This window comes from Chiloscyllium plagiosum, unplaced genomic scaffold (assembly GCF_037043375.1).
Source record: "Chiloscyllium plagiosum isolate Xiang-an unplaced genomic scaffold, Cpla_swu_hap1 HiC_scaffold_34, whole genome shotgun sequence".
NCBI lineage: Eukaryota > Metazoa > Chordata > Chondrichthyes > Orectolobiformes > Hemiscylliidae > Chiloscyllium > Chiloscyllium plagiosum.
This window is the reverse complement of record NW_028270172.1, coordinates 14816526-14960704: the sequence shown is the minus strand read 5'-3', so window position 1 is coordinate 14960704 and position 144179 is coordinate 14816526. Positions and strand designations below refer to the sequence as shown.

Below are 144179 nucleotides of genomic sequence, written 5' to 3'. Positions count from 1 at the left end.
CACGAAGATATAAATATCTCGTAATTAGTAAAAGGGGCAGAAGTGGCACAAGAAGAATTTTTTATCACACTGCAAGTGGTTAGTGTCTGGAATAGCCTCTGCCTGAGGTTTTAGTGGAGGTGGGTTCAATTGAAGCATTCATAAAGGAATAAGACAGTTAGCTTGGAAGGAAAAATGTGCAGGGTTATGGAGAGAAAGCAGGAAATTGGCAGCAGATTGCTTATTCTGAGGGGCTATGCAGCCACAATGGGCCAAGTGGTCTTCTTCAGCACTGTAAGAATTCTGCGATTTAACCTATCCATGATGGTAGGAATATAGGATTGTTATTGTTTACCTTCTCATAGTCTCCTTCTCCTGTTGTGCACTCTTCAGGCTCTTGAAATAGATGGATATGAACATTGAAATTAAGGAAGTTGGAAGAAGATCAAGGACGCCAGCAAGTGGAGAGTAAGGAAGATAAACGTAGATGGATATGGTCATAATGTTACCCAGTTCTTTATGAAATGCAATGTACACTTGCCTCTGTGATTCCACGCAATAATTGGTGTGAAGACCACAGAAAGAAAGACTTGAATTGATGACCCGATGTCTCATTACACTTTACAACCAAGAAAGCATTTTCAAATTGTACTCACTGGGGTAGTAAAATAACCCAATATCTGCATAGCTTCCAAAAGCAACACTGTGGCAATGATTGAAGGATCCTTTGTCATAGTGCCATGGGATTGCTTGCGTCTACATATGAGAACAGATAGGGCTCTAATTTGACATCTTATCTGAAAGACAGTTCATCTGACAGTGTAGCACTCCTTCAGTACTGCAGTGGAGTGTCAGCTGAGTTCCCCTTGCTTTACCAGCACCGGCTTTTAAATTCAAACCATTCCTGGAATGTCGACATCACTGGCTGTACCATTAGGACAACAGCTTTCCTTCCCTAAGTGAATCAGATGGTTTTAAACTACAATTGTTCCACAGTTACCATTAGTCTAGCCTTTAACTCCAAGTTTTAATTGATTCAAATTTCACCATCTGCTCTGGTGGGATTCAAACCCAAGTCCCTGGACCATGGATTCCTAGTCCAGTGAAGATACCACTCTATCACTGCCTTACTTACCATGGCTTCTCCTGTTCAGTCATTGAACTTCTTTCTTTATTAGACAGCTATCCTGGAGTTTTACTAATGTTCCACTGAACTTGATTACCATTTCTTTCAGTTTGCTCTTGCAGCACAGTGTACAGATTTTTCTGCTATAATATAATTGGAGTCGCTCTTCTCATCCTTAACCTGTTTAACAATCATTTCCTTTGGCATCAAGGAAGCATTTGTCCTGTGTGTTAACAAGGAGCCCAGACAAAATGGCACCCCTGGGAATCAGGGCAAAAATGCTCTACTGTTACAATCATACCCAAATAAAAGCAGGTGATTGTAATTTTTGGAAATCAATCATCACAGATTGATTATTACCAAGAAATCATTATCAGGATATTCAGGCCCAACCACATTCATGATGAAGGCCTTATGCCTGAAACTCTCCTGCTCCTCGGATGCTGCCTGACCTTCAGTGCTTTTCCAGCACCACACTTTTCGATTCTGATCTCCAGCGTCTGCAGTCCTCACTTTCTCCCAATCACCGTCAGCTGTTTCTTCAAAGACCTTCTCTCCTTCGTAAGGACAGAAATGGGAACGTTCAGCACCATTTACAACTTGTCAAATACTGAAGCAGTCCGAATCAGTACGCACAAGATCTGGACGACATCTAGGTTTGGACTGATAATTGGCAGTAATATTCATACCACACAATGTCCAACAGAAGAGACTCTAATAAGCTCTCTCACAATATTACCATACCTAAATACCCTGCTTTCAACGTCTTGCAGGTAGCTATTGACCAGAAACTGAACAGGACCAGCATATAAATACTGTGGCTACAAGAGAAAGTCAAAGGCTAAGAACACAGTTACCAGGAACTCATTTCCAGATTTCTCAAAGCCTGTTCACCAACTACAAGGCACTTGACAAAATTGTGATGAAATAGTGTCCACTTGCCTCAGCTCCAACACTCAATAATCTCAACACCTTTCAGGACAAAGCAGCTTGCTTGATTGGTGCCTGCATCCACCACTTCAAACAGTCATTCCCTTCATTAATGATACACAGTGGTTCTAGTCTGTACCATCAACAAGATGCACTGCAGTAATTCACCAAGTTTTCAGATACACACTTTCTGATGTGGAACTATATCGCTGTTCCTTCAGTGTTGCTGTGCCAGACTCCTGGAACTCCCGCCCTTAGGGTATTGTGGGTCTACCCACACCATAGATACTGCAGCGGTCCCAGAAGACAGCTCACCACCACCTTCTCAAGGGCAGTTAGGGATAGGCTGGCCTAGCACAGCCAATTGTCCAAAAAGAATCAATTAAAAATATTAGCTTTCCCTTTTCACATCTGCCTAATCTTTCGCCAGGGGATGTGTCCTTTAAGCAGGTTGCTGAGAAGATTCCATTTCTTTGCTTTTCCTCAATCTAAATTCTCACAGTTGCACAGAAACTAAAAGATATCAGGCTTCAGGTGCTGAAAAATCAGAATCTTTCAGGTTTCCATTGACTTCAAGCATAGAAAATGTGATAATTGTTGATTTTCATAACTATTAAAAAAAAGTGACATTTCAGAAGGTCAGATGCAATCATTAGCTTAGGATGCAAGTACTTAGTATCTCCCATAAGATTCATAAATTAGGATGCATTTCATATCAACTGTACATTAGTGCTGTTCGTGTTTTGCCTGCCTGCTCAGGAAACCAGTCACGATGTTCACCCAATGCAGAATAATTGTTAGAGGGCAAGGATCATCAGTCAAGGGAACAGTCTGCTGATAAAGTGTTCACTCTTCTGGGATTGTCCAATTCCTGATTTGTCTCCTGTCCATTTCTCATCTCACACTTCCTATGTCATCCTAAAAACACTTGGAGAATTAATTTCCTAAACAACTGACTGTGGTCACCTTTGTTCACAAGGCGAGATATAGAGCTGCCAATACATTGACTGGAGTTGAATTGCTTTCAATTGAAAATGCAAAGATGGGAAACGGAAATGAATTTAACCCTGCCCTACTGCTAGACACTGGATTTAAAAACCTGGTAAAATATGCTCATCAGGCTGCAATGGCAACTTGGAGATCCAATCGCAATTTGTAATCAAACCCTTGAGAGGGAAACATCAGAAAGTTTGTCACTGGGCCAAACCAGACTAAACCAAGTGCATGACTGAGTTGGGACCAGGAGGAGCCCTTAGAAAGAAAGTTGCAGGTAGGTTTTGTTTATTTGTAGGTTCAGAAGGGGCAGGAGTGTTCCTCAAAGTTCCAAACTAACAGCCTGTAAACTGCCTCCCCTCCCCCAGTTAAAGTTAGGACAGGTCTTTCGGGAAAGATGCATTGCAGGAACAAACAGTTAACTTCCTGTTCTAGCTTTTGTGATGTAACTTGGATGATTAGACTGGGAAAAAATATCCCTTTATAAAGTTTTCAATCTGGATACCCGTCTGCTTATAATACTTAATCATTACCTTAAATAGATATATTGAGACAGGAGTCTCATATGTCCTTATATCCAGTGCCAAGTTCTTACTAGATTTGTAACACTGACCATTATGCTTTGAAAAATGTTGCCTATAGTCAATACATCAATACTGGTCCTTACTAGTGCCTCAAATAGCTACAGTGTCCTCTAAATCTGTCCAATAGAGGACACAATGATTCAATTTTCTGACATATGTTCCTGCAAAATCGAACCGTGCCACACTGCAAAGTGGCCTTGTGACAAGACCAATGTATTGCTGAGAATCTATTTCCAGTCCTTCAGTGTCCATGTGGTTTCTCATTGCTAAGGTGAACTGATTAATGTGAAACACATAGGTGGCAGAGCTTCTAAATCTGCTCAATTCTATCCCCTCGAGATTTTATCTTTTCATTACCTTGTGGGCTTTGGCTTTGCTAGTTGCAATCTTGCCGATGTGCTTTTCTTTGATTCTGAGTTCAATACCTGCTCCAGGGACTGAGGACATAAACCAATGCTGACAGTTGCAGTACTGAGGGAATGCTGTGCTGTCAGAGGTGCAGAGAAATTGAAGTCCCATCTGTGTACTCAGGTAAACGTAAAACATCCCACAGCAGTTTTCCCGAGAAGAGCAGGGAGTTAACCCCTGTTTTCTGATCATGGCCACTTACAGGTTTATGGGAGATTAATGTGTGCAAACAGACTGCTGCCTTTTAATCTCACAACAGTTAAAGGCATTTCAAAAGCACCTCATTACCTGTAAAGATCTATAAGACATCGATTGTTTGTGAAATCAACTATTTAAATATTAGTCTTTTGCCCTTGCTCCATCTGCCCCACCTCAGGATCCACATAAGCCTCACCTTTCTCTGGCCAATTGGAAAACAAAAAAATTATTTATTTATTAATTGTATGACTGTCAGTCAAACAATCCTCTTATTGAAATGCTCCAAGAGAATTAAAATAATCTATTTTTTAGCATCCCGATGATCTTACTTGCAGGTTATTAGAGCGGGGGCAAGTGGATTATCTTCAATTCCTGGGGACCCCAGGCCACATCAGGAGAGCTGGTGACCCAATGTGGAGAGATTTTAGTAGTGAATAAATCTTTGCTCAAAATCATCCTCCCAGTTTGTAGGAATGTTCCCAGGAAGGATGACAGTGTGGGAGATGGCACAGCTGAAATTAAACATTTATGTGTAAACAGGAAATGGTTGGTCATTATTTTTTTAATGGCCAATCTACAACTGGGGGTCTGGGAGAAAGTGAGGACTGCAGATGCTGGAGATCAGAGTCTAAGAGTGTGGTGCTGGCAAAACTCAGCTGGTCAGGCAAAATCCGAGGAGTAGGAGATTTCAGGCACAAGCCCTTCATCAGGAATGAGAATGGGGGTCAGCCCAAGCCTGACTCTGGAGCAGAGTTCAGGTTATCAGAAATCCCAGCAGAAGCAGTCTTGGGGAGTAGGGAGGTGGGAGGGAGGGAGGGAGGGGGTGATTTTATGTCATTTTCAGGACCCACTCAACTTTCCTTGCAGAGAGGTGTGAAGTTGGAAAGGCTTTTACCAGCATCCATAATTCCTTTCTGAAATAGCTGGGGATTTCCTTCAAATATATAACAAGAGTGTGGGGCAAGGGATCATTCTATTTTCCAATCTGTGGGCATGTTGAATGCAGAATTCCTGTCATTCCACAAACTCTTGTTCAGAGGAGCCGAAATGAAGAGGAATTTTCACCAGCCTGCTGATATTCCAGTCATATTTTTCAGTGCCTATTTCTGCTTGCACAGAGCTTTTTTATGAGCCTTGGTGCTAGTCATTAAGGATTTCTTTCGGTTCTTATGCCCCCAAGAGATTGCCTCGTCCGAAGTAACAGCACAAATGTAAAGAGACATTGAGAGACAACAGCCGAGAGATGCTGCTTGAGATGTTACCTTCCTCCTGGACTGGCAATATGCCTCACTTTGTTGTACAACTGGACCCATTAAATCATAAGACATAAGAGCAGAAATTAAGCCATTCAGCCCATCGAGTCTGCTCCACCATTCAATCATGGCTGATAAGTTTCTTAACTCCATTCTCCCGCTTTCTCTCCATAATCTTTGATCCCCTTGATACTCAAGAACCTATTGATCTCACGCTTAAATATACTCAATGACCTGGCCTCCACAGCCTTCTGTGGCAATGAATTCCACAGATTGACCACTCTTTGGCTGAAGAAGTTGCTCCTTATCTCTGTTCCAAAAGGTTTTCCCTTTACTCTAAGGCTATGCTCTCGGGTCCAAGCCTCCCTCTTCTTCCCAAAAGATATCAGCACCATCCCAATGGAGGGTTAGCTGCTGGACTGGGCCTTCATGTCCCTGCAGACCTGTGTCCATTTGTTGCTGCCAAAATGAAAAGGCCAATGCCTTGGCCTGCCAATTCTCAGTTTCTTCAGACTGAGATTCCAAATTTCAAAATGTTCTTCAGAGGTTTTCTGATGGCTGAATGTTTCTTCAGGTGTTGGAACCCTATTGACTTGACCACTTGCAGGTCCTGAATGTGTGCATGTGTGCACTGAAGTTAGTTAAATATAAAAATAGGAAGATTAAGCTTCTGTTATACATGACACGGGGGGAGCACACATGGAGTACTGTGCACAGTATTGGTCTCCTTATTTAAGGAAGAATGCAATTACTTTGGAAACAGATCAGAGAAGGTTTATTAGGCTAATGTCGAGAATGAGTGGTTTGTCTTATGAGGAAACATTGGACACCCTTGACTTGTGTCCACTAGAGTTTAAAAAAATGTGACTTAATTAAAAGATATACAGGTAGTCCCTGAGTTGTGAATGGGTTCTGTTCTTGAGTTCACTCACAAGTCAATTTGTACACATGCACAATGCAGGAAAACATAGAATAATCTTTCATAAGTACAGGAATTTTTTGGATCTTTAAAAATACATTTCTGTATGGGATAGCACTCCTAAGCACAAGGGTTTGTAAGTTGAGCATGTGTAAATTGGGGAGTCCCGTGAGATCTTTAAGGAATTTGGCATGGGGATGTAGAAAGGATGTTTACTCTTGTGGGAAAATCTACAGTTAAGCATTGAGGACAACAGGCATTCATTCATTGAGAACAGATATGAAGAGGGAATTTCTTACTCACAGAGTGCTGTCAGTCTTTGGAATTCTCTTCCTCAAAAAGTGGTGGAAGCAGAGACTTTGCATATTTTTAAGGCAGAATATATCAATTCTTGATAAGTAAAGGTAGGAGAAAGTGAGGACTGCAGATGCTGGAGATCAGAGCTGAAAATGTGTTGCTGGAAAAGCGCACCAGGTCAGGCAGCATCCAAGGAACAGGAGAATTGACCTTCCGGGCATAAGCCCTTCTTCAGGAATCCTGAAGAAGGGGCCCTTCTTCAGGTATCCTGAAGAAGGGCTTATGCCCGAAATGTCGATTCTCCTGCTCCTTGGATGGTGCCTAACCTGCTACACTTTTCCAGCAACACATTTTTCATCTAAGTAAAGGTAGCCAAGGGTAGGCAGGACTGTGGAATCAAATCAGCCATGATCTTATCGAATGGCAGAACAGATTTGAAGGGCTGAATGGCCTACTCCTACTCCTAATTCGTACGTTCATAATGCACCTAGTTTGAGCTGCCTTGTACGAAGTGACCTCCAAGCTTCTCTTCTCAGAAGAGGTGGACTTTGGAAGCAGGGTGCTCAAGAAGAAGACCCATGGCAATGCCAAGATGGCAGCTCCACTTCCAATAGCAAGCACTCTAGGAGAGGTGGGAGAGTTAGGGACACCTCACAGTGCAGCTTACTTAGGAGCAGAGGAATTAGGAGCGAGAGTAGGCGGTTCAGTCCTCCGAGACCACTCCACTATTTAACACGACAATAGCTGATCTTATCCTGGTCTCAACTCCATTCACCTTCCTGTTCCCAATAGCCCTTTTCCTGCTGTTCATCAGAAACTTATCCATGTCTTTCTTGAATCTGTTGACTGATTCTGCCTCCACTGCACTCTGAGCCGTGTGTTCCACAGATTCACAACCCTCTGAGCGAAGTAGTTTTTCATCTCAATTTTGAACCTACCTCCTCTCATTCTGTCTCTGTACCCTCTTTTCTGAGATTGTCCCACAAGGAGAGTATTATTTAGCATCTACCTTATCGATCCCCTTTGGCATTTTCTGTACCTCGATCAGATTCCCCCTCATTCTTCTGAACTTCAGCAAGTACCAGCCCAAGCTACTCAACCGCTCCTTATACAACAGCCCATTCATCCCTGGAATCAACCTGGTGAATCTCCTCTTAACTGCCACATCCTTCCTCAGATAAGGAGACTGAAACTGGACACAATGCTCCATGTATGGTCTCATGAATGCCTTATATAATTGTAACAGTTTCTCACAGAGTCCTCAAGTGCAAAAATACCAGCGTCAGGTTGGAGGATTGACCCTTGACAAAGAGTTTCTGTGGCCCCTCCATGACCCCCCCCCCTGAGCACTGTCGCACCCCCTCAGGAAGTAGGATAAATTGTTGCTGCCATTCCAGTCACGTCCACAATCCACTGCTCCAAACCTATCACTGCAGGCAGCCAGAAAAATCCATCTTTGCACCATGTGACGTGCCCCTTTAATTGTACCCATATCTTTAAATATGACTTCACACAATCTTCCACACCCACCAGCAGTTATTGCGAGAGCCACCTGAGATCGCACCTGGAAATGTGATTAATTATTTACATCACCTCAATTAGGTGGGCGTAGAGAAACCAAGTTGGAACTGACTTATATCTGAAGCAAAAAATTGGCCCATAGTTTTCCAAGTGACAATGACTGCTAGTTATTTTAAAAATTCCATTTGTTCATCGTCTTCCATATAATCTTTCAATATGCGCTTGAAGTTTAGAAAAACTCAAAAGAAGGGAAACCAGATTTCCTTAAAAAATAGCAGTATTCAGATCTAAAGGTGCCCTCTTCCTTCATCTTACGTTTTGACCCTGTATTATTGTCTTATTTAAGGAAAGTTACAAATGCATTGGAGGCAGGTGAGAGGAGAGTTACAAGATTGATACCTGGAAAGAGCAGGTTGTAAAACAGGACAGGCAGAAGGCAGTAGAATTTGGGTAGTTGAGTATTTTTAAGGCATGGGAATAACAGGTTATCAGGGAATGGAGAGTTCAAAATACAAATAAGTCAACCATAGAGTCATAAAGTCATAGAGACGTACAGCACAGGAGTAGACCCTTTGGTCCAACCTGTCCATGCCGACCAGATATCCCAACCCATATCTAGTCCCACCTGCCAGCACCTGGCCCATATCCCTCCAAACCCGTCCTATTCATATACCTATCCAGGTGCCTTTTGAATGTTGCAATTGTACTAGCCTCCACCATTTCCTCTGGCAGCTCGTTTTATACATGCACCACCCTCTGTGTGAAAAAAGTTGCCCCTTAGGTCTTTTTTATATCTTCACCTCTCACCCTAAACCTATGCCCTCTAGTTCTGAACTCACCCACCCCAGGGAAAACACCTTGCCTATTTACCCTATCCATACCTCTCAAGATTTTATATAACTCTATAAGGTCACCCCTCAGCCTCCGACACACCAAGGAAAACAGCCCTAGCCTACTCAAGCTCTCCCATAGCTCAAATCCTCCAATCCTGGCAACATCCTTGTAAATCTTTTCTGAACCCTTTCAAGTTTCACAACATCCTTCCTGATAGGAGGGAGACCAGAATTGCATGCAATATTCCTAAAGTGTTCTAACCAATGTCCTGTACAGCTGCAACATGACCTCCCAACTCCTGTACTCAATACTCTGACCAATAAAAGAAAGCATATCAAATGCCTACTTCACTATCCTATCTACCTGCAACTCTACTTTCAAGGAACTATGAACCTTAGTGTATAAGTCTTGCTAAGATTTGCTGTCCCAAAATGCAGCACCTCGCATTTATCCATCTGCCACTCCTCAGCCCATTGGCCCATCTGGAAAAGATCCCTTTGTAATCTGAGGTAACCTTCTTCGCTGTCCACTACACCTCTAATTTTGGTGTCATCTGCAAACTTATTAACTATACCTCTTATGCTCACATCCAAATCATTAATATAGATGACGAAAAGTAGTGGGCCCAGCACCGATCCTTGTGGCACTCCACTGGTCACAGGCCTCCAGTCTGAGAAACAACCTGTCTTCTCCCTTTGATCCAGTTCTGTATCCAAATGGCGAGTTCTCCCTCTATTCCATGAGATCTAACCTTGCTAATCAGTCTCCCATAGAGAGCCTTGTTGAACGCCTTACTGAAGTCCATATAGATCACATCCGCCGCTCTATCCTCATCAATCCTCTTTGTTACTTCTTCAAAAAACTCAATCAAGTTCATGAGACATGATTTCCCACACACGAAGCCATGCTGACTATCCCTAATCAGTCTTACTTTTCCAAGTACGTGTACATCCTATCCCTCAGGATTCCCTCCATCAACTTGCCCACCATCGATGTCAGACTCACTGGTCTATAGTTCCCTGGCTTCTCCTTACCACTTTCTTAGACAGTGGCACCATGTTTGCCAACCTCCAGTCTTCCGGCACCTCACCTGTGACTGTCGATAATACAAATACCTCAGCAAGAGGCCCAGCAATCACTTTCTAGTTTTCCACAGAGCTCTAGGGTAAACCTGATCAGGTCCTGGGGATTTATCCACTTTTATGTGTTTCAAGATATCCAGCATTTCCTCCTCCGTAATATGGACATTTTTCAAGATGTCACCATCTATTTCCCTGCATTCTATATCTTCCATGTCCTTTTCCACTAATGCAAAATATTCATTTAGTATCTCCCCCATCTCCTGCGGCTCCACACAATGGCCACCTTGCTGATTTTTGAGGGGCCCTATTCTCTCCCTAGTTACCCTTTTGTCCTTTATGCATTTGTAAAAATCCTTTGGATTCTCCTTAACCCTATTTGCCAAAGCTATGTCATGTCCCTCTTAAGTCACTGTGCCACCGTCCCTCTTTGTGGGCGGCACGGTGGCACAGTGGTTAGCACTGCTGCCTCACAGCGCCAGAGACCCGGGTTCAGTTCCCGCCTCAGGCGACTGTGTGGAGTTTGCACATTCTCCCCGTGTCTGCGTGGGTTTCCTCCGGGTGCTCCGGTTTCCTCCCACAGTTCCAAAGATGTGCAGGTCAGGTGAATTGGCCATGCTAAATTGTCCGTAGTGTTAGGTAAGGGGTAAATGTAGGGGTATGGGTGGTTTGCGCTTCGGCGGGTCGGTGTGGACTTGTTGGGCCGAAGGGCCTGTTTCCACACTGTAAAGTAATCTAATCTAATCTAATCTAATCTAATCTAAAGTATACTCTTACTGCTTTTATACTCTTGTAAAGATTCACTCGATCTATCCTGTCTATACCTGACATATGCTTTCTTCTTTTTCTTAACCTAACCCTCAATTTCTTTAGTCATCCAGCATTCCCTATATCTACCAGGCTTTCCTTTCACCCTGACAGGAATATACTTTCTCTGGACTCTCATTATCTCATTTCTGAAGGCTTCCCATTTTTCAGCCGTCCCTTTACCTGCGAAAATCTGCCCCCAATCAGCTTTTGAAAGTTCTTGTCTAATACCATCAAAATTGTCCTTCCTCCAATTTAGAACTTCAACTTTTAGATCTGATCTATCCTTTTCCATCACTATCTTAACCATGATCTTCTTGAATGGCCTACTCCTGCTCCTCGTTCATATCCATGTTTGTACCACATTCACCTATAACCTAACCACAGGGAGTCCAATGACAAAGTCACACAGAACGACATCATCTGCAAACAGAAAGAATTTAGACTTTTGCCTCTATCAAATGTTTCTTTGTAAAACTCCAAAAGTCATTACCAAACCAGGTTCATCTAGGCACCTTTGTTGCTTTTAAGAACTCTGAAAGCTTTGTGGCTTTCTTAACTGGTGAACACTCTCCTATCACTGTGACTGGATCAAACGTCTGTGGTTTCCAGAAATTTGGAATAAAACTGGTAAGTACCACTAATACTCAACGGGACAGTCAGCCTTTGCAGAGAGAGAAGCAACACTGATATGTACCAGAACTGATAAGCGGTCACAAACCTGAAGTCTTAACACTATTTCAGTTGATGCCAGATTAGCAGCATTTTCTCCTTTTCTCTTTTATTATAACAATTGTAATGCCATTGAAGCATGCTGGATGTCCACTGCAGCTAAAGAGATAACTAGTTAAATTAAGGTGAGCACTGTATGATGTTAAACCTCCTCCAAGGCCTCTCAACCCAGGCAGTTTAATATCTCTCCTTTATCCCATTATTACGAACCTGGAGGAAGAAGTGCTCATTGAGATAATGATGTGCCTGGCTGACTAATCTCACATTAGCTGGTACAGTAAGTTGCTGTCTGTTCACAGCAGGTAATTTTAGGGGTTGCCAAGATTAAGTGGAAGAATATTTCTGCAGGCAATTTTCAAAGCCAGACCAGACAATGTCCACTTTATCCTTACTCATCCTGAATCATAAGGACTGGCTGGGAATTAAATTGTTCTCAGTGTCCTTGTTCATGTGAAAAGTGGCAATAAATAATAACTTACTACATGATGGACTTTTGTGATGTGTCTCACAGTTAGTTTGCAGTATATCGTTAAGGGATGTTCTCATCACTGTATGATAGTATATATCTTAAAGGTATATTGCATTCTAGCTGTGAGACAAAATACACATTCTTGCTCACTGTGTTATCATAGAGTCATAGAAATGTACAGCACGGAAACAGATCCTTCGGTCCAACTTGTCCATGCTGACCAGATATCCCAACCCAATCTAGTCCCATTTACCATCACTTGGCTCATATCCCTCTAAACCCTTCCTATTTGCATACCCACTCAGATGCCTTTTAAATGCTGTAATTGTACTAGCCTCCACCTCTTCGTCTGGCAACTGATTCCATACACGTATCGCCCTCTGCATGAAATGGTTGCCCTTAGGTTCCTTTTAAATCTTTCCCTTCTCACCCTAAACCTATGCCCTCTAGTTCTGGACTTCCCCATCTCAGGGAAAAGAGCTTGTCTATTTACCCTATCTATGCCTAATGAAGGAGCAGTGCTCCGAAAGCTAGTTCGCTTTCAATTAAACCTGTTGGACTATAACCCGGTGATGTGTGATTTTTAACTTTGTACACCCGAGTCCAACACCGGCATCTCTAAATTATGGCACTCATGATTCTATAAACCTCTATAAGGTCACCGCTCAGCCTCTGATGCTCCAGGGAAAACAACCCCAGCGTATTCAGCCTCTCTCTATAGCTCAAACCCTCCAACCCTGGCAATATCCTTGTAAATCCTTTGTGAACCCTTTCAAGTTTCACAACATCCTTCTGAAAGGAGGGAGACCAGAATTGCACACAATATTCCAAAAGTGGCCTAACCAATGTCCTGTACAGCTGCAACATGACCTCCCAACTCCTATACACAATGACTTAAAAAGTTTAACACATGAGGACCAATGAATGCAGAATAGCACTGGAGCTTGATTAGGCTAAATTTGAAGGCAGGGAGAAAGTAAGGACTGCAGATGCTGGAGATCAGAGTAAAAACGTGTGGGTCTGGAAAAGCAAGCCAGTCAGGCAGCATCTGAGGAGCAGGAGAGTCAACGCTTTAAGCATAAGCTCTTTATCCTGATGAAGAGCTTATGTTGGAAACGTTGACTCTGTTGCTGCCTGATAGACTGTGCTTTTCCAGCACCACGTTTTGTCTCTAAATTAGGAGGCAGACTCACAATTGTCCTCACACCCTCCTCAGTTTACTGGGTTTTCCCAGCTGTACTACTCTCTCCCACTGCACCCTTCCATCACCAACATTCAGCGTCTCACTCCAAGTGTGTTTGCTCCTCTGAGTTACTTCTGCCATGTAGCCTGTAGGTTGGGGGTTGGTGAGCTGGACAGCTGATGCAGAGTTCTGCTGGAAGTTTGGGCTCGATTTCCACACCAGCTGAGGTAACCAGGAAGGCTCTGCTTCTCAGTCTTGCCTCTTGCCTGAGGTGTGGTGACCCACAGGTTAAATGCACTCTCTAAAGGTGAAGTGCCCTGACTGAGTGAGTACGGAGTGCAGAGGGCATAAAGAGTTTGTAGTGTGCAGGGTTTGGTGGGTAAGAGCGAGTGTGGCAAGATACTTTGTACAATAGTGAGCTTTGGCAGTAACTTTAATCGAGTGAGTGTGAAGTATTGGAGAGAAAATGGTGGCATTTCCTCTGGTAGAGCAGAGAAGATCATTGACCTTCTTCATACATTCATCCACCAAGATCTCCATGTCCCTGTTTGAAAAGCAGGGCACCAAATTTTCTATCTATCATCTCCAGGGCAAGCAAATCAAACTGTGCAGCATAGCACTTGACAGAATGATCTTTTAAAGATGGCACCAGCACCAGACATCCTGAGATATCCTGACAGTGGTGTATATATCCACCTGCAGGCATGTAGGAGCGTGCAAACAACAGGGTGACATAGGAAGGTGGTGCATAGGTACTGAGGCAAGTTTGGGTTGATAGCATGAGAAAACTCAAGCTTCTCAGGTAGAGAAACCCTCTGTGAAATCTGCCAAAAATGACCCTGCACTGATTTTTGGTAAGGTTCAGTCCAAAGTCTTTCTTTCTTCCGGTCTTTATGACTGCACTCCAGTCTTTATTGGGCCTGAAATCAGGAACATTCATAAAGGGTGAGAAGGAAAGGTGTGCATTGTCCTTAAAGGATGATAGTAAATCCATGAGCATGGCCTGAAAAAAATACAAAAGCTGCCAATATTTTGTAAAAGTCTTTGCAAAGATGGTTTGGGTGAGAAAATTACTCGTGAAAATGTAGAACAAAAAGAAAAATTGCCAGAAAAGCTTAGCAAGTCTGGCAACATCTATGGAGAGAAAGCAGAGTTAACATTTCAGGTCCAGCCATCCTTCTTTAGAACAGCTCTTCTGAAGAAGAGTCACTGGACCCAAAACATTAACTCTGCAATCTCTCCATAGATGCTGCCAGACCTGCTGAGTTTTCTTTTTCAGAAATTTCTCCTTTTGTTTATGATTTCTAACATCGGCAGTTCTTTGGCTTTTTTACAATAAATGTGGAGACAGAGAATTGTGCTGTCGCTGTATAGTATCACTTCAGAATGATGCACAGTCCAGTGGCAAACTTGGAGGTGGTGGCGTGCCCATGACCCTGCTTCCCATGTCCTTTGAGATGTTAGAGATTGCGAATTTGGAAGGCGTTGTTGTAGGAGCCCTGGTGAGTTGCTGCACTGTAAACAGTAAATACAGCTGCCATTGTATGTTGATGATTAAGGGAATGAATGTTAAAGTGGGTGATGGGATGTCTTCAAGGGCAGCTGCTTCATCTTGGATTGTATTGAACTTCTTGAGTGTTGTTGGAGCTGCCCTCATCCAGGGAAATGGAGAGTATTCTATCACACTCCTGGGTTGTGCCTTGTCAGTGGTGGACAGGCTTTGAAGAGCCAGGCAGTGAGTTCCTCGCTGCAGAATTTCCAGACTTTGATTGTCCAGCATTGTAGGATGCACCAACAGATGACAGTATAAGGACAACCAGCTCAAAGTCTCCTAACCAACTGAATGACAAGAGCAAATAAAGGTTCAAACAAAATCAGAAGTGAAGAACTTGCATTCATATGGGACCGGCCAACTCTTCATGATGTTCCAATGTATTTTGCAGACAACTGAGTAATTTAGGAATATAGTCATTGTCACAGGGAAACATGAAAAGCAATTTATGGACTGCAAGGTCTCACAAACAGCAGGGAGAGAAATGATCAGACAAGTCTGCTTTTATTTGATTATTTATTTATTGTCACATGTATCTTGCTACAAAATACAGTGAGATGTGTTGGAGAACAATTTTGTTAGTTATTTTCTATACAGTAATATTATTTATATGTGTTGGCAGCCCAGGTCTCAGTTTAATGGTTCATCCAAAACAAAGCACCTCCTACAACATAGCACCTCCTACAGTACAACACTTCCTGCAATGTAACACCTCCTACAGTACTGCACCACCAACAATACAGAACTGAAATGTCAATCTGAACTCTTTGCATCAGTCTGTAGATTGGGGTTTGAACCCACAAACCTCTGACATAGAGGCAAGTGTAATATCGCTAAGCCACATAAAATGCTGCTCTAAATCTTACATTTGGACTCTTAAAACACTTCCATAAATGGGACCCTCTGGTAATCCTGATGAGTGATAATTGACTGGGCTGTGTATAGCTATTTTTTTGCTTAACTCTCATGTATTTCTAACGGTGACATAGAGTCATAGAGATGTACAGCACGGAAACAGACTCTTTGGTCCAACTCGTCCATCCCGACCAGATATCCTAACCTAATCTAGTCCCATTTGCCAGCACTTGACCCATATTCCTCTAAACCCTTTCTATTCATATACCCATCCAGATGCCTTTTAAATAATGTAGTTGTACTAGTCTCCAGCACTTGCTCTGGCAGCTCATTCCATAAACACACACCCTCTGCGTGAAAAGGTTTCCCCTGAGGTCCCTTTTACATCTTTCCCCTCTCACCCTAAACCTATGTCCTCTAGTTCTGGACTCCCCAACCCCAGGAAAAAGACTTTGTCTACTTAGTCTCTCCATGCCCCTCATGACTTTGTAAACCTCTATGAGGTTACCCCTCAGCCTTCGACGTTCCAGGGAAAACAGCCCCAACCTATTCAGCATCTCCCTGTAGCTCAAACCCTCCAATCTTGGCAACATCCTTGTAAATGTTTTCTGAACCCTTTCAAGTTTCACAACATCCTTCCGATAAGAAGGAGACCAGAATTGATATAATAAATGAAGTCACTTTCCCATAAGAAAACAGGTGATAATTCTTAGTCATGTACTGTACCTGACTTCCAATTTTTACATTTAATAAAACACTATTGGATGTTCTAAACTTAATGGGTCTGAAAATCCTCTTTCTAAACTTGCCATGTCTTTTTCTTAGGGGGTCCCTCAGGTACAAGGATGACTTGCTTCTTCTTCAGATTGATGGGATTGGAGGTGGCTGATGGGTCCACTGCACAAGCTGCAGACTTTGCCATTTGTGGGGCAGGTGGTATTTGGAGAGTTGGGTAGATGAGTTGTTGGGAGGTTTGTGCTCTCTCTCTCTCTCTCTGATGCCTTGAATTCACTTTTGCATGTTCCCAGCAGTGTTATTTGATATGTTTGGTACCTACCAGACTATAAGGCAGATAGACAGACAAATGGGTAATGGTTTAACCTCAGGCGATGGCAGACATTGAGAAGGAGAGTCCTTCATGGTCACCTCATCTGGTACAGGAAATGAATCCACACTGTTGGCATCACTGTGGTACCAACCAGCCACCCGATTCCGTTGTTCTGTAATTCCTGAATAAACTTGCTTTATTTTAGTCATTTTTACAGGGTCATCTTCACCCACCATATGTCTGTTCATGCATGTGCATTGGTCTATATAGGGTCTGATCGGTAAACCTGCTTCTATGAAGATGCCAAGCCCTGGTACAGTTACAACATTTAAAAGACATTTGGACAGGTACATGAGTACGAAAGGTTTAGAGGGATATGGGACTAGTTTAGTTTGGGAAACCTGGTGAGCATGGACATATTGGACTGAAGGATCTGCTTCCACACCCTGTATTCTATGTCCTTCAAAACATTTCTCTTTCCATAGTTAGATTAATTGGTACACCATTCAAAGTAAACAATAAAGGCAAATGCTGGTGTTTATGCACCACATTCTTGACCCCCTTCACTTAACCTGTCCAAAATAACCTTTGCTCCCTTTCTCCTTCGTGTGCATATCCTTCCCATTCAATGCGCCCCTGCTGTTTGCTTAAATGACTCGTGACAGTTAAATACCACATTCTACCATCTTCTTAGGGGAAGACGTCTCTGCTGGAATCTTCTGTTGGGAGTTATTGATGACTGCCTTATGTTAATTTTCTCCATTTCTGGTCTAGTAGGAACATGGTCTCTGCATCTACTCTGTCAAGCCCTTTCATGAACTTAAGGATCTCTCTTGGATGACCCTAAAAATGGTCAGTCGTGACGTTCTTTTGTCAAATCTGTGTTGATTGATGATTACACTCCATACACCCGTGTAAGAATTTCAACTTCTTAGACTAACATCACTTTAAGCAGGAAAGTTAAGGGTGAACATTTTAATGAACGAATTAGTGTTGTTGTCATATATAGATAAATGAGTACAGTGAAAAGTTTACAATTCGCCACGTATGGCGCCATCTTAGGTGCAAAGTACCTAGACACAGCTTCCTCAGTACAGGTTCTTCAGGTGAAAAAATTTAGGAAAATAAAGAAATAAAAAGTCCAGCATTACAGATGGTAGAAATAAATGAGAAGATAGAGAGATAAAAAGTTCAAAATGACTGTCCTTCTAACCTAGTCATGCTGGTACCTAGTCTCCAATCTGTTCTGGGCCATGACTCCAGACCACGCGGGCCGGGAGATTCGAGGGGTGCACTTACATGCTTTTGGCCTGGGGCTCTCTGCCCTTTTGCCATAACACAGATGGGTGATCCTCGTGGAGGCCTGAGCTGCTGCATTCGGACAGGGTATGCTGTTTATTTCCAAGCCTAGCAGCAGTCAGGGGAGATCAGCAGGTTGCTCTGTCTTGGCTGTGTCTGTCTGAGATGCAGTGTGGTGGTGCTGTCCATGATGGCAACATGAGTTAGGCAGACCTGCAGGCGGTAGTGTTGTCATGGTCATCTCACTGGACTTGTAATCCTGAACCCCAGGCTAACGTGCTGAGGATATGGGTTTGAATCCCACATGACAGATGGTGAAATATTAATTCAATTAAAAAAAATCTGTAACAAGTTAGCCTGATGGAGGCATAAAAACCCCATTTTGATCCGTCATAAAAACCCCGTTTGGTTCACTAATGTCCTTTAGAAAACGAAATCTACCCTATGTTCCTGTCATTCTCCCACCAGACCCAGCTGCCAGCCGACCCATCCACACCCCTGCTGGTGGCACCAACAGAAGGTTCTTTCCCCAGTTCTGAGGAAAGGCCATTGATCCATTAACTCCATTTCCCTCCACAGATGCTGTCTGACCTGCTGCACGTTTCTACTTGATTTCAGTGGTGAGAGGTGGTGCAGAAAACCGTGACTGGAATTAAAAGGCAGAAACTGTATGGTCGGCAGCTCACAGATGATCAATCACATCATGTAGGAGAGATTCAGGAATTCCCACTCACAGTCTGGCCAATCTCACTGGAATAACTTTCCTGGAATTCAGACATCATAATCAACATGCCTGACATTTAATCCAATGAGACCTACTTTGGCACCTATTGGTCTCAGGTGTATTCCTAAGGCCAGGGCACTGTGCATCAGGAGCACTTATCCATGTACTGTACCTTTAAGAGAGTGAAGGACTTCGAGAGGCATACAGAGTGCTGGAGAATTTACAATGTAACATGTGGTCCAGCAGCTAGAGTAGCTGGTTGCCTCGATACAAAAACAAATTCAAATTCAGCCAATCAGATTAAATTATACCCCAAAAATACCAAACTCAAATCAAGTTTGAATTTAGTATATTGACAATATTAAAAACCAATGACACAATCCGATGTTCTGGGGGTATAAGACCGGGAAAAACTGAACAGTTGGGAGGAGAACTGCCAGAAGACCACCAGACGTAGGCTGCTAGTCAGAATTCTCTGAGAAGTACCTGTCGAGAGGAAGAGTTTGCACAAAAAACATTGACACTGACCTGTAGAGCAAATCTGCAGAGGAAGATACCAAGAGAAGATTCGATGCTGGCTGGTTTTAAAATTTGAATTTTTCTGTAAATCTTAATCAGGGGTTTTATTGGACTAGTATTATAGAAGGGAAAGTAAAAGATTGGTTGAGGAAGGAGTTGTAAATAATTGTTAGTTAATTATTCTCTGTTGTACCTTAAGAAATAAAGTTATTAATTTTTACTTTAAATAGTTCTTGGCCCCTCTTGAATTTTTACAGATTACAGCACGGTTAAATCATTTCTGTGTTGCAGGTTTAAATTAGTGGGTTGGGGGGGATGTTTACCGTGTCTCGTAACACACACACATCCAGACAAACTCAAGAATTCCAAATTTACATAAGGACTTTCATAAGTCTTCCCAAGTGCAATATTGGAAACACGGAAACAGAGAAAATCGGAGTTGGAGTAGGCCATTCTGCCCTTCAAGCCTGCTCCACCATTCAATATGATCATGGCTGACCATCCAACTCAGTCCTCTCTTCTTGTTTTCACTCCGTACCTTTTGATTCCTTTAGACCCAAGTGTTATATCTAACTCCTTCCTGAAATGATACAATATTTTGGCCTCGGCTGCTTTCTGTGGGAGTGAATCCCACACGCTCACTGCTCTCTGGATGATGTAGGAGAGCCGGTGTTGGACTGGGGTGGACAAAGTTACAAATCACACAACACCAGGTTATATCCAACAGGTTTATTTGGAAGCACTAGCTTTCTGAGCACTGCTTCTTCATCAGGTGGTTGTGGAGCATAGACCATAAGACACAGAATTTACAGCAAACGATTACAGTGCCATGCAACTGATACAATATATTGAAGAACCTTGGATTGCTGTTCAGTCTTTCATCTTTTAGAATGGGTTGCAGGTTTTGGTTCATTAATATATTAATCCCAGAACTTCTTTTAAGTGTCTCTCTGGGTGAAGTCACTTCACCTCATCCCAGTCCGAAATGGCATACCTTGTAACCTTAGACTGTGACCCCCCCCCCGGTTCTGGACTCCTCAGTCATTGGGATAACATCCTGTCTATGCTTACCCTGTCCAGTCCTGTGAGATACGCACACTTTGATGGAAAGTACTGCGCTTCGTATGAAATTAAAACGATAAAAGTTTAACTGTGCTAACATCATTCTGAATCGCAAGAGTGAAGTTGGAAAGGTGAAGCTCAATGACCTGTTGTGTGACTGTCTCATCTTCAAAGTGGGCAGATACCTCCTTGGAATACAGCACGGCTGTTAAAAACCTGTAATAAAACTAAATATGACCTTGGTGAGCATGTGGATATGACTTTCACTTGGTCAAAAATTCTCATCTAAAAATACCCTGACTCCCTGTGCTCCAGGCTGACCTAGATTCTGACGATCAGCGTGAATTCCCATTCTACAGCCCAATACTCCATCTCCAGCAAATGGAAATACTGCATAAAGTTTAGAATGTTGTTTTAAAGAGATGTCCAGTTAGTAAGACAAATTGTTAGAAATTATATGATTTTTGCAAGTAAGTGATGGTGTAACTCCCACGCTATTGCTCACAAGGATATAATTTTCTCCAAGAAGGAATGCAAATCACCAGTGGGCAGTAGAATCTAGCCAGCTGCAAAACTGAGGAAATACATCTTAGTTCACTGCTCATTAAGTAATGTACCATTAGTTGCTGATACACCAAGGATTTATATCTATGTAGTTACTTAATTGAAAGTTAGTTGCAGAGTGTTTAATATTAAATGATTTACAAAATGTATTCCTCACCTGGTACACCATATATATTGCTGAAGGGAGTCCCTAAAGAGTTCAAGAACCTCTCAATTTATCCTATCCATTGCCTTTTCTTTACAGAACCTTGCAGTACGTATGCCTCAAAATCTGTCTCGTCAATACAGGGATGATAATCTGCTTTATAATACCTTATCTTTAAACTCTAGAAGCCAATAGTTGGCAACTAAAACAGAAATTGCTGGAAAAGCTCAGCAGGTCTGGCAGCATCTATGGAGAGAAATCGTTGTTAATGTTTCAGGTCAAAATGCTAATGTTAAGATGAGATTCCCTACAGTGTGGAAACAGGCCTTTTTGGCCCAACCGGTCCACACCGACCCTCCATAGAGTAACCCACCCAGGCCCATTCCCCCTAACTAATGCACCTAACTCCACGGGCAATTTAGCATGGCCAATTCACCTAACTTGCACATCTTTGGACTGTGGGAGGAAACCGGAGCACCCGGAGGAAACCCACACGGACACAGGGAGAATGTGCAAACTCCACACAGACAGTCACCAGAGGCTGGAATTGGACCTGGGTCCCTGGTGCTGTGAGGCAGCAGTGCTAACCACTGAGCCACCGTGCCGTCCTCTGATTTCTCTCCACGGAAGTTGCCAGACCTGCTGAGCTTTCCCAGCAATTTCTGTTTTTGTTTCTGATTTACAGCATCCATACTTCTTTCTGTTTTTAACTTAGTTGGGTTTTAGAAACATTTTTCTAAGCCCCATTCAACAAGGGCAAGGAAACAAAATCTCACAGCACGCAGCTCATGCCTTGATATATTCTTCACTCTACATTCTATGTTGAAAAGAGATCTCATTTGAAACTCTATATTGACCCTATTCGATGAGAGTTTAAAGTACTTTAATGATATGGAATATAAACCCTTTATAGATGTGCATCGTGCAGGCATATATTCAGCATTCCAGAGGACTAAGTTCTGACAGCCAAATTCATTGCAAATTAAAGAGTTTTACTGCACATAAACTAGTGACAGATTTAAAGGCAACACAGCCGGACTGTTGATGTGCAAAGAATAAAAAGCTAGGTAGCTCGAGATTATGTTAAATATTGAATCAAAATGGAACACTGCTGGGTTCTTAAATTGCTCACTCACAATAAAAAGCCAATATTTGCTTTTTTTTTCCCTTCCCATTTGAAGAGTAGATTAAAGCAACATTGAAATATCATAGCCTGGTAATGACAGTTTGTATCTCCCTACTCAGGCTCAACACATTCAGATCACATTTGTCTGCCATCTTGTTATTTTACTGAGGTTAGGTTTCTTTGGGATAATGGTGACAAATGCCAAGAATTTGCTCCTGGATTCTCAGAGGCAGCCGCTGCAAAGTTGTGATGGACGTTACTTTGTGATGCCTGGGAAGTAGGGGATACCGCGACCACTTGGGAAAGGTCAGGCTGGGTTTATGGCCATCAGGCAGCTGACAAGCTGGTGTTGAGGCTCCCATCCCTTTAAGGGACAAGATCCCACTCCCTTCCAAAAGCTGTTGGCTGGTCGGCAGACTGGTAGGTTTTCAGTCCCTGCAGAAACTCCAGGAGCAGCGGTCAGGGAGGAGATAGCCATGAATCCCCCCTTTATAATGAGGCAAGAGTGGGTCAATGGGCCTAGTTATACAGGCTGCAAAAAGTGGGAGTGGCATTGCTATGACTCTGACCATTTCCTCCTGAGTCCGCTCCACCAATCACAATGCTTCCTATTAGGAGGCTCCCGATCCTAACAATAAATTGCATTAAAACTATTAACAACTCCCTCTGTCTCTTGCATTAGGTCTCTACACCATCTGCCGTCTTGCTCCTTCTCTGCCTCTGTCAAAAGTATTTTTAAAAAGCCTATTTTCCAACACCTTTCAGTTGTGAATTAATGCCATCTCTTGCATTATCTTAGTAGTCTGAATCTAGTTATTAGCTGCATTTATTGAAGTTACATAGTGGTTTCTCTCCACATTACCGGCAGCTCCTTAAATTTAAAACAGAACAAACAAAAGCAGTATAAAACCAAATGGACAAATGAGGGGAAGTCTCATTACCTTACCTGCTTCTGATGAACCTGCACTGTATTCTGTCATACCATTGTTTTTATTTTGCTTTGAAGAACAGTTGCCCTCTTTATTACCTCTCCTCCGTTAATCGAGGATTCTTGTGATCTGCACCAGATTTGGGGAGGCAATGGCTGAGTGATATTATCACTGGACTATTAATCCAGAGACCCAGGGAGCGTTCTGGGGACCAGAGTTTGAATCCTGCAGATGGCAGATGGTCAAATTTGGATTCAATAAAAATCTGGAATTAAGAATCTCCAGATGACCATGAATCCATTGTTGATTATTGGAGAAGCCCATCTGGTTCACTAATGTCTTTTAGGGAAGTAAATCTGACATCCTGACCTGGTCTGGCCCAAATGTGACTCCAGACCCACAGCAACTGCCCTCGGGTAACTAGGGATGGGCAATAAATGCTGGCCTGGCCAGTGAAGCCCTCATCCCGTGAATGAAAATGTTTTCTCTCAAGAGTTCCAAGGGTCATTCTGAGTTGTGCCCCTCTCTTCCTTATAAAAGGAGTGACAATGGATTCTGGTTCTGCCTCTACATGGCACTGCATTGTTCCACATCGTTTTGTGAGAAACTGTAGTCACCTATTAACAAACTGCAGTAAACGAGAAGCAAATCAATTCAACTTTCATCTCTTAATCACACAAAGACGAGATAAACTAAATTACAGAAAAGTTAATTTTATTAGCAATCAGCTTGGAATATTGATAGTGCACATTATAAGCATGAGTGTGATACAAAAGAAACCAAGAGTAAAGCTCCTCATAATAGAATTCATGGCACATTATGATGTTACAATGACATACATCAAGGTTAAGTTAACCCACAGGAAATGCTCTTCAGGAAACCAGGGCATTCCATGATCCCTCAGTGTTCCTAAGAGGTGGAGCTGCTGACAGTTTGTATTCCTGAAGAGGTGAAAGTGAGGACTGCAGGTGCTGGAGAGTCAAAGTCAAAAAGTGTGGCGCTGGAAAAGCACAGCAGGTCACGCATCAGGAGTGATGATGAGCTTATGCCTGACACATTGGCTCTCCTGCTCCTCGGCTGCTCTGCCTTTCCAGTATCACACTTTTCCACTCTATATTCCTGAAGACCTGCTTCCTCTGCGATGTATTATTTGTGACCTCCTTGAAAAAAGGCTTTGTGGTAAATTTTTATGCAGCTCTGCTGCGCAGGCCACACTGTCGACTGACATATTGACTTACAATCCAGATTCCACTTAAATGGATTAAAAACGGAGCCTCCAAATATATACACTAATGTAGTAGAGTAACACAATTCTGACTGACATGGTGGCTCAGTGGTTATCACTCTCAGCAGCAGGGACCCAAGATCGATTCTAGCCTCAGGTGACTGTCTGTGTGGAGTTTGCACACTCTCCCCATATCTGCGTAGGTTTCCTAAGATGTGCAGGTTAGGTGAATTGGCCATGCTAACTTGCCCATAGTGTTCAGGGATGTGTAGATTAGGTGCATAGGTTTGGGGTAAATGTAGAGTAATAAGGGAATGGGTCTGGGTGAGATACTCTTCAGAGGGTCAGCATGGATTTGTTGGGCCAAAAGAAGTGTTTCCAGACTGTAGGGATTATAGGATATTCCTCTTTCCTATGTTCTTAAAGCCGACTTTTATTTGTTTCCCTAATGTCTATGTGACTCAGTGTCAAATTTTCTTTCATAAATGCTTCGATCAAGTGGCTTAGTACATTTCGCATAGCAAATGCTGCACTAAAAATCAGCTTGTTATCACTGGATAAGTTATTGGTGGTAACTGGATAGAAGCCTTTCAATCTTGGAATGCCACTAATGTGGATCAATGTTCTTGTGGTATCAGGTGAAACCCAGGAGCGGGGGAGGCTATTAAGTCCCTTGATTCTGTTCTGCCATTCTTAGTCATGATTGATCATGAACTTCGATGTCATTTTCCCACGCTATCCCCATATTCCTTGACATCATTAGCTGATCTGCTGATCCTGTCTTGAAGATACTCAATGTCCGAACTTCCACAGGGCTCCACAGGAAGTAGAGGATTCCAAGCCTCTCATGGAGATGCAAATGTAATGCCATCTTCCCTCTTACATTAGCTGGTCACACTACTTCATAGAATATGGAAGCAGGCCATTCAGCCCATCACGTCCACACTGACCTTCTGATGAGCATCCTACCCTGACCCACCCGATTCCTATAACCTTGTATTTCCCATGGCTAGCCCACCTAACCTACACATCCATGAACACTATGAGCAATTTAGCATGGCTAATCCCCCTAACTTGCAAGTTGGACTATGGGAGAAAACCAGAGCATCCTGAGGAAGTCCACACAGAAACAAACGGAACTTGTAAACTCCACATAGACAGTCGCCAGAGATTGGAATCAAACCCAGGTCCCTGGCACTGAAGCATATTGGCATATTTTGTTGTGATGTTTATAACAGCATTGCTCCTGACACTCAGAACATTCGGTCTTCTCCTGGGTGAATCACAAACATCTTCTACTCTGAGTGATATGTGGCCAACAGTCTCATAAACCAGATGTTTGGATTAGTGTATTGCTAAATGGTGGTAGGGTTAGATTTGGAGGGCTAGGGGATGGCAGTACCCTCAAATTCTGGTAACATGAAACTCTGTCAGCCTGAATATTGCAATGGCCCTCAACTGCAAAGGAGATAGGTCCAACAAGTCATTGCAAGTACCCCTGAGTGGTACTGCCTTTTGCAACATGGCCTTTGTTCTGGGACACTTATAAGCCCAGGCATGTGTAACCACAATCTCTAAAGTGCTCAGTTGCCAGGGTATGTGGTCGGCAAGTGTGGAGGGAGGACAGGATGAAGCTCTTGACCATGTGTGGGATGCTCTGTGCAGGGAGAGAATGAGACAATTTCCTGGTAAAGAACCAGTACAGACATATTCCATACAAAACTGTCAAAGTTTCAGAGGCTCCCAATGTACAACTTCTCTCATCTTTGATAAACTATGATTCTGGTCCTATATTGATGCTGTTACATGACATAAACGTAAAACTACTCGCTCATACAATTTTATCTATTTCTTACTGGCTACAAAAGTATGTAAAGCAATATGGAAATATTCAATATTGTGCTTTTCACTGCAGTTAAAGAAAAGCAAAGGTTTTAATGGCAATTAGCACTTACATTAAGAAAAAAAGCATGATCTGAATACTTTTGAAAGGAAAAAGGGAGCAGATCGCTGCTTGGAGACAGCCAAAAGGTGTAAGATTCTGTAGCTTCCAGGTACACACTGCAGCTTCTCTGCTTCCCAGGTCCCGATGCCACCATCCTCCCATTCCCTGTCAGATTGTCAACCTGTCAACCACCCTCAACTGCAGAGGAAATAAGTCAATGCAAATAATTGCTTGGGGGTGGGAACGGGACATGGAGAAGATTGCATCCAAATGTGATTCCCCTTGAGGGTGAACAGCCCGCTGGTAAACACTAGACGGGCTGATGCATGAAAAACATATCTCTGGCACTTGCGCATCCCATACTCCAGAACAGATCCAGAGAGGACACAGGAAAATAGTTGAGAAAGTAAGTGAATGCAAACATCCCTTTCTTTCAGATACCCAATAAAATTACAAGCTGCAGGGCTATATCTGCATGTATCTTTTGATCCAAGCTTTCTGTGACACATTATGTATAGCCATAGGTGAAAAGAAGTAACGCCCTACTGATATAATCCCTGCTCTGGTTTTTTTATATATATATATATATATATATATATCCAGTACACAATAACATAAGCACCACAGAGTTTGAAAGATGTTAGAGCACGGTTGGGTAAAATGTAACAAGGATAAATTCTTAAGTGCTGTCATCAATTTGATATTGGTTAAAGTGAAAAAAAGTTGTTACAGAATAGCACTGGAAACAAGCTCAAAAACAGAGGATGAATACGTTAGAATTCCCTTTTAAATTTTTCAATTAATACACACTCCAGATTACATCTTCAGAAAACTCCCTTTTTTAAGGCGCATTAGAAGAAGATTCTTTGTTTGCTCCATTTATATTTCCTATGTAACATTTAGTTCTAATTCTCCGATGACCTGCTTCAATGCACTGCTGTCCAGGCTCGCTATCACTTTGCGCTGACCCCGTTTCTTGGGCACAAACACTTCCTTTGTTGTTAAAGTGGCATTGTCTTGGAGGATACTGCAAACAGAAAATGTTATTTGTGTTACAAACTTGTTCAAATTTGATGTTAAAGCTTACCTCATCAGGATAGAATCTTAAGAATGCCAAATTTTCTTTGACTATTCGTGTGCACCAAAAAACCCCAGTACCCAGTGGCCAACCACTTTAACTCCACCTCCCACTCCGCCAAGGTCATGCAAGTCCTGGGCTTCCTCTGCCGCCAAATCCAAGCCACCCGCCAATGCAGGAAGAATGCCTCATCTTCCACCTCGGGACCCTTCAAACACACAGCATGAACATCGACTTCACTAGTTTCCAAATCTCTCCTACCCCCCCACCTCCCAGATCCAACCCTCTAACTCAGCAACGTCCTCTTGAACTGTCTTGCCTGTCCATCCACCTTCCCACTTGTCTCCACCCTCATCTCCGATCTATCACTATCACCCCCCACTTGCATCTACCTATCACCTTCCCAGCTACCTTCCCCCACCCCCACCCTCCTATTTATCTCTCAGCCCCTTTCCCCCCTGACATTCCTGTTGAAGGGCTTATGCCTGAAATGAAGACTCTCCTGCTTCTCGAATACTGCCTAGTTTACTTATACTTGTTATAAACTGCACAAATTCATGCACAGCCATCATTCTGCTGTAAACTGAAGGAGCATGTCTGTGCATTGTGCCTTTTCCAACTTTTGGGATAACCATTGTCTACTGTAAACCAACAGCAATGCCTTAATCAGGAATTGACTTGCTTGAACTGAATTTAAAATCAAATTTGGCCATTAACCATTCAATGGTACATTAACTATTTATCAACCAGAGTCTAAGTTCCCACTGATTGGGACATTTTTAAATGCAGTACAAATGATTGTTCTGTTTGAGATTTGGTATTCTTGCGATTTTGTCCTGATGAATGTTAGATGGAAAATTTCAAGAAAGCATGTTTCTTTTCTGTCAGTCATATTCAAGTTCTATGCAACAACCAAGCATTTATGTTTAAGAATAATCCCCAGGCTACATTTACGTTTGAACATAATATCATAACTTGACTTTCAGCATTTTGTGTTTCATACCACTCCTTTTGTGTTAGCTTGTCATTTAAATTATTCACACTGACTTTCTTTGCCCTTAAGTCAGTCATTATCCCTTAGCCAAGAGAGTAACCAGTTCCCAGTGTAAATCTATCACTGAGAAGTTAGTTAAGCGCTGACTGATATAATTCAGCTGAACACAATGCTACAGATACTGGATGTCAGAAATAAAAACAAAATCAGAGAAAGAGAGTAAGTGGACAGGATTTACCAGGTTCCTTGGAGGTGTGGGGGCCCAGGAGAATTGGAGAGGGGCATGGGCGAAGGTAGAAAAACTCCAAATGAAACTTTTGGCTGGATTTCCAATACATAGAGATATCCTTGTGATTTTCTCATCTTCACAGTGGAGATGACAACCAACCCAGCAGTGCAGGGAAACTCCTGGAGGGAGCTGAGGGCAAGTCATTAACAGGAACTTTCCCAGGTTTGTGTCATTTTACAGATGCCAGAGTTCATAGTGAGAGTATCCAGCAGCCTGAGGGTTACATGACATCTGCCATTTAATCCCTAAGAAGAGGGAGTCTGCTATCCAATGGCAGACACAGGCCTGTCTCTGTACCTCTCTCTCATGAATACCGCTGTCACTGAGAGTGACCGAGCTCAAGACTCTTCCTTGAGTGAGAAAGATTCAGCGCAGTGTTTCAGAACAAATCTTTGTCAGAACAGGAAAGAAAAAGTGAGACGTGACAGCATTGCTTGAAACCTTTTCCAGTCTTGAAAAGTGAACTTTGTTTCTCTCCCCACAGATGCTGCCTGACCAGGTGAGAATTTCCAGTAGCTTGGCTCTTCAGTTTGGAGCCATTCATTTGTGGAGAGAAAGCAAAACTCTGGGTGGTATTTCCAGGATACAGACTGATAGCTGCTGGCAAATTCACCATGTGAGGAACCGAAGAAATCATCTCCATTTCTCTCCCACTCTGGGGCATGAGATGGAAGCGTTCTTAGTTGCTTGCTTGCTATTTCTGATTAAAGGAACATGTGCAACATCTACAGAGTCTCAGGAACACCAAAAGAATGGATCTTCCTCCCCCTTCACCCCCAATGCCACTATCACCCCTCACCATCCGAACCCACTCCTGTTCCCTCAACTCCTTCTGCTGAATGAAGGAATAGAAAACTTTGCTTTTACATTTTCTGTCAATTTTCCAACTTTTACCTGATGTAAAACAGATGGAAGCGACGTTGAGTTTTTAATAAGAAGATATGTTAATAAAGGAACACACAGCCGGAAACATTATTTAATGAGGAAATCCAGCGGATGCTGGAAATCAGAAATGTGAAATTACTGGCAAGACTCAGCAGGTTCTGCAGCATTAGAGGAGAGAAATAGAATTAACATTTTGGCTCCAATGACCCTTTCTCAGAAATGGTTGTAGCCATGAAAAGGTTGGTCTAAATGCTGAGGGTGAGGTAAGGGGATGGGGGGAAGGAGTAAATGACAGGTGGAGATGGAGCGCAGAGAGAGAGAGAGAAACACAGTTAGACAGACAAAAGATCAGGTAACAGACAGCCTGGGCGAGTGAAGGCTGCTAATAGGACAATGGGTGTGGCTGACAATGGAGTGGTTTTTGTAGCAGTCCACATGATCACAAGGCCTGGTGTGTGGGGGTTGGGGCAAGGACAGTGGAGAGAGTGCTCAGGCCCTAAAATTACTGAACTCTATATGGAGTCCCAAGGACAATTGAGTCCCCTTGCATTATTTAATGCAAAGGTTTGATTACATTTCTATCACTTATGCTGATTTTGATTTTCCTTACCTGAACATCTTTAACTTTGCCTTCTGTGTATCAAGTCCATCAATGCGAAGAACCAGATGTTTGAGAGGCTTTCTGAGAGGGTTTGTAAATTCAATCATTAGGGTTACCTCATGCCCAAGCATCACTGGGCCTTCAACCTGAAAAGAGTTGGTGGGGGAGGGAAATAAAACCTGTTAGGGGCTACTAGCAATTAACCATTTATCAATCTGAGTCCACATGACAATCAAACAATACCTCTATACGTACAGTATAAATTATTGTTCCCTTTGAATTTGGTATGGCCTGATGAGTGCATGCCTCTCTTTTTCAGCCATATTCAACTTCTGCACCACCAAGCAAATGTTCATGGGAAATTTACCTTCCCCTCAGCCTCCTGGTCCCTGGTTCCAGAAGGTTCCCTATAATATGTTCGGCTCGTGGTAAACCACAGGTAATTGAAACTGTGGAAAACAATTCTGCAGATACAGTGGTCGCCCTATGCCACATTTTCAGGCCTGCCCCTTTTGTATTAGTTTATCATTTTAATTATTCATACTGACTATCCTTACCCTTAAGAATGCCATTAATTCTCAATTAAAACAGTAACTTGTTGCCATTGTGATCCTAGCACTGAAAGTGATGGAAGTGCTAACTGGAATCAATCAATCAATCAGATTTGTCTCAGTCTTTATCAATCCCTCAGGATTCCTACAGAGAAATAAATTCTCCCCATATTTGTGTGGGTTTCCTCTGGGTGCTCTGGTTTCCTCTCACAGTCCAAAGATGTGTAAGTTAGGTGGATTGGCCAAGCTAAATTGCCTATAGTGTCCAGGGAGGTGCAGGCTAGGTGGATTAGCCATGGGAAATGCAGGGTTACAGGGCTGGGTTGAGTCTGAGAGGGATGCTCTTCAGAGGGTCGGTGTGGACCCGATGGACCAAATGGCCTGTTGCCACACGGTAGGGATTCTATAACAGAGAATTTTTCTGACAGTAACAATGGACAACATTTTGACATCATTTTCTGAGGCAAACTGCTGGAAATGTTCAGCAAATCAGCCATGATTTGTCGCTAGAGAAACAGGTTTTCCATTTTGGGGTCAGTGACCTTCCCTCAGGGCTGGTGCACTGCTGAGACAGCATCTGGACTACTCTGCACAGTATCAGTCTGCTTAATTAAAAATTTAAATGCATTGGAGTCAGATCAGGGAATATCCACCAGATTAATACCTGTAATGGATGAGTTGTTCAATGAGGAAAGGCTGGACAGACTAGGTTTGTACCTTATAGAGTTTAGAAGAGCAAGAGATGACTTGATTGAAACATACCATCAGACCATAAGACACGGAAGCAGAATTAGGCCATTCAGTCCATCAAGTCTGCTTCACCATTCAATCATGGCTGACACATTTCTCAACCCCATTCTCCTGCCTTCTCCCTGTAACCCTTGATCCCCCTTACCAATCAAGAACTTATCTCTGTCTTAAATATACTCAATGACTTGGCCTCCACAGCCCTCCGCAGCAATGAGTTCCACAGTTTCACCACCCTCTGCCTGAACAAATTTCTTCTCATCTCCCTTCTGAAGAGCCATCTAAAGGCCCCAGGTCTTACTTTCTCCTACTGGTGGAAACATCTCCTTCACCTCTCATCCTTCTAAATGCTGAGTAAGACCTAGAGTCCTCAACCGCTCCTGATATGACAAGCCCTTCATCCCAGGATCACCCCCATGATCATCGTCTGGACTACCTCCAATGCCAGCACATCCTTCCCTCAATACAGAGCCCAAAACTGTTCACAATTTTCCAAACATGGCCTGACCAGACCCTTGTACAGCCTCAGCAGTACATTTCTGTTCTTGTTGTCTCGCTCTCATGAAATGAATACTGACATTGCATTTTCCTTCCTAACTACCAACCGAAGCTGCATGTTAACCTTAAGAGGAAGGTGGACAGGAATGTGGATTTGAGGTTATAATAGGACCAGCTATGATTTTATTGAACAGCAGAACTTGCTTGTGGTGCTGAACAGCGTACTCCTGCACCTTGTAAAATAAACTGATGACGGTGCTAGGCAAATGAAAGGAGGAAATGGGTCAGTAAAGATGGGTCAAGAGGAAACAAAAACAGCAAGTCTAGCAGCATCCGTGCAGAGAAATCAGACTGAACGTTTTGGGTCAAGCGACCCTTCCTCAGAATGGGCCTAGAGGAGGTGTGAATGACAATCACAGAATCATTATCAGAATCCGCTGAGAACATAGGTGCAATGGTTGTGATTGACTTGCTTGTTGATTGGCAGAATGCAGAGCAATTGGGGAACCAGCCAATATCAAACATAGTGAACCAGAAAGAAACCTCTCTTTTATCCCATATTTACTACTCAAACTGTAATTGCATTTTTCCTTATGCACTGTGTTGAATTTAGTTTAAACCATATCATGCTATTGAGCTACAAGCTATCTCATAAGGCCTGGTCTTCAACCATTTGGTTTGATCGTGGACAACAAGTGCTATCACAAACAATGTTTCATTAACTATGTGCACAACAAAAGCATGCACTCTGTACTGTGACGTGGAGAAAAATGTCCGCATTGCACACATTTCTCCCTTCCCCAAACTTACAGAATCACAGGATTCTGTTAAATGATTATTTTATTATTCATTTACTTCTATTGCTCTGGATGACAATTACCAAATATAGATACTCTGAGAGAACTGATTATTAGACATGTAGGAGCAAATTTCTGAGGATGCTAGAATTTAGATTAGATTAGATTACTTACAGTGTGGAAACAGGCCCTTCGGCCCAACAAGTCCACACTGACCTGCCGAAACACAACCCACCCAGACCCATTCCCCTACATTTACCCTTTCACCTAACACTACAGGCAATTTAGCCTGGCCAATTCACCTGACCCTGCACATCTTTGGACTGTGGGAGGAAACCGGAGCACCCGGAGGAAACCCATGCAGACACAGCGAGAATGTGCAAACTCCACACAGTCAGTCGCCTGAGGCAGGAATTGAACCCGGGTCTCTGGCGCTGTGAGGCAGCAGTGCCAACCACTGTGCCACCGTGCCACCCACAGTGGCATTCTGCCATTCTGTATTGAAAACAAAAATTGCTGGAGATCACATCAGAACTCTGAAGAGTCATCCAGACTTGAAATATTAGCTGTCTTCTCTTCCTGGATGCTGCCTGACCAGCTGTGATCTCCAGCATTTGTTGTTTTCAGTAATTATTAGACATCTTGGGGCTCTCCACTTTTTGAAAGTACAGAAGTTCTGAACCAGAAGCGAATCACCTTGACCAAAATGAACATACGAACAAATGAAAAATATTTTTGATGAGCCATTTTTAACTTTAATCTTTACTGGCTGCCGCCAGTGCATGAAATGGAATTGAATTTCATTCAAAAAGTAAAACCCCTCTAGTTAATAGGTGCAAAAAAAACCCTTCATCATTTTTCTGTGTTTCAATAGGAGTTTGGCCCCTGTTTTGGCAAAAACAGTCATTTGAGCCCATTTTAGACATAACTTACTCTCATGCTCAGCTTTGGAATCTGCAGGGGTACAGTCTTCTGAACAGCAAGGGTCTGCCCTGTTTCATTGATCCGGCCACTGATGAAAAAGTGCAGGATGGACTGTTCAACAAGGTGATCGACATAGTCCTTTGACTTGATCTTCACTTGTGCCTGATGAACTGAGGGCAGTGATATGACTAGGTTAGAAAACCATCTTTGAACAGAAGATTGTTGTCCTTTGTTTTGAAGTTAGAACCTGTCGTTTCACTTTAATGTTTTTATCAAAATGTGTGTTGCTTTGTCCAAATAGTTGTTTTCCACCAATTCAGCTCAAATTGATCACTCCATTAACTGTAAAAATGCACATCCAGTCCAACTGTCTCATATATCCCAGATGTGAAGAATTGAGTGTAAAAACAGTATGTACCACCACATAACAACAGCTGATAATAATCTAGGAACAAAACATACTCTTCTGAGGTAATGAATTTAAGGATAGTTGACTCACAGAGAAGATAGCTCTCACAGAAAGAACAACTGTGAAAAAATTGCAGTCTGGATTGAAAACTAGCTTAATGTTAAAAGGCAGGTAATTAATAAATGTAGAAATGTATAATGAACTGAATAGTATGGAGGTTATGAAGTTATTATATGCAGTGTATGCACTCGTAGGTCTCTTCTGGATTTTAATTCCTCAGTGTGAAGTTTAGGAAATAACTATGCAATGTTGCAAATACGTATGATAAACAGAATGAAAAGAGCATTTGAAGAACAGAATGATTATTGATAGGTTTTAATCAGTCTCAAATGGTGGTGAAACCGAATGAAATTGATCACGCTCATTAGCACAGTTTCTGTTGCAGACTGGGATTGATGCTGGGAGTGAATTAGGGATGAGGTATTCCTGACACACATCAATATGAAACAGCAACACTGCCACCTTTCATTTATGAAGCGCCTTCAAAGTAATAAATCATTCCAAAGGGCTTCACAAGTGTTGTCAAACATAAAAATTGCACACTGAGTCTCGGGAGGATACACTCAAACAGATAACCAGAAACATGGTCAAAAGGAACTGTTTGTTAGGGAGTGTCTGAAAGGAAGAGAAAGAGGTGGAAAGGTTCACAGAGGGAACTCCAGAACTTAGCATCCAGGCATTGGGGGTGCATCAGTTCATGGAGGGTTACTAAAATTAGGAATGTGGAGGCAAGTCAGAATTGGAGAAGCCTAGATGTGAGGGGTTGCAGGGCTTGAGAGGTTACAGAGACAGGGGTGGGTGAGAGCACTATTTCCTTCTGCTTCCTCATTCGCCACCTTGGAGTCTGGAGGTTTATTATCTTTAGGAAGGAAGAAATTAGACTTCAGTGCAGTCAATAAAAAGACCTTGTATTTAAGTACCAGGAGTCTTGGGTATGACAACAGCCACAAAAACATCAAGGTCTTTGGATGTATCTGTGGAGGCATTGCAGATGGAAGTCAGAGCAGAAAGGCGCTGTTTCAGGGGCCCTTAGAAGAGGTGATCCATAAAGAAGGTGTTAAAATGTGATAATGGAGGGAACTAGCAGAGACAGTCAAACCAATCTCCACTACCACAGGAACAGTCAGAAAGTACCAGACCAGCTTCAATGACTCACACAATTGGTTGAAATATGTTAATGCACTTGTCTCAACACAGCCTGGGACTGCAGCATTGTAATAATGGTGCTTGACAAGTAACCCAAGGTTCAGGTTAACGTTCTGGGAATGAAAGTTCAACACTCTCTATTGCTCCTTAACATTCAATAGAATACCATCACTGAATACCCTGCTATCAACATCCTGGGTGTTACCATTGACCAGAAAATGACCTGGACAAGTCACATACATACTATGACTACAAGAGCAGGTCAAAGGTCAGGAACTCTTCAGCAAGTAACTCACCTCCTTACTCTTTCATGCTTGTTCACAAGCCATACATCAGGAAAGTAATAGAATGCTTGGCACTTGTCTGGTCGAATATAGCTTTGACAACACTCAAGAATTGGAGGAGCCAGTGCTGGACTGGGGTGGTTGATGAAGAGCTGCGCTCCGAAAGCTTGTGCTTCCAAATAAATCTGTTGGACCATAACCTGGTGTTGTGAGATTTTTAACTTTGAACACTCAAGAAGCTCAACATAAAAAGACTTTGGGAGTGCAGGGTCATAGTTCCTTGAAAGTGGAGTTGCAGGTAGATAGCTTAATGAAGACAGCGTTCGGTATGCTTGCCTTTATTGGTCAGTGCACTGTATAGGAGTTGAGAGGTCATGTTGCAGCTGTACAGGACATTGGTTAGGCCGCTTTTGGAACGCTGCATCCAATTCTGATCTCCCTGATATAGGAAAGGTATCATTAAACTTGAAAAGATTTGGAAAAAAGATTTTCAAGGATGTTGCCAGGGTTGGAGGATTTGAGCTACAGGGAGAGTCTGAACAGGCTGGGGCTGTTTTCCCTGGAGCACTGAAGGCTGAGGAGGTTTATAAAATCATTGATATGGCGAATAGCCAAGGTCTTTTCCCTGGTGTGGGGAAATCCAAAACTGGAGGGCATAGGTTTAAGGTGAGAGGGTGGTGCATGTATGGAATGAGCTGCCAGAGGAAGTGGTACAATTTTAGCATTTAAAAGGCCTCTGGATGGGTATATGAATAGGAAAGGTTCAGAGGGATATGGGCCAAGTGCTGGCAAATGAGATTAGATTAGGTTAGGATATCTGGTCGACATGGACGAGTGGGACCGAAGGGTCCATTTCCATGCTGTACTGCTCTATGATTCTATGACCGTGCTGAACAAAGTAACTCATCGATCATCACTCCATCCATTACCTTAATAATTCACACTTTCCACTATCAATGCATAATGGCAGCATAGTGTACAATATACAAGGTGTAATGCAGCAGCTCCCAAGCTTGTAACCTCCACAAAGCCAGCAGATGCACAGGAACACCCCTACATGCAAGTCCTCCTCCAAGACAGACACCATGTTAATTTGGAACCATATTTTAGCATTTGGTCACTGTCACTGGGTTGAAAACCTGAACCCATTTCTTAACAGTGAGTGTACTTACAGCAGATGGTTGTAATTTTTCCAGCAGGCAATTCACCACCCACTTCTCAAGGGAAATTAGGAGGGGGGGGCCACAAATGTAGGACAAGGCCAGCAATCCCAACATTTTATGAAAATATAAAAATATAACTGCACATCCACTCAGCCCTTGACCTTTCTGAACCCCTGCAACAGCAATCTCACCAAATGCTGGATTATTGCATACACTGACCAGTCACACTCTTAACTTGCCATACACTCCACACAGACTACTTCATTTCTTCAAAATCTTTATTTAAAGTGGCAATGCACCTCCATATCTCACCTTCAGGAGATGCATGTGTTCATCTGGGGTCAAGTTTTGCAGGCATGTTACATTCACTTTCACACTCTGTCCAAAAGGTACAAGTGACTTACTGTCAGTTGCAGAGAAATGCAATTGGGGAGCACTATCATAATGGAAGTTACTCTTTCAACAGGAAGCGGGAACACTCCAAGTTCTGGACTGATGCGTCTGCAGGGGAAGCTAAAGACAGAGCTAAGTGGGCAAAATAAGGTTGGTTGGAGAAGACAAGGCAATAATCAGCAAAAATCCCATCAATTTTGTGCAATTTCTCAAAGCATTGCTATGCCCTTATACTCAGCATGTAGCTTCTCAAGAGATGATGTCACTGCCTACACAGCTGAACAAGAGCGTCAGACTTTTAAGTGACGGGGGGTTACCTTGCAGGAAGTGTTGCTGCACTCCATCTGGTGTAGGAGCACCTACAGTGCTGTATGAAAGGGAGTTCCAAGTTTTTGTCACAGTGACAGTGAAGGAACAGTGATATTGTTCCAAATTTTTTTTTTGTTTATTCATTTTTATGGGATATGGGTGTCGTTGGCTGGGCCAGCATACATTGCTAAACTCTAATTGCCCTTGGAGAAGGTGGGGGTGAGCTGCCTTCTTGAACCGCTGCAGTCCATGTGCTGTGGGTTGACCCACAATGCTCTTAGGGAGGGAATTCCAGGATTTTGACCCAGTAACAGTGAACATATATTTCCAAGTTAGGATGGTAAGTGACTTGGAGGGGAACTTCCCATGTATGGCGCTCCCGTGTATCTGCTTGTCCTTCTAGGTGGAAGTGGTCGTGGGTTTGGAAGGTACTGTCTGAGGATCTTTGGTGAATTTCTGCAGTGCATCTTGTAGATAGTACACACTGCTGCTACTGAGCATCGGTGGTGGAGGGAGTGAATGTTTGTGGATGTGTTGCTAATCAAGCAGACTGTTTTGTCCCGGATGGTATCAAGCTTCTTGATTGTTGTTGGAACTGCCCCCACCAAGTGGGGAGTATTCCATTATAACCCTGACTTGAGCCTTGTAGATGGTGGACAGGCTTTGGGGAGTCAAGAGGTGAGTTACTCGCTGCATTATTCCTAGCCTCTGACCTACTCACGTAGCCACTGTCTTTACGTGGTGAGTTGAGTTGAGTTTCTGGTCAATGATAAGCCCTAGGATGTTGATAGTACAGGATTCAGTGATGAAAGCACCATTGAATGTTATGGGTGGTAGTTAGATTGTCTGTTATTGATGATGGTCATAGCCTGGCATTTGTGTGGCACGAATGTTACTAAATCAGCATTGTGTAGGATTGGAGGAACACTTGCATGTGATGGTGTTCCCATGCATCTGTTGCTCTAGCCTTATACAAAGATTGCAGTTTGGACGTTCGGACATTTGTTCTCCTGCTATTTTCACCCCAACTCAATAATGACACGAGGTTAGTTGTGTACCACAATGAGTTGTCATTGGATGAAATGCATGAGAAGGAATGGTGGGTATTTGTAAATCCAACAGCTGAAGGTGCTATTTATTGTGATCAGAATGCTTCAGAGTAACTATTGAACATTGAGGATCATGTCTGTTTGGCTTCGTCAGGCGTGTTGTCCAAGCCCCCTTTAGGAACATGAAACTTCATTTGAACTTACGTCCTGCCTGCGGCCATCTCCAGATTCTGAGATAATCAATGCAGAGAGTAAGGAGGTGAGTTACTTGTAGAGATCTATGGAAGCTAACCTGATATGACCGACCAATAGTTCCTCTTTCTTCCAGAAAGGTGGCTTCCCATTGGCAAACTCATTGATGCCAAAAATAGCACTGGGGCGAAATAGTCTGAATGACCCACACAGACGACCCATGTCTGAACGAACCACGCATCAAGTGAAAATTCAAGATCACAGCAAAGAAAATGAGCAAAACTTAGCTGTTGCAAAATTCAAAATAGTTTCCATTCCATATACCCACCAGCAACACGGAAATCAGATCCAACTGATTTCAATTTCCCAACTGTATAGGAGAATAAGTCTTATTGGATGCCATTTAGAAATGATGTCCCTGCAGGTTTGAACATTAAGAAGTGGAACCTCCACCCCAAATAAATATTTAAATGAAGCATGCATATATGGCTGCTCCCTCACCAAACCCCCAATAACCCCATAACTGGATCACAATACACCGGTAATCAGAAAATCCAGAACAATGGGTCTCACCTTGATGAGGTTCCACAGTGACTTTAATGGTCTCCCTCTTAAATTCAATTTTTGGAACTCCAGTGTAGAACACCACGGTGCCACTGAGAAAAACAGTTGTACTGCGTTTTTCATTGCTGTTGTTTTGGAGTTCTATGCCAACAAAGAAGTTGGTACCAAGGAGGACATTCTCAGGAACATGCATGTTTAAAGATACATCCATTGTGACCTCAGTTACAGCTTGTTCCTTCTTCAGCCCGTATTGGATTGCTGTGTTCAGTGCCATCCTCTCCTCTGGACTACCTAAAGAGAGTGGTAACAAAAAAAGGAATGGCGATGAGGTCTGCCTATGAGGTAATTTTACAAGAACTAGAGGGCATAGGTTTAGGGTGAGAGGGGAAAGATTTAAAAGGGACCTAAGGGGCAGCTTTTTCACACAGAGGGTGGTGCGTGTATGGAATAAGTTGCCAGAGGAAGTGGTGGACACGGGTACAATTACAACATTTAAAAGGCATCTGGATGGGTGTATGAACAGGGAAGGGTTTAAGAGGGATGTGGGCCTCTAAAATTGGATTAGATTAGGTTAGGATATCTGGTCAGCATGGACGAGTTGGACTGAAGGGTCTGTTTCCGTGTTGGACATCTCTATAACTCTACGCCGCCATATGCATTGTTCATCAGGATTAATAAATGGTAAGTGTTGGGGAAACTCAGCATCTTGCGAAGAGAAACTGTGTCACCTTTGAAGCTTAATGTGACTCTTATTTGGAACTGAAAAGGGGACTGATCATAGGTTTATTCAATGGGAGGGTAGATTCATAAGATGACCTCTCTTCCAAAGTGCTGTGCAAAGTCACGATATCTCATAGGGATCGATTTTGGGGCATCCCTCTTCATAGACAGGAGGGATAGTTGCCCCTGAAAATGGAGTGGAAAACCTGCTCTTTAATCCTATTTGCTTAAGACTTCCTCCCCCTTGCCACTTTGCAAATGTAACTTATGTCTGCTGGAAGTCATGCTATGCAGTAATTCTCCTCACAGCTAAATTCGATTTAAATTAAAAATTTATTCATGTAGAATTAAAAATTCATTAACCTGGATTGTTTGAAAGTTGGCATCTATAGATCACAATTCTGATGTGGCAGATTAGTGCATTTTTAACATCACATATCTCACTCCAATTGTGTTTTCTGAAAGCTTTTACTGCTGAACTTGATTTCTCTGTTACTTGAATTCCTTTCCTCTCACTCCCTTTACTATATCTTTCACTTCCTGTACAAGATAAACCGGCTTCACTCTCTACTCATATACCATTCCTGTTTCATTAATTTAGTGTTTCAGTCTTCCTCCACCCTTGCCATGCATCAAGTAATTTGCTACTTTGAAATTTGGCCAGTAGATTTTAGCTGTGATGACAGGGTGGCTAGTTATTTATGGATGAGAAATTGCTTAGCATCAGCCTGTCAGTGCAAACTGGGTAGAAAGAAGAGTCTTCTGTTATAACGGGAGGCTTAGGCTTATGCAGTATTGGCCTTGGGCTCCACTTACATCAGACTGGTGAACTGCATAGAGCTCACAGTGTCCCGAGGCAACATGTTGGTAAGGCTGGTTTGAATTTCAGCCCAATGTATCATCAACAGTGGCTCTTGGCAGTTTGTGAATGAGGGACTAAGTGATTGGGACTGTGTGAGCACAGACAGAGGGAGATAAGTGAACAGTAGGAACAGGGGTGATCAGGATTGACAGTGAAACAGACTTGCCAAATTATGCATCTTGGTGCCCATTTGAAGATTGAAAAACAGTGTAGCATTGTTGAATTTCCAGGCCCAAAATATTCATGGCAATCAGTGTTTTATTTCCTGTTCAAGCAGTGTGGAACATTGAAACATTCCTGTTACAGTGTTCCATATTTGCTGCATGCTTAACAATTAGCCAAGACTTAAACGCTTTGTAATTCTCATTAACGTGACAGATTGGTACAGATAAACCGATTTTATGCTTTTGAATTAAAGGTCATATTAATGTCAGAATTAGGAAGAATAAAATGTTTAAACGTTTGGCAATTAAATAAAGGTTAAGGAAAGGAAATATAGATGCAGATATTACAGAATTAAAATAATGCAGATCATAAAATAGCAAGCTTTAAATTCGGCGCAGATTTTCTTGCTGGCTTGCCCATTGCTGATGAGTGAGACGTGCAGTTTCAAGACTCTTTCAACAACCATCATACCCTTCACATCATCACCATCACCTTCTGCACTCCTTCCCCCATCATATCCTTCACATCATCACCATCACCTTATGCACTCCTTCCCCCATCATATCCTTCACATCTTCACCATCGCCTTCTGCACTCCTTCCCCCATCATATCCTTCACATCATCACCATCGCCTTCTGCACTCCTTCCCCCATCATATCCTTCACATCATCACCATCACCTTCTGCGCTCCTTCCCCCATCATACCCTTCACATCATCACCATCACCTTCTGCACTCCTTCCCCCATCATACCCTTCACATCATCACCATCACCTTATGCACTCCTTCCCCCATCATATCCTTCACATCATCACCATCACCTTCTGCACTCCTTCCCCCATCATATCCTTCACATCATCACCATCACCTTCTGCACTCCTTCCCCCATCATACCCTGCACATCATCACCATCACCTTCTGCACTCCTTCCCCCATCATACCCTGCACATCATCACCATCGCCTTCTGCACTCCTTCCCCCATCATACCCTGCACATCATCACCATCACCTTCTGTGCTCCTTCCCCCATCATACCCTTCACATCATCACCATCACCTTATGCACTCCTTCCCCCATCATATCCTTCACATCATCACCATCACCTTATGCACTCCTTCCCCCATCATATCCTTCACATCATCACCATCGCCTTCTGCACTCCTTCCCCCATCATATCCTTCACATCATCACCATCACCTTATGCACTCCTTCCCCCATCATATCCTTCACATCATCACCATCACCTTCTGCACTCCTTCCCCCATCATACCCTGCACATCATCACCATCACCTTCTGCGCTCCTTCCCCCATCATACCCTTCACATCATCACCATCACCTTATGCACTCCTTCCCCCATCATATCCTTCACATCATCACCATCGCCTTCTGCACTCCTTCCCCCATCATACCCTGCACATCATCACCATCACCTTCTGCACTCCTTCCCCCATCATACCCTGCACATCATCACCATCGCCTTCTGCACTCCTTCCCCCATCATACCCTTCACATCATCACCATCACCTTCTGCACTCCTTCCCCCATCATACCCTGCACATCATCACCATCGCCTTCTGCACTCCTTCCCCCATCATACCCTGCACATCATCACCATCACCTTCTGCGCTCCTTCCCCCATCATACCCTTCACATCATCACCATCACCTTATGCACTCCTTCCCCCATCATATCCTTCACATCATCACCATCACCTTATGCACTCCTTCCCCCATCATATCCTTCACATCATCACCATCACCTTATGCACTCCTTCCCCCATCATACCCTGCACATCATCACCATCTCCTTCTGCACTCCTTCCCCCATCATATCCTTCACATCATCACCATCACCTTCTGCACTCCTTCCCCCATCATATCCTTCACATCATCACCATCACCTTCTGCACTCCTTCCCCCATCATATCCTTCACATCATCACCATCACATCTGCACTCCTTCCCCCATCATATCCTTCACATCATCACCATCACCTTCTGCACTCCTTCCCCCATCATATCCTTCACATCATTACCATCACCTTCTGCACTCCTTCCCCCATCATACCCTGCACATCATCACCATCACCTTCTGCACTCCTTCCCCCATCATACCCTGCACATCATCACCATCGCCTTCTGCACTCCTTCCCCCATCATATCCTTCACATCATCACCATCACCTTATGCACTCCTTCCCCCATCATATCCTTCACATCATCACCATCGCCTTCTGCACTCCTTCCCCCATCATATCCTTCACATCATCACCATCACCTTCTGCACTCCTTCCCCCTTCATATCCTTCACATCATCACCATCGCCTTCTGCACTCCTTCCCCCATCATATCCTTCACATCATCACCATCACCTTCTGCACTCCTTCCCCCATCATATCCTTCACATCATCACCATCACCTTCTGCACTCCTTCCCCCATCATACCCTGCACATCATCACCATCACCTTCTGCACTCCTTCCCCCATCATACCCTGCACATCATCACCATCACCTTCTGCACTCCTTCCCCCATCATACCCTGCACATCACCATCACCTTCTGCACTCCTTCCCCCATCATACCCTGCACATCATCACCATCACCTTCTGCACTCCTTCCCCCATCATACCCTGCACATCATCACCATCACCTTCTGCACTCCTTCCCCCATCATATCCTTCACATCATCACCATCACCTTCTGCACTCCTTCCCCCATCATATCCTTCACATCATTACCATCACCTTCTGCACTCCTTCCCCCATCATATCCTTCACATCATCACCATCACCTTCTGCACTCCTTCCCCCATCATACCCTGCACATCATCACCATCACCTTCTGCACTCCTTCCCCCATCATACCCTGCACATCATCATCATCACCATCGCCTTCTGCACTCCTTCCCCCATCATATCCTTCACATCATCACCATCACCTTATGCACTCCTTCCCCCATCATATCCTTCACATCATCACCATCGCCTTCTGCACTCCTTCCCCCTTCATATCCTTCACATCATCACCATCGCCTTCTGCACTCCTTCCCCCATCATATCCTTCACATCATCACCATCACCTTCTGCACTCCTTCCCCCATCATATCCTTCACATCATCATCATCACCTTCTGCACTCCTTCCCCCATCATACCCTTCACATCATCACCATCACCTTATGCACTCCTTCCCCCATCATATCCTTCACATCTTCACCATCGCCTTCTGCACTCCTTCCCCCATCATACCCTGCACATCATCACCATCGCCTTCTGCACTCCTTCCCCCATCATACCCTTCACATCATCACCATCACCTTCTGCACTCCTTCCCCCATCATACCCTGCACATCATCACCATCGCCTTCTGCACTCCTTCCCCCATCATACCCTGCACATCATCACCATCACCTTCTGCGCTCCTTCCCCCATCATACCCTTCACATCATCACCATCACCTTATGCACTCCTTCCCCCATCATATCCTTCACATCATCACCATCACCTTATGCACTCCTTCCCCCATCATATCCTTCACATCATCACCATCACCTTATGCACTCCTTCCCCCATCATACCCTGCACATCATCACCATCGCCTTCTGCACTCCTTCCCCATCATATCCTTCACATCATCACCATCGCCTTCTGCACTCCTTCCCCCATCATATCCTTCACATCATCACCATCACCTTCTGCACTCCTTCCCCCATCATACCCTGCACATCATCACCATCACCTTCTGCACTCCTTCCCCCATCATATCCTTCACATCATCACCATCTCCTTCTGCACTCCTTCCCCCATCATATCCTTCACATCATCACCATCACCTTCTGCACTCCTTCCCCCATCATATCCTTCACATCATCACCATCACCTTCTGCACTCCTTCCCCCATCATATCCTTCACATCATCACCATCACATCTGCACTCCTTCCCCCATCATATCCTTCACATCATCACCATCACCTTCTGCACTCCTTCCCCCATCATATCCTTCACATCATTACCATCACCTTCTGCACTCCTTCCCCCATCATACCCTGCACATCATCACCATCACCTTCTGCACTCCTTCCCCCATCATACCCTGCACATCATCACCATCGCCTTCTGCACTCCTTCCCCCATCATATCCTTCACATCATCACCATCACCTTATGCACTCCTTCCCCCATCATATCCTTCACATCATCACCATCGCCTTCTGCACTCCTTCCCCCATCATATCCTTCACATCATCACCATCACCTTCTGCACTCCTTCCCCCTTCATATCCTTCACATCATCACCATCGCCTTCTGCACTCCTTCCCCCATCATATCCTTCACATCATCACCATCACCTTCTGCACTCCTTCCCCCATCATATCCTTCACATCATCACCATCACCTTCTGCACTCCTTCCCCCATCATACCCTGCACATCATCACCATCACCTTCTGCACTCCTTCCCCCATCATACCCTGCACATCATCACCATCACCTTCTGCACTCCTTCCCCCATCATACCCTGCACATCACCATCACCTTCTGCACTCCTTCCCCCATCATACCCTGCACATCATCACCATCACCTTCTGCACTCCTTCCCCCATCATACCCTGCACATCATCACCATCACCTTCTGCACTCCTTCCCCCATCATATCCTTCACATCATCACCATCACCTTCTGCACTCCTTCCCCCATCATATCCTTCACATCATTACCATCACCTTCTGCACTCCTTCCCCCATCATATCCTTCACATCATCACCATCACCTTCTGCACTCCTTCCCCCATCATACCCTGCACATCATCACCATCACCTTCTGCACTCCTTCCCCCATCATACCCTGCACATCATCATCATCACCATCGCCTTCTGCACTCCTTCCCCCATCATATCCTTCACATCATCACCATCACCTTATGCACTCCTTCCCCCATCATATCCTTCACATCATCACCATCGCCTTCTGCACTCCTTCCCCCATCATATCCTTCACATCATCACCATCACCTTCTGCACTCCTTCCCCCATCATATCCTTCACATCATCATCATCACCTTCTGCACTCCTTCCCCCATCATACCCTGCACATCATCACCATCGCCTTCTGCACTCCTTCCCCCATCATACCCTGCACATCATCACCATCACCTTCTGCATTCCTTTCCCCATCATACCCTGCACATCATCACCATCACCTTCTGCACTCCTTCCCCCATCATACCCTTCACATCATCACCATCACCTTCTGCACTCCTTCCCCCATCATACCCTACACATCATCACCATCACCTTCTGCACTCCTTCCCCCATCATACCCTGCACATCATCACCATCACCTTCTGCACTCCTTCCCCCATCATATCCTTCACATCATCACCATCACCTTCTGCACTCCTTCCCCCATCATGTCCTTCACATCATCACCATCACCTTCTCCACCCCACACCCTTCCCTTCTCTTCACTGTCGTGTTTTCTCTTTGGGAAATTTCCCACTTGAAACCTGAGCTGTAGACATGGCAACATGTTGGCCTGAATTGATTTTGACAGAAGATACCCAAAGATTACATTTCAAAAAGAGGAGCTTTAATATGGTCAGAAAATAGAATAACCCACTTGCAGAGAAAAGGAAACAAACACATTCATGTGAAAGGAGTGACTTGTAGTTTGAACATTGCAATCCACAAATTCAGAACAAATAAGGGGAGGACAATCCCTTGAACTTTAAGGTTTCATCTATCTGGCCTACATGTGACACACAGCCTTGGGTTGACTCTTAACCCCAATAATCTCCAGCCCCGAAATGGCCCTATCAAGCCACACTGCTCAAGGAGTAACTAGAGAAAGGTAATAAATGCTGTCCTTGCCATCAATGCCCACACCCCATGAAATAATAAAGAAAAAAATAAATTGTCAGCTTCCCTGGGACTTCCCAAATCTCAGGTCAGGGGTGTAATGAAATGTTCCTCACTTACCACAATGAGTGCAGCTCCCATATAACACATGACGCTCAATACCATCAAGGACAAAGCAGCCTGTTGACTTGTACCATGTCCATCACCTTCAATATTCACTCCCTCCAACACCAGCGCCAGTGTTTACATAATAAACTGCAGCAACTCACCAAGGCTCCTTGGGGAGCATATTCCAAACACACAGTCTCTACGATCTAGAATGGCCAGGAGAGCAGATGCATGGGAACACTATTACCTCTAGGTTCCCCATCAAGTCACTCACCACCCTGACTCACACTGCACCATTCTACACAGTCATGAGATCAGATCCTGGAACCCCCTCCCTAACAGTATATCTACATCACATGGATGGCAGCGGTTCAGACTGGTGGGTTCTCCACCATCTTCTCATGGGCAATTAGGGATGTGTAACCAATGTTGGCCGAACTAGCGACATCCACATTCCTATGAAAGAATAAAAATGACGACAGCTTACATGCTGTGAGGGTGTCTTAACACCATCAAAGGCACCAGTGGGTCTATGGTTATTCAACGAGTGAGACCAGTGTGGAAGATACCTCATCATGGGTGAGGTCTTAGCTAATTTACACCACCACTGACAAAATCCTTCAGGTTTAACTGATCCAGAGATTAAGTCACATGAGATCCAGGCTGAGTTGTAAGTTGCGTACAAAATTAACTTGATCATAGCACAACAGTTGGTAGTTGTGGAGGGGGTGTCTTTCTAACTGGAGGTCTGTGACCAGTGGGGTTCTGCAAGGGTCAGTGCTAGGTCCTCTCTTGTTTGTAATTTATATAAATTATTTGGATGAAAATATAGGAAGTCTGATTGGTAAGTTTGCAGACAACACTGAAGTAGAGTTGTGGATAGCGAGGAGGGTTGTCAAAGGATACAGCAAAATGTAGATCACTTGGAAAGTTGGGCACCGAAATGGCAGATGGATTTTAACCTGGGAGGTTAAAGAGGGAAGTTTACATTAAAAACTTTACAAGTCCCTTAGGAGCATTGATATACAAAGGGATCTTGGGATGCAAGTCCATAATTCCCTGGAAGTGGCAGTGTAAGTGGAAAAGGTGGTAAAGAAAACATACGTTATGTTTGTCTTCATTGGTCAGGGCACTGAGTAAAGAAGTTGGCAAGTCATGTTGCAGCTATATGAGATTGTAGTTAGACCACATTTGGAATGTTGTGTGCAATTCCAGTCACCACACTATAGGAAGGATGTGGAGGCTTTGGAGATGGTGCAAAGGAGGTTTGCCAGATTGTTGCCTGGATTGAAGTGTGATAACTATAAGGAGAGGCTGGATAAACTTTGTTTTCCCTCGAGCATCGGAGGCTGAGGGGCAACCAGATAGATGTATACAAAGTTATGAGAGGCATGACTAGGATGGATAGTCAGAGTCTTTTTCCCAGGGTAGAAATGTCAAACACTAGGGGATGTAGGTTGCAGTTGAGAGAGGAAAATATTAAAAGACATGTGCGAGGCAAGTTTTACATCAAGGTTAGTAGGTGCTTGGAGCGCACTGCTATGGGAGGTGAAAGCAAAAATGATAGCAATATTTAAGAGGCATTTAGACAGACACATTAACAGGCACGAAAGGGTGGGATATAGACCATATAAAGGTAGATGGGATCAGTCTAGAATATCATCATGGTCAGTACAAAGGCCGAAGGGCCTGTTCCTGTCCTGTACTGTTCTATACTTGATGTTCATTATGTGCTCAAGCTATTGCTGTTGTACGCGATGGACTAGATGAACCAATAGGTATTTTCATCAAGTCGTACAGCGCAGAAGAGGCCCTTTTGCCCATCAGGTCTGCACTGACAAAACGACTCTAAATCTACACCAATCCCACTTCCCAGTATTTGGCCCACAGCATTCAATGCTATGGCACTGCAAGTGCTCATCTGAGTATCTTTTAAAGGTTGTGAGCTTTCCCGCCTCAACTTGAAGATAGTGAGGACTGCAGACGCTGGAGAGTCAGAGTAGATAAAATGTGGAGCTGGATAAAGCACAGTAGGTCAAGCAGCATCAGAGTAGCAGGAGAGTCAACATTTCGGGCCAGGACCCTTCAACTACCTTCTGAAACAGTGCACTCCAGATCCCCATCACTTTCTTCAAATCCCCTCCAAACCACTTGCCTTTCATCCTAAGTTACACCACCTTGTTATTGACTCTACAACGAAGGGAATAGTTACATTTTATCCACCTTGTCATAATCTGAACCATCTTAATCAGGAGCCCTCTCAGTCATCTCTGCTCTAAAGGAAACAATCCAAGCTTATCCAGCTTCTCTCCGTCGCCAAAGAGCTCGAACGCAAGCAGCATCTGGTGAATCTCCTCTGAACCTCCTCCAGTGCAATCACATCCTTCCTTATAGCATGGTGACCAGACAGTTCCCTGCCCTGGTCGGAAGTGAAGACTGCACTTGCTGGAGATTAGAGCAAAAAGTGTGGTGCTGGCAAAGCACAGCTGGTCAGGCAGTATTCGAGGAGCGGGAAAATCAACATTTCGGGCAAAAGCCCTTGCCAACGTGAAAGAGTTTACAGATTTAAGAACTATTTGACTCAGCCACTTTGGTGTGTGAGCAAGATGGAATGACTCACATTAAATGAGTTGCCCAGGTGAGAAAGTTGCTTATGAAAAATAAAAATATGTGGATCAATGACCTGACATTTAAGATGGTTACATAATTGCTTTGCCTCCATGATTTTAAATATATTTTCACATAGGAATTTATCCTGTCAAATTTCAAAACAACTGATGATCTCCCTCATTTTAAGTTGATGGTGTGAAACTTTATGACTACATGCCACTTATTGGGGTGGCATGGTGGCTCAGTGGTTAGCACTGCTGCCTCACCGCACCAAGGTCCCAGGTTCAATTCCAGCCTCGGGCGACTGTCTGTGTGGAGTTTGCACATTCTTCCCGTGTCTGTATGGGGGTGCTTTGGTTTCCTCCCAAAGATGTGCAGGTCAGGTGAATTGCCCATGCTAAATTGCCCATAGTGTTAGGTGCATTAGTCAGAGGGAAATGGGTCTGGGTGGGTTACTCTTCGGAGGGTCGGTGTGGACTTGTTGGGCCGAAGGGCCTGTTTCCACACTGAAGGGAATCTAATTCATTTTTTAAAAACTAATAATTTATAGTGGGGGCCATGCAGCTTCTAGAAAATGAGGTTACTGGGATCTCAGATGAATAAACATTTGCTGAAATCACTACCTTTTATCAGAATTTAGCTGCTCTTTGCTTCAGCATTTTTGTCTTGTTTTTCTGAAGATGAAGCATCAAGAAGCTTCAGTTCAGAGTATGAAGCCAAGTTTTGTATGTAAGTCAGCAGCTTTTTTAAAATTTGAGTGCTTGATTACCAATAGCTTTTTCAAGCAGACTCTATTACACATATGCTAAGCTAATTATCTTTTTTGTAGCCTTCTGTATTAGAACCAGGTTTTTATCTATATCACAGGGGAGATTGTAGGATTGCGTGGGTCAGAAATAACAACTTATAAGTAACCCGCTTTCTAGTTAAATACTTGGAAAGAAGAGTAAATTTTTATAATGAGCAATTGAAGAAATGCTGAGAGTTCATTGGACAAGCACTGCTGCAAAACTAGCTTGGAGCCATGCAAGGAGAGATGAAAGTGAGCTGGGATTAACTGCAACAGAACAGGACAGAGGATGAACCCAAGACAAATGATGTCTCATTTCAGTTTATGTAGACTTGACACTGTCAGGAAGTTCTTTGGAATAATCCCCAAGACATCAAGTTATGGAGTCTCTTAACCCTAGTATTCTTGGTTCCCTATATTCTAGTTTAGAAGGTTGAGAGTTACTTCGTTGGAATGTATATAATTCTTCGGAGGCTTGATACAGTGGAACTGTTTTGTCCCTGGCTGGAGAGACTAAACCTGGATCACAGTTTTGAAATAAGGGATCAGCTACTTAGGTCCAAAACTGCCTGATAGTGTGGTGGAGGCAGCGGCCATTAAACAAATTGGATAATTTGAAGACAAAAGACTTGCAGCAAAATGGGACAAATGCTGGGCAGTGGGACTTAGCAAATTACTCAAACCTACAGAGACACAATGGGCTGAATCACCCTCTTTCTGTGATGTAACCATTCTCTAATTCTGAGAGAAATTTCTTCATTCAGATGAGTGCGAATCTTCGAAAATTTATCACCCCAGAAGAGTATGGAAGCTGCACTCATTGAGTATACTCAAGGCTGAGATCTGGACAGTTTCAGACACTAAAGGACTCAGCAGAGATGTTGGGACAAAGTGGGAAAGTAGAGTTGAGGTGGGCGATCAGCCATATTGGTACTGAACGGTGCAGCAGGCTTGAGGGACCATTTGCCCTCCAGCTGTTGCAATTGCCAATGGTTTCCAAAGAAATGCCTCAGTCCTCCTGCAATTCCAGCCTCCCACAAGTGGTGTCACTACTGCTTTGTGTATTGGGTCTTCACTACAGGTCTTTTTCAGTGTGTCACGTAGCAAGTGTCTTAAGCCTTGACATTAGTTGCCCAATTTAAAAAGATAAATAGGCTGTTTTGTTAATTGGGGAAACAAATATTGGAGAATCAATAAATGAAAGGCCAATGAGATCTCTGGTTCCGCAGCCATCTCAAAAACTGAAATATTGAATAAAGGCCTATGACTTTGACACAAATGTACAGTACTGGGAGGGCTTCCTGTGCTTGTCTGTCTATTAAATTTGAAGGAGTGCCCTGGAGGCTTCTGGATATAAGTTAAAGTTAAACATGGTGACGCTCCATGTTGAGAAAGTGTATTTGTAAAATTCAACCCTCGGGATAGGAAAAATATTTTCATCAAAATGTACATTGGACCACAATAACATGCTCAGGGTACAGTGCGGATACCTGTGGTCAGAGCATTTATTGAAGAAAACTAGCCTCTGCCTCACAAATGTGGCAATTGCAATGGAACAGCAACATACCCCCGGACCTTTGTAGAACAACTTTGAACTGACAACTTTGTAAAGAAAGGGAGACAAACAGAATTGATTTTATGGATGCATGGAGGGAATTTCTTGGAAAACCACAAGAATTATATGCACTCACAATTGATGGAGATTTTTCATGGTAATGACCCTGGACAGTATAGGCTGTCTGGAGCTAAGTCTCCCATTACCAAGACTGAGAGGCCAGTGCTCCAGGTAGACTTTAAGCCTCAGTCACAGCATCTTCCTGCAGCTTCTAAAGCTGCAAGGGTCTCGGGGTAGACCCTCCAGCTTTGAAGACCTGACTCTGTCCTTCACTGGACAGCAAGACCCCTCTCTGCCATTCTTGGGCCAAATGGAGGACCATTACAAGTGAGTGACTGTTTCCCGCACTGTGCCAGCTTTTGACCCTCACCTAAACCTGAAGGCAGGGGCTCAGGAGTCAATAGGGAAAATCCTGTCCCATGACAAAACACAGAGACAAGGAAACGTTTACTCAACAAAATCTGTTCGGAGACCCATTGGGGACAGGACCGCACTGCTTGCTGTAAAGGAGCATCGTAAATGCAATCAATAAAGTTTGTGTTTACAGTGTTTACCCTGTAGAAATCAAACAGAGTGACACTTCCTCCACCAGATCACATTAAATTTGTGGAAATCACATGAAATTCTCAGCAGTGTGACAGATTTCGCTGTAGTTTTAACAAATTGCCTAACGCATCAGCATTAAGAAAGGTCTCATTTCACCAAAATTTCACAGTTATATATAAATCCCACAGTTAGATTACGCCAAATAACACTTTTCCTCCCGCAGCAGTAAATTTTCACCTTGTGCTTTAAAACTGATTTTATCGAGCACGTTATGCTCATCAGTCTCAGCCTCAGGATTCTCTGCAGCAGCCTGATCATGTTCTCCATGTCCCATTTACAATATTTTCATGCTGTTGCTGTACTTGCAGCTCTGCAGGACAATGGCTTGTTAACCATCGGAAAAATCTGCATGAAGCCTTCTTCCCACACCTCTATGCAAACATTGATCTGTCAGACGTTCATATCCAATCTCAGTGAAATTAAATATTCAATGACTGTAACTTCCAAGGCAGCACAAATGTTGGATACAATAAGCCTTAATGCAGATTTGACTTTGCCAGGTGTATCAGCAGCATCCTTTTATTACTGATTTAAAAACCCGTGACCTTAATTGTCACAGACATTCCGCTGCCACACTGCTGTAATTTTGCTCTCAGCGCTGAGGAAAAAAGAGCGGTTTTTTCCAGTCATGTGAGAAACATACAATTGTTCACTGCATCCACACTTCCCCATAGACAAATGCTTAGACAAAGGCTTTTATACTGCAACATTGAAATTTAGAAGAATGAGGGGGGGGGGAGGTGCGGGGATCGGGGATCTCATAGAAACATAAAATCCTGATGGGACTGGACAGGCGAGATGCGGGAAAAATGTTCCCGATGTTGGGAATTTCCAGAACTGGGTCACAGCCATTCAGGACTGAAATGAGGATGTACTTCTTCACTCAGAGTTGTGAACCTCTGGAATTCTCTCCCACAGGAAGCTGTTGGGGCCAGTTCGATAGATATATTCAAGACATAGCTGGAGATGTCCCTTGCGGCTAAAGGAATCAAAGGGATATGGGGAGAGGATGGGAATGGGAAATTGAGATTGCATGATCAGCCATGATCGTATTGAATGGTGGTGTATTTCTGTGTATTACAGAGTGTTCGCATTCCAAAATATTTCTTTGGTCATAAAACACTTTTGAGATGAACACTTCAGCACAACATGTGCGCGTGAATCTGGAGGGGTGCAAGCAATTAATTGTAGATTTCTTTAAGCAAGCAGTTCTGCTTACTGAGGCACACAGATTATGAACCAGAAGTGCCAGTTAGAATTGTTTATTTCTTACTGAATGAAGTAAAGAAAACAAAGTAAGGGGAAGGAATAAAAGATGGAATCGAAAAAGAGAGCGAATTAAAGAAACAAAAATGAAAAGTTAAAAAGCATTATTACCAATTATTTACAATTTAAGCCAATGAGACTCCACAATTGCAAATATTCATAATCAATCCCAGACAGGTCATTTGGTAGTAATTAAGACTTGTCATGCCATTAAAAATTTATGCTGATCCACCACAGCAGTTATAGCATGAGAAGCCTACACTGATACATTAGGGCAAGACTGAGTGGGCGCAACATGATTAGAGTACTGCCTTTTGAATGTTACATTAAACTGAGACCACTTCTCCCTGCGCAGATAGATGTAAAAGACCCCATAGCTCTATTGCAAAGAAGGGGAGGCGTATCTTGAGAGTCCTGGCCAATATCAGATTTGACTTTCTTTATGTCTCCAAAAAAGAAGTACTGGAATGGGCAAGCTCTGAATTTATCTGGCAAGTTAGTGAATACCTATCAGGCAAATACAACATCAAAATGTTCACTGTATTTCAATGCTGAGAGCTCTGTACTCAGAGAAAAGCTTCGCAGGAGTAGAGCTATTCAGCACTGACTTCCTGATATTAACCACACTGATGGAAACTGTTGACAAATTTGATCCTAAATAATGTTGCTATTCTTTCTACTGCAAAATCCAGATATTGTTTGTGTAGCACATTGAGTGCAGTATTCCTACAGGGGTACAGTGACAACAAAATGAGCAAATGTTTTGACAGGTCCAAATACAGCATAAAATATTTACGACCTCGAAGCAGCACAGAAATGGAAGAAGTTAATGTGCAATTTGCCTCCAGCCGGATTTGTTCACCTGATGCAGCAATATGTAATGTTACGGGCGATAACATTAAAACTGGAACACAGGTAATGTGTATTGAGAACTGCAACAGACATTTTCCTACAATTCACCGATAAATAAATATTACATTCACAGGCACATCAGTGTCTGAGCCAACATTAATATACTTAGTTAGAAAGAGGCCCAAAGTAAGAAGAGACCTTTGTAACCTCAGATCACATGTTATGATATGGTGACAAGATCATGAGTATGTTTCTTAAAGGTGATACTGATCATGAGACATCCCATAATAGAAGTAACCAGGGAAGGAAGGATAGAAAGGCAGAAAGGATTTTCTTAACATAAGACCATAAGATATAGGAGGAGAATTAGGCCACTCAACCCACTGATTACAGCTTAAATGTTTCTTGACCCCATTCTCCTGTCTTCTTCCTGTAACCCTTGCTCCCCTTACTAATCTCTGTCTTAAATACACTCAATAATTTGGCCTCCACAGCCCTCTGTGACAATGGGTTTCACAGATTCATCATCCTGCAGCTGAAAAAATTCTTCCTCATCTCAGTTCTCTTTACGCAGAGAGTAGTGAATGCATGGAATGCGTTGCCAGTGGTGGTGGTGGAAGCAGAGTCATTAGGGACATTTAAGTGACTGCTTGACATGCACAGGGCTAGCAGTGAGTTGAGGGATGTGTAGGTTAAGTTAATATATTTTATATTAGCATTAACCCTCAGTACAACATCGTGGGCCAAGGGCCTGTTCTGTGCTTTACCTTTCTATGTTTTGTGTTTTAAAAGGTCATCCCATCACTCGGAGGCTGTGCCCTCTGGTCCTGGTGTTTCCTACTGGCAAAAACATCTTCTCCATGTCCACTCTATCCAGGTCTCTCGGTATTCTATAAGTTTCAATCAGATCCCCCTCATTCTACATCAGGTACAGACCCAGAGTCCTCAACCATTCCTCATATGATAAGCCCTTAATCTCCAGGATCATTCTTGCATATCTCCTCTGGACCCCCTCCAACACCAGCACATTTTTCCTTAGATACAGGACCTGTCTGACCAGAGCCTTATACAGCCTCAGCAGTATATATGTTCTCTTGTATCTCAGCCCTCTCAAAATAAATGTTAACAATGCTTTTGCCTTCCTAACTGCCAACTGAACCTGCACATTAACCTAAAGAGAATCCTGAACTCGTCCTTCCAAAGTCAGATTTCTGAAGTCTTCCACCATTTAGAAAATAGTCCACACCTCTATTCCTCCTACTAAAGCATAAAGTCACACTTGCCCACATTATATTCCATCTGCCACTTCTTTGCCCACTCTCCTAGCCTGTCCAAGTCCTTCTGCAGCCACCCCATCTCCTCAACAAACTTTGTGTCATCTTTAAACTTGGCAACAATGCCCTCAGTTACTTTGTCCAAATCTTTGTTAATGTACAGCGTGAATAGGTGTGGTCTGAACACTGGCCCCTGCAGAAGTCCACTAGTCACGGGCTGCCATCCTGAAAAAGATCTCTTTATCTCTAATCTCTTTCTTCTGCCAATCAGCCAATCCTCTATCCAGGCTAATACCTTACCCCTAACACAATAGGCTCATACCTTATTTAGCAGCCTCCTGTGCTGCACCTTGTCAAAGGCCTTCTGGAAATTCAAATAGACCACATCCACTGGCCCTGCTTTGTCTAAATTGTTCATGACCTCCTCAAATAATTCTAACAGATTTAAAACATAGAATATTACAGTGCAGTATAGGCCCTTCAGCCCTCAATGTTGCACCACCCTGTGAAACCAATCTGAAGCCCAACTAACCTAAGATTCAGTGATGACCTCAAAACCAGAGGCCTTCCAGATTGAAAGCAGCAGCAAGTTGTGATGTCAGGTAAGTGAGGGAGGTGACAATTCAAAATGGAGACATCCTACACCTGCCTTTTCTTTCTATTTTTTAATAAGTGGCTTTTGCGCCTGGTGACCACAGTTTATGGGATGGTGCTGGGGGTGAGAGAGGGTTCCTTCTAGTGGTGCAAGGAGCATCGGAGGCTGAGGGGTGACCTTATAGAGGTTTATAAAATCATGAGGGGCATGGATAGGATAAATAGACAAAGTCTTTTCCCTGGGATGGGGGGAGTCCTGAACTAGAGGGCATAGGTTTAGGGTGAGAGGGGAAAGATATAAAAGAGACCTAAGGGGCAATTTGTTCACGCAGAGGGTGGTACGTGTATGGAATGAGCTGCCAGAGGAAGTGGTGGAGGCTGGTACAATTGCAACATTTAAAAGGCATCTGGATGGGTATATGAATAGGAAGGGTTTGGAGTGATATGGGCCGGGTGCTGGCAGGTGGGACTAGATTAGATTAGATTAGGATATCTGGTTGGCATGGACAAGTTGGACCGAAGGGTCTGTTTCCATGCTGTAGATCTCTATGACTCTATGTGAGGCAGTCATGGAGAGTCTGTTACCAGGAAGATACCCCCCAGGCAGCTAAACAGTGAGACCCTGGATGGCTGACAGAAAAATAATAATCGGTCTCCTTTAGCTGGTCATTATAGGCCCTGAACGAGTTGGGTTAGCTGGCCGACTGGATGGAGTGGTAGCCCTGGGATAGCACTTCCTGTCTCCATCTCCCAACCAAGCCAGCAGTAACAAATCAAACCTTGAGAAAATGTGCACAGGTGAGGATGGCTCTGATCTGCCTCTGAACCTCCGTTAGTGAAGAAAAGTTACAAAGTGCGTTGCCCCTGTTTGAACAAATAAAAACCTCCTGACACCCCATATCCCTCAGCTCAGTGACTGGACACTGGCTGCTGGTTCACCACAGCCCTGATATCAAACATCTCGTCCAACATGTCCACATTCCTTTTGCGGTTTCACCCCTCAGTTTTATCGGCAGCCTCCTCCAGCCTTACAGCCTCCAAGAACAGTGCGTGCTCCAAACTCTGGTCTTGCAAGAATCCCACACATCCTTTATCACCAGCCTTTGGCAGCTGTGCTGCTCCCGCCATATAGGTCCTTCACTCTAAATTCACTTCCTGAACGTTTCCATCTCTCTCTTATTGGTAGGATCTCCCTTTAAACCAACCAACAGTTCTTTTGGCTCAGAGCAATAATCTGCTCCCATGAGGTGTTCTGGGACATACTGCTGTGTAAAAGGTGATATAAAATGCAAGCTGTTGTTGTTTCATTCCTGCTCTTCTTGGCTCATCAGGAAATTTGAGAAGGAATGGGTAAGTCACCTCCTCAGCTCCCTTCTGGGCTTGCTGCTCCTTGGCAGGAGGGTTTCCTGTCAGTTCTTCACTAGGCAACTGTCTCGCTAAAAGAATGAGCTCCAGTAGTGTCACAGTCTGCATGATGTAACCAGGCTGGGATCTATACATTAACCTGCAGCTGCCAAAAGCAGGGCTGTGCATGAGCAGGGCTGGAAAAGGTATGTACCACACTGACGACAATTTAACCTCTTCCACAAACCGTTCCTGTTGGGTGCAGAGAATTAAAGTAGGATGCTTCACTCACATGCATCGGAGTACGGCACAATCTAAACCTTCACTTCAACGTCAGCTATAGTCAGCCATGAGTTAGATTTGCAGGATAATTATAGCACAGAAGGAGGCCATTCGTCCATCAGGTTCATGCCCGCGGTTTGCAAGAATGACTCTGCTAGTCCCGTCCCTGCGCTTCCCTCGTTGCTTTGCAAGCTTTCTCCCCATCAGGTATTCATCCAATTCCCTTTTGAAAACCAACCACTGAATCTGCCTTCATCGCAAACTCAGACATCCCAAGTCTAACCACTCGCCACACAATTTAATTGCTCCTCATGCCTTTTGACCAGTGATTTGATTTCATTGTCCTCTGGTTCTCAACCCTTCAGCCTATGCAAACAGCCTCTCCCTACTGCTCTGTCTAGCTCTCTCAGGAATTTGAATAACTCTACCAAATGTCTTCAGCCTCAGCATTTCCAACCTATCAGAGATTGAAGTCTCTGACATCCATTGCTCCCAGTCCATTGCTGTGTAACCTGCTCCCCAATGAAGATGATTGATGATTATGTGCCTCTCGCTGTGGAGTCCTCCCGGATTTGGAAGATATCCCTGTCTGGACGACAGCTCCAAGGTAGCACAGGTGAACAATAAGGCAACAAGATTGGGTCCCCAGTCCTCTGGACCCCACACTTGGTGTGAGTGACTGTCTATTGGGAGAATGAGATTGGGTTTCTGTCAGTCTGACCTTTGGCCACTTAGTGAAGCCTCATGTGATACCACTGATTTCATCGCTGCTTGGTCAATGGTAACATGGACCTTAATGGCTGCTTTCACAGATGAAGAGGGCGATCTCAGGAAGTGGAGGGTAGGTGATGTGTGCAGGATTTAGACACTCACAGTCAGTGCATCTCCAGATGTTTTATGAAAATAGCTGATGGTTTCTGTCGTTTGGAAATGATAGATGCGTGTTCCTGAGTGTGTACTCACCTGGAGTAATTGTGCGGAAAGAGTCAATTCTCAAACTTGTGGCTGAAAAATGTCAGTCTGAAACTAAAAATATATTTGGGAGCCCAGTTTAAAGTTCACTGTTGCTTTGTGGTCTTTCCCAGGAGCTTGGGAGAAAAAAGTGAAAGAGCTGTACAAATAGGCTTTAACACAAACATCACTCTCTGAGGTATGCCATGGCATTGCTATGATGTCTGGAGTCACATATTCACCAAGAAGGTGGACCTTATACAGTCCAGAGCATATTGCTCTGTAGTCTTACCAACGCGCACAATGTAATAATAAACATTGTTTAACAGTAGCCTAGAAGTCTGACCTGACCTTGATTGAACAGCCCAGTTAGAACGTGACCCAACATAGAGGCAGTGATGGAGACAGCAGTCTAAGAGGGACACTGTCCCTGTCAGATGAATGTAAACAACATGGCAAGATTGAGCAACCACAAGACAAGGTTGAATTCTGAGACAAGAAGATCTCCTGAAAATTTCCTGAGTACAATGGACTCGTCGGTGAGGTGAAGCTAGTGAAAACTTCCGTGAAGTGAAGAGAGGAATACTCCAAAATGGCAGCATTCCTGCCTTAGCTCAGCAATCCCGATGTCGCCTCTATATTGGGGAGACAGGTTGCCTACTTGCGGAACGCTTCAGAGAACACCTCTGGGACACCCGGACTAACCAACTCAACCACCCTGTGGCTCAACACTTCAACTCCCCCTCCCACTCCACCAAGGACATGCAGGTCCTTGGACTCCTCCATCGCCAGACCATAGCAACACGACGGTTGGAGGAAGAGCACCTCATCTTCCGCCTAGGAAGCCTCCAACCACAAGGGATGAACTCAGATTTCTCCAGTTTCCTCATTTCCCCTCCCCCCACAATGTCTCAGTCAAATCCCTCGAACTCAGCACCGCCTTCCTAACCTGCAATTTTCTTCCTGACCTCTCCGCCCCCACCCCATCACTCTCACCTTGACCTCCTTCCACCTATCGCATTTCCAACGCCCCTCCCCCAAGTCCCTCCTCCCTACCTTTTATCTTAGCCTGCTGGACACACTTTCCTCATTCCTGAAGAAGGGCTCATACCCGAAACGTCGATTCTTGTGCTCCTTGGATGCTGCCTGACCTGCTGCACTTTTCCTGCAACACATTTTCAGCTTAGCTCAGCAATCCCTGACCTTTCTGAGGCCCTTCTCTGCTGATGATGGACTGACTCAAACTTTGATGAGAGCTGTGAAAGGCCCAGCCCTAATCACAGGCCTTGCTCTCTCCCCTATCCTTGAGAACACAGCTCACCCTCCCCTTCCTATTTCTGAGGTATGTCCCAAAGGGGCCCCACTGAAACAGCAACTGCTCCAGGTCAGCACTTTCTTATACACAAACCTCAAAGCCGAAGAGATCCTTATAAGGCAAGATGTTGATGAATCCTCAGCAGAATTCCAGTCAATCCTAACAGCCTTCAATCCTTATTTCAGTCCCGATAATCTCTTTATTGAATGCGCTGGTCTAACCAAGGATCCCAACAGTACATCTCAGTACATTACACTGAAAATTTACGGAATGTCATCATGGAAGACAAAGCACCAAAGGTAAGCTTGTCACTTGTTACAGTAAGTTCAAATTTAGGATCTGGCCTTTCACTTAAAAATCACTTTGGTGCAACATTTGCTAACAATGATAAAGTTATTAAAGACACTTTTTGAAGTTACAGGATCAGAACAAACCCTTTATGAGTTGGAAAGCACATGCCCAATTCAATCTTTTACAGTGGTTACCAGACATTCCAGTCCAAGCCAAGGTTATAGCAAAATCCATTCTGTGAGGAATGGTCATGCCCAGATGATATTGCTGTTCTTAGTCAGACCCTCAATAATAGTGACACCAAGTCCATCAAACTGTATCACATTTCAGTCACATCCTCATGATGAAGCAGAGTAACAGCACAGCAGGAAAGAAAAGGATACACTCTGGTTCCCACTATTTGGTGGGGTGCCTGTCCCACAGAGGTCTCTCCTCATTCCAAATCTTTCCCCATCTCAATCCTCCCCCTCACCCCTGTCCCAATCTCTCCCCTTTCCCCCTATCCCAATCTCTCCCCTTTCCCCATCTCAATCCTCCCCCTCACCGCTGTCCCAATCTCTCCCTTTTCCCCAATCTCAATCCTCTCTCTAACCCTTGTCCCAATCACAAGCTTCTCTCCCCATCTCAATCCTGAGTGCCAACACTCCCTTCCTCTCCTCTCTTGACCACTGGGCTGTGTCCCCAAGGATCCCAAACTGCGGACTCCTGCCACGGCTGCCCCACAGCTGCCCACTTGCCGGGTGGGCAGTTTCTCACAACGTCAGCTGGGAAAGGGAATAGTATAAATTCCAATGATCGAGGTCCTGCTAACATCACAGAATCACAGGACTATAAAAGGGCACCAGTCATCCTGCTTTGCCTGTACCAGTTCTATTACATAGTGCTAATTTCCCACAGTTCCCCCATATCACTGTGCACCATTACTATCAAAATAACCATCAATGCCCTAATATGATCAATAAGAATCCTACTGCTCCAGCCTTGGCGATTTTGGCCTTCCCATCTCTGGTAAATATCAGAGTCAATGATACAAAGTACTACCATTAAGAATTAGATTTCCATTTTTCATAAGATTTTAGACTACCTTAAAGATGTGGACCCTTACCCTCTTCATGTTTGTATTGATTGGTGATGTCTTTCCTGCTGTCAGATCCAATCTCCTTGGTAAGAACTAATTTTCCAATTTCATCGGTCTTCACATCGCCCTTTATTAGGGAGCCATCCTTCTGTTTGTTCCAGTAGACTATGTCACTGTTTACCTTCAAGCAGAAAATCAAAATTAACTCAAACTATGGTAAATATTTTGCAATCTATTATTAGATCCACCAACAGGAAATTATTTCATAGCCTGTAATCCCAGCAATTAGCTTATTGAATTATACTACATGTTCCTTTGGTCATTCATTACAAGCAGAACAAAAATTGTATTCAGCCTGCCCGAGCTTGACTACTTCTTGATATGATTCTGCACTTGGGCAGCAGGTGCTGAAGAATTCTGAGTGTTCTAACAGCCATAACAACAATAAATTTAAGATAATAATTTAGACTTGATGAAGGCATCAATTGATCACACACAGGGACCGATGTTTTGCAAACAGAAAGGAATATGCTTAGTCTTGCACAATTTTTGAATTCTCCAGGAACCTGAGGAGTCAGTTGTTCATTCTTGCTTTCACCATGGCAACACTTTGGCCAATCATAGTCAACTTGCTAACCAATCAACACACTTGTTGCCGGTTGTATAAATTATTGTGCTCATCTGAAATGTGGCATTCTTGCCTTTGCCCTGATGAGTGCAGGACCAGAAGCTTCATCAACCTTTAAATTACTTTTATATGCTTTCGATGTGGAGGAAGCAGGCTCCAATGGGCTAACTTTGCTCATTCCGGGCAGTCCCTTGGTTGTGTCACTGCCTTATATAAAGTTACAGACGCAAAACAGTCAAACAATTTCACTTCACAACTGCTGCTGCTCCCATTGCTTTACTGATCATGATCATGTTTCAGGTCCTGATCATGTTTCAAATACCATTTGAGGTATCCTCAAGGTACATCTTCACTCTCCTTAACTGCCCCTTTATTAACATTTATTTTGCCTGGTATCATGATCTCATTTGTTATTTAATCGCTCCTATCTTCCACCTTATCTTTTTGTTCTTACAGTCCAATTCCCACCTCTGAACTTGCTTAAAATCTGTTATATCTAGGATCTTTGCCAGTTCTGATGAAAGTTCACCAACCTGAACCATTAACTTGGACACTGTTGAGTATCTCCTGCATTTTCTGTTTCCGTTGCCAGTATCTGCAGTAATTTGTTTCAGGAAGGCCAAAAAGGTTGACAAGAAACACAAGTGAACGTCCAAGCATGAAGCATTAGCAGGGGGTGGGGCATTAGTGGGATATGGCAATAGTCACAGCTCTGAAAAGGAAGGTTTGTTTTTTAATTGAAGAAAGAAAGAGACAGAGAGTGAAAGGAATAGAAAACACATTCAAATTAGCAAGCAGAGCTGGTGATGTAGTACTGGACTAATAATCCATTGCACTAGGCTAATGTTTTAGGGAGGCAGAAGTGAGGACTGCAGATGCTGCAAACCAAAGTTTAGATCAGAGTGGTGCTAGAAAAGCACAGCAGGTCCACCAGCATCCGAGGAGCAGGAAAATCGACATTTCGGGCACAAGCCCTTCATCAGGAATGTTTCAGGGACATGAGTTCAAATCTCATTGTGGCTGATGGTAAAATCTGAATACAATAAAAATCTGGAATGAAAAGGCTAGACTAATGGCTACCATGTAACCATGGCTGATTTCTGTAAAAACCCATTTGGGAAGGAAATCTGCCAAACTTACCCATAGTCTGGCCTACATGTGACTCCAGGCACACAGAAATTTGGTTGACTCATAACTGCCCTTTGGGCAATAAATGCTGCCCTAGCTAGCATGGCTTACACTCCATGAACAAATGTTTCGAAAGAAAACATTGTCTTGAATAAGGAACAGAATTCACATCTCTGCATCATGTCATAAAGTAAATCTTCAGTAACAAAACTGTTCTGCTGGGACTTGTTTATTGCTGTAAAAGTCTTGAGGACTGCTACATACTGTCAAGTTGCTACATACCTCCGCGTAAATGAAAGGAGCATCGTATGGCAAGTAAACCTGTCCATACTTTATGGCATTAACAGAAGCTGGTCCACACCTAAACATGCCTAAGGAAAGGAAAATAAATTATCAAAACATCACACAACTTACTGGAGATAAGAAATAGAAAAAGTTGCAATGTGACATCAATTAAACTTGGAGTAAAGGAGGTTCAGTGGACTCTTGATCTATGTGCACCAGAGATTCACTCCAATGATCCCTGGTACAGAGGGATTGTTCTATGAGCAAAGACTAAACAGGCTGGGACTCTACTCACTGGAATTTAGAAGATTGAGAGGTGATCTCATTGAAACATTTCGGATTCTAAAGGGGCTTGACAGGTTAATTGCAGAGAGGATGTTTCTCCTCATGGGAGAATCTAGGACCAGAGGGCATTTGTCTTAAAGTAAAGAGGAGCCAACTTAAGACTGAGATGAGGAGGAATTTCTTCTCTCAAAGGATTGTGTGTGTTTGGAACTCCTTGCCATGCAGAGCTACGGGGGCAGAGTCCTTGTGTATATTTTACCATTGCGATAGATAGATTCTTGATCATGAGAGGAATCAGGGTTATCAGGAAAGTGGACGTGAGGAGTGTCAGACTGAATGATGCAGCAGGCTCGAGGGGCCAAATCTCTCATTCCTATTTCTTATGGCTTCATGGGCAGGTTTGGGTGAGGTAAACAAAGAAAAGCTCTTTCCATTAGCCAATGGTATAAAGACCAGTGAGGAGCACAGATTTAAGGTTTTGGAGAGGGGATGTGGGAGGATGTGAGGAAGTGCTTCTTTTATGCAGTGAATGGAATGAAATAGATCTGGACTTGTTGCCTACAAGGGTGATGGAAGCAGAGACAATGACAATTTTAAAAGGCAATTGAAAGAAATAAACTCCAGGGTCAGACCATGGGAATGAAACTGATTAGATTGTCTAAAGAGAGCTGATTGAGACTTGATGGGCTGAATGGCTTCCACAATAACTGTGAAATATAATGCGGTCCAATATTAGAGATGGAAAACCAATCGCATTAAGCCAGAATTAAATGCACACTCTTATAATAAAATATGCTATTTTCGAATATCCTGCTCTAAACCTTGCTATTTACAATAAGCTTAGCATTCAGATCATCACATATTGATGATATTCAGTTAAGCAAACACAAGACAGATGATCAGAAGAAGATAGACCACAGTTGTTCTACCAATGATTGTACTGTCATATAAATGTCAGAAGCCACTAGTAGCTAGGGGATGGACAATGTGGTGAAGGAGGTAATGAACCAGGAAGATCTTTGTTTCTGGAAAGAGTTGGAGTTGACGGAATGTATGGTACAGATTCCAGAGCATTTAGGCTGCTATGTTTATGATAGTCCGGTAGTCACTCTCTTGTGTAATGCATGACTTATGATATTCTGGCAGTCATTCTCTTGTGTAATGCAGTCAGTGTAGTCTGTGTCTGTGTGTGTGTGTAAAGTATACAGTAACATTAATAAGTCTGTGACATGACAGCCTTGCAAACAGTACTGCAAATAAACATCACGACCCCTGGCTCACAAATCTATAGCAAATGTTTAAAGGACTAACATACAGAAAACAAATCGGAATGATAAAAGATGGCTTTATCTATGAGTGCAATCACCAACATTAAAAAGGAATTGTCACCGTTCTGTACACAAATAATTGATATATGAATTTCAAACACAACCCTCAGTTTAACACTATGTCAGGGCATTAACAACCTAGGGGAAGGGATGGGGTACAAAATAATTGTTGTGTTCCTGAACTAGTAGCTCAGGACTCAGTTAACAATCTGCAGACATGATTTTAAATCTCACTCTCGGCAGCTGAGGAACTTAAATTCAATCAATTAAATAAATCTGGAGTTTTGTAGCCAGCAACATAAGTGGTGACTATGAAACGGTGAGTTGTCATAAATACCCAAACGGTCCATACTTTTCCTTTTGGGGAATATATCAGGCAATTTTTCTCCAGTCTAGTCTAGATATGACTTCTGACCCACAGTGTGATCCTCTGAAACAGCTCATCAAGCCACTCAGTTGGATTCAAGACAGTTCACTACCACGTTCCCAGAGGGAACGAAAGGTAAGCAATAAATTCTGGCCTTTCCAATAACACCCGTGCTCTGTGAATTTCAGGAAAAAAAATAAATGAGGAGACTGGCGGAAAAGGAACAGAAAGCAACAAAAGGGTTGTCCAGTTATTCAATCCAAAAAACTGGGAGAGTTTTGGCAATTTTTGCTCATGCCATTTCCCCTTAAACATCTCCATAGAACATATTTAAAAATAAAGCAGTGATAAATTATTACAATGAATATAGGAAAGAAGGCATTTGGTTTAACAGTTGACTGATATTTCTCCAAAATGATTCTATGCATCATCTTTTATACCGGAAGCACAATTTCCCTTGCCCTTTTCCGAAATCAATGTCCTGGTTCTTTCCCAATCTTTTCTCTTTTTCCAGCCTTACCAAAATCAATTTACTCTTCCATCTTTGCTTTTGTTGCAAAATGCACACCTGAAACAGCCCAATCTTTCTTCCTTGCAGAGGTGTTGAATAATCTGCTCTATTTTTGACCGCGTTTTCTCTTTTCATTTCTGATTTTTGGCACTTTCATTTCTTTTCATTTTTGTTACCAGCTGTTCCCTTTTCTTGATGCCAATGAATTCCATGCAAGCAGCCATGTAACCAATACTTGTGTTTGATTGGGGGCAGCTTTGGTAGGTCAACTTCATGTCATGGGGACTCGGTGTGCTGCGAAGACCCTTTGAGGGGCACACTCAGCACCTTGTTGCTCCTTTTAGGCCCATCCAGGGTAGCAAGGCCTGAGGGGGTGATGCCAATCATACCCTGGTCCATAAGAGGCATAACAGGCAAGAGGAAGATTTTGCCGTTTCGCTGTCTGCGAAGGCAGAGGATGATGGTAGGGTAGCTCAGTGGTTAGCACTGCTGCCTCACAACATCAGGGACCTGGTTTCCATTCCAGCCTCCTGCCTGTATGGAGTTTGCACGTTCTCCCAATGTGTGTTTGCATTTCCTCCAGGTGCTCCGGTTTCCTCCCATGGTCCAAAGATATGCTTGTTAGGTCAACTGGCCAATTTAAATTGTCCATAGTGTGCATTAATCAGGAGTACATGTAGTGTAATGGGTTAGGGGGAATGAGTCTGGGTGGGCTACTCTTCGGAGGGTTGGTGTGGACTTGTTGGGCCAAATAGCCTGTTTCCACACTGTAGGGATTATTTGATTCTAGGTGGTCCTGTTTATCGTGTCTCAACACAACACCAAGTTCTGACCACTAGCCTGTGCAGATACCACCCATAAAGAGCGCACCCCTGGGTCCCCACATTAAACAATGCTGAGTGCAAAAATCAGCCAGGTCTGCTATTGATGGGCAATGGGAAATGGGTCAGAGCTGTGCACCTGGGAGTCTGTAATGATGATCTACACTCAAGCGTCAGACAAAAGCAGGAAAGTCTTTGACTATCTGTGTTGGGACAGAGGGCAGCAGCCTCTGAAACTCAGAAGTCATTTTCAAGATACCCTTCTGCTCACCCCCAAACAGGGAGGGGACTACCCAAAAGGTCACTGAATATGCCCTCCCGTTTTCTCCCTGAGGCATTACCACATTTGTGGTCGAAGAAACAAACCTTTAAATATTGCACCTGGAAATATTCAAATGTTCCTGGATAATCTCAACTCGGGCTGTCCAGGAAGAAAAACTGCAAGCCTATCATCTGAGCTATTACGACTCCAAACTGACATCACCGTCCTCAGTCAGTCCCTCAGTAAGGGTGTCAGCATGTCCATCAAACTGTATCACTTTTTCAGTCACATCCCACAATGTGGCAGAGTAGCAGCAGAGAAGGAAACTCTCTCGGACCCATTATTTGCTAGGACACCCTGCCCTAACTGCCCAAAATCTGTGCATTGAGATTTAACGCATCCAGTCACATGATGACCCACAGATGAAACCCATGAACCTGAGCCGGCATCAGTCTTGAGTTGAGGGACAGTCACCTACCATGTTTGAATTAAAACAATGTCAACATTCTGGGTTATTGAGAAAACTGTGGAGACAATATTTCCTCAGAGAAACAAGAGGGGAACCAGTGCAAGACGTTTTATGTGTAGCCTAATTCTATCCTAGTATATTCTGGATATTACTATATGGAGATTACTCCTTGGCATCCAGGAGATATCTGGTTTCCTTGGCCTGGCATTTGTTGTTCTGGAATGATGCATACTCCTGTCCACTATGGAGGTTATTCCATCAGCTTGACCATATTTCTGGCTCCAGTGTAATCAGCCCACGAATGGGAGCTGGGCTGTTCAGTCACTTCCCAGCCCAGCCTGAATCTACAGGCTCCATAGTTCCCTCCATCAATGACTAACTGGCAGGCCCCTGCATCCTCACTGGTAGCACAATGGGCTGAATTGGCTTATTCAGTGCTTTATGATTCTGTAATCCTGTGTTCAACAGATAGACAGCAGGAAGTGTAGCAAAGGCTGTCTCCCCTCAACCCCCAAATGCCATTGATGGTCCAGTGATAGTAAACAGCCTGTGAGGTGATGTTACAACAGACCGAATCCCCAACCCAGATTCAGCAACAATGACAAGGCTGGGAGATTCAGATTGTCCAGATTTTACTAATGTGATGAGCACTCCATCCTTTTATATACACAAAAACCAAATTATTTTCATCACCATTACTGGGTTTTAGATAGTCACTGTCAAGATGAGGACATGTTAGAAGCAATAACCATTACAGTGATGCCCAAATTGTCATGCAGTGCCACAGGTATATGTTTGTGTTTCATATTTCTCAAGGATATGGGTCTCTCACAGTTCACTGGGAATCAGGGTTAGGTATGTTTTTTATTGTAGATATCAACATCAGAAAGACATAGTTCAAGAGACAAAATCCTGTAGTGACCCACCTTCACTTGTTTCCTGAGGTGTTGCATCTATTACTTGCCATCCACCATATTCTGGCGGTAGATCAATTCTGGCCATCCAACATTCATTCCAGCAGTGGTAGTTCCTAGTTATGGTGACCAACAAGACAACAACATTGGTAAACTTCGCAAGTGTAAAATATAATGTAGGAACCAAATGTGGTTGTTTTCCTGCCATTTTCTGCCACCTTAATATTTGAAAGCAGAATTGGAAAGGAATGGTCAAATTGCATCTAACAGCATCTTGTTCAGAACTGTTCAAAGTCACAAACTGAAAATTACAAATGTTACAATTTTACTGAGAGAAATGATGGGACGTTTGCCAACAATGTCAACATGAAAACGAGTTGAGATCTGAAATATTTTCTTTCAACTCCAATATCCAGATTCAAAATGTGGCACACAGCTTGGAACAATATAAATACCGTCCAATTAAATCAATTCCGTCTTTGTTTTCGATGACACTACTGTTGCATAATGTATACTACATTAGCTGGAGTGTTTTTTGAATATCTAAGTGTCCCTGTGTAGCCACGCTTTCAATTATTCAGAAATAAATTTGAGTAATCAATGTAAAATTTTAAATGATAAATGGTACAATGTACAACTGGATAACAGAATACATTCAAATTTATCTCCCTCTTTCCAGATTATAAAGGCTTTGATGACAGCTACAGATTACTTTTCTTGCCAGAATACATCCCGAATCAAACTAGGAAAGGGGAAGGGTCATATCAAGTTCACGACCTGACCTGACACAACCTATTGGCCAATCAAACCCATGCCCACTTTCCAGCCAGTTAAACTTCGATCCTATAGGATCAACATCAACCATTCATGCCAAACAGGCTATGCTTATTAGATGGCTGATCACAAATTACTCATACATTGTACCACAAATGTCACTATCTGAAATGTGTATCTAACTTGCATCGCATCTCACTGGGTAGGTGGTGTGTTGCAGCCGTAGTGTGTGGGAGCTGTTGGACTCCTGTGTGATCTTCAGCAACTACATCTGCAGTGAGAATTTACAGCTGATGAAACTTCAACTTTGCCTTGATGAGCTGGATTCTGAATTTCTGATACTTTGATACAACAGAATGAGTGTTACTGGACACTTTGTTCTAGAAGGAAGGCACACCCACATGGCGAGACCAAATTACATTGGTGGTCAGGAATAGGAGGGTGTGACTGCAAGGAAAGCAGCAAAAGGGTTCTACAAAGTAGCAAGGAAGTAGCCTTCACCTTTGCCAAAGAGTTCAATGTTAATGCAGCTTGCGTGCATGAGAGTAGAACTCCAGGAAGAATGAACGAATGGACCACAACAACATGATGCAGGAGCCAATTAATTTGGGTACGGAAAAGAAAGGTAGCAGCAAGGTCCATTACATTTGGGAGATAAATACAGTTCCCTGCAGCTGAGATCATGAGTCTCAGGAGTAGTATTGCCTGCCCAGTGCCAGGATTCCTCAGAGGAATTGGAGGTACAGGAGGAAGGATGCAGTTGTCATGGTCCACGTGCGTACTAAAGACATAGCTAAGACTAGGACAGCAGTTCTGCCAATATAGTCTGAATACCTAGATGCTCAATTCAAAGACAAAACCTAGATTTCTAACTGAACCAGGAGCAAATTGGCACACAGTAAATAAGATTGGAGATGAAGGCATGGCTTAGTATTAATGTGAGAGAAATAGGTTTCAATTCATGAGGATTGGCACCAGTACAGGGGGAAGAGGAAACTGTTTTGGTCAGTCCTCATCTGAACTATGTTGGGATCCATGCTTGAATCATATAACTAGGGCTGTATGGAGGGCTTTAAACTAAATAGAGAGCCGGAGGGTTGTGTTCAAGGGAGATTTAGAAATTTAAGAGGAAAGTACAAGGCAATATTGCAGGGTAGCTAGATAGATAATGATAACCAATGAGACAGAAAGGATTAGAGCATAAAACATAACAGCGCATCAGCAAGATCAGAGTAGACCAAAAAGATAAAAAGGGAGAATTAAAAACATTTTATTTGGATGCTCACAGCATTTTTAACAAGATAGGTGAACTGAAATCTTCATGATTTCAGGAAATAAATTATTATGATATAATAATCTGTACGGTTACAAGGTGATCAGGACTGAGACCTAAACATTCAAGAGTTCTTGACATTTCCAAAAGATGAGGAGACAGAAAAGGAAATGGATTAGCTCTGTTAGTAAAGGATGGTGAAACAGTGATGAGACATTATCTTAATTCAAAAGATTACAATGTGGAATCAGTTTGAGTGGAGGAGGGAAGAAACAAAAATACTAATGTGAATAGTTTTTAGACTCCTTAACTTTAGCTATACTGTAAGATTATATATAAATCAAGCTAAAGTGGGTCCGTAGAAGAAAGATAGCACAATAATCATGTTCAGTTTCAGCCTTCATGTGGATTGCACATTTCAAAGTGGCAAAGGTCGCCTGGATGTTATGTTCATTGAGTATATTCAACACAGGAACAACTGTACGTTCTGGAACCAACCAAAGAACAGGTCATTTTAGACATGGCAATGTGTAATGAGATAAGATTAATTAATTACTACGTAGTAAAAGGTTATCTCGGTAAGCGCAATTATACAATTTTACATTAAGTTTAAGACTGAGAAAACTGAGTCTAAAATGAGTGCCTTATACTGAAAAAGAAGTAATATTAAGGTTATGTAGACAGAGCTGACTGGAGCCGACTGGGAAAATATAGTCAGAAGTAAGACAATAGTGGTGAGACATTTAAAAAGACCATCAACAAAGTTAGAGTCATCAGATCATCATAAATAGGAGCAAGAGTAGACCATTCAACAACATTGCCCCACTGTTTATGCCAGTCTTATGTCACCACAACTTGCAAGACATAATTACGTGTGTTTTCCAGAACCAGGGAATGCACAGACAATGGTGGAATTAAGATTAAGCAAGCAAAAAGAGTAGGTCAAATGATCTTTGTCTGATAGGAAAAGAACAGAAGTGCTATATATAAGTGATGTTATTTCTGAATTTAACAGAATTAACGTGATAAAGTACATGGTTAATGGTTCTCACCAGATTGAATCCTTAGTCAAGTTTGTATCTTTCTTCCCATTTTCATCAAGAATGATGTCAGTGGTTAAATTAGCATCATTGTCATGTGCTGAGGAGAAGTTTGTTATCACTCTTCCTGGTATCCCCAAGCAGCGAAGAACTGGTCCGAATGGAAAGAACATAATATGTTAAATTTTTATCAGAAGCAAGTAGGGCTATCTGTGAATGAAAACTCTCTGACCTCTTAGCACTTTGATTATCTGATCAATACAACTCTAAATCAGGAACAGAATCAGGAATTTTGACGGTACTTGTGATACAATGGTAGTGTCCCTACCTCAGAGCCAGGAGGCCAAGGTTCAAATCCCATCTGCTGCAGATACATGGAATAACATCTCTGAACAGGGTGATCAAAAATATCTAAGGTCGTGGATTTAGAAAGATGGAGTGGTGTAGAGGGGTCAACATTTTGCTCAGAATCCAATGCCCCAGATTAATGTTCTGGGGAAAGGGGTTCAAATTCACCATGGCAGCTGTTGAAATCCAAATCTAATATAAATCTGGAATTTAAAGGGCTCTTGTGGTATAATGGTAGTGTCCCTACTTCTAGAGAAGAGTTCAAGTTCCATGTACTCCAAAGATGTGTCATAACATCTCTGAACAGGTTGATTAGAAATATCTATATCAAGAATTTAAAGAAATGCTATTTGCTCATCCCTATCAAAAGTGAATTTAGTCCAACTTACAATCTTTGTAACAATTCTGAGAATACATACCAAGTGCCTAGAAACAATTTCTATTATGAATTTAATACCTTTCCTTTACGCTGGGTGCCTTACAATCCAGTTGAAGGGTACCTTTCCCCCCTTCACCCCAATCAATATGAACATGTAAAGGACCTTATCTAATCACGTCCCCCAGTGGCAGGTGGAAGGGCATGCCATGGGGAACACAACAAGGAGACCCTGAGGAGATCATTCTTCATTTCTGACAAGGTTGGAGAGTCCTCCATTCAAAGGCATCTTAGTTCCTGACTATGGAAACCAGCAACAGCAAGGGAAATGACTACTGACAACCACCATGTTCCATCCCTGTAGACAACACTCCTCCCCAGTAACTCCCAACCCCACCCTCACCTTCACCGCCATGATCCACCAGCCCCCATCCCTCAACTGGGACCCAGTGATGATACCCAGCCTCGGTGGGGGGGGGTGGGAAACAATATACAGACAGGAGCCACCATCCCCCATTGGCACTGCAAGATCTCTGGGTCACTGGTCCTGGACTAGCCCAAGTTTTTCCAAGTACATGATTGATATTTAATTTGGCAGGGCCTGCTTTGAAAGAGACAAGGCAGAGCACCTTTCCAGCTAGCAGATACAAACCTGTGGGCACCTCCATCAAATCCATTCTCTAGTATTGTCGCTGTGCCCAATGTTGACCCTAACTTGTCTTTCCTGTACACTGATCAGACCCTGTAAGAGTAATGTGCTAGTGTATATCTTAAAGGGAACTTTACGTGCAGCCTATTTGCCCTCTGCACACTTTATGCATAGCTTTACAGCAACTGAGAATTTAAACAGATTAGAGGGAACATTATCTGTGATCCAGGTCAGAGACCATGTAGTCTCACAGACCTATAGAACAGAATGTTTTTCTCATTACTCAGAGCTGCCAAAGTAAAAACTATTTCCTGACATACTCCCTCCTGAATGTTTCCCAACCTGATTTAGGATTAAATCACCAATCCTTCAGCATCAGTAAGCCAAATCCTGCAACTCTCTGCCTAACAGCACTCATGATAAGGTCTTACACCGTTTGATCATTCACCCCACATCTCTTAGCCATGTGTCCTCCTAGCTATGGGAGGTGCTTTTTACAGTGTCACACATTAACCCTTACAAAGCCAAATAGTACAACTGCATTTTAGTGGATGCATTTTTGTTATTGTGACTGTATTTGTGTTTGTGAGTGGAAAGACAGAGACACTTCATGTGACTGCACAAGCTTGATACATTTGTGCAGATCGGAATAACCTCCCCCATGTTGGCTTTGGTGGAGGTTTTAGGGGGCAGGGGGAGGGGGAGTGGTGGGAGCCCCACCCCCTGCCTCAGTGTAGACCACTTTGAAAAGGCTTGCAGATAGTCTTCCTGTTCAATGATTGATGCTCTCTTCAGGTCTTGTCTAGCCATTTCTCTAATATTCACCCAGTGACAGGCAGGGTAGTCACAATGTGGAAGACCTGAAAAGCAAACCCTATTTAGGCAATCATTCAGATTTCATTTTGGTTGTCTCTCCATCAAAGCCAGTCAGTGCCCGATTGTAGGGAGCCAACATTGGGAAGGGGTTACGTGGCAAGAGTGAACCCCTTATTGCCAAATCAATGCTCTCCTCCTGTGCAATCCCTAGCTCACAATACTGATCCCATCATCACTAACGTGGAGTCTGAATCCCTCAGTGATCTCCCAGGAGGCAGCATTGCTTCCTTGATTGTGTTAGTTGCAATGAGAGCTGTTGCCCCCTGACTGATAGCCATTCACGGGATGTGGTTTCTGCTGCCAGGGACCTTAATCCCAGCAGGGGGGCTTGCCACTTTAATTCAGCAGGCCTTATTGGAAGGGGGCAATGCAAGATTCTGGTCAACTCTCCAGCCAATGGGAATAGACCTTGGCTGACTCCATTAAATGCCTCCCTCTGTGTGTGTCCGTGTGTGTGTGTGTGCGTGTGTGTGTGCATACGTATGTGTATATGTGTATCTGTATGTGTATGCATATGTGTAACAGCGTGGGCACAGAGAGACAGACAGACGGTGTGTGTATATATGCCAAAGCATACAAATACCCAGCTATGATTATATAAAATGCAGGCCTCAAACTATGTTCATATCCAACTTGGTAGGAGACAGAAGCTCTCACCTGTGTTCAGTACAGCAGCAAAGACCCAGCATTGTCCATAACAAACCGGCAGCCCCGTCTCGGCATACTGCTGTAAAATTTCTCTGCTGCTATTCCAGGCTGTGGGGGATATTCCATTTGTGTACTCCCCATCCCAGCATCCAACAAGGACACCACCATCATCTTTTGAATTTATCTGGATTGGGGGGGGGACATTGGTTGGTCAAAGAGAGTAGTTTATTTTTCACAGGATATATTTAAATTAAATTACTGTAAAGACATTGTTCAGAAACAGTTTCAAAGTTATGTTCTCCAATTACTTATCACTTTGAAGTTTGCTTTTCAAATTGATGAAATCATATTATCAATGAAGTATTGTAACATTACCATGCTGTGGATTTGAAGATGGTAAACAAAGACATTGTGCAACACAAAAATCTGTATGATGCATGGTTATTTTAATTTTGGATGATTTAACATATGTTCATAACAATCATTTCAGATCCTCCCTGGTTTGAATTCACTTGAACGGATTTCCACAGATTTTGATGTTCAGTTATAATCTCATTGTTGAAGCTCTGTGGATAATTGTGGATACAATGGTGCTGTGCAGCACTGTTCAAACACCCACCATCATCAATCACAGTGGTTTCACAAGCTGAGATCTTAACAGTTGCACTTACTAAATTCTATCAGCCAAAAACATTTCTTCCTAAAACTGGAATAGAACAAAACTGAACTCCCAAACATATTCTTGACAACTCCAATCAGGGAAATGCATGTTGTGTTCTTTATTTTGAACTCCCTCATTCTGCTGTTCTCATGTAAACTTAAAAACGGATGGTATTGTAGGTATTGTAGAAATAGTTTTATAGTGTACCCATGTTCGTTTAAGTAAGGAAATCTCGGGAGCAAATTTCCGGTGATCTACCAGACCACATCCTGGGCTCATCATATTCACAACTAAAAGGTGGGTGCTGCTTCAAGTGGGGTAGAGAATTTGTTGCCTTGCCTTAACATGGCATGAATGAGTCCAATATCTTCCATGCTTGAGAAAAGGATTTATATCTGGTACCACAGCCATAACCCTATCACCTGGTCCCCTTTTAAATTTGGAATCCCTCCCCTTTCACTATCCAAGACCCTTTAGCAGTACATTTATTGAATGTCTGATTGACCATTTTTCCTGTGGGTCTCTAAACAGTAAGTGATGGCAAGTTATTCTACCACAGGAGCATCACAGTCAAATCCATTTCTGTGGTAACTCTCATGGACAAAGAGGGAGTAGTAGTGAATTTAAATTATGATTGCTTTTCCTCTCTTAAGCCTGAGACAGCAAGGTATTTTGTGATTTAGTCCTTTCTTTTTCTAGTGTCATCTCTTACTATGGAAGGCTGAAGGTTTGTCAGGTTCTAAATCTTTGAAATAAATCTAAACACTTTAAGATGAAATCAAAGATAGGGCTCATTAACAAAACGGACAAATGGCAGGAGAAATCCTTTGCTTGTCAATCTGTATAAACAAGAACTCAGGAAGTTATGGAAAACAGGATTAGAAAGGACATGGATTAAAATGACAAATTTTGGTTAATCCAGCAGTACTTAAAAAAAAATCAATGCATAAATTACATCTCTGAGATTGTCTTCTCTTCAGTGAGCTAATGAGGTAGGTGAAGTAAAGCCCACACCAATGGACAGTTTTGTGATCCATATTGGTCCAACACTACTACTTTCTCTCAAACATATCACATGGCCATGTCACACCTCAGCTTACTTGGAGGGGTTGCTGTAGCTTAGTTGGCTGGATAGCTGTTCTCGGATACAGAATGATGACCAACTTTGTGAGTTCAACGCCCACAATGGCTGAGGTTATCCAGAAGGATTTGCCTTTTCAACCTCTTCTGGTGTCTAAGGTATGGTGGCTCTCAGATTAAACCACCTCAAGTTGTCATTCTAATGAGAAAGCAGCTCCATGATCTGGTATGACTGCAGTGACTTTACAGTCACTTGTGAAATGCTAATTTCTGAAAGAAATCAATCTTATTTGAATGAATTGATGGTAACTGCTTCCATTGCTACCCGAGGGAGTCTGATCCATTGATTGACCCTTCTCCCACTGAAAACTTGTTTCTGCAGATTACTTTGGAATTACTCTTCAGGTTATGTCTCTGGTTCTAACATTCTGGACAAACTGAGATAGTTTGTCATGATCTGCATTATAAAGTCCTTTTATATCCCAGAAACTGAAATTGTATCACCTCCTGACCTTGTCTTTTAAGTGAAAATGTGCCCAATTTATGTAGCCACACCACACAGTCAAGTCCCTCCATCTCCAAAGTCATTCTAGCTGCTGTCTGTGGTGTCCTGTTAAGAGCTGCAATACTCTTACTGTCATATACACATACACTGGGGGGGGGATTCATTTCATTCAACAATCTTTTCTGTCAAAAAAAAACCTGACCTCAACTTAAAATAATAACAGATTCGAAGCAGGATCTCACACCCAAAGTGCATTGTCTAACCTGCGATGTCACCTCTTGTACATTGATAAAACCTTTAATTATCTAGGGAAAAAGACTTGAAAGGAATCTGGATTTTGCATTTTAATCAGCAGACTCTTCCTAAGTGATTAAAGGATTCAACAAGGGCAACTAGTTTTAAAATTGTTAACTTTTTGCCGATAAATACTGTGTCTTACACCTCTCTATCATACCATACTTTAGGAGGAAACTGAGCTCCAAAAGCCTGCGGTTTCAAATAAGCCTGTTGGACTATAATCTGGTGTTGTGTGCTCTTTCACCTTGGCCACCCCAGTCCAACTCCAGCATCCCCACATCATTGTATTCTAAGTATGATTGTACCAATGATTTGCAAGGATTATCACAGTTAGCTCCTGCCAAACACAATTGTGATGACTTCACTTTATTGTCAAATAGCATCCTCCAGTTGTCTTTTGATTCAACAAGTATGGATCCATGTAGCTTATAGTGCACAGGCTCCGTCAGATATTGCAGTGTTTCTTACACAGAAAGTACATGTACATGCACTTTCAACTCAACAAAATGGTTCATTTCTCATGGACATGTTCTGACCAGAGTTAACCTGTTCAATTTAAAATTTAAACAAAGCCCAGGAGTTAAATGTCGAGAGTGCAGTGCTGGAAAAGCACAGCAGGTCAGGCAGCATCCGAAGAGCAGGAGAATCGATGTTTCGGGCATAAGCTCTTCACCACTCCTGATGAAGCTCCTCGGATGCTGCCTAACCTGCTGTGCTTTTCCAGCACTACACTCTCGACTCTGATCTCCAGGATTTGCAGTCCTCACTTTCTTCCGACAGTTGAATGTCAATTATCATAATGTGGTGCATTCTGCATGGCAAAGCCTCTAACAATCAGAGTCCATTTGTCAACTCATTAGCACTCTCCCCCCCCCCCCCCCCCAAACACAGTGTAAATGTTGGCTTGCCCCGTGAATTGGTACTCTTGTGAGTGGTTCTGATGAGTGCAAGACCAAAGGCTTTCAGGAAATGTGTCTTTTTTTCAACAAAACTCAAATAGTAACTTATCAAACTTCAAACTGATGTGGTTCAAGAAAAGGACTGGCATAACAAATGATTCAAAATGGAATTATTCTTCAATCAATGATCTACGTGACAAACTAAATTACTTTCCTCATCAATTCAGGATTGCCTTAAAATTCTCAGAATGTGATTAAGTATAACTAAGGAGTTAGTACAGCTGATAAAGTCTAAGCCAACAGCTTGGAAGTTGCAAAACAATAACAGTTCTACCTGTACTGTCAATGTTATTAATCATTGGTCCCCAGGTTCATTGTCTGGCATGAGGTACAAGAGAGTTTCTGTCAGTAATGAAAGTTTCTCCATGAGATGGGAAAAGAAACTTTATGATCATGTGCAGGTTAAACGAGTACTTCTCAATCCATTGAATATTAGTTTCTTTATAAAACACTCTAGGTGAAGGAATGGAGTGTAGGATGTCACTAGAGTTGAAGCATAGGAGATGGAGTGAATCAACAAAAAAAAAGCAGCTGGATTTCATTCAGTTCCCCCATAATTCCACAAAAAAAATGTCAGATACTGATTCAGGTAGTGACTTTTCATTTCATCTCTTTTATATTTTCTATTCCACTGATCCTACCCAGTATTTACATCTTCTATCTTACCTCCAGAAGATCAATTAGTTTCCCCTTTTAAAGTGCAGTGCTAGTTTCTGACAATGGGTTTGGATTCACTGATAAACGTTGCTAGCAATGAAATCATTTCACAGCCCGCAACCCATTTTGGAAAGGTACCAAGGAAACCAAGCTGTACTTTTGAGACAGATGTTTTTGAATAGTAAATGATGCAACCACTCACAAGAGTGTAACTCTCTGTCTCCTCCATTGTTGCAAATGAGCCTTGTTCATCTTCTTTATTAACCCTGGATTGTCACAAAACTGGTGGGAGTGTGGTATTACAGACTCAGCATTCTATGGATAAAGAACTGGTTGAACAACAGGAGACGGAGAGTAGTAGTTAAAAGGAGTTTCTCGAAATGGAGAAAGGTGACCAGTGGTGTTGCACAGGGACCAGTGCTGGGGCCACTATTGTTTGTGATATACATAAATAATCTGGAAGAGGGCACTGTTGGTATGATCAGCAAGTTTGCAGATTACATGAAGATTGGTGGAGTAGCAGAAAGAATAGGGGACTGTCAAAGAATACAGGAGAATATAGATAGACTGGAGAGTTGGGTGGAGAAGTGGCAGGATGGAGTCCAATCCAGGCAAATGTGAGGAGATGCATTTTGGGAAGTCTAATTCTAGAGTGAATTATACAATAAACAGAAGAGCCTTGGGAAGAGTTGATGAGCAGAGAGATCTGGGAGTTCAGGTCCAGTGTGCCCTGAAGGTTGCTGCACAGGTGGATAGAGTGGTCAAGAAGGCATATGGTACGATTGCTGAAAATGTGTTGCTGGAAAAGCACAGCAGGTCAGGCAGCATCCAGGGAACAGGAGAATCGACGTTTCAGGCATAAGCCCTTCTTCAGGAAGGCTTATGCCCGAAACGTCGATTCTCCTGTTCCCTGGATGCTGCCTGACCTGCTGTACTTTTCCAGCAACACATTTTCAGCTCTGATCTCCAACATCTACAGACCTCACTTTCTCCTCATATGGTACGCTTGCCTTCATCAGACGAGGTATTGAGTACAAGAGCTGGCAGGTCATGTTAAAATTGTACAAGACATTGGTTCGGCCACATTTAGAATACTTTGTACAGTTCTGGTCGCTACATTACCAAAAGGATGTGGATGCTTTGGAGAGGGTGCAGAGAAGGTTTACGAGGACGTTGCCTGATATGGAAGGTGCTAGCTATGAAGAGAGGTTGAGTAGGTTAGGATTGTTTTCATTAGAAAAAAAGGAGATTGAGGGGGGACCTGATTGAGGTTTACAAAATCATGAAGGGTATAGACAGGGTAGATAGAGATAAGCTTTTTTCCCCAGGATGAAGGATTTAATAATGAGAGATCACGCTTTCAAGGTGAGAGGTGAAAAGTTTAAAGGGGATACATGCAGCAAGTACTTTACACAGAGAGTGGTAGGTGCCTGGAATGTATTGCCAGCAGAGGTAGTAGGGGCAGGCACGGTAGATCAATTTAAGATGTGTCTGAACAGCTGCATGAGTAGGTGGGGAGCAGAGGGATACAGATGCTTAGGAATTGGGCGAGAGGTTTAGATAGTGGATTTGGATCGGCTCAGGCTTGGAGGGCCAAAGGGCCTGTTCCTGGGCTGTAAACTTTCTTTGTTCTATCACCATTGGCTTATGCACATTTCCTTCACGCACTGCAAACTCAGTGTTGGATTTTCCAACAGGCTTAAGGACCTTGATACATAAAATGGGCGGCATCCAGATTGTCTTGATTTCCAGTGCATTCATCCAATCATAGTTGCCTTACACATGTGGCTTCCAGTGCATTCAAGTACGTCACACTGCAAGCTTGATAAATAATCCAATTGATTTGATTTACTGTTGTCACATATACCCAAGTACAATGAAAAGTTTTGTATGCAGATCATAACACAAGGATACACAGACGATCAGTGTAAAGCTTCACACACTCAAGATTATCCAACAAATTTTATCCATTTTAGAAAAAAAGTTAATGCTGGACACTGCATTGTGCTTTCTGTGAGTATGGGCAGGTTGGATATGGTCAACACCTTGATATGCTGTTTAAAATGATCCATTAATCTTTGGGATATATGGCCTACATACCTGGTATCATAACAGCACTACAATTCAGATACCAAAAACTAATGTGTGTGATAGGGAATGTCTTTTGGGCATTCTGTTAGTGGTGAATGTCACTCATGCTGCTACTGCCTGAAAGCTTAATGCTGAAATAGGGTTCATTAAAGATATCCTGAAGGAAAAGACTACACGGAACAGACCATTTCTCACAATAAATCATGAAAACTCCTTATGCAGTCACTCTTGGACTTGAGAAGTGCTCAGTCTCTCTCAGATTACCGTGGGAGGGTGGGGTATGTCGAGTGTTTGAGCAACAAGTGAAAGTAGCTGTTTCACATGTATCAAACAGCAGATTCCTTCGATTGATTGTAACAAGCAAATATGGACCATACCCAACAAACCCACACTTGCAAAATCCGCTGCACCATGTCTAACATTAGCAGTCATTCAGCAATTGGACAACTTTTGCTAGGTAAGCCTGAGTGTGTGAATTACACTAATAACATATTTTGAATTGTCGATCAGGCTTGCAATGTGCTACACATGTATAAGGGAAGCTACGTGTATTAATATTTTTGTTTTGCAGACAGAAAAAGCATGGTGCCTGTTTCCACTCAACCAAACAGCTGACAGCCAGTCGCTGGCTCACTTCTCATTGCAATACCTTGACCACAGAGTTACTCAGCCTCATTTGAAATCTCAACAAACCCTGGCAGTTAACTGTCAATCATTAGCTGTTACACTCCTCCTGGCAACATCTCCACCAATCACAGCCCACTTGCCCATCAATCAGCACCCTCCTTTATTGGTATTCTTGCAAATTGTTTGATGAGTTCAAGGTGAAAAGCATTGGCAGAATGTGTGTTTCTTCAGCAAATCTCAAGTCTCTCCTGCCAAATATTTCTTTAATAGTATTAGGAAATGGATAACTTTGCCATGGGATGTTTTGCAGCCACCTGAGGGGACTACACCAGTTTCTTTTTGGGGTTTCAGTTGATAGTCAATGTTCGATTTATGTATAGCACAGAACAGACCAGTTAACCTAACCAGTCCCCATCAGTATTTAAACACCATACAAAGCTTCTTCAGCTAATCATTATCACAATCCTCCCAACAATGCTGCATACCTTTAGTTCTTATTTTATATTATAATATGAATGGTTATATATTACAGCTAGAAACAGAGAGTTACGCATAAAGGCTTCAGTTGGGAACATTTACAACTGCATCTGATTGGCACAAAATGGACAATCGAATCAGATGAAAGTAGTCTGGTGCAGCCCCTTCAATACCAGAATCTGACAAAAATTAAATGAGACAGAACTTTGCTTACTTGAACATACGATCTAGGAGGAATAGGCCATTCAGCCCCTCAATCACGCTGATCTCATCTCCGCCTCAAGTCCACTTTCCTGCCCGGTCTCCATAACCCTTCAACCCAATACCAATTAAAAATCCGTCTTACTCCTTCTTAAATTTATTCAATGTCCCAGCATCCACTGCACTCCGGAGGAATGAATTCTACAGATTCACAACCCTTTGAAGGAAGTAATTCCTCCTCATCTCTGTTTTAAATCTGCTACTGCTTATCCTCAAACTGTGACCTCCCCTTCTAGATTGCCCCACGTGAGGAAATATCCTTTCTATGTCGAAGCTTGAAGCATGAATTGTGATTAAGCAAAACAACACAGAACCCATCAGTACTGCACCAAAGACCTGTTTCTGTTAACTCCTGAAATGACTCTGGAGTATTATTCCTATTGTCCTGCTATCAGATCAACTCACCATTGCAGATACAACTCGGGAGATTTTGACTGGACATCCTCTTGTCTGCAAGGGCATCTGTGCTCTGTCCAGTATGTAAATACACGTGTCCAATACCTTTCTTTCAAACTGGATGGAATTAAGGGGACAAACTGAAGATTATAAAGTGAAGATGCAATTACTTATGTCAGCATAATAATTATATTGTGTTTCATTAATACCTTCTGAACATAAATAAAAATCATAATGTTCAGTACGATAAGTGAGATTTTTCAAATACTGAACAATAAGTAACCACATTTAATTATAAAGTTTAAAATCAAACAGTTACTTGGTAACTGTTCATGAAAGACAATGGACATCCTCCTCTACCAGAGAAACACGATTGGTTTAATTGCTTGAAGGCACCATTTCACATTAAGGACAGAGCAAGGTGAGGCTGTTTGACCTCCATGAACTATTGCAGGGTACAGGGACCGAACCTGTGCCTTTGGAATGTTTTACACCAATCACTTGGCATCAAAGCTTAACCACATTTACACCTGGTACTAAACAGCCCTATGTAAAACAGTGCCCAGCATCATAAATGCTAAGTGAAAGGCTGAAATTAATTTGAAAGATCAAAGCAGCTCTTGAATCGCACAAAGCTTGATTATCTGCCAATTATGCATTTTTGCTGTTTCTCTGCTATGACTAACTGCTTTTTTATTTAATCAAGTTGGAACATTGCCCACCTTGGTACCTGCTTCAGCTTATCTGCCTCTCAAACCCTTTATTCATGCCTTCATCACTTCGAAAACAGAACTATTTCAATGCTCCACTCATCATCTTGCAACCTCTGTAAAAGTAACCTCCTTCAAATCTCTGCGGGTCATAGCTTACTCTTGGCTCACATCCTGTTTGCTGATTGCTAACATACATTTGTCCTAGATCTAGCAATGCCTTCATTTTAAAACTTGCAAACCTATTTTTCATTTTCTTCCATGACTACACCCCTCCCAATTTCTGTCCCATCCTCTAGCCCCACATACCCCCTTGGATCTCAGAGGTTTCTTTCGTTCTGATGCTTGAACATTCCCAATTTTAACTGCTCCAAAGTTGCTCACTATGGCTCTGATTTCCAAGGCCACAAGTTATAAAGACATAGAGACCTATAGCACAGAGACAGGCCCTTTGGCCCAAACTGGTCCATGCCGAGCAAAACGTATATCCACGCCGACCCCACTTGGCCCATCTCCTTCTAATCCTTTCCTATCCATGTATTTATCCAAATGCCTTTTAAATGTTGTTAATGTACCCGCCTCAACCACTTCCTCTGGCAGCTCATTCCATATGCGTACCACCCTCTGTGTAAAAAGTTGCCCCTCAGGTTCCCTTTTATTTTTTCCCCTCTAACCCTAAACTGATGCCCTCTAGTCCTTGATTCCCCAACCTGGGGGAAAAAGACTGAGTACATTCACCCTATCCATGCCTTTCATGATCTTATACCCCTCAATAAGGTCCCTTCTCAGTCTCCTATGGTCTAAAGAAAGAAATCCTAACTTGTCCAACCTTCCCTGTAACTCAGACCCTCGAGTCCTGGTGACATCCTCATAAATTTCTTCCGCACTCTCTCCAGTTTAATAATATCCTTCCTATAGAAAGATGACCAAAAACTGAACACAATGCTCCAAGTGCAGTCTCACCAACATCCTGTACAATATAACTTCCCAACTTCTATCCTCAATACCCTGACTGATGAAGGCCAGTGTGCCAAAAGTCTTTATTGCCCTGTCTATCTGTGACTCCACTTTCAGAGAACTGTGAACCTGAACTCCAGGATCCCTCTGGTCCACAACACTCCTTAAGGGCCTACCATTCACCATGAAACTCCTATCTTGATGTGACTTTCCAAAATGCAAGGCCTCACACGTGCCTATATTAAACTCCATTTGCCATTTCTTGGCCCACTCCCCCAGCTGATCAAGGTCCTGCTGCAATTTCTGATAGCTTTCCTCACAATCCATGATACTGCCTATTTTAGTATCATCAGCAAACTTACTAATCATGCCTTATACATTCTCATCCATATCATTGATGTAGATAACAATTAGTAATGGGCCCAGCACCGAACCCTGAGGCACTCCACTAGTAACAGGCTTCCAATCGGACAAGCAGCCTTCCACTGTTACCCACTGCTTCCTACCATCAAGCCAATTGTGTATCTAATTTGCTAGTTTGCCCTGGATTCCATGCGATCTAACCTTCTAGAGCAGCCAACCATGTAGAACCTTATCAAAGACCTTACTGAAAGCCATGAGACGCGTCTACTGCCCTGCCCTCATCAACCTTCCTAGTCACTTCATCAAAGAACTCTAACAAATTTGTGAGGCATGATCTCCCACTCACAAAGCCATGATGACTACTCCTAATCAAACCCTGTTTTTCCAAATGCATGTGTATATTATCGCTCAGAATCTTCTCTAGTACCTTACCTGCCACAGATATTCTCGAATTCCCTGAACTCCTCTGCCTCACCATTCCTGCCTTACAAAGAAATGTAATCATAGATACTGCAGGAAGATAGATCTGACAAAGGTATCCCACACCATTGCATGATTCTTGACTGCTCTCTAAAGTAGCTAGCAACTTCTCAGGGTAAGCAGAGATGGGTAATAATTTAACCTTGGCTTTACATGCAAGACTTAAAACCCAATTCAGAATAACCTCAGTTATCCGAACATCAATTATCCGAATTTTGGATTATCAGAACAAGATCTCAAGCTCCCCTAAAAACATTACCCGAACAATCAATTATCCGAACAAAATACTCCCCACCGATCTCATTTGGATAATCAAGGTTGTTCTGTAATATATTTAACAGATCAATGATCTATTCTTTGCCTAGAATATGAATGAACTTTTGGCAATGCTTGAGAGCGGAGATGTCTATTAGGAATGGCTCAGTACAGTCAAGACACTTTATCTACAAGATAAATAAAAGCAATACCTGGTCAAAAAACCAAGTTCTGGAGACCACTTCTGTGAACTTCCCATAGTAAATGCAGCCAATGTCATTTAAGACATATTCTTCTTTTTCTGCGTCATTACCCAAATAAACAGCATCCTCTGGATTGTTGTAACAGTGCCATTCAGAAGTTTAAAACAAAACAGGCAGAATTTACAAGGTAGGTTAGGCTTTGTGTGTTAAATACTGAGAAATACAATTTAATACTGAAAAATTTTGAAAACTTTAATGAACTAACCATCATCTGTGTAACAGAGAAAATTGCAAAGTGAAGCTAGGAGTGATTATCAGACAGTAATTCATTCTAGACTGTTGCTCCAATGTGTGATTATCAGCCAAAGTTTCATGATGTACAGATGTAACTGAACCAGAGTTTAAATTGTACCATGGTGGCTCAGTGGTTAGCACTGCTGCCTCATAGCATCAGGGTCCCAGATTCGATTCCAGCCTTTGGTGACGGTCTGTGTGGAGTTTGCACATTCTCCCTGAGTCTGCGTGGGTTTCCTCTGAGTGCTCCGGTTTCCTCCCACATTCCAAAGATGTGGGGATTAGGTGAATTGGCCATGCTAAATTGCCCAAAGTGTTAGGTGCATTAGTCAGAAGGAAATGGGTCTGGGTGGGTTACTCTTTGGAGGGTTGGTGTGGACTGGTTGTGCCGAAGAGCCTGTTTCCACACTGTAGGGAATCTAATAAAAAATATAATCTAATCCTCACTCATTGTAATTGGTTCTAGTGTGCTATATCTGGATTACCTTTTGCCCTTTCCCTCCCACAGTAGATCCCAACAATCTGCGGTGCATGTCAAAGATCTGGGTGCAAGGAACATGCGAGTTTCCAACTACTTAAATTTAATGATCCAAAAAAATCATGCATGGGCATTTTCCCAAGTTTCTGCTGTGTACTTTCAGCAGCCAAGGCTCATTGGCAGGAGAGGATGTTCATACAAATAATATTATAAAAGCAACATATTGCAGATGCTGGAAAACTGAAATAAGAACAAAGAGAAAAGGCTGAAGTTTAGATGAACAGTCATCTCTGTTCCTCTCCATAGATGCTGCATGACCTGCTGACTTTCTCAAGCATTCTTGTTTCAAGGAACTTAGATAGTTTTGGTTATAATTAAAAATGACTAATGCCAGTTATTAGAAGTATCATGGGAAAAAACAGACAGAAGGCTGTGAAAATACCATATTGTCACCTCTTCTGGATGATACTGCAGATTGGAAGGTGTATAGTGAGAACTGACTCCTTGTAGCTTCAAAACAAAGTGAGCCTTAAAAGGGATTCATTTTATGAAACAGTCCATTTAAAACAGTTTATTGCATTCACAAAGAAATAGTTTATAGTAATAATAGTGTGGTGCATTGAGCAATACCTTCACACCAAGGGTTGAAGAGAATGTAAATATCTGTATCTTTATCTCTCACAGTTCTGCGGATCCCATACGGAGTCATCACAGCTACATACATTCTGAAACGTCCCACAATGCACTCTGGAGATGACATGACCGAGAGAGTAAGCGCGTTGTTCCAGATTGACACCACTTTGGCTCCCCATTGCCCTTTCTCCAGTTGTTCTTTGATAAGAATCGGAATGTAAGTTCCTTTGGTGCGATCCGGATACCTACCTGCAACAAAATGCCACAAGCAGTAAGTTTCAATTCAGAACAATTGGTTCACTTCATTGTGATCATATTTAGCTCAGTTGACTGGACAGCTGGTTTGTGATGCTAGCAGCATGGGTTCAATCCGTACACTGACTGAAGTTACCAAGGACTCCCATTCTCAACCTCCCCCCTCACCTGAGGTCTGATAACCCTCAGGTTAAACTACCATCAGTTCTTTAAGATCAGATTCCCTACAGTATGGAAACAGCCCCTTCAGCCCAACAAGTCCACACTGACCGTCAGAAGAGTAATCCATCCAGACCCAGTCCCCTACCCTATATTTACCCCGACTATGGGACAATTTAGCAAGGCCAATTCACCTGAACTGCACATCTTTGGATTGTGAGAGGAAACCGGAGCATCTGGAGGAAATCCACGCAGACACGGGGAGAATGTACAAACTCCACACAGACTGTCACCTGAGGCTGGAATCGAACCTGGGTCCCTGACGCTGTAAGGCAACAGTTCTAACCACTGAACCACCCCAAGAGCGTCTCTCTTCTCTCCTTTTCTCACTCTCTCACACTCACTCAACACATATTTCACGTTCAAGAACAGCTTCTTCCCTGCATTTATTAAGCTTCTGAATAGACCTCTCAAATTTCAAATCTAATGTTGATCTTACTTTTGTGCACCTTCTCTGTAGCTGTTATTTTATTCCTCACTTTGTTCAATCACCCTATGATCTTTGTGTCTTTATAGGTTATGATCTGCTGTACTGCATGCAAAACAAAACTTTTCATTGTACCTAGGTACATGTGACAACAATAATTCAAATGTCTCTCTCGCTCTTTCTCTCTCTCTCTCTCTCTCTCACACACATGAGAGCGCAGGTCTATGATCTGGTAAGACCATGGTGACCAATTTATTTTCACACAAGTATATTAGTAGATACAATAAAAACTGAGGGGTTTATTTATAGAACAAAAGCTATCTGTAAAGTATGGAAAATATTCAGAGAAAAAGAACAATGATTGATGCAAAATGTCTATGTTTAAGGTAGGAACATTTCAAAATGTTTGAGCACATTCTCTTGCAAACCTCTTTGTGGTCATGTTGAGCAAAACACATTTATAATAATAAACAATGTAAGATTAAATAAATCACATGTACCCACATCATTAGTCATAATACCTTACACTGCAAACTCCATCCCACAATCCAAGCTACATTTTTCCCACACTTCAAATATTTATCCCAGACTCCTTGTTCCATGTGATTCTGATGCTCCATGTAGCTGGGGGATTATCTTATGTGGGTATATTTTCGTTCTTTTTATCATTGCACAATTTTTAATTTAATTTATTGTTCCAGTTGGAATGATGGATGCTCCCAACTTTGGCCAGTTTTATCCAACCCAACTTTAAAAAGCAGAAATGTAACAAAATTACAGTCAATCAAGGCACTTTATTTCAGCTCCAGAGAAGTGGCTAAGGCAGAAAGCAATAGAAGGATAAGTTTTTGGGGTGAAAGAGGACTGTAATCCATTCATGGGGAGTATAAACACTGATATAGGGTGGACAGGTTGTCTCCACACTATGGGCTCTACGTAAATGCACAGAAAGTTTTGCTGATAGTGACTTCAATCCATTTATTGGGACTAACTCAGGTACTAAGCAAATTACTACTTATATTTCTGTCTTGCCTCAGTTTGCATGGCCACACCAATATTTCAGGACTTACATTTTCAGTGTCTTTTCTCTCTCTACCACCCGCTCTGGCAGTGTTGCCAACTTGACCTCCTGTTTGTTCAAGCTAAATCCTACAATGTGGAAGAATCAAGCACTGTTCAGTAGATGGCAATGATCTTCTCTGGGCCATGCCCACTGTATTCACCTTATATCTGAAGCACTGCTGTAATCTCTCAATACTGTGCCCAATAATCATCTTGGTGGTTGCATGGGTCTTAGATTTCTGACATTCAGGAGAATCAAGGAGGCGGGGAGTTAACATCTCTGATCAGTGACCTATTCAGAACTCTGATAAAAGATCACAAACTTGAAATTTTAAGGCTGTTTCTCTCTCTCTACCGATGCTACTAGAGTATTTTCAGCATTCTCCATCTTTACTTCGGGTGTGAAGCCTCCACAGTGTGAAACGAGTACACAGTTTTAATTTCCAACAACCATCCTACCTTGGTCTACATGCAAGCCTGGCACAGGGGACTATCACAAAGTTAAATCCTGTGGGTACTGATGGAGAAGTTGGCATTGTCTAGATAATGGTGAATTAATCTCAAATCATTTGCTCATTGGTTGAGTATGAATGCTTTCTGCTCATTTAAACAATTATATTGGATAGAGGGGAGGTGTGGTGGGTAGCAGATGTGTGTGTGTGACCAATCACTTTTTTGTGGGAAAGACAAGAATCTGGTGGAGTTAGACAGCTCCATCATGCTGATGTTGTCAATCAGGGTGTTTGGTGATCAAATGCTTTGATCCTCCTGACTAAACTACTTTTTGGTTGTTTAATGAACCATTGATTGCAAATCAGTGGATACCACTGCAGCTGCCTTACAAGAACTGGAAGTATAAAAAATGCTATTTCACATATTCTGCAGCTGGAATGACTTGACCAACTCAGAGTCAGGTCTCTATCTTGATACAGATAGCGCATTCAGAAAGTTCCTGTGCATTTTTCCTGCAGCTTGGAAGCTTTACCTGGAACTGCTGATTAATGAGTAAAGACAGTGTACCTTTGGTGTCTTTTTATTTTTATTCAGTCATGGGTTACGAGCATCGCTGGCAATAATGGCATTTCTTGCTGATCCCCAATTGCCCCAAGAATGTGCTGGGTCTTCAACCAGGGCATAGGTAGGTAATGGTGTAGGTAATCCCACTGTGTTGCTGTTTGAGATTTTTCACTCAGCCATACAATGAAGGAACAATGATACATTTCCACATCAAGATGATGTGTGGCTTGGACAGGTGTCTGCAGGTCGGTGCTATTCCCATTCACCTCTTACCCTTGTCCTTCTGAGCGGTGGAGGTTGTGGGTTTCGAAGGTGCTATTGCGGGTAAGTAGACATCCCATCTCTGCTGCTGCTTCTCTTCCCTACTGGCACTGACCACCAAGAGCTGACAGCAATGAAACAAAGCTCCAGTAAAAATGAATATTAAGGCTCCTTAGAGGCGGGAACTTGGCTGATTTGAAGAAGCCAGTTCACAGGAGCATCATGTGATACATAACTGCTTGAATTCAGTGCACTCGGTACTTAATAACAATTAACACCAGAATCCAATTCCTGTCTTGGACAAAGCAGCAATCATCATCCTCAGTCCCTCCACAGCCATTTCAACCTGGTGCCACCCAGATGATGCGCATTAAGCTGATTTTGTTTCTAATTAACCAGTTCAGAGATGTTATGACACACCATTAGAAGTAGGCCTTCAACCGAGGCCTCCTGGACCAAAGACAGAGACATTACCACGATTGATTTTATGTATTCCAAGAGCAGTTTCAGCCAGCTCAATAACAACGCACAGATGGTTTGTGTGTTATATAAATTATTTTCTTCATAAGGTTTGTTTACTGCATACCCAAAACATGAAGTCACTTGTTCCGAGTGTGCATGACTTCTTAAAGATAGCTTTATGTGGCATCTGTCTGCAAGATTTACTCTGCAAATTGTTTCATGATGGCAGCAAGACGAGTAATTTATATTGCATCGCGTGTTGAATCGGAAAGAAAATCAGTTAACCAGGCTGATTTTCGGAGATATTTGTTCCTGTTATAATTGTCTAGATTCCAGGTTCAAATCCTACGTGGAGATGTAGCATGTCATGTCCAGATAGTTGATTAAAACGTGATATTTGCCTCCTGATATTTTGTTTTTGACTGTGTGGAGTTTGCTCATTCTCCCCATGTCTGCGTGGGTTTCCTCCAGGTGCTCCGGTTTCCTCCCACAGTCCAAAAGATGTGCAGGTCAGATGAATTAGCCATGATAAATTACCCAAAGTGTTCAGAGATGTGTAGGTTAGGTCAGGGGTAAATACAGGGTAGGGGGATGAGTCTGGGTGGGTTACTCTTTGTAGGGTCAGTGTGGATTTGTTGGGCCGGAGGGCATGTTTTACACACTGTAGGGATTCTAGAAGATCGAATATGCAAAACTGCCTCCCTGATATGGCGGTGAACTGGGTGTGCTGCTGGTCTAGTAAACTACGTGGGTGGACTAATAGTCTCAATGCGACATGTGTTCAAATACCATTGGTTTGCGAATGGAAGGAAACCTTGCTGAGCTTTCCCATTCTGAACCTTATATGTGTTCAGTCCTAAAACCAACTTGGGGCTGTTGTCTAATGGTGATAGCTTCCTTATCTCTAGGCGAGGTGACCAGAATTCAATGCCCACTTGCCTTGAAAGGGGGCTACAATGTGAGCAAACACTTTGATTAAAAACAAATCAAATCTACTGAAGAAAAAAAACCAAAGAACTGCGGATGCTGGAAATCTGAAACAAAATCAGAAATGGGTTGGTGAAACTCAGCATCTCTGTGGAGAGAGAAAGGTGAGTCGGGTCGAGGGACCCTTCTTCAGAACGTGAATTACCACCAGGGACGGGTAATAAACGTTGGTCCAGTTAGTGACACCCACATCACATGAATGAATAAAATAAATGTATAAAGAATGATGATGAATGATGAATGTTGTATGTCCTAAGACCTGCATTGCTGTTCTGTGACAACCTTGTGTGGTATATCCTCCACAAACACTGCTCCTCACAAAACTGAGGGCGAGTGACTTTGATTTTGAACATCCTAGGAACTAGTTAGGGCCTTCTTGTGAAAGCACAAAGGCTTTTTGCAGTTGGATAATCTACAGTTTCTACTGTTCATATACAACCAAATAAAAGTGCACAGTTTTGTCCTTACTGAGGCTCTTACAGAGTAAACAATGTGGAAAGGAATCTCCAATTCAGACGACATTTTGAAACCAAGCCTGCATGGTTTTAATCAGTGCAACAACCTCTGCTTTTAGATATTAATGGACTCCTGAAGCTAATTTAAATAATCCTTCGGGCCACTTAAGGAAAGTCTTGTGTTAAGGTGAGTGGGAGGCAGCAATAAAGCAGGAGGTCTGCTGTCGGGATTTGAACTCAGGGTTTTGTTGAGTGGAGGAGAGTGGGTCCCCTTCCCCTCACCTGTGCGTCTAAGCAACGAAATGTTGGGGTAACTATGCAACATCTAACTCTGTGCTAACTCTGTCCATAGTACTGGAGTAACAGTGCCACCTCACTCACGTTCCAGTGCTAATATCAAACAGCCTGACAGTACCATCAGTTACAATCAGGTTAAAAACATGAGATAAAATGAACATTTTTCTGTTGGGTTATCTTACTTAAACATGGAACATCCAGCAGTACAGCATAGATATAGGCCATTTGGCCCACCATGTCTGTGCTGAACATGTTGCCATTCTTAACCAATCTCTGCACGTGGTCCATATCCCTCTATTCCCTGCATGTCCATCGATCTGTTCAACTGCCTCTTAACCACTGCTATCCTATCTGCTTCTACCACCTCTGCAGGCACTGCATTCCAGGCACCTGTTACCCTCTGTGCAAAACAAAACTTGCCTCACACATCTCCTTTAAACTTTTCCCCTCTCACTTTATACCTCTGCTCCCTAGTATTTGCCATTTCCACCCTGGGAAAAAGACTCTGACTATCCAACCTATACATGCCTCTCATTATTTTATAATTTGGAGGTGCCGGTTTTGGACTGAGTGTACAAAGTAAAAAAAAACCACACAACACCAAGGTTAATTGGAAGCACTAGCTTTCGGAGCGCTGCTCCTTCATCAGGTGGTTGTGGAGTATAAGATGGTAAGACACAGAATTTATAGCAAAGGTTTACAGTGTGATGTAACCTTTCTTTTCAGACCAGGTCTTTTTCCATATATAATTTCAGTTACATTACACAGTAAAATTTTGCTATAAATTCTGTGTCTTATGATCTTATACTCCACAACCATCTGATAAAGAAGCTAGTGCTTCCAAATAAACCTGTTGGATTATAACCTGGTGTTGTGTGATTTTTTAACATTATTTTATATATTTCTATCAGGCCTCCAATGCTCTTGTGAAAACAATCCAAGTTTTTCCAAACTCTCCTTACAGCTAATACACTCCAATCCAGGCAACATTCTGGTAAACCTCTTTTGCATCTCTCCAAAGCCTCCATTTCCCTCCTACAGTGTGGCGACCAGAATTGCACACAATACTCCATATGTAGCCTCACTGAAGTTTTATACAGCTTGGAAATATTACAATAAAATAGGTCCATTAGTTCATCTTGACCCTTTTTTTACTTTTAACTAAAATCAACCCATTGTTTTTGACCAGAGTTGGGAAGAGACTCCCAGAAACATTGCTCTGGGGAGACAACTTGTGGCCAGAGCTGGGAACTGCATTGCGAAAGAAAAGGCAAAAGGGAGATGTTGACATGTAATGATGTTTGGTAAATGTTGATGAAAAACATCACTGAGAACAATAGTACCAAGAATTTTTGTACAACAAATAGATTTTTTTTAAAACAATGTGTAGATTTTATGATTTTTGCAGACTCTATTTTTTAATCAGCATTGAAATTTGCATAGTCTGTCACAGAATATATGAATCATATATTCTTTCATCTTTTACTAAATGAGTTGAGTATTTACCTGAATCTCTTCTGGGAATGATACAAGATTATTGACCTAAATTCTTCTTCTTCAAATATTTATTCACTTCCCTTTTAGAAGCTATTATGCCTCTGCTTTCACCACTGTTCCTAGTGAAGTATTCGATGCCCTAGTAACTTTCTGCATATATAAAAAAAACCTTTCAATTTCTTTTTTTCATGTTGAAACTTTTACTCTGTACTTACCCATGCTTGCCCATGGAAATCATTTTCTCTGGTTTACCTCATCAAAAACTTCCATTTGAAATAGCTCAGTTAGATCAAATACTAAAATTCACTGTTCCAGTAAAAATGACCCCAGTTTCTCTTCATCAATAAAGCTCTTGTTATGTTTTGAATTTAGAAGATCTCTGACGTACAATTTCAATAGATTTCACATCTTCCTATAATTGGTCACTCAAAACTAGATTGACGTACAGTCAGAGAGGCATACAAATGTACAGCATGGAAGTAGACCCTTCAGTCCAACTCATCCATGCCGATCAGATATCTTAAATTAATCTAATCCCATTTGCCAGTATTTGTCCCATATCTCTCCAAACCCTTCCTATTCATATATCCATCCAGATGCCTTTTAAATGTTGCAATTGCAAAAACCACCATCACTTCCTCTGGCAGCTCATTCCATTTACGTACCACCCTCTGTGAAAAATTGCCCTTTAGGCCTCTTTTGTATTGTTCCCCATTCAACCTAAACCTATGCCCTCTAGTTCTGGACTCCCCCAGCCCAGGAAAAAGACCTTGTCTATTTACCCTATTCATGTCCCTCATGATTTTATCAACCTCTATGAAGGTCACCCCTCAGCCTCCGACACTCCAAGGAAAACAGCCCTAGCTTATTCAACCTCTCCCTATCCAAATGGCTAGTTCTCCCTTTATTCCATGAGATCTCCATCCCAGCAACATCCTTGTAAATCTTTTCTGAAACCCTTTCAGGTTTCACACCATCCTTCATATTTTATATTGTTTTCATAAACTTCTGTTTTCCAAGTTGAGATTGAACCTTAAGTACTGGACAAGCAGAGAAAGTCATGTATCTGTCCATCTGCTGCATGGATCCAACTGTTCATGTATGTCAAGGTTTGGGTTTTTTTAGCCACTAGTCTATTTATAACAATGGAGACTGACTACTCAATGGTAAACTCTGTCAACCACAGACAACAGCACTGTCTCAGTGAGTTTTTATTTTCGTTCAGCCAGTTGTTGCAATTTGGGCTGCGCAGCTATGTAACGTCCGAGATAAATCAGACCAATACTTGAAGGGAAACAAAAATAACAGGCCTGCGAGAGACAGCATGAGAACGCAAAGAATCGAGAGGTCTTTCAAAGCACCAGGTGGGATGCACTGAATGGGAGAAAGTGCTGGAAATCAGAGTCGAGAGTGTGGTGCTGGAAAAGCACAGCAGGTCAGGCAGCATCCAAAGAGCAGGAGAATCAGCGTTTCGGGTATAAGCCCTTCATCAGGCAGGATGTACTTAATGGTCTCCTTCTGCATTTATCAGAAGTACTGAATGTCCTGAAATGCACAAAAGTGGATAAATCCCCAGGACCTGATCAAGTATACCCTAGAATTCTGTGGGAAGCTAGGGAAGTGATTGCTGGGCCTCTTGCTGAGATATTTGTATCATCGATAGTCACAGGTGAGGTGTCGGAAGATTGGAGGCTGGCAAACATGGTGCCACTGTTTAAGAAAGGTAGTAAGGACAAGTCAGGGAACTATAGACTGGTGAGCCTGACGTCAGTGGTGGGCAGGTTGTTGGAGGGAATCCTGAGTGACAGGATGTGCATGTTTTTGGCAAGGCAAGGAATGATTAGGGATAGTCAACACGGCTTTGTGCCTAGGAAATCATGTCTCACAAACTTGATTGAGTTTTTTGAAGAAGTAACATAGAGGATTGTTGAGGACAGAGTGGTGGATATGATCTATATGGACTTCAGTAAGGCGTTTGACAAGGTTCCCCATGGGAGACTGGTGAGCCACGTTAGATCTCATGGAATAAAGGGAGAACTAGCCATTTGGATATGGAGCTGACTCAAAGATAGAAGATAGAGGATGGTGGTGGATGGTTGTTTTTCAGACTGGAGGCCTGTGACCAGTGGAGCGCCACAAGGATCGGTGCTGGGTCCACTACGTTTTGTCATTTATATTAATGATTTGGATGCGAGCATAAGAGGTACAGTTAGTAAGTTTGCAGATAACACCAAAGTTGGAGGTGTAGTGGACAGCGAAGAGGGTTACCTCAGATTACAACAGGATCTGGACCAGATGGGCCAATGGCCTGAGAAGTGGCAGATGGAGTTTAATTCAGATAAATGCAAGGTGTTGCATTTTGGCAAAGCAAATCTTAGCAGGACTTATACAGTTAATGTTGAGGTCCTGGGGAGTGTTGCTGAACAAAGAGACCTTGGAGTGCAGGTGCATAGCTCCTTGAAAGTAGAGTTGCAGGTAGATAGGATAGTGAAGAAGGTGTTTGGTGTGCCTTCCTTTATTGGTCAGAGTATTGAGTACAGGAGTTGGGAGGTCATGTTATGGCTGTACAGGACATTGGTTAGGCCATTTTTGGAATATTGCGTGCAATTCTGGTTTCCTTCCTTTCGGAAGAATGTTGTGAAACTTGAAAGGGTTCAGAAAAGATTTACCAGAATGTTGCCAGGGTTGGAGGGTTTGAGCTATAGGGAGAGGTTAACAGGTGGGGCTGTTTTCTCTGGAGCGTTGGATGCTGAGGGGTGACCTCATAGAGGTTTATAAAATCAAGAGGGGCATGGATAGGATAAATAGACAAAGTCTTTTCCCTGGGGTGGGGCAGACCAGAACTGAATACATTGGTTTAGAGTGAGAGGGGAAAGATATAAAAGAGACCCAAGGGGCAACTTTTTCACGCAGAGGGTGATACGTGTATGGAATGAGCTGCCAGAGGAAATGGTTAGTACAATTGCAACATTTAAAAGACATTTGGATGGATACATGAATAGGAAGGGTTTGGAGGGATATGGGCCGGGTACTGCGGTGAACTAGATTTGGGTTAGGATATTTGGTCATCATGGACTAGTTGGACTGAAGGGTCTGTTTCTGTGCTGTACATCTCTATGACTCTATGACTGAAGGGTCTGTTTCTGTGCTGTATATCTCTATGACTCTATGACTGAAGGGTCTGATTCTGTGCTGTACATCTCTATGATTCTATGAACTCTATGACGCTTTTCAGGCACAATTTTACTTTTACAAAACTGTGCTGCTTGTTTTTAAGAATTCTAAATATTTATTTATTCTATTCTATGGTCTGTAGAAAGTTGTAACTCCTGATGTTAGGCTGACAGATCCGTGATGACTTCGTGTATTCCTTCCTACTTACCTGAACAAAGATATTTCATGGCAATATTTCAGTCCTCTGGCACAACTTCCAAACCCAGAGATGTCTGACAGATTATTATCGGAGTCTCAGATACTTCCTCCCTGATTTCACTAATGTTCATATCATACAAGCCATGACACCTTATAATATTACCATGAGAAATACATTAATTTCTTCATTTCTACATCTTTATCTATGGTCAGCCAAATCACATCTCCTCCTGTGTCCCATTATCACATTTCTTTATAGAATCTGATACAAAGGGTTCAATTAGTATTTCCCCCTTTCATTGATACTCTGAAAATATGTATTTTTCTATCTGAACCCACCTCTGCACTTCCATTAACTCTCTTTTCATAACTCTGGGACATCTCCACAGGACCTCTTTACAGCGGTGTTGTGGACCTAACCGTCATGGACCAGAAACTCAACTGGACCAACCACATCAATGCCAGAACTACTGGAGGAGGTCACAGGCTGAACATTCCCTGGCAAGCGATGCACTTCCCAATCCCCACAGCCATCTACAAAACACAACTCAGGAGTGTGATACGGGAAGAATATGCTCCATTTGCCTGGAGGAATGCAGTTCCAGCAGCATTCAAGAAAACTCAACACCTTCCAAAGCAGCCCACTTGATTGGCAATGCATACAGATACTGATTTCCATCCATATTTTCTAGGCTCTGTTTGATTTTCTATTAGGGCTCTGGCATTATTATACGCCTTCTTATCATGTCTTATTTTTAAGTTCTCTAATCCTCCAGGGCATCTCCAGCTTTTGCTTTTCTTCCTTTCCTTCTTGTAAGAATGTATTTTCTGTATCTCAATCAACCGATGTTTCATTTTGAATAATGAATTGGCCTTTTTTAAAAGTTAAACACTGTCACCTTTCACTGTTTTCCCCTCTGGTTTTGATTGAACCAGATTGTGCTGAGAGTTACTGTTCGCACGACTTATTTACTTCAAGTCATTCAGCACAGAAACAGACCCTCGGGTCCAACTTGTCTGTGCTGACCAGACATCCCAATCTGATCTAGTCCCATCTGCCAGCATTTGGCCCATATCCCTCCAAACTCTTCCTATTCATATACCCATCCAGATGCCGTTTAAATGTTGTAACTGTACTAGCCTCCACCACTTCCTGAGTTCATCTGTCACTCACCCTCACTCTCTTAACCTCATTCTCACTCACTCATACCTTCTATCCACAACCGAAGTCCGGGGAGCAGCTCCAGAATCAGTGAACAGGATGACTCCAGGGAGGATGGGGGGGTTGGAGAAGAGGGGATGGGGGGGATGGCAGCAGAAGTCTAATAGCCCAGGAAGTTAGGGGAGAGGTTGGGGAGGGCAGAGATAGGGAGGGGGACTGTGTATGTGGTCCATTTATAATTACCTTTGAACTGAGTCGCTTGCTAGACCACTTCAGAGGACATTTAAAAGTCAATCACATCACTGTAAGTCTGGATTCACAAGTAGGCCAGACCAGCTAAGGATGGCAGATTTCCCTCCAAGGACATTTGGTGCCAAGTCGTGGTTGGCACAGACCTGGTGGGCTGAAGGGCCTGTTCCTGTGCTGTAATGTTCTATGTTCTATGACATGTCATTGTCATTGCCCCATAACAATTATTTTCACAGCTCCAATCCAATAAAGATATTAAAAAATAAGAAATGTTGATTTTAATGTCCTGCAGGTTTTCTTTATGTCTTTGCTCCCTGCGTTGCTCAAGGAAGGGTCCTGCAAATGAATGTTCAGTTCCCAGGGATTCGAATATAAAGCTGCAGGTTTGGCAAGCTCAGATATAGCTGCACCCTAAAATTATAATATCGAAAATCAGCAAACAAAATGCTGGCGGAAGTAATTGCCCCAGTTTCGTGACATGTTACTGCATGACATTTACTTTCAATTATTATCCAGCACTTCACTTTCTCCTTACAACTTTGGAATTCCCATCCTCAACGGTAGTCGATGCAGAATCCTCCAATATTTTTAAGACAGTGCTAGATTGATTCTCGACTACCAAGGGGTTGCAAGACTATCAGGGATGTACAGGAATGTAAAGTTGAAGATAAAATCAGATCAGCCACGATCTTATTGAATAGCGGAGCAGGTTGGTAGGGCTGAATGACCTCAGCTTGAACCTTGCTCCTATGTTCATAATTGCCCCTCCATTTGCCATCGGTTACCCAATAGGTCAATTCTCCCTGAGCTCTGCCTTCCCCAAGACGTTTCAATGCGTGCCGGCTTTAACTTTGGGAGAATCCAGCCAACCAATGCTGCATTCAACACCTCGAATATCGACAGTACGGCTGAGAACTGACGATAATTCACAGCAAGAGTCACATAATCTCCCTCTGTCTTCAGCAACCAAAGGGAATTCTGGTGCACACGCACTGATCTGAACATGTTACACAAGCTCCCTCTGTCAACGTACTCACCAATCAAAAACTCAATCCACAGCTTGTCTTTTTCCAAATCGATTGCTCGGTTGACAGTGATGGTGATTTGGAAAGGCTGACCACGTCTCACAATAAGGTTGCTGCAATCATAGAGCGCTGTATGATGCTGCCTCCTGTTAATGTCATCTGGATTTGGGTGAACGTCAACGCTCCATATCTCCAGAAACGCTTTAATGGAAACAAAAATAAAATGTAAATTCTTTGTCAGCCAGTTGAGTTATTTTTATATGCACTGCACTTTGTTTTTAATTCATTCAGGGCGAGATAGTTCTCTCTTCAAGTCATCCTTTTTAAAATGGAGTGCAGCATTAAGTACAATTATTGAAAGCAGAAACACTGGAAGCATACAAGCTGGTCAGTACATTTTATACAGATTTCAATTGTTTTACCCCCCATCAGTTCCACTACATTATAAATCATATAGTTCACACAGTGCAAAAAGAGGCCATTTGGCCCAATGATTCTCCAATCCCTGTAACCCTGCACTTCTCATGGCTAGTCCACCTAACCCGCACATTCCTGGACACCACAGGACAACTTCACAACCTTTCAGACTGTAGGAGGAAACCTGATCACCCGGAGGAAGTCTGCGCAGAGATAATGTGCAAACTCCATCCAGAGAGTCACCCCAGGCTGGAATCCAATCCGGGGTCCCTGTGAGACTGAAGTACTGACCCCCAAGCCACCCTCCAATCTTTCTCCCACAAATGCTTCTCAATACGTTGTAGAGCTTCAAACAATCTATTTTTGCTTCAGATGGTTAACATTGCCAATCTCTTTTTAATATTTCTGCATGAAAATGCTTTAATGCATTTGCTAATTGCAAGTATGTTCATAATACATACCAGCGTTTATAAAGCTCTTATGCAACTTTAAGCTTTTATAACATTGTTTGTATACATGATAAAAACATGCTGTAAGTCTGGATAAAAGCACATTTTTATGTTAAGATAGTGTTGTTGTTAATGGCTTTCCATTTCATTCCCATTGCAACACACAAGTTGAGAGGGCAGAGAGGAGGATGGGGTGGGAAGAGAGCAGCATGGAATTGGAACGAGCTCTCCTTCTCTTTCCAGCTCACATGTGGATCAGTACAGAGCCCCCCCCCACCCCCCACACCTCTTTTCTGATCAGCACCTTGTGCAAGTTCAGCAAGGGTATGGGGTGTTTGAAAATTGAGAATGTATCCTGAGAGAAGTATTCAACCCCAATTTAAACACCTCATTTCCTCCTTTGCAGGGTGTTCCTCAGAACCATCATCACCAATATGGTGAGTGGTACAATGGCCTGCAGGAATATGCATACACCTCACCTTTGCCATATTATGGACTTAGTATCAGGTTCAAGTCCTAAAGGATAATCTAAACATTGGACAATGATTTGTGTAGAGTCATAGAAGTGCACAGCACAGAAACAGACCCTTCGGTCCAACTCATCCATGCCGACCAGATATCCTAAATTAATCTAGTCTGATTTGCCAGCAATTGGCCCATATCCTTCTAAACCCTTCCTATTCATATACCCATCCAGATGCCTTTTAAATGTTGTAATTGTACCAGTCTCCACCACTTCCTCTGGCAGCTCATTCCATACACGCACCACCCTCTGCATGAAAACGTTGCTCCTTAGGTTCCTTTTAAATTTTTCCCCTCTCCCCTTAAACTATGCCTTCTAGTTTTGGACTCCCCTATCGTAGGGCAAAAACCTTGTCTATTTACCCTATCCATGCCCCTCATGATTTCATAAACCTCTATAAGGTCACCCCTCAGCTTCCAACGCTCCAGGAAAAACAGCCCCAGCCTGTTCAGCCTCTCCCTGTAGCTGAAACCCTCCAACCCTGGCAACATCCTCATAATATCATCAATTCACAAACTCAGCACATAAGGTTTCATACATTTTGAATTTTCAGTCCACTAATGTGCATGACAGCAATTTCGATGTAAACATCATATCTTGAAAACGTTTGAGTGCTTAGCAGCAGAAATATTTAACACGGTCAGTTTCACTTTTTACTGTTTCTTATATAAACAGCGTCTCTCTTTATGAGAAGAAATAAAAACACATCTATATCAAATGCTTTGACAGATTCAAAATGAGAGCAGTAATACGGTTATATACATAGCACATGTTTGAAGCTGAACTCAATTCTGAATTTTGTTTTATACAAATGTTACTCCAGAGGTTATATCTGAAATATTCACCATGCTTTAGAATTGTATGTTTGGCAGACATGGCATTTTTGTTCTTCAAAGATAATTGTAGCTGCCGACTAGAACCATTTTAGCTGCAATAGTTGTTTCATAAAGCTCAGTCCCTCTCTGGGGAAATAGCTTGCTGGCTCTGTCGCCATAACAAAGCACCAATTTAACAATCAGTCAGAGGACGGCTGCTGAATTAGAACACATCAGCTGTGCAAGCTAAGCACTTTAAGATGGTTTTCTGAACAATAGAAAATGTGCAAATGTGAAGTCTCATATATATTAATGGAAATATCTTTGTTCTTTTGCACATCAATTATGAATTAGCCTTAAAAATAACAGCCCCAAAAGGATTGCGTCTATGAGAAACATTCTGGAGTAATGCTGCCTTGCCTCTGTAACTTGATGGAAATGTGTTACGTAGGACAAACATGCAGAATTCTAAAACAGTAATTGTACAATCAAATTAAACCCCATTTCCATAGGTTAGGCTGAAAGAGAATGGGGAGAAAGTGAGGTCTGCAGATGCTGGAGATCAGAGCTGGAAATGCGCAGCAGGTCAGGCAGCATCCAGGGAACAGGAGAATCGACGTTTCGGGCATAAGCCCTTCTTCAGGAATGAGGAAAGTTTGTCCAGCAGGCTAAGATAAAAGGTGGGGAGGAGGGACTTGGGGGAGGGGCGTCGGAAATGTGATAGGTGGAAAGAGGTCAAGGTGAGGGTGATAGGTCAGACTGGGGTGGGGGCGGAGAGGCCGGGAAGAAGATTGCAGGTTAGGAAGGCGGTGCTGAATTCGATGGATTTGACTGAGACAGGGTGGGGGGAGGGGAAATGAGGAAACTGGTGAAATCCGAGTCATCCCTTGTGGTTGGAGGGTTCCTAGGCGGAAGATGAGGCGTTCTTCCTCCAACCGTCGTTTTGTTGTGGTCTGACGATGGAGGAGTCCAAAGACCTGCATATCCTTGGTGGAGTGGGAGGGGGAATTGAAATGTTGAGCCACAGGGTGGTTGGGTTGGTTGGTCCGGGTGTCCCAGAGGTGTTCTCTGAAACGCTCCGCAAGTAGCCGGCCTGTCTCCCCAATATAGAGGAGGCCACATCGGTTGCAGAGGATGCAATAGATGATGTGTGTGGAGGTGCAGGTGAATCTGTGGCGGATATGGATTCCATATCCGCCACAGATTCACCTGCACCTCCACACACATCATCTATTGCATCCTCTGCAACCGATGTGGCCTCCTCTATATTGGGGAGACAGGCCGGCTACTTGCGGAGCGTTTCAGAGAACACCTCTGGGACACCCGGACCAACCAACCCAACCACCCTGTAGCTCAACATTTCAATTCCCCCTCCCACTCCACCAAGGATATGCAGGTCTTTGGACTCCTCCATCGTCAGACCACAACAAAACGACGGTTGGAGGAAGAACGCCTCATCTTCCGCCTAGGAACCCTCCAACCACAAGGGATGACTCGGATTTCACCAGTTTCCTCATTTCCCCTCCCCCCACCCTGTCTCAGTCAAATCCATCGAATTCAGCACCGCCTTCCTAACCTGCAATCTTCTTCCTGACCTCTCCGCCCCCACCCCAGTCTGACCTATCACCCTCACCTTGACCTCTTTCCACCTATCACATTTCCGACGCCCCTCCCCCAAGTCCCTCCTCCCCACCTTTTATCTTAGCCTGCTGGACAAACTTTCCTCATTCCTGAAGAAGGGCTTATGCCCGAAACGTCGATTCTCCTGTTCCCTGGATGCTGCCTGACCTGCTGCGCTTTTCCTGAAAGAGAATGGGACCTTAACAGCATTTTAAAATCACTACAGTGTGGAAGCAGACCATTTGGCCCATCGAATATGTACAGACCTTCTAAAGATCATCCCACCAAGACCCCCTCCAATCTCTGTATTTCCCCTGGTTAACCAACCAAACCTGCAAATCCTTACAATCTATCTAACCTGCACATCTCTGTACTGTGGGAGGAAACCAGAGCACATCCACGCAGACAAGGGGAGAATGTGCAAATTCCATAGAGACAGTTGCCCGAGGCAGGGATTGAACCCAGGCCCCTGGTGCTGTGAGGCAACAGTGCTACCTACTGAGCCACCCTTAGTGTAGTATGTTTTTAAAAAATATCTTTCCATTTCCATTATGTTTAATACGAAGCCAAAACACATATAAAACAAAGGTGACCAGAGATAAATAGGAAATTGTAGTCAATTGGCAAAATTAAAAGTCTTGCAATTTTTAAACTTTTGCACTGCTGTTAGGAAGCTACTTTCCATAAATGATCAAAAAGGAGTGAATGCCTGTATTCCATGACAGTCCCCATCACTGGCATTATCCTCGCTCATCTTGTGTGCTCCCATGTCCAGTATATGGCACAAACCAATTCACATTTCCATAACAGCCAAGGACAATATGAGGTAAAACTTCTGTATGCAACAAATGGTTAGCGTTTGGATTGCACTACCTGATAGGGTGGTGAATATAGATTCAGTAGTAGCTTTTGATAAGAAAGTTCCAGGTAAGAGTCATGAGAGGTGGCAGAGAGTGGCACAAAGGAGGGATGTGGCTTGTAGAGAAGGAAAGTCAGTGCAGTCTTCGGATGGTGGGGGTTACCTGATGCACAAAGTGCATCTTCTGAAGATTTCTATCCTTTCAAATTTTACACTACCTTTCACTCTATATTTATTCGATACCTTGTATACCTTACTGCTTATCTCTGTTGTACATTTTTAGATGGCATTCAGTTTTAAAATGTAAACTATGTTCTAAGCTTTCCTGTCACATGTTGAATAATCTATACGTAACAGAACAACCAGCAACAACAAGCTTCAATGGTGAGGGAGGGCAGCCTCCAACAGCAGGAGGCGACACAGAGGGAGGACACCAAGCAGAGCAGTCAAATGGACCATTTCTGGAGGAAAAGGTGTCTTAGGAGGAAGGAGGCCCAAGAGGAGAAGGATCAGACAGATAAAGGATTTTCTCAAACAGAGAACCATATGCTTAATTCCATATATATGCTGCCTCTTGCTTAGCCTTAATTTTCTTTCATACTTGTAATAAACTGAGACTAAGGGAATAAAGAATCCCTGCTTCATGACCTTTCAGGCGCCTGTGTATTCAAATCTCATGTTACATACATGTGCACAGCTAATCCTGCTGCTTTGCTTCACTTTCTAATTCTTATCTGTAACAAACTATTTTGTAACTAGTTCATCAAATCACAATCAAAAAGTGTGGTACTGGAAAAGCACAGCCGGTCAGGCAGCATCCGAGGAGCAGGAGAGTCGATGTTTCGAGCATAAACTCCTCGTCAGGAATGTTACTGATGAATAGCTTATGCACGAAATGTCGACCCTCCTGCCCCTCAGATGCTGCCTGACCAGCTGTGCTTTTCCAGCACCACACGTTTTGACTCTGATCTCCAGCATCTGCAGTCCTCCCTTTCTCAAATCACAAGAAATACCAGCTTATGTCTACTACTTCCTTTCTCCTCACAGGTTCCTTTGCAACAATTAAAATAACATCCTTAACAAAACACAATTACAGAATTCTGCAAAATAAACTTTTGCCCTTGCTTCTTCAATGAATCAATTAGTTTTCATTTTGCTTGCTGGACACTTAACCGTTGCAGAGGTCCGGCTCTTTGTCTGGAGTTTTGCTTCAATTCTGCTGGGAATTTCCTGGGAAAATCTTGCTGGCAGAAATTCTATGTTAGCTGCTCAACAGGTTTTTCATTAGCATTACATCAATAGATCAGGAAAAACCCTGAGGAAATTCACAGCTTTTGTTTCTCTGTTCGTCTCCCCCATTTAAAAATCACAAGTTCTCTTTTTACCCATTATGCTTCCTTCCTGCTTCATCAAGTGACCTACTTTTAAAAACACATCTGAAATGAAATGAATTCTAAATGTTCATCTTTCAATCTTCAGGCATATAGGGTACATTATCTCCCTTTAAACCTACCGCAAAGAGAAACACAACATTTTCCCTACTTTCAGTTTCATTCAATATACATTTGCCTAATAATCTGATCTGTCCATTTTGTCACCATATCCACTATTATCACACGTAAAGAACTGAAAAATTTGCAAGTGTTTACAATTAATTTATCACCTATGACAAAATTTCAAAGTGGAAGCAGCTGATGATTAATTCTCCACTTCAGTGCAAGGCAAAGCGTTCAACTGAATTTAAGAATTGTACAAATCTCATAGTGATGCCACTGGGAATTGATTCTGTTCTGAGGTTTGAGCCGAGATACAGTGACGGGTCAAAGCAAAGGGAACTTTACTGCGTATCTAATCACACAATAATCGACCTCGGGTGTGTTTGACGCAGACACTGGATGCTCAGAATAGTAAGTGTTGTATTAACTCCCCATCTTGTTGAACAAGGACAATCACACAGCAAAGTAATTAGAAAAACACTTTTCATGTTGTTGAATTCATGAATGATTTCAAATCCAATGAATTAACCATTACAGACAATTTAACTCTTTCCTCCTCACTTCCAGTTAAAAAAAACTTGTAAAGCTCCCTATATTTGACAGCCAAGAGCAAAGCATTCTTGTAGTAACGCATTATTATGCTTTGCATGCACTTCCATTCCAAGGGTAGCATTATGAACCTGCTGTTTTTGCTCTAAAGCATTTATGTTTACAGAAACTGTCTCTGGTTCCTTTTTGGTGCAGGAGACCATTCAGCCCATTGTTTCTGGACCGGCTCTAACACCAAATCTAGTGCCAACCTCCTGCCTTTTCCTCGTTTCCCTACCCATGATTATTATCCAAACCAAAAACCATCCAATGCCTCATTGAATGCCTCAATTGAACCTCCTTCCACCACATTTCCAGACCCTAACGACTCGCCGTGTGAAAATGTTTTTTCTTACATCACTCTCACTTCAGTTGCAGCCTAATGTTATCACTTGAAAGGCATGCCCTCTCGTTTCCATCTCTTTTACAAGTGGAAACAAATTCACCCAATCCACTCTGTCTAAGCTGCTCATTTTGAAACCTCTGTCAGATCTCATCTCCGCCTCCTTCGCTCCAGGGAGAACACTCCCAACTTCTTCAATCTGTCCTTATATCTGAAGTTTCTTATCCCTGGAACCTTGCTGGTAAATCGTTTCTGCACTCTCTCCAATACATTTGCATCTATCCTATCAGGTGACACCTACAACTGCACACGATACTCCAACTTAGGTTTAACAAGGACAAGTTCACCTTTGCTCTGGAACTCTTTGCCTCTATTCATAAAGCTGAGAACAATGGTTATTTACTGCTCTCTCCACTGCCCTGCTATCTTCAATGATCCGTGTGCGTATACACCAGGCTCCTTCTGGTCCTGCACCTTATTTAGAATTGTACTCCCAATTGGATATTTCTTTCCGTGTTCTTCCAACCGAAGTGCATCACCTGACACTCCTCTACATACATGGTCCTTAATACAAAGGGAAAAAAATCCTAGCTACCTCTATACACCTTGCCCCTGTTATCTACTCTGGCTTAGCAAGAAAAGAAAAGACTTGCCTTTCTATAACACTTCCTGGATTCTCGAAGTGCTTTATTACCAAGTAAGCATTTTTTGAAGTACGGTCAATGGCATAATGTAGGAAATGTGACCAACAGGTGCACAGCAAGATCCTACAATAGCCACGTGTCAACGAACAAATAGTCTGCTTCTTCGATGCTTATGGGTGGGTTGCTCTTCGGAGATGAAGAGTCATTTGGATTCGAAACATTAGTTCTCTCTCCCTCCATCGATGCTCTCTGAACTGCTATGATCTCCACCATTCGTTGTTTTCTGTAGAGATTCCAGCATCTGCAGTAATTTGTTCCAGCTCTTCAGAGGGTTGTTCCAAACTCCGTGGTTGAATAGCCTCTCTGCACTGTCAGGATTCTGTGATTCTGCTGGGGTCTAGTATGTGGTCAGTGAACCTCACAGAATCAGAGGAGCATAGCCTGTTAATATCCATCTATTTATATCCAGTTTACACCTGAACACTCAGGTCCATGTACCCACGCATACTCAGTATGGGCTCTTACTGGTTGCCATGCCCGGCCTTATAAAACCTACACTCTTAAACCACAAGAGAGAGAGCTGTCTGGAGGTACAGATGAAGTCAAGGAGGCTGCGTTGCTATAGCAACATACACACTCCTCCTCCAGCTACATTGATCTAGTGCTGCTCTCAAGTGCCCCTGTGAAATTCAAACCTGTTCATGTCGTGGTGTTATCACTCCACGTGGTGTCCTGCTTACCTACGCTACATTGTGCCCTGTATCATTCCTTTCCAGCATTACCCTTCTCCACAACTTGGCTCTGTGTCACCTGCCCAAGGTATTTCAACTTCCCACTGTCAGCCACTGATAATAATCAGCCTGTGTTGTGAGCTCCCAATGATTTTAATAGCCACTTGTTTGTACGTCATTCAGCCCATTCCACCCCAAGCACCTTTCAGAAGTACAATTCGATCTTTCTCCTGTGCATTTATTTTTATGGATAAACATTCTGAGGGAGGAATGATTGCTGTAAAGAGAATTCCTGGCTGAGATTATAAACTGCTTCTGAATTTGCAGATTAGAATTTACAAATCCCATAATGATTTAAATGAAAAAAAAACACAAAACAATAAGCACAAACTCACAAAAATACTTCAATTAAATCTTGTTCTGTCACACTGCACAGAGGACTCGTAAGTGGTTATAACTTCAATTCTGACACTACCTTTGAATTTAATGCTGGATGCAATTGATTCAAAGAAATGGTTGCCTCTGAGTACTTCCAATCTGTAAAACAGGTATCAGCACTTTGGTGTGACCATCTGCTTTCTGAACTGAAAGCATCAGACAGTGAAACATTAAAGCTAAGTGGTTAATAAAACTAAACAAGTTGGAAAAAAAAAAAGTGTTTGGATTGATATTTAGTATTATAAAGCTGTACAATAGCTGGACAAAGTGGCTCAGTGGTTAGCACCAGGGACTGGGTTCGATTCCAGCTTTGGGCAACTGTCTGTAAGGAGTTTGCACATTTTCCCCATGTCTGTTTGCGTTTCCTCTGGGTGGTCCAGTTTCCACCCACAATCCACATATGTGCAGGATAGGTGAACTGGCCAAGCTAAATTGCCCATAGTGTTCAGAGATGTGTAGGTTAAGGGCATTAGTTAGGGGTAAATGTAGAGTAATAGGATAGGGGAATGGGTCTGGTTGGATTACTCTATGGTGGGTTGGAGTGGACTTGTTGGGCCTAAGGATCTGTTTCCACACTAGAATTTCTTTTTTTATTATTAAATATAGAAACAGACCCTTTGGTCCAACTTGTCAATGCCAAACAGATATCCTAAATAAACCTTGTCTAATTTACCATGCTGACCAGATATTCTAAATTAATCCATTCCTATTTGCCAGAACTTGGCCCATATCCCTCTAAATTCTTCCTATTCATATATCCATCCAGATGTCTTTTAAATGTTGTAATTGTACCAGCCTCCACTACTTCCTCTAGCAGCTCATTCCATACACGTACCACTCTCTGCATGGAAAGGTTACCTCTTAGGTCCCTTTTATATCTTTCCCCTCTCACCTTAAACCTATGCCTTTTAGTTTTGGACTCCCCCACCCTGTGGAGTTTGACAAGCTTAGTAGTTTGTCCAAATACAAACAAAAATGGCTGTTTTAACCGATCTCCCACCAAAGTTGCAGGGATATAGAAAATAGGAGCAGCAGTCGGCGTTTTGACCCTTCGATCCTGTTCTGCCATCCATCCTCTTCCTGCTTTACCCCAATATCCTTTGATTGTCGCAGCCTCAGGTGCTATATTCATCTCCTATTTGAAATTATACAATATTTGGTCTTGTATTCTTTCTGTGACAGTAAATTCCACAGGCTCACCACTCTATGGGGGAAGAAATTTCTCCTCATCTCAGTCTTAAATGGTTTACCCCATATCCTTAGACTGTGATAACTGCTATTGGACTCCTCATCATTCTACATCGCCCCTATCTAGACCTGTTAGAACTTCAGAGTTTTTTTTATGAGACACCCCCTCATTCTTCTAAACTCCAGTGAACATAATCCTAACCAATTCAACCTTTCCTCATAGGTCAGTCCTACCATCCCAGGAATCAGTCTAGTAAACCATTGTTGCGCTCCCTCTATAACAAGAACATCTCTAGATATGAAGACCAAACCCGCAAGCGATATGGCAGGTGACTGGGTGAACTCTAGCGGTAGTTCAGGGCCAATGACTGTTGTGCTGATGGGCAAATTGGACAACTTCATCAGCATTTATTGTATAAAACGTAACTCATCATTTACAAAAGTCAGAATTCTATCACTGAACAAAGAGCGACCTGGTGGCTCAGTGGTTAGTATTGCTACCTCACAACGCCAGGGACCCAAGTTCAATTCCACCCTCGGGCAACTGTCAGTGTGGAGTTTGTATGTTCTCCCTGTGTCTGTGTGGGTTTCCTCCCACAGTCCAAAGACATGCAGGTTAGTTGGACTGGCAATGCCATACTGTCCAGGCGCGTGTAGGCTAGGTGGATTATGCAGGAAACGCAGGGTTATGTGGTGAGATGTTATTTGGAGGGTCAGTGTAAACTCAATGGGATGAATGACCTGCTACCAAGCTGTTATGATTCTAAATGGTTCATCTTGGCAATCATTTTAAAATCAAAACCTACTTTCAACTTGGACACAATGAGTGAAACTTAAAACTTAATTCTGACTGCTCTCCACAGATGCTGCCAGTCCTGCTGAGCTTTTCCAGCAATTTCTGTTTTCATTAGTATCAGGGTGTTGGTGAGACCACACCTTGAATAGTGTGTAAAGTCCTGACTTCCTTGTTTAAATGTGATGGAGACAGTTCAGAGGAGGTCTACTAGACTGAATAAAACAGATTCCCTACACTGTGGAAGCAGGCCCTTCAGCCCAACAAGTCCATACCGACCCTCCAAAGAGTAACCCACCCAGACCCATTCCCCTACCCTATATTCACCCCTGACTAATGCAACGAACCTACACACCCCTGGACACTGTGGGCAATTCAGTATGGCTAATCCACCAAACCTGCACATCTTTGGACTGTGGGACGAAACTGGAGCCTCCAAAGGAAACCCATGCAGACACGGGGAGAATGTGTAAACTCCACACAGACAGTCGCCCGAGGCTGGAATTGAACCTGGGTGCCTGGCGCTGTGAGGCAGTAGTGCTAACCACTGAATCACCTTGCCACCATGATATCTAGAATGAGTGGGTTGTCTTATGAGGATAGTTTGGATAGGCTGGGTTTGTTTCCACAGAAGTTGCAAAAATGTGCAATTTTATTTCCGTGCTTTTTTAAAATTTGCAACAAATCACTTTAAGCCAGAAGGAAAGTAGCTTAGCCTGCCTTCAGCAGATGCTCCAAGTTGTGATTTTGAATTGGAAACATAAGAGACTTCTCGCTAAGCGAAACAGCCACCCTGTGCCTCTTGCAAACCAGTGGAAGCATTTGGAAAAGGAAGGCTGAGGTGATACATTCAGATCAGTCGGAACCAATTCAACAGATTTTGGAAACAATGGCTAAGCTACTATTCTTCAAGTTTTCCCTCTGCCCATGTGATTTTTTTCCCTCTGTTTACGTCTGACCGTCTGTGTATAAGGAGGAGCTTACAAGGATTCTACAGTTTTAAGAGTTTACATTAATTTAGTGTAACAGTTTATCTTTAACTTGGTTAAGGTTTAACGGCCTGTCATTATTAATAATGTTCCTTAACTACAGGAACCTAATTGGTACTTTTTATCAACCTGCATCTAAAAATAAGGTGGTTTGGGGATTTTGCGCATACATTTTCAAACAACTTCAGGAATAGCAGGGCTTGATTTCCAGTGGGTTACCCCAGTGCATGGTGACAGAATTACATGAGTGAGGGGCAACTTTATTGAAGTGTATAAGATCTTGAATAGTCTTGACAAAAGTAGACATGGAAAGGACAATTGTTTCTTGTAGGTAAGTCTAGAACCAGCAGAAACTGTTTCAAACTTAGGGACTGCCCTCTTAGTATAAAGATGAGGGGAAAATATTTTCTCTTAAGAGTCGTGCAGTTTTGTATCTCTGCCTAAGGAGATGGAGATGGGGGAGGTCATTGAATATTTTTAATATCATGGGAGTTAGATTCCTGTTAGGAATCAAAGGTTGGAACAGTACAGGAACAGATTGAACCTGTACTGAAGACAAAAACAAAATGCTGGAAATCACAGCAGATCAGGCAGCATCCATGAAGAGAGAGCAAATATTTATGCTGTCCCCTCCACACTTCACATCAGCTCTAATAAAGAGTCATCTCGACTCAAAACATTAGCTTGCTCTCTCCCCACAAATGCTGTCTGACCTGTTGGGAATCAGAGGTTACCAGGTAGATGGGAACATGAAATTCAGAACACAAACAGATCAGCAATGATCCGACTGAACGTCAGAACGGCTCGAGGGACTGAAGGGCTTATATTTGTATGTTGCATGTATGTGCACATTTGTCATCTTAGATTCATTTCATTTGTTAATGCAATAACACAGATGGACGGGTGCATTCTAAATACTTCTCATTATTTTGTCCAGTTTCCCAGCGTATTGACAAGCACGGACAACACAGAAATGTGAAATAGAAAATACATTTATCATAAAATAAGTCTCTTGATCTTAACAAGAAAATATTAAGGAACCTTCACCATCTCTTTATTTTTGACACTAATAGACAGAGAAGCATGAATACTTAGCTAGATGTTTGCATAAATTGACATCTGGTGTTTAAGCTGACACTAACATCTGTCTACTGAATTAAAGGTCTATGACAGTGGCACGTTAATGACAAAAGAGGTTAGTAGAAAAAGTAAATGGGTGGAAAGATATCTGTACTCAGATTCACATTTTATTGACACTCAAATGTTGAGAGAGTACTAAGATAAATGAGACATCGTTTGATTATGATAAAGCTGTGGTGAAAGCAGAGACAGCAAAACAAGAGAGAGTGTGCAAGCAATAAAATCTAATTTAATCAAATGGAGGCTGTGAAAATTCAGTAATGTTTAATCTTGCGACACTGGGGATAGCCCTGTATCCACCCGCATCACAGAAGGAGCATTCGTGCACAGAACTTGGGGTCAATGAGTTTAAATTTCAAGTGAAGTGTGTAAGTCCTGCCAGCAGGAGGCAGATACACCAGGAAAAATGTGGGAATGAGATAGGGTAAGGATCCCAATATTATTCAGGGCACTGTTTGTGATCAATTCATTGCTTCCAGCAAATCAATCTACACACAGAATCAAAGCTGACAGCATTCTATTTTCAAGACTGTCCTACTCTGATCAAAAAATGCCTTGGCTGATGGACCTCACAAAAGCCATAAAACCAATCAGCATAATCTGAACTGATCACCATGTTGATTGGTACATTACTACGAAGTTCCCACTGCAGAGGTCCTTTTGGTGCCGTTCCCTTTCTGATAGACGTGGCTGAACTAATATTTCAGTTGGACCAGTGATAGAGCTATTCATCTGAATTGGAAATATTCACCAAGTGACCATTGCCACATCTTGCTCAGTCACTTACCCAGCACAGTGGTCAATGTTACACAACGACAACAGGACCCTGGAGTAGCTGTGCAATGATGTCATGGGTCAGCACACCACTGAGTATAAAGTCTGGGCAGAGTTAGAACAGCAGACTACACTAAACTCTTTACTCTCTGGAAGAAACACAGAGCACATGGACATGAACACATGAAGAAGATGGATTGGTCATTTTCTAATATATTGATAGTAAGGCAGAGCCTGATATATCTGTAATTACTACAGACTGCAGCTTTTGGTGTTCATTTATACGAAAGGGAGCTACTTTGAAGTATAAGGCTGAAGACAGAGAAGGTTAAAGGGTGACTGAAAGGAAATTTTCAGGGTGCTAAGATACTCCTCTGGAGTAGGTATTCACCTGGTGAATAACAATATCTAGGGGTTATCAGTCGAAGGGGGAAGAGGAGATTTTCTTATTCACTCGGTGTCAGGATTTGGAATGTGTGATTTAAAAAGACAGTGGAAGCTGATTCCATTTCATTTTAAAGTGAGAAGGACAGGAACTTGAGGGTGAGGAACTTCCAGGATTATGGACAAAAAGGCCAGGATGTAGAATGTAGCAAGCCTGCTCTTAAAAAGGGGTGATGGGCCCCACTGATGTGATAAATATCAATAATCCAACAATTCTATGCCTAATTGCCTTTTTGAAATTTCTTTTGAACTTGCTTCCAACAAGCTTAATGGGAACACTCGTAATATCCTAACAACCCTCTGAGATAAAAAAAAAACACCTGCCTTCATTTCGATTATTTTAAGCCCATGACCTTGGTGTTTAATAGGACTAGCACCTTCATGTCATTGTCAGCTGCATTTTCTGGCTCTGAATGTGGGCAAGACTCATTGGTCTTTCATGGTGTCGTCAACTCTGCCTTACAAATACCTCCAAATAACTGGCTTTGCATATCCTCTTTCCTCATCCTGGCTAATGGGTTAAGCTAAATCAGGTTAACTTTTTTATTCACTCTCAGGACGTGAGCATCACTGGCTGGAACAGCCTTTACTGCCCGTCCGTAGTTACCTTTGAGAAGATTATGGTGAGCTGTCTTCGTGAACTGCTGTAGTCCATGTGCTGTAGGTTGATCCACAATGCCCTTACGGAGGGAATTCAAGAAGTTTTACGCAGTGACACTGAAGGGACAACAATATATTTCCAAGCCAGGAATATACATGACTTCAGGGAATTTTAGAGGTGGTGCTATTTCCACATATCTGCTGCCCTTGATCTTCCAGATGGAAGTGGTCGTGGATTTAGAAGGTGCAGTCTGAGGATGAATTTCTGCAGTGCATCTTGTAGACCCCATACACACCACTGCTACTGAGTGTCAGTGGTGGAGGGAGGGGATGTTTGTGGATGTGGTGCCAATCAAGTGGGCTGCTTTGTCCTGGATGGTGTCAAACTTCTTGAGTGTTGTTGGAGCTACACCCATCTAGGAAGGTGGACAGTATTCCAGCACATTCCTGACTTGTGCCTTGTGGACAGGCTTTGGGGAGTCAGGAGATGGCTTACTCACTCCAGGATTCCTAGCCTTTGACCTGCTCTTGTGTCTATATGGTGAATCCAATTTAGTTTCTGGTCTATGGTAATCCCCAGGATGTTGATTGTGGGGTCATCAGCTTTTTCTGGTATTGATAGGGGAAGTCACTTTTATAACTGCACAATGGAAAAGGCAAGTGGCTCTGAAGGCACTCAGTAAGATGTGTAGCATATCCTTTCCCTCTTGAGAAAGACGACTCATGCCGAGTCATGCTGGAAACAATTGGGCCTATACTGAGTATGATCCAATATGGAACTTAGTCACAAAGTGCTGTTGGTTACAAAAATGACAGACACAAAATTGCACTCAACTCTTAGCAAGAGGAAGGGTCCCAAAGAAGATGATCTCTATTTCATACTGTCCAGTCATCAAATATTCTTGCTTATCAACAACTCTTTTAAGTTATAAATGCTTCTGCAGATTCTGCCCTTAGCCCTCTCTGCTCTGAGGAGAGTAAACTAGCCTCTTTAATCTCTCCACATAACTGAAATCCCTCATTCCTGGTAAAAGAATCTCCTCCACACCTTCTTCCAAGGCCTTGATATTTGTCAGGAAGTGCCACGTTCAGACTTGGATAGAATGCTCCAGCTAAGGACAAGCTAGGGATTTGTCAAGGGGGTGACATGCATCCTGACCTTTCTGTACAACAACACAATTTGCAAAGTCAATTATTCCATAGGTTTCCTGAACTGCTTTGTCGAATTTCCTCACCATCTTCCTCCTTCTGAGAAAATGTCGCCCCAGTAGCTGCTGCTCTTGCAGCTTTGAGATGATGCGAACTCTCTGTACCCTTCTGTGCCCAGGGTATTATTTGAACTCATCTGCATTAAATGACATTTGCCATGTGTTTGCCCACTTCACCAGGGTATCTCAAAGTCTGTATAATTTACCTCAACATTCACAATGTGGTCAAGTTCTGCATCATTTGCAAACTTTGAAATTCTGCTCCTATGGCCAAATTCATTTAACAAAAACAACTGAGCCCTGGAGCATCTTATACCTGCCTGCAGTCAGAAAACCATCCATTCCTCACTGCTATCTGTCCCCTCTCCAATCACATTCCCAATTTACCATGGTCTGCTGCGAAGCACTTTAGGATTTCTGCAGTTATGGGAGGCACTATGTCAATTCAATATCTTTTTTTCTTGTATTTCTTTCCTTTCCATTTTCAGACTGTTAGTATTTCCTATTTCTGTAGTCAGGGCAAGTTTGTGCTCACTTATAAGTCGCTGTGCTGCCATTGCTATGATATTACGAAGTAAATGATACTGAGAAGTCATACATTGTAATTATCCAACTGTGCTCCTGGTGCGAAATCTCACTGCTCACAGCTTCTATTGAAAACTCAGGTGCAAACCTCACATGAGTTGCTGACCACTACTGTCAGAGAGTTACTCCTTTAGCTCGGTACAGAATTCCTCCCATTTGGCCTCAATAGAATTCCAGAGTCCCGGACTATCACCCAACTGCACCCCATGTTTTGATGAATGTCGTGTTTCAGATACAGCAAGACCATTCAAGATTCAGTTTCTCTGAATCTTGACCAACATTACAAGAACACATGAAGCCATTCCGAAAACATAAACATAAGCAGAATATCGGATCATGAATACTTTAGCACACTGATCAGAATGAAACGCAGAGTCAAAGATTTCATTTCATAGAATCCCTACAGAGTGGAAACTGGCCACTTTGCTCAACAAGTCCACACCAACCCTCCAAAGAGTATCCCACCCAGACCCGTTCCCCTATTACTCTACATTTCCCCGGACTAATGCATCTAACCTAAACATCCCTGAACACTATGGGGAAAATTACCAGGCCAATTCATCTAACCTGCACGTCTTTGGATTGTGGGAGGAAACCGGAGCATCCAGAGGAAACCCACACAGACTCAAGGAGAATGTGCAAACCCCACACAGACTCCAGAGGATGGAATCAGACCTGAGGTCCCTGGTGCTGTGAGGCAGCAGTGCTCCCCACTGAGCCACTGTGTCATAGAGACGTACAGCACAGAAACAGACCCTTCTGTCAAACTAGCCCATGCTAACCAGATATCCTAACCTAATCTAGTCCCACTTGCCAGCATTTGGCCCATATTCCTCTAAACCTTTCCTATTCATATACCTTTTAAATGCTTTAATTGTACCAGCCTCCATCACTTCCTCTGACAATTAATTCCATACACACACCATCCCCTGCATGAAAAGGTTGCCCCTTATGTCCCTTTTATATCTATCCCCTCTCACCCTAAACCCATGCCCTCTAGTTTTGGACACCCCCACCCCAGGGAAAAGACTTTTTCTATTTATCCTTTCCATAACCCTCATGATTTTACAAACCTCGATAAGGTCACCCTTCAACTTCCAAAGCTCCAGGGAAACAGCCCCAGCTTATTCAGCCTCTCCCTATAGCTCAAACCCTCCACCCCAGCAACACCCTTATAAATGGTTTCTGAACTCTTTCAACATCCTTCCCAGAGGAGGGAGACCAGAATTGCACACAATATTCCAAAAGTCGCCTAACCAATGTCCTGTACAGCTGCAATATGACCTCCCAACTCCTGTATTCAGTGCACTGACCAATAAAGGCAGGCATACTAAATGCCTTCTTCATTATTCTATCTACCTGCGACGCCACTTTCAAGGAACTATAAAAGTGCACTCCAAGGTCTCTTTGTTCAGCAACATTCCCCAGGACCTTACAATTAACTCTATGTCCTTCCCTGATTTGCCTTTCCAAAATGTCATGCTCAAAAAGAAAAAGCACAATTGAATTAGATGTGCTGACCAGAGACAGCATGGTAGTTCAGTGATTAGCACTGCTGCCTCACAGTGCCTGGGACCCAGGTTTGATTCCAGCCTCGATTCCAGCCTCAGATGACTGTCTGTGTGGAGTTGGCACACTCTCCCTGTATCTGTGTTGGTTTCCTCCGGATGCTCTAGTTTCCTCCCAGAGTCCAAAGATGTGCAGGTTAGGGTGGATTAGCTATGGGAAATGCAGGGTTACAGGTAGAGGGGTGGGTCTGGGGTTGATGTTCTTCAGAGGTTGGTATGGATTTGATGGGCCAAATAGCCTGCTTCCACACTGTAGGGATCCTATAATTTAGGAAGAAATCCTCAATAACGCAGCAGAGTGAATTGTCTCCAATGGTCTTGATCTTCCTGAGCAGCATCTGGTTAAACCTTCTGTTTACCCCGGTTGCTTGACCAAAACGTGTGTACACTGACTCTTCAGAGCATAGCCTGCTGCGTCACAGGCGCGGTTCTCAATGTTCATGCCAGAAATTCACCAAGGCTCCTCAGATACCACCTGCAAATTGCCCTCCAAACCACTCACCATCTTGACTTGGAAATACATTGCCATTCCTTCACTGTCACTGAGTCAAAATCCTGCAACTCCATCCTGAAGGCCATCGTGGGTCTAGCAATACCAAATGGAGTCCATGCGGTTCAAAGAGGCAGCTCACCTTCACCTTCTCCAGGGCAACTAGGAACTGTCAATAAATGCTGGCCCAGCCAGCGATGCCCACATCCCACAACTGCATGAATAAAAAGAACAGGTTCTAACGGGTCACTGGACTTGAAAAGCTAACTCTGTTTCTCTCTCCACAGATTCTGCCAGACCTGCTGAGTTTCTCCAGCAATTTCTGTTTTAGAATAAGAAGAAACTCTGTTTTATGCCCAGTCCCTCATGCACACACAAACTAAGGCAGGTTGAGAGGTTCCACATGAACGGATTAACTGTCTACATGGTTTTATCATTCAGCTGGGCAAACACTTGTTCTTTCTCCTGCCTGGAGTAAGGTAATTGCAGCCCAGGCAAGAATAGCCCCTTAAGTGGTCCTAAAATTAACACTGAAGGGCCTCAATTGGCGGCGGGAAGGTCAAGCTTGAGCCTTTTCACCCAGAATCTAATTGCAGTGAAGGTGCCAAGGTCAAGAGGTTTCTGGGGCAGTTCCTGTGGGACCTGAAGACCCTACTGACAATTTTCTCCCTGTCCAGACAATTTCCTTCCTCTATTTCATGTCTGTTTCAATCCTGCTACACCTACAACACCTGTTGACCTGCTTATCATTTTGGCCATTTTAAAACCTCTTTAGTCTCAATGCACAGTGATGTACAAAACCTTATGGCATACCCAAGATTGGTCAAATGAAAATAGGTTTTGCTTCTCAGCATCAAAATGAAAATGAGCTGTTCCTTACACTGCTTGGCATTTTGAAATATCTTTTTCTTTAACAAGTGCTATATTGTTGTAGGTATGACCGGCTCCAGAGTTACACTTTTTATCAGCTGCAATTAATGCTTGTTGACATATCGATCTGTCTCGCCTGGTTACACAGGCAAGTAAGGGTACACAGCCCCACAGAGACACCACTGACATGTCTGTCTGCCTAATCAATATTTATGACTGACCCAATTCACCACGATGAGTGTACTTCTCAGTCATGCATGTCTAATATCATCAGGCAAAATGCAGTCGTTCAAGTCACCACCTCAGTCAAGAGCGAAACTGGCAACATTAAAACAATTAATTTGTTAAATGAAAACACTGGCTAATTGATCAAATTCCGCTTGAAAGAGCATCTCAAAAGATGTCACTAGAACATACGCCCATCCCCGAACAAGAGCTAAGCAACAGAAAGCAGAGAGGACTTCATTCCAAATCATGCGTGCAATCGAACCAGATGGAGCACAGTTTATTTGCAAAACGCTGACAAATATTCAGAAAGTCGTGCCTAGAAAAACATAACAAGGAGCAGTCATATGGCATCCAAAGAGCTCCTGATAAGCAAAAGGAAGTGACTTGTACATGTGATTTATAATTTATAATGAATTTTATAATTTGAGGGATTGTTTAACAGAAGTTCTATAATTAGCATTGGTGTAGTAAATATGGATGACCATAAACTCTATTATTATTCATTGGATGTATAACAAACGTAAAGAGCCCAGTAACATTTCTCTTAACAGTCAGAAAGATTTCTTCTTTCTTGTCTCTGTGGAAGTCGAACTTGAAATCCGTCTCTAAAGTTGTGAAAAACGTTTCTGACAAGTTTAAGTTAAGGAGGAAGGTAGAAAATCAGGAACAATAAAAGCAAAATACTTAGGTACTGGAGATCTGAAATAAAAACAATTTGCTTGTGAAACTCAATAGGTCTGGCAGCATCTGTGGAACATGAAAAATGCATTTCTTTAACTTTGAGTCTGGTATGACTCTTTGAAATCCCAGAGTTCAAAATGAAAGTGATTTTGAACTTTATACGTTAACTCTGTTTCCGTCTCCACAGATGCTGTTGGTCTTGGTGGTCATCATTTTTTTTTGTCAGTTGACACATGGGATCTGCTCTATATGGGCTAATCTTAAATCCTGTGTGTCCTCTTAGTGACACAGTCCATATTGCCTGTTTGAAAAAGTTAGATAAGGTAGTAATAAAGGCCTATGGCATACTTACCTTCTTCAAAAGGGGCGCTAAGTATAAGGATAGGCAAGTTATGCTGCAGCTTTATAGAACTTTAGTTCAGCCACACTTGAAATATTGCGTACAGTTCTAGTCACCATATTACCAGAAGGATGTGGAAGTTTTGGAGAGGGTACAAAGGTTTACCAGGACATTACCTGGTATGGGGGGTGGGGGGTTTAGCTATGAAAAAAAGGGTTTGCTAGACTGGGTTTGTTTTCACTGGAACACAGGAGGTTGAGGAGTGACCTGATATAAATTTCTAAGATTGTGAGTGGCATGAACAGAATAGAAAGTATGAGGCTTTCTTCCCCCAGGGTGGAGGGGTCAATTACTAGGGGATACAGGTTCAAGGTGCAAGGGAGAGGGGTGGGGGGGGGGGGGGGGGCGGAGGTAGGGGAGTTTGAAAGAGATGTGCAAGGCAAGTTTTTCACACAAACCGTGGGGAGTGCCTGGAACGTGCTGCCAGAGGAGTTGGTGGAAGCAGACACCATAGCAGCATTCAAAAAGCACCTGGACAATTAAATGAATAGGAAGAGAATGGAGGGATCTAGATTTGTAAGTGAAGACTGTTTTAGTATGGAAGGGCAAGATTTGTCAGCACAGGCTTGGAGGGTAAAGGACCTGCTCTTCACTCTTCAGTGCGGCATTGTTCTTCATTCTTTGAATCCAACTGCTGACTTTTGTGGATTGAAGCTTTAGCTAACTAATAATCAGCTTTTGTGTCTTTTGATGTTCATCAAGTTCCATTTAAGGCATCTTGTAGAAAATCATTCCCTTTGAAGCACAGCTGGACTTAAGTAAAGTAACTCCAAGAATGAGCAGATAGATTTTTAGTTTTTACAATTTCTTTTTTCATTCACTCTTAGGACATGCCTTTCATTGGGGAAAAACTAGGTAAAAACAGGGACTGCAGATGCTGGAAACCAGAGTCTCGATTAGAGTGGTGCTGGAAAAGCACAGCAGGTCAGGCAGCATCCAAGGAGCAGGAAAACTGACGTTTCCGGCAAAAGCCCTTCATCAGGAATAGAGGCAGGGTGCCTGCAGAGTAGAGAGATTAATGGGGTGGGGGTGGGGAGAAAGTGGTATAGAGCACAACAGGTGAATGGGGGTGGGGCTGGAGGTGATAGGTCAGAGAGGAGGGTGGGAAAGGTAGCAAAGAGTACAATGGGTGAATGGGGGATGAAGGTGATAGGTCAGAGAGGAGTGTAGAGTGGATAGGTGGAAAGGAAGATAGGCAGGTAAGACAATTCATGAGGGTGGTGCTGAGCTGGAAGGTTGGAACTGGGGTGAGGTGGGGAAAGAGGAAATGAGGAAACTGGTGAAATCTACATTGATGCCATGGGTTGAAGTGTTCCGAGGTGGAAGATAAGGCGTTCTTCCCCTAGGCATCGGGTGGTGAGGAGGCGTCGGGTGGTGAGGGGATGTCGGGTGGTGAGGGGACAGCGGTGGAGGAGGCCCAGGACCTCCATGTCCTCAGCAGAGTGGGAGGGGGAGTTGAAATGTTGGGCCACGGGGCGGTGTGGTTGATTGGTACGGGTGTCCCGGAGATGTTCCCTAAAGCACTCTGCTAGGAGGCGTCCAGTCTCCCCAATGTAGAGGAGACCGCATCGGGAGCAACGGATACGATAAATGATATTAGTGGATGTGCAGGTAAAACATTGATGGATATGGAAGGCTCCTTTAGGACCTTGGATGGAGGTGAGGGAGGAGGTGTGGGCGCAGGTTTTGCAATTCCTGCAGTGGCAGGGGAAGGTGCCAGGACGGGAGGGTGGGTTGTTGGACGGCGTGGACCTGACCAGGTAGTCACAGAGGGAATGGTCTTTGCGGAAAGCGGAAATGGGTGGGGAGGGAAATATATCCCTGGTGGTGGGGTCCGTTTGGAGGTGACAGAAATGTCTTTGGATGATGTGGTTTGTGCAAAGGTTGGTAGGTTGGAAGGTGAGCACCAGGAGAGTTCTGTCCTTGTTACGGTTGGAGGGGTGGGGTCTGAGGGCGGAGGTGCGGGATGTGGACAAGATGCGTTGGAGGGCATCTTTAACCACTTGGGAAGGGAAATTGCAGACTCTAAAGGAGGCCATCTGGTGTGTTCTGTGGTGGAACTGGTCCTCCTGGGAGCAGATACGGCGGAGGCAGAGGAATTGGGAACACGGGATGGCATTTTTGCAGGAGGTAGGGTGGGAAGAGATGTAATCCAGGTAGGTGTGGGAGTCAGTGGGTTTGTAAAAAATGTCAGTGTCAAGTCGGTCATCATTAATGGAGATGGAGAGGTCCAGGAAGGGGAGGGAGGTGTCAGAGATGGTCCAGGTGAATTTAAGATCAGGGTGGAATGTGTTGGTGAAGTTGACGAATTGCTCAACCTCCTTGCGGGAGCATGAGGTGACGACAATGCAGTCTTCAATGTAGCGGAGGAAGAGGTGGGGAGTGGTGTAATTACGGAAGATGGACTGTTCTACGTAGCCAACAAAGAGACAGGCATAGCTGGGGCCCATACAGGTTCCCATGGCTACCCCTTTGGTCTGGAGGAAGTGGGAGGATTCGAAAGAGAAATTGTTAAGGGTGAGGACCAGTTCAGCCAGACGAATGAGAGTGTCACCTCCACTGCTGTCAGGGAGCAAGCTTCAGCATGTTTGACCCAGTAACTGTGAATGAACAGTGATAAAGTCCAAAGTCATTATGGTTTGGGGTTTGAAGGGGAATGTGCAGATTGTGGTGTCTATACTCATGTTACCCTCAGCTATTTTAAAAAATTTATTATATGGGTGTCACTGGCTGAGCAAGCAGTCAAGAGTCAACCAAATTGCTATGGGTCTGGAGTCACATGTAGGCCAGACAGGGAAGGATGGCAAATTTCCCTTCGAAATTCTGAAGGGTTTTATGACAATTGACAGTAGTCACTATCAGGCTAGTTTTTATTTCTAAGTTTCCTTTTATTTATTGAATAAAAATGTCATCATCTGCTGCAGTGGGGTTTGAGCCCATGCCCCCCAGAGAATTGTCCAGGTTTTTTAGATTCCTAGCCCTGTGACATTTACCACTAGGCATTCCCTGTACCCCATATGAGGAAATTAAACTGTTATCCCATTCCCCAGGTCATTATCCTGGAGTAGGAGAGGGGGAGGTTATATCAGACCTACTCGTCTGGAAGCCCTGGGAAGCCAAATGATGGCCTGTTAATGGAGGCTGATTGGGATTTCCCAGGTAGTCTCTAGATCCCTGTCTAGCAGCGGGGGGATAGTTTAGCTGCCTGAAGGTGCTCCAGGTATAGAGGAGGTTGCTCTATGGAGAGTATCTGCATCCATAAAAATGGATGCCAAGGACATCTCTTTTATTTCAAGTAAGGAAGGGTTGGAGAGAGAGGACACATCTATTTCAAGGTACCCCCACCCCCTCACCTTCCTGCCCTGGCACCTTCTAGTGGGAGATCATTTGGCCCTTCAGCGCTGACAGCTCATCTAGTTAGACAGTGAGTTCAACACCAGATCATCAATTTTCTTCTCTGGGGAAAATCACACCAAGGGATTGTTTGTTCAGACTTTGACCCCAATTGTAGCCTGAAGCCAGTAGGAGAATCCAGCCCATTATCATTTTGGTTAGATGTTTTGTTAAGTTCCATATTATCATTTCCTTTCATGTTTCTTAAAAAAAAACATATCTACTGTGAGAAGAGAAATGCAAAGCACTCAAGCCAGCACAGTGCTCGTGATTATTAAAGGACATTTTGTTTTAAAAAACAGGAGATGCCTATTTTGAAATGAGCCGAATTCCTTTTTTTCATTCATACAGCATGTGGCACTTTGCCAGCATTGCAAGTACCTCAGCAACATAAAACAAAAGCTGATCCAACAGGCAACTATAAGGTAAAGGAGTATGGAGGCCAGTGAAGGCTTTAACTGTGTAGAAATGCATCTTTCATGAACCAGGAGATAAAAGGAATCCCAAATCACTTGCCATCTGCTTCCTCACTGCTTATTTTATTTGATTCTCACATCCACAAACATTTAGTTGCTTTTATTAATTCAGAAACGCCGCACTGACCAGTCTCGAAGTCTTATGTGTGGCCAACATTTTAGCATTCAGGAATCAAATCAATCGAAGGTTGTGCCTACTGCTGTACAACTGTGCACGTACAAACACAGTTTAAGCATTCGATCTCCTGTAAATAATCTAGCAATCTACAACACCTCTGTGACTAACCACAGAACATGTTTGAACATCTGGAATGGCTGACAGTAACAGAATTGTATTTGCTTCCTGAAGTCTGGCAAAACTCATACAAATGATGTAAACTATCTGAGTAAGGGGTACAGCCTTTGAGCAAGATATCCCCGTGGGCCCTGAATGTACTTCCATACTTTCAGGTACGTGACCACATTTTTTTCCCCACAATCAGTTTTAAAACCAGAGCAATGACTTTGTCAGGTTACTGCCCAGGGCTTTGGGATATAGTAACTGTCCCTTTCACTACAGGTTTGAGATTAAACATACATTAACACAAACATCTGGGAAAATCTGCATTACAACAGATATGAACAACAGACAGGCAGAATATTCAAAGTGCAGATAATATTCTAACTCCAATTCCACCAGCTGCAAGCGTGCATCTAGATCTGGACTGAATTTCAGCCAAATTACAGTCTTTCAGTTAATGCCACTTCCCTGGAGTCAAATCTTTTCTTCTGCTCTTTACCATATGTGACAAGTGAGAGGCATTTACATAGTTTAAATATCTAGGAAGCCAACAGTCAATTGTTGCATTCAACTTCGAGCATCATAGAATGCTTGCAGAAGGGAGGCCATTCAGCCCACTGATCTCCTGCCAGCTCTTTGAAAGAACAATTTAACTCGGCTCCACTCCCACACCCTTTCCCCAAATGCTCTGCTAATTGCTTCCTTCAAGGTACTTATTGAAATCCTTCTGAAAACCATCTTTCCAACCACCCTTACATTTCAGATTCTAACCATGTGCTGCTTCAACAAGATTTACTTCATCTCTCTTTTGGTATTTTTGCTAATTACCATAAAACAGTGTCTTCTGGTCCTTGAACCTTTCACCAATGGGAGTGATTTCTCGCTCTCTCTGTCCAGATACTTCAAAGTATTGCACTATCAAATCATCTCTTTGGTCTTCTCATTGAAGAGAACCAATACAGATTCTCTCATCTATCAGCGTCTCCTCAACTCAGGGTGAAATCGATCTTCATCAGCAATGGAATACGGGCTCATGACCAATTGGCAATCCACAGTAGACAGGGTCTATTTCAAGGTGATTTGCAATGAACCCATTTCACTTTACTGGCAAAGACAGATTCTTTTCCTATTTTTTTTTCCTCAATGAGAAGTTTTGAGTCATTACAGTAGATTATCTTGGGGGTGGGGGCATGTCAGGCAGATCTTTCACTGCTTTCTCAAAACCACCGCCAGCTACCTTTTGGAGAGAATCCTTCCCAGCCTAATTTTCTAAACAAGTGCCACCAAACACTTCTCCAGTTGTCAGAATACTCCCCCAAAGCATCCACAACACTCCCTGTTCTGTAGGGTCACTGGACCCGAAAGATCAACTCTGCTTTCTCTCCACAGACGCTGCCGGACATGCTGTGTTTTTCCATGCAATTTCTTGACTTGAACTGACTGTCAAAGATGCATGTTTCTGAAGAGACTCCACAGAGCTGACATGGAGAAACTGCTTCCTCTCATCAGGGAGCTGAGAGCTAGTGGTTTGTAGCTCCCAATTAAGATGGAGATAGCGGACTGAGTTTCTTCTTTCAGCAGGTCATTGTGCTTTGAATTTCTCTTCTTCAGACACCATGGAGGCTGGGTCATTGAATATATTTGAATATATGCCATAGACTGTTGGCTAATGAGGGAGTTGAGAGTTTTGGGGTAGGTGGGGCCAGCACAGTGGAGTTAAAGCCAGAATCAGATCAGCAATGATCCTCTCAATGATGGGCTTTTACGGTCCTGTTAGTTCCCTTGCTGTGTTACATGATTCAAGTAAGCTCTCACAGTGACAAAAATATTCTAATTTGGGTTTGATTTCATGGAGCGACTGCTCACAAAGCCCAACACCATTAAAGATAGCTTCCCCAGCACAGCAAGACTCCGCATCCAGTCTGCGTGGTCTTTGCCTTCTCTTTATCTTTCCCTCTCTCTATCTCCATCTCTCTTTCTCCCCAAATCTCTTGTTCGCATGATTGCTCATCTGCAAGATTGCCAGGTTGCTACTGCACATGTGCAGGAGTGGCAATTCTCCAGCTGGAGTCTAATCAGTGGTTCCAAGAGGTTCTGCTTATCTTCCTAGCGTTCAACCTGTTGTAAGAGCCCTGAACTCTGAAGCCAGCCAGCTGAATACTGCTGCCCACCAACTGAGACGTGACCGAACTGATCAGGGGACAGTTCAATTGGCACAATTCACTTAGTTCCCTGGCTGGTGCACTGTAGTGTTGAATTCTAACAAAACGCTCAAATTCCACTCATGCAGTCCTCCTCCATCTAATGTTGGCACTGGCCTAAAGCACAGTCTTTCTGCTCTGATGTATTTCTTTCATCGTGACAAAATATTCCATTTTTACCTGAAACTATTTCATTATTTATTCAGAGAGGATTTCAACACTAATTGCAACTTATTTCCTGCCAGATTGCATCCTTTCAAAAGTATTGAATTTCAGTGGGCAATTTATAGAACTCGAAATGACATTTATTGAGTCTATTTTCAACAGTCTGGGGAGATTACAGGATTATATGATGGGAGTCTATAAAGATACAAAAAGGTGGGACAGAGTAGGTGGTAACATTGTTCTCGGTATTTAAAGGGGACTAGAATGAGAGATATAGAAGGGAGATTAATGAGAAAAGATCTACAGCAAAACAGGAGGATGTATTTTAAAGAAGCTGAGTAAATCCCAGCTGCAGAAAGGAAGAGTGGGCATAGGCTATCCAGAGGTGCAGTAGGAATCGATTTTATACATTTTAACAAAAGTTTCGCTCACACAGCATGAGCAGTGTGAAGAAAATTCATGCCCTGCATCAAAATTACTAAAAAGGTTAACTGTGAGCTTGAAATAATGTGATCAAGAGATTTGGGGAGAGAGAGTGAGAGTGAGACAGAGAGTGAGACAGAGAGAGAGTGAGACAGAGAGACAGACAGAGAGTGAGACAGAGAGACAGACAGAGAGACAGACAGAGAGACAGACAGAGAGACAGACAGAGAGACAGACAGAGAGACAGACAGAGAGACAGACAGAGAGAAGTGCAGCAGCTCATGCAGAAGGCAAACACCAATACAAACTGGGTGTGGAGTTTTGCTGTGCTGAAGAATGTAGGAATCTGTTGCATTCCTGTTTCAGGGCATTCACTTATAAGGGAATTACTTGCACAGAACCTGGTGTCAGGTTCAATGGTTTGATTGTTCTGTGTTTGATCACACAATTGTTTTATGTTTATTGTGCTTGATTGGTTGAGTCTATGCATGAACTCTGTGAGCAAATTAAACAGACACTACAGACGGTGCAAGAAGAGAGAGCTAGGATAAGTATGATTGTGGACATGGTATGATTGCACAGATATTTTAAAGCTATGTCAATAAATCTATTGCACACTTAGAAAGTAGTGTCATCTCTGTGCTGTTCCGAAAGAAATAAAACATGAAACAAACTGGAGAACACATAACCGTGAAGAGGCAGCACATTGCTAGATATTGTTCATCCCGACACCAACATTCCTGTCCCAATGGTCGAAGTATCTCAGGGAGTACAACTTTACATTAGCTATTCTTTAAGTCATGCCTCGTACACTCTTGATCTGTAAAATGTGCCAATGCAAACATCTTTTCTGTTTAGGTTTTGTTTGAGTGGCCTGCAGAAAAAAGCTAGAGAGGACCATCCCCTACTCACTTCATCTGCCTCCCTACTCCAGGCTTGCACCTCTTGCAGGCATTGGGCCAGCTATCATAGAATCTGTACAGTGTGGAAGCAGGCTATTCAGCCCATACCAACTCTCTTAAGAGCTATGTCTATTCAAGGCATCCCTGACAACCTGATCTTCCAACAATGGGACCTCCATGCCAATTTTCTGCTCACCACCCAGGAATCACCTGTTGAGGCTTCAGGAATATCAAATATATGACAGAAAATCCATTAGGCTCCATGCAAATGAACTGCCATCTTGCATTTCTTTTTATATTTGTAGGCTTTACAGGCAGGGATCAGCATTTATTGTCCATCGCTAACCTCCCATAAGCAGGCAGTGGATTGCTGTCATCCCAAAGAGGATCTTGTGTATCATTTTCAATCTTATAACCTATCGCTCCAATCACTATTTACCCTAATTTTAAGCTAAGGGCAGAAGGACTGCTGGCCATCTATTTCAACTTTGCTACTCAGCCGAATAGGCTGGGGCTGTGTCGGAGGCTGAGGGGTGACCTTATAGAGTTATATAAAACCATGAGGGGCATGGATAGGATAAACAGACAAGGTATTTTCCCTGGGGTGGGGAATCCAAAACTAGAGAGCATAGGTTTAGGGTGAGAGGAGAAAGAGTTAAAAGTGAACCAAGGAGCAACGTTTTCACGCAGAGGGTGGTGCGGATATGGAATGAGCTGCCAGAGGAAGTGGTGGAGGCTGGTACAATTACAACATTTAAAAGGAATCTGGTTGGGTGTATGAATAGGAAGGGTTTGGAGGGACACGGACCAAGTGCTGGCAAGTGGGACTAGATTAGGTTAGGATATCTGGATGGCATGGATGCATTGGACCAAAGGGTCTGTTTCCATGTTGTACTTCTCTAAGTTCTGCACTGTATTGTTTTAGTGTTCTAAGTCATTTTCATACTGGGCATGGGTTAATTACTGCAGTTTAACGACTGAAAAACAAAACGATCTGACTGCAAGAGAAGTTGTCCATTTAGGATTAGACATTTTACAGCCTGCAGGCTAGGATTTGGAGCAAACATCTCAGGATGGAGTAATTCAACTAGTTTATTTCTGCTTATCGGCTTAGTTGACAGTTTGTTTGGTCAATGTGTCTTATTTCCCAAAATAGCAATGCTGTGTTAATATGTTCAAGTATGGAATAAATATTAAATTACCAACAGGAAGCAGCAATGAACAATATGCCCCTGTAAATAGTGTCACACAGCAGAAGAGTGTAAATTGACTGTGTCCTGTTGCAAACCTAACTGTGTGACATTCTGACCACCATAGGTTGATCTACCTTTTATATAAACATAAAATTAGAAGAGGTTACAAATACACAGCAGATCTGGCAGAATCAGTGGACACAAAGAGAATTTATTTTTTATTAAGTCATGGGCTAAGCGTGTCGCTGGCTGGGCCAGCATTTATTGTCCATTCCTAATTGCCCAGAGGGCAGTTTAGAGTCAACCATATTTCTGTAGGTCTGCAGTCATATACGTGTGGATGGCAATTTCCTTCCCTGAAGGACATTAGTGAATCAGATGGGTTTTTCCTGATTCATCAACAATGGAGTCATGACCATCATTAGACTCTTCATTCCAGATTTTTATTGAATTCAAATTCCACCATCTGCCATGGCGGGATTTGAACACTGTCCTCAAAATATCACCTCGGTCTCTCGATTAACAGTCCAGTGATAAGACCACTGGGCAAACACCTCCCCTGTTAATTAACAAGCGGTATTATACTGACCACAAGGAGGCAGGATTGGAGGAGGGAGGAAGGGTAAAATGGAGGGGAATCATTTCAAATTGACACTGCCACTGGATTGACTGAGCCATTTTACCAGGCATTCGTTCGGCAGAGGTAACCACTGGAGACTGCCCCTCAGGTGTGGGGAGAGGGTTCTAAAGCCACAGGGAGCGCTGGGTGTAGGGAAGGAAATTCATGTGGCCTCAGTGCTTTCCTCAAAAGGCCGTTCTCTATGATCACTTGGTTTGTGATTTAACAAAACATTTTTTGAGGTTTACCTGCAGAATGCAACATTAACCTAACCTGCCCTCGGAGCTACTATTGTACCTGGTGGTGTAAGAGGCTCTGCACATGGATGTGAGGCTTAAAAGCGAATGAAAGATTCAGCAACCAAATAAACCACATGCCCCCGGCTGCTCCCTTCTCCAGCTGATGTTAGGCCCTCCATAAAGTTGGTAAAAGTCAATTTTTCAGGTCTGTGTCCTTTCATCCAAAAGAATGACTGTAGAAAGGGGTACTGTTGTATCTAGCTCTGATGACAGGTCACAAACTTGGAAAGTTAACTTTGTTTCTCCCTCTACAAGATGCTGCCAGACCTGCTGAATATTTACAGCATTTTAAATTTCCAATACCCACAGTTTTTTCCACTTTTCTGCCAGTTGTATAATAGGAGTGCATCTCCCGTTGTGCTGTTCACAAGAAGGCAAAATCAAATATTTTTCAGGTGAAGTGGAATTAGAGTGATAATTAGACTAATTTTCACAGATATACTTAAAACAGCCAGGCATTCTGTCTATATTTTCACATTCCTAAAGGTGGCATGGTGGCTCAGTGATTAGCACTGCTACCTCACAGCACCACAGACCTGGATTCGTGTCCACCCTTGAGTGACTGTCCGTGTGGAGGTTGCGCATTCTGTGTGTGTGTTTCCTCTGGGTGCTCCGCTTTCCTCCTGCTGTCCGAAGATGAGCAGGTTAGATAGACTGGCCATGCTAAATTGTCTAGTGTTCAGGGATGTTCAGATGAGGTAGGTTAGCTGTGGTAAATGCAGAGTTACAAGGATAGACTAGGGAGCTAGTTCTGGTTGGGATACTCTTCAGAGGATTGGTGCAGACTCGATGGGCCGAATGGCCTCTTTCAGCACTGTAGGGATTCTGTGATTCTACTATCAATTCCCACATCCACATTTTAATAGAAATTGCCCATGTTGACACAACAGTGTGAATACACAATCCTATAACAAGTCTACTGATAAGGAGGGCACTTAGTACAGCATACAAGTTGACAGAATTTTGTAATGAAAGCTGTCTAAGATCCACATTTATAAAGAAAAAAGGGACAAAGAAAGCTTTTAGAAGCAAGATTTTTAAATGCATTATTAATTTATATATAATCCACCTATTCAAACAATGTCCCATAGCTGTCTGCTGAAATTTACTTTTGTTTCAAGACAAACTGCAAGTGATATGTAGATTCATTGTGAACAATTTACAGATTTCCAATATAAACTTGGGACTTAGGAGGTCAGCTCCAGTTGGCTGCTTTGCTAATGGAAAGTAGCACCAACAGTATGGGCTCAATTCTCACACTCCTGGGGTTATCACAAAGGACCCCACTTCTCAACGTTTCCCCCTCACTGGAGATGTGGGGACTCTCGGGTTCAAACACCACCAGTCATCTCTCAGTAAAAAACAGTTACTATGGCGACTTTGCATCTTGTGATGCATCAGAAAGATTTGAGACACAGTCTCAAATTACTTTAGGGCCAATTGGTGGCACGGTGGCTCAGTGGCTAGTACTGCTGCCACACAGCACCAGGGACCTGAGTTTGATTCTATTTTCGGGGGACTGTCTGTGTGGAGTCTCTATATTCATCCTGCGTAGGTTTCCTATCACAATCCAAAAATATGTAAATTAGGTGGATTGATGATGCTAAATCACCCAGTGTCCAGGCCTGATGGACTGGCCATGGGAAATGCAGGATTATAAGGATAGGGTCGGTGGGTTGGATGCCCTTCAGAGGTTTGGTGTGGACTTGATGAGATAAATGGCCCACTTCCACACTGTAGGGATTCTATAGTTCTACGAGGGGTATGGATAGGGTGAATAATCAAGAACCTTTCCCCAGGGTATGGGAGTCCAAAACCAGAGGGCTTAGGTTTAAGGTGAGGGGGCTAAAAGATTTAAATGGGAATGAACTATCAGAGGAGGTGGTGGAGTTTGGTACAATTACAGAAGTACAGGGCAGAGGTTTAGGGTGAGAGGGGAAAAATTTAAAAGTGACCTAAGGGGCAACTTTTTCACACAGAGGGTGGTGCGTTTATGGAATTAGCTGCCAGAGGAAGTGGTGGAGGCTGGTACAATTGCAACATTTAAAAGGCATCTGGATGGGTACATGAATAGGAAGGGTTTAAGAGGGATATGGTCCAGATTCTGGCAAATGGGAATAGGTTAATTTAGAATATCTGGTCAGCATGGACGAGTTGGATCGAAGGGTCTGTTTCCATGTCACACATCTCTATGACTCTTATGTGCAAGTTAGGTGGATTGGCCATGCTATAATGCCCATAGCATCTAGAGTTGTGCAGGCGACATGAATTACTCAAGATTACAGGGAGAGGATACAAGGATGGGTCTGAGTGAGACTCTTTAAGGGTTGGTGTGGATTTGATGAGCCAAATTACCTGCTTCCACTCTGTAGGATTCGATGATCCTACAAATTGTATGCTTTAGAATCAGAGCAATCACTGTCATGATGTAGGTAATTCCGCAGCCATTTCGCACACAGTAAACTCTCATCAACAGCAATGCAACGGTGACTATAAATATGTTTGTGAGATTGATCGAAAGATAAGAAATGGCCAGGAATAATTCACTTGGTCTTCTTCAAAATAGCATCCATCTCACGTGGAGTTAACAGCGGCTTAGTTCAACATCTCCTCTGAAAGACAGCACTCCCTCTATACTATACAGGAGTGTCAGCCTAAATCAAATTATTAGTTTTATCTGGAAGCCACAGATTCCCACAGGCAAGCATTTTAGAGAATAAAAATCAGAGAAATCTAAATGGTTATATAACATTGTGAATCTGAGTCAAGAGTATTTTAGGGAACAGACAAAAATCAGGTTCCAACCTAAATCATTCCCTACATGAGGGGTCACAATGGGGTCGGTCTTAAAGCCTGATATGTACAATTTATCTCATTTCTCTAAGAACTACTTCACTATCTTTGCTTGTAATATCAAATTATTACAAAGATAAGAATTATATGCAAAGAAAATGAATGGTTTCCATCAATTAATTCACAAGAGAATGTTGCTGTAATGGGTCATAATGGGTCTATGTTGCACTGAATTCCTTATGGCAAGGGATGAATCGGGAAAGATATCAGAGAGCATCCAGCCAATCAAACGGCAGCCAATCAAATGGTCAGCAGTTCACCAGTGGCAGTCATAGCAAGGGCTGTATCCAGTCCTCAATGGCAATTGATGGAGCCTGACACCAAGGTAATGGGGAAGGTATCAATAGCACAGGTGTGGAGAGATCAAGATGGGATTAGATCTTGACAGTTATAAAAGACCTATGTCCCCCTCCCCACCACACCCTCCCCAACTGCCCCTTACCCATCAGCAGCTCGAGGAAGTGAAATCTGAGAGACTTCATGCCTGGTGCTCACCTTCAACCCACTGCTTGCAAAATTACAACAGGACAAAAGTTGGGCAGGTAGGCCCTAGGAATGCATGTAGGACCTATACCCTCCCTTTGCCCACCTCAGCTAAAATGTCCCCGTGAGAGTAGCAATGTCAGCCCCCGGGTGTGAGATACTGACATAGTCCAGATGAAGTAGTGGATATGTCTACTATCTCTTGATGACTTCATGTGTGGGGTCTTCTCTACTCATTTCCCAGTCTCTCCTTTGTTTGGTGCCATGGTGAATGGAACCTGTGTCTGCAGATCACAGCTGGCATAAAGCCATCGCTCAAAAACATACCTGTGTGGTCTATTTGTGGAGGTGCCAGTGTTGGACTGGGGTGGATAAAGTTAAAAATCACACAACACCAGGTTATAGTCCAACAGGTTTATTTTAAAGTTCAAACTTTCAGAGCGCTAAAGGGGCAGCGTTCCGAGAGCTCATACTTTCAAATAAACCTGATGTCATGTGATTTTTAACTGTGTGGTCTTAACACAGACAGTTAATTGACCTTCTTACTTTTGTCTCCTTTACTTGCACTGAATTTCAAAAAAAAAGGACATTCTAAATTAAAATCTGTGATGTGATCATTTGATTAATTGGATCACCAAGTTACCACTGGAAGGTTGTTTATGCAACTTTTCAGAATTTCACAGCTGGATCGCACTATATTAGTGACTCCCAGTTGAATATAAGGTCTTACTGACCCCAGAGTATGTGTAAAAGCACCCTTCAATATTCTGTACCATTTGCTGATTATGTCTATAAAGAAGAACTATATAGAAGTACATAGCATTTAGAATATAATGACATCCACTTATTCTGCAGCAGTATGTCAAGGCTAAGAGTAATGGTATAAATGACATACTCCCTTAACTCACAGCTGAACAGAATTATTTTATTCATTGTTAACCAGGCTGTTGATCTTCCCTTCTTTAATCTAGAGACAAGTGAAGATGATAATGCCCATCAGCGAATTGGATAAATAACCTTTTTTTTTTCAAAGTGCTGATTTAAGTTCCACAGCAGCAGGAAATGGCAAATTTCGACTGAACAGAATGACATTTGCAAGGTGAGGTTTGAAATTGATTTCAGGTCAGCGCATAGCTGGATGAAGCAGAGATTCTTCAAATTACTAAACCTATCAATCATAGATATGGAGACCTACAGTTTCAATTTGCACTATAACTGTAACTGAACATGAACTTGCTGTTATCTTAATTATATCACAGAGTTGATCATTTAATCAATGACTCCCCTGGTATAATGACATTTCACAATGTCGATAGGTTTCCACTGCTTTTTAATGGCCATAAGGACTTTTGGCAATGCATGTAACTTGCACAAAATGTCTATCCCATTTATAAAATTTCATCACCTTTTGGCAGCTGTTCGAAGAGTTATTCATTTTGATAACACCCACAACTGTAAGTTATATCAGAAACGTCTAAAAGAGATTTATCTGGTACCTTCCAGGTTGGGTTGTCCTCTTGGTCTGAGTCCAAAGTACTCAAAGTCATTAACCTCATTCTCTTCAGCATTGGAGATACTGGAAGGGGTGATTCTCCGACCAACGTGGGAAGGCAATGAGCTCCTGCTGTTTGAGTCACCGGAGGTGGGTTCAGACATTTTGAAACAAAACTTGCTAGAACAAAATGACACAGGCTGAGTCAGAGTAATGAAGGAAAGTTACAAAGAGTGAGCATTCTACAGCTGGATGGAAAAACAGAATGGATAACCTGATCGACAGAGATTGCCAGCAAATACAGACGTCACCCTTCTTTGTTGAAAATTTTAACCCTCTCACAAACTTTTTTTTTTATTAATCATTCATGGGATGAGAATTTTGCTGGGTCTGGAGTCACATGGAGGCCAGACCAGGTAAGGATGGCTGTTTCCTTCCCCACAAGACATTAGTGAACCAGATGGGTTTTTTCCCCCAGCAATTAACCATTCATGACTACCATTAGACTCTTAATTCCAGATTATTTTGGAATTCATATTCCACCATCTGCCGTGGCACATTTCAAACCCAGATCCCCAGACCATTAGCTGGGCTGCTGGATCAACAGTACAGCGATAATACCATTAAGCCATCACATTATTTGATTTAATTGTGAGGCTGAAAATGCACTTATACTGTAGAACAATAGTGTAAATACTGGTAGTTGGAAGCAAAACAGAAAATGGTTGGAAATGCTCCACAGGTCAGACCATACCAGTAAAGAGAAAGTGAGGTCAGTAATCCATTCCTTTTCATCAGAACAGTGCCTGTCTTCCAAAGTATCGATACTCTCTTCTTGTCAATTCTTAGTCAACCGAAGTTCTTTAGTATGCATCCACTGTCCCCATCAATATGGGTCAGTGTGGAGGATCTTATAGTCAAATATTAACACTGACAGTCCTATGTCAAGCTCAAATCTGTAGCCTATCCACTGGGTATGGCACTAGAAGACCACCATCATCCAATGTCTTACATCTCAACACAAACTGCTCAAGAGAGGAAGGTTAGAACATAGAACAGTACAGTACAGTAAAGGCCCTTCGACTCACGATGTTGTGCCGACTTTTTATCCTACTCTAAAATCAGTCTAACCTACATACCCTTCATTATACTATTTTCCATTTGCCTTTCCAAGGGTCGCTTAAATATCCCTAGCGTATAGACTCTACTACCACTGCTGGCAGTGCATTCCACACACCCACCACTCTGTGTAAAGAACCAACTTTTGACATCTCCCCTAAACCTTCCTCTGATCACCTTAAAATTATCTTGTGACAGACATTTGCACCATGGGAAAAATGTCTCTGACTACCCACTCTACCTATGCCTCTCATCATCGTTTACACCTCTATCAAGTCGCCTCGCATCCTTCTTAGCTCCAGTAAATCTCCCCTGCACCCTCTTTAAAGCTTCCACATAATGAGGCGACGAGAGGTTAACACAATATTCCAAGTGTGGTCTAACCAGGGCTCTATAGAGCTGCAGCACAACCTCGTGGCTCTTAAATTCAATCGGGCTGCTAACACACCATTCACCTTCTTAACAACGCTATCAACCGGGGTGGCAACTTTGAGGGATCTATGGACATGGACCCCAAAATTCCTCTGTTCCTCCACACTGCCAAGAGTCCTGCCTTTAACCCTGTATAATGCATTCAAATTCAACTTTCTAAAGTGAATCACTTCACACTCTATCTGCCACATCAGCCCAGTACTGCATCCTGTCAATGTCCCGTTGCAACCTCCAACAGCCCTCCACACTATCCACAGCTCCACCAACCTTCGCGTCATCGGCAAACTTACTAACCCACCCTTCCACTTACCCATCCAAGTCATTTATTAAAAAAAACAGAGAACTGATTTGTTAGGTGGGGAAGTTAGAGGGCACATGGAGGGCATGGGGAAATTTGTGATTATTAAGTTAGCGTTACTAACATTCTTTACAAGGCTTTCAATTTTACTGAGGCTGGCATCATACCCATGCACAATAAATATGGTCCATACCTTCTATGGACTTCCTTGAGTTAGTTTATTTTGATGGTTCTTCCTGAAAAAGAAATATGATGATGGTTAACTTGATGCAATGTTAAGATATATGTTAAATTTTTAATGTTTTCATGATCATTAAAGGAACTTTGGAGATACATCACATGTAAATGTGGTTGCTTCAGACGGTCAGTCAGTTTCAGATATCATTTGAGCCAGTCTTTTTAAAGCACTAAAGAGAAGTGAAGCCCACTCCTGCATCCATCTTACAATTCAGAGCAGGCCATTCAGCCCAATGGGTCCACTGTGATGGTATTTCCTACATGCCTCCACTCACCTTTCTTTGTCTCAGTGATATATCCTTGCACTTGTTCCTCTTCCAAATGTTTAGATAGATTCCCCTTCAGTGGTCCTATGGCAGCTACTCCTTGTGATTGATTGGTAGCCTATTGCACACTCTGATTGTTAAGCTCACATATTAAATCCACACTAGCCCCTGGGAATTGCATTGTATGTGACACATTGCAACCGAGAGGGATACCAATCCAGAGTGTCATGATTTGGAGATGCTGGTGTTAGACTGGGGTGTACAAAGTTTAAAAAAAAAAAATCACACAACACCAGGTTATAGTCCAACAGGTTTAATTGGAAGCACATTAGCTTTCGGAGCGACGCTCCTTCATCAGGTGATAGTGGAGGTGATCGTAACATCGAGCCCTCCACTATCACCTGATGAAGGAGCATCGCTCCGAAAGCTAATGTGCTTCCAATTAAACCTGTTGGACTATAACCTGGTGTTGTGTGATTTTTAATCCAGACTGTGACAGACTGACAGCGGTGAGATTTACTATTTCATCTGCTACTGCTTTCCTCCAGGGATAGAGAAAGTTAACAAAATCAGTCTTTTGAGAACTTGCCAACAGTTAAAGAATAAGCAGGATTCCCAGATCACCAGGGATTTGCCAGAAAGAGAATTCCCAACGGTCTGCTGCTGATGGGGCACATTTAAATAAAGAGTCTCTACATATATATTTTTAAAAAGGTTACACAAAGAGCAGAAATGTAGTGCTAGATGCTTTTAAGACAATCATTTTACATTTGGCTCTGAAGTGTAAAAGTCCATTAATGTGTCCAAATCAAAGCCAGTGTTCTAAAGATCTCAAAGTTACTCACTGGCAAACTTTGTGTAACAAAGGGTTATTGTCCCAGAAAATAAATATCTTGCATTCATATGGGATATCCTTGGGTTGGACCGAAGGGTCTGTTTCCATTCTGTACATCTCTATGACTCTATATAGCGCCTTTCACATCAGCAGATTGTGTTGACACTTTTACATTTAATCTGTTGTTTACACGTGTTTACACGTAAAACTGAAATTGGTGGAAAATTCCTGGAGATGCTTGCATTTCTGAAAATGGCATGAAGAAATTGCTTTGGAAGCATCGGGTTGTTGTTGGTTTTAGCTCACACCAAACAACTGAGATGGGGACATGTGTTTTAAATAATTTCTACATCAAAGCTTTGAGAAGATCTTTTAAGTGGAACTGAGTCAATCAGAAACGATGGTAACAGCATCAGAGCAGGGAAAACAAATGCACAAAGTGCTTCGAAGTTTCTTTTCCAAAAACTTTGTGACAGAGGGAGATCAAACTTTCGATCACTGTGTATACATTTTTTCCAGCGTCAGTGAGACTGAAAACCAATAAAATGATTGCAAGCTTTATAAATGGAAGCAAGCCTGGTGAATTGCTACAAAGATATTTGAAGGCACTACAATGAAAAAGTCAGTCAGAGGCACCAAACTAAAGTATTTCCCGGAACCAACCCAAACAAATCGTAAGTTACATTTATTGATATTGGAAATAAATCTGTTTCTCCAATTAAACACCCAGAAAAGCTAGCGGCTCCTCTGTCATTGCACAGGAGACATTTAAACAAAGACCACTGATAACCATAAGGCACGTTTCAAATGCTATCCTGTTATTTGGCCAACACTCTGAATTTAACAAAGAAATGACCACAGTCTCCAGTTTGAAGAGTGACAGGGAAAAACTTGCATATATTAGAGACATATGGAGATTATTCCAACTTTAAAAAGCAGGAACCGACAGTCTACAAGCGGCAAGGCCCCTACCCCAATAGTGCATTGATATGTATTTTTATAAATTATCAGCCTCGTCACAAAATCTAACTTCAATACAACAAATTGACTCAAGTAGCGAGTTGAACTATGAAATAAGATCATTTACCTGATGAGAGAGAAGAAACTAGCAGCCTGGAGACAGAGTACTAGTTAAGAGCATCTGAATGCACCAGCTTTATACTGATTGCCAGAAGCCAGCTCGCCTTTGCAAAGAATGTGTGCAAGTTTTTTTTTTGCATTCCCGGTTTTGTGGTTAACAATTCTGACTCAGAACAGTAAAGAGCACGGTGGCCACGCCTGACGAGAAGGAACGGGTGCACAGCCTATGTCTGCAATTACTCACAATCCTCTAGTTATCAGCGTTCCCCGGAGCAGAAACACTCAACGAATGTTTCACCCTAAAACCCAGAGAGAATGTGGCCTTTCTCCTCCCACAGAGGCTGCCTGTCCTGCTGAGTGTTTCCAGCATTTTATTCCAGTTTTGCAGCACCCAAGCAGGTGTCTTATCTCTGGAGCAGATGCCAGTCTGGTGGTGTTCAGGCTCTTATTGAGCAGTCTTACTGTTCAAGTTAAATAAATAGTGGAGGTAGCAAAGATATCTCATTGATATTGAAGTATTGCTTTCTTCAGGTCAAATTAGGGTGGGGTGAAGGGGGAACAAATCCTGCAATAAGATAACAAGGGAATAGGCTTTAAACTTGCCCCTCCCCCAACCACGAAGTTCCCCCCCCCCCACCCCTTCTCCTATTTCCAAGACCCCAACCACTTCGCCAAATGAAACTGTAGAGAGGTTCCATTACTGTGTTACTGTACCAATGGTTTCACTCCTGTTGCATTGATTTGATTTATTATTGTCAAATGTACCTCTGTACAGTGAAAAGTTTTGTTTTGCCTGCACTACACAGCATAGAAAGACTGAAAGATCACAGGGTGATAGAACAGAGTGAGGAAAACAAAGTTGCAGCTGCAAAGATTGTTAGCAATTTTTACAGACTTAAAATGGAGGTTTAAAAGTGCAGAACGATTGTAAGAATTATGAGAATAAAGTCTGTTGTCGAGAGCTTCCAAAGAGTTGGTGTGTCAGCGCCATCTTGAATCAGTGGTATATACAGTACCTTCTGTTCTACCCAGTGGAGTTTTTAACTAAAGGTCTGTCACTCAGACAGTACCATTTAACACCAGTTCATCTGTTTCTACAGAAAGCCCCAATTTAAAATGTCTTTTCCTTTGCAGATTCTTGCTGCTTTTTACGTTATCAATTTCTGCAGGATCTGTCCCAACTCATTAGCCAATTGGTTCTTTAAATTCTTTAATGCTCGTATTAAAGGTTAACATCGCATTACAACAGAGTCACCAATCACAAGACAGCTTTATTAAGCTTTCAGACAGTCTGACCAACACTACCCTCACAAGCCTCCATTTATTAGCTCTAGAGGTTAAACATTATTTCATCAGCAGTATATTCCTTCTCCCATCATAGGAATACTATCCATTACAAAATCCACAGTAATCTATTATGGATATCATTTTATATTGGATAACAAGCATTATTCAAAATCTGCTACTTCCAGTATAATTCCACAAATCAAAAAGTGACTACCCGGATTACAGAATCGTAGAGATGTACAGCACGGAAACAGACCCTTCGGTCAGACTCGTCCATGCCAACTAGATATCCTAACCTAATCTAGTCCCATTTTCCAGTACTTGGCCCATATCCCTCTAAACCCTTCCTATTCACAAACCCATCCACATGCCTTTTAAATGTTGTAATTGTACTAGCGTCCACCATTTCCTCTGGCAGCTCATTCCAGACTTGCACATCCTCTGTGCGAAAAAATTGCCCCTTAGATCCCTTTTTAAAATTTTCCCCTCTCACCCTAAACCAATGCCCTCTAGTTCTGGCCTCCCCCACCCCAGGGAAAATGCCTTGTCAATGTATCATATCCATGCTCCTCATGATTTTACAAACCTCTATAAGGTCACCACTCAGTCTCCAGCACTCCAGGGAAAACAGCCCCAGCCTATTCAGCCTCTCCCTGTAGCTCATTTGCAGTAATATTTTACAGGTACCCACCTCGGATACCTGAAGTATTCCATATCCAAATGCAGCAAGACTTGGACAACATTCAGGCAACTAATTGGTGGCCCACAAGTGCAAGGTAATGATCATTTCCAGCAAGACTCAATCTAACCATCGTCCCTTGACAATCAATGTCATTCCCATCACTGAATCTCCGACCAACTTAGGGCAACATGTTGGGGCTAGTTTAGTTTGGGAACATGGTTGGCGTGGATTGGTTGGACTGAAGGGTCTGTTTCCATGTTGTAAGACTCTATGACTCTTCAATGTCATTCATGGGATGGTGATGACCCAGTGGTGTTATCATTGGTCTGTTACTAGAGAGACCCAGGTAGCATTCTGGGGACCCAGGTTTGAATCCCACCGTGACAGATAGTGGAATTAAGAGTTTAATAATGACCAGGAATTAATTGTCGAGAAAACCCATCTCATGTGACTCCAGACCCACACAACTGTCCTCTGGGAAATAAATGCTAGCCTAGCCAGCTACGCCCTCATCCCATGAATGAATAAAGTAAAACATTCCCATCACTGATTACCTCACCATTTTAAGAGTTACTCTTGACCAGAGACTGAATTTGTTTCGCCATAATAATACTCTGGCTACAAGAGCAGGAATTCTTCAGTGAGTAACTCACTACCTGTCTCCCCAAAGCCTAGCCAACATGGACAAGGGGCAAATCGGGAATACTTTCTACTTACCTGGATGAGTGCTGTCACGTCAACACTCAAGAAGCTTGACACCATCCAGGACAATTCAAACTGCTTGATTGGCACCATGTCCTCCACCTTCAACTGAAAAAAAAACTGCAGATGCTGTAAATCAGAAACAAAAACAGAAATTGCTGGAAAACATAGAACATAGAACAGTACAGCACAGAACAGGCCCTTCAGCCCACGATGTTGTGCTGACCATTGATCCTCATGTATGCACCCTCAAATTTCTGTGACCATATGCATGTCCGGCAGTCTCTTAAATGTCCCCAATGACCTTGCTTCCACAACTGCTGCTGGCAACGCATTCCATGCTCTCACAACTCTCTGTGTAAAGAACCCGCCTCTGACATCCCCTCTATACTTTCCTCCAACCAGCTTAAAACTATGACCCCATTTCTGCCCTGGGAAATAGTCTCTGGCTATCGACTCTATCTATGCCTCTCATTATCTTGTATACCTCAATTAGGTCCCCTTTCCTCCTCCTTTTCTCCAATGAACAAAGTCCGAACTCAGTAAACCTCTCTTCATAAGATAAGCCCTCCAGTCCAGGCAGCATCCTGGTAAACCTCCTCTGAACCCTCTCCAAAGCATCCACATCTTTCCTATAATAGGGTGACCAGAACTGGACGCAGTATTCCAAGTGCGGTCTAACCAAAGTTTTGTAGAGCTGCAACAAGATCTCACAACTCTTAAACTCAATCCCCCTGTTAATGAAAGCCAAAACACCATATGCTTTCTTAACAACCCTGTCCACTTGGGTGGCCATTTTAAGGGATCTATGTACCTGCACACTGTTCCTCCACACTGCCAAGAATCCTATCCTTAATCCTGTATTCAGCTTTCAAATTCGACCTTCCGAAATGCATCACCTCGCATTTATCCAGGTTGAACTCCATCTGCCACCTCTCAGCCCGTCTCTGCATCCTGTCAATGTCCTGCTGCAGCCTACAACAGCCCTCTATACTGTCAACGACACCTCCAACCTTTGTGTCGTCTGCAAACTTGCTGACCCATCCTTCAATCCCCTCATCCAAGTCATTAATAAAAATTACAAACAGTAGAGGCCCAAGGACAGAGCCCTGTGGAACACCACTCACCACAGACTTCCAGGCAGAATATTTTCCTTCTACTACCACTCGCTGTCTTCTGTTGGCCAGCCAATTCTGAATCCAGACAGCTAAGTTCCCCTGTATCCCATTCCTCCTGACCTTCTGAATGAGCCTACCATGGGGAACCTTATCAAATGCCTTGCTGAAGTCTATATACACCACATCCACAGCTCGACCCTCATCAACTTTTCTAGTCACATCCTCAAAGAACTCAATAAGGTTTGTGAGGCATGACCTGCCCCTCACAAAGCAGTGTTGACTGCATTTAATCAAGCCATGCTCTTCCAGATGGTCATAAATCCTATCCCTCAGAATCCTTTCTAACACCTTGCAGACAACTGACGTGAGACTTTGATGAAAGAGTGAACATTGATGGTGGTGGAACAAGAACAGAAATTGCTGGAAAAGCTCAACAGGATTGGCAGCATCTGTGGAGAGAAATCAGAGTTAACCTTTCAGGTCAAAACATTAACACTGATTTATCTCCACAGAAGCTGCCAATCCTGTTGAGCTTT

At 42.8% G+C, this 144179-nt stretch overlaps 1 protein-coding gene across 2 annotated transcripts; it reads right to left on the bottom strand.

Moving 5' to 3' along the window:
- Positions 1–23832: 23832 nt before the first annotated feature.
- LOC122564275 (coagulation factor XIII A chain-like) lies at positions 23833–142562 on the bottom strand. Of its 2 annotated transcripts, none has more exons than XM_087978503.1 (16): positions 142541–142562; positions 137630–137672; positions 135592–135767; positions 99940–100128; positions 87178–87429; positions 85785–85903; positions 82817–82924; positions 74806–74980; positions 71912–72050; positions 68825–68928; positions 63853–63941; positions 61842–61995; positions 39248–39529; positions 33679–33839; positions 30162–30298; positions 23833–27332 (listed from the first exon to the last, which is right to left on the bottom strand). In XM_087978503.1, exons 3-16 carry the CDS (start codon positions 135749–135751, stop codon positions 27194–27196), a joined length of 2208 nt encoding a protein of 735 aa, XP_087834629.1. In that variant the 5' UTR covers positions 135752–135767; positions 137630–137672; positions 142541–142562; the 3' UTR covers positions 23833–27193. The 2 variants fall into 2 exon arrangements, with proteins under 2 accessions (XP_087834629.1, XP_087834628.1); XM_087978502.1 differs by lacking the exon at positions 142541–142562 and adding an exon at positions 139862–140050.
- Positions 142563–144179: the final 1617 nt, after the last annotated feature.

Bases quoted from the DNA above. Each gene is read 5' to 3' on its own strand.
- LOC122564275 (XM_087978503.1), bottom strand. From the start codon at position 135,751: ATGTCTGAACCCACCTCCGGTGACTCAAACAGCAGGAGCTCATTGCCT. The intron at 30,299-33,678 runs GTAAGTTATGTC...AACTCTTTTCAG, and splicing joins TTCCAAAGCTGAGCATGAGA to GTTGAAGGCCCAGTGATGCT. The intron at 27,333-30,161 runs GTAAGGAAAATC...TTCTGTTTGCAG, and splicing joins GCAAAGTTAAAGATGTTCAG to TATCCTCCAAGACAATGCCA.